The sequence below is a fragment of the Vombatus ursinus genome, unplaced genomic scaffold, assembly GCF_900497805.2.
Source record: "Vombatus ursinus unplaced genomic scaffold, bare-nosed wombat genome assembly UNPS02014798.1, whole genome shotgun sequence".
Taxonomy (NCBI): domain Eukaryota; kingdom Metazoa; phylum Chordata; class Mammalia; order Diprotodontia; family Vombatidae; genus Vombatus; species Vombatus ursinus.
Window position 1 is genome coordinate 49,437,602 of NW_020954576.1, and position 144,179 is coordinate 49,581,780.

General features: G+C 39.7%; 1 protein-coding gene, 2 non-coding genes and 1 pseudogene across 10 annotated transcripts; 1 reads left to right on the forward strand and 3 right to left on the reverse strand.

Annotated features, from left to right (window-relative positions):
* Window positions 1-49,195: 49,195 nt before the first annotated feature.
* MDM4 (MDM4, p53 regulator) lies at window positions 49,196-114,581 on the reverse strand. Of its 8 annotated transcripts, XR_003569925.1 has the most exons (14): window positions 114,428-114,581; window positions 101,565-101,674; window positions 100,298-100,372; window positions 91,850-91,983; window positions 91,169-91,218; window positions 87,843-87,910; window positions 87,020-87,119; window positions 83,496-83,665; window positions 82,501-82,647; window positions 77,987-78,067; window positions 75,234-75,283; window positions 55,126-55,146; window positions 53,112-53,283; window positions 49,196-49,291 (listed from the first exon to the last, which is right to left on the reverse strand). XR_003569925.1 is itself a non-coding variant. In XM_027871617.1 (12 exons), the coding sequence occupies exons 2-12, from the start codon at window positions 101,640-101,642 to the stop codon at window positions 63,616-63,618; spliced, it is 990 nt and encodes a 329-aa protein (XP_027727418.1). In that variant the 5' UTR covers window positions 101,643-101,674; window positions 114,428-114,581; the 3' UTR covers window positions 63,601-63,615. The 8 variants fall into 8 exon arrangements, 4 of the variants coding, with proteins under 4 accessions (XP_027727418.1, XP_027727416.1, XP_027727417.1 ...); XR_003569926.1 differs by lacking the exon at window positions 55,126-55,146; XM_027871617.1 differs by lacking the exons at window positions 49,196-49,291; window positions 53,112-53,283; window positions 55,126-55,146 and adding an exon at window positions 63,601-63,652.
* A 21,403-nt stretch (window positions 114,582-135,984) lies between these two features.
* On the forward strand, window positions 135,985-136,057 carry TRNAK-UUU. Its single transcript has one exon. It is a non-coding gene; the product is annotated as a tRNA-Lys (tRNA).
* Window positions 136,058-136,317: 260 nt separating this feature from the next.
* TRNAK-UUU lies at window positions 136,318-136,390 on the reverse strand. The gene has a single exon. It is a non-coding gene; the product is annotated as a tRNA-Lys (tRNA).
* A 6,060-nt stretch (window positions 136,391-142,450) lies between these two features.
* LOC114049422 overlaps window positions 142,451-144,179 on the reverse strand; it is a 12,448-nt pseudogene continuing 10,719 nt past the window's right edge.

Here is a 144,179-nt window from a genome sequence, read left to right on the forward strand (position 1 = left end):
GAGTTCCTAGGTTCCACACAGAGCTGCCTCCTTCTCCACCCATTCTCCTTTCCCATTCAAACACCTCAACATGGATGCATTTCCTGATGGTCATTTCATACCTTTTCCATTCAACACCTCCTCCCACTTCCCCTTCTCCTGAAGACTGTTCTAATCCAGGAAAGGCAGACTGCCCTGTGAGGCAGGCAGGCAGGCTTGATGGAGAGCCAGGTAGGGCCTAGAAAGGCTGACAGTGATGCATCTCACCGAGTTGGGCTCTAATTGGCCATTCCCCATGGAATGACTTAGCAAGACAAAATTCTCCCCAACAGCATCTTTTTTCCTACAGCTGATAAACAACAGCTCCCTGGTCTGGGGACTTTCTGAAAGGAAGAGTGATTGTTCTGGGGTGGAGAGAAAGGGAGAGAATCATCCAGAAAGGACTGGCCCACTCACAGAGGCACCTGCATGGCAACTTGGGACATTTGGAAGTAGGGAAGAAATGTTATTGTCATCCTCTCCCTATTATGACTAGTAAGAGACTGTTTTCCTAGAGCACTTTTATTTCCACAGAATTTGTACATCTTTTATCTCCATTCTCCCCACACTGTCTGGGCACAGTGAGATGAGACATTAACTTGAGGCACTAAATTTCAAAGCAACAGCAAAGTGACCTGCTCCCCTTCACATACCAAGTCAGGGGCTGATTCAGGATCAGAATTCAGGCTCTAGTCTATAAGTTCAAGGCTTCTTGTCCAGGTCCTATTAGTTCTCCACATCCACATTTGCTCATGCAGTAATCCTGGCAATATCTGTTCATTCATTCATTTAACATTGATTAAGCATTTATCATGAGCAGACCCCCATAGCAGACACTGGGGAAGATAAAAAAATTAATTAAAACAGGGTCCCTGTTCCCAATAAAGCTTCCAGTTTAGTAAGGAATATGATACAAGCAAAGATAACTGAATACTATGATCCTATGCTGAAATAGTTGCCTCTTTCCCCATCGTTTGCTGTTTGAATAACTGGGGAGAACAAAATGTCTCCCCCTCCCCCCAAGGAATATGCATGTTAGTGAATGGGGTTAGCAACTAGGAGTGAAGCTAAACAAGACGGTTGGAGAAGAAACTGCAGAGGTGAAAGAGAAAAGGATGCCTGAGGAGAAAATAGAGGTTAGGGTAATGGGGGCTTGGGAGGACTTGGGAGTTTATTTGTTTGTAAGCTCCCATCTTGCACTGGATTGATGACATTGAGGGATTAGGAGACTTACTGAGATTCCTCATGGAAATTCTAGCAGACAGAAACTGATGTACTATATACTTCAAATCTATGAAGTTCAGCAGGAAATGGGGTAAAATACGGAGAGATAGTCAAAACTAGGTTTAGGGTTGGAATTAGGATTTGAGTTGGCTTTAGGGTTATAAATGAATTTAGGTTTAAAATTAAGGTTAGATTAGAGACATTCTCCCAGCCCTCAGCCTTCAAGCAGAAAACTTGTATACACAGTATATGGGACTGGGAGGGGAATACCTACCAGAAGAGTCCTCATACTTGGGACTATAAGTGATTTGGGCCATTTATATACAGCTTTGGTTGCTCATTCTATGATTTCTATTTCGTTTTCCTCCATTTAATTGAATTTTCCACTGTAAAATTGTGAACTTCATGCTTGGAAGTTGAGAGTTGGTCTCGGTACACTAAAGGAGTAAAGGATGGAAGGCACAGGATGGGGGATAAGCCACAATGAGGATGAGGGATAACCATCCTATGACTGCATGGTCTGATGTGGGGAAGGGGAGCTAAAAGATGTCACATAGGATGGTCTCAATCTTCTCTGTGAGTTAGGAGAGCAGAACTTCAGCCCCGTGTATTAAAGATAGGAAGAGAGGCTGGTGGTGAAAGGATGAATGAAAGGTTTGCAACAGTTGATGTGAGCAATGAGATAGGAAGCCAATAAAGGCAGAGAAGAAGTATTGTCAGACGGCATCAAGGGTGCAGGTGAGGTTATGTGCTATGAATCTGTAGTGAGCTCAATTTCATAGCTGACATTTCTTGACTTTTTCCTTTGATATTCAACAGCTCTGAAATAGCAACAGACAAATCGGATGGTGGGCATCATCCAGGAATGAGGGTTCACTGGTTAGGAATGTCAGAAGGCCTGGGATTCTTGGATAGTAGTAGGCGAATAAGAGCAGAACTAGGGCAAGGTAATGAGAGCATTACTGCAAGTTGACAAACCTGCCCCAGGGTGGGAAATTCAGAGGTGCTCATACTCCTGTAAGGAAAAAGGGCATTCCAAAACCCTGAGTCAAAGTGGAGTGATGGAGTCCAGTGACAGATGGTGAGCACACCCAGGAGTGGGTTCCCTCCAAAGGAGCATCTCTGCTAGGACTCCAGCTCAGTCTGGTGGGGTTCTACTGATGAGGTTTCCTAGTAAGGTAGGAAAGCAGGAGGTTCATGGGCTATAGCATTAAAAAGACAACCCCCAACCCCTCAGGGGTACCTCTGGAACCTTGGGGACATAGTAGCCAAGCTCTGGGAACCTAATCCACTAATGCAAGTGGGGATTGGGAGAGTAACACCCAAATGTATTACAGAAAATATCCATTTATGTGGAGCTTGGGTGAACCTGTCTGGGCCTCAGTTTCCTTTTCTGAAAATCACAAGGTTAGGCTAGAATATCTCTAAGATTCACCCCAGCCCCAAATCTATGAATATATACATTCCATATAGTATGTACTTATAGATGTTTGTTGAATTGAACGTTAATATGCCATATCCTACACATATGGCTTGTAGGAGACGCCTTATTACTTTGTGTGGTATCTGGCGCAGTAGTATGAGCAGTAATTCAAGAACTGAGGACCTGAATTGGAATTCTGGAATCAAACTCTTAAGTAGCCGTGTGACCTCTAGCAAGTCTTATAACCTCACAGAGCCTCAGATTCTTTGTCTACAAAATGGAGGGAGCAGGGGAGGTAGAACTAAGACCCTCTATAGCTTTAAACGTATGGTCCTATATATTGATACGAGGAAACCTAAGTTACTCTACTTGTGTAGTTATTTAAGCCAGATAATGTAATCTAAATAAAATGGGGTTACCCTTCCTGGGAACTACTTCCTTTCTGGGATCTTTGTCCTGAGACCTGCTGTCGCAGGCTCTTCTCCGTGGTATCTACCAGTCTGCGTCCTCTGCTCCTAGCCCTGGAGCCTCCACACTAGGCATGACCTCATTCTAGCTTCATGGGCTTTGTCTGTCCCATCATCCTACTTCTTTTGATCAACTGTTCTCAACTCAGTTAAAACAGGAAGAGGTTTTACTCTCTAGCCTGAGCCCCCACTCACTAAAATAAATGGTATGCTTATAGATGTAAAGGTAGAAAGTATCTTAGAGGTCATTTGGTTAAACAACCCCCCTCATTTACAAGAGGAAACTGAAGCAGAGAGAGATGAAGTAATTTATCCAAAGTCACACATCTCAGAAGCATAGCATTGGGGTTTCAAAAACGGAGGTTACTTTGGTTCTAAATTGAATGTTCTCAGCTAAAAGTGCAATATCATATAGTGGGAAGAGGACAAGACGCTCACTAGCACTCAGACATACAGAGACTATCCAGTCCATTTTACCAATGAGGAAACTGAGGTAAGGTGATCTCAATGTCATATAGTTCATTAATGGCAAAACCAGGACTTGAATTCAAGTCTCTTGACTCCCAGGCCATCATTTTTTCAATTGAATTAAGTTACCTCTCCTAGGGATAAAAAAAAAAAAGATTTCTCTGTTGACACAGAAGCAGCTGCATTTCCAGTCATGGGTATACAATTACTCAGTATATACAGTGGAACACAAATAGATCTATTAAGGGGAGAGGGAGGGCAAGCTTTCACAGTCTCTTTCCACTGCCCTGTTAGAGGGTAGCTACCCAGCCAGTACTGCAGGGATTTCTCCTACACAGACCTCCGGGGAAGAAGATTCTTCAGCCTTTATCCTTCCCCTTACTCCCCTGGGGTTTGTCCCTAGCCCCAACCAGTCTCAGTCTCTTCCCATTTCTATTCAAGAGGTCTTTGTTGACCCTCTGTAGGAGGGTCTTTTCAAAGGGCTAGAGAAAGAAGGACAAAAAGGACAGTATACAAGCCTCCTCATCCTTCCTAGAAGGGTTTAGATAGCTGCCCCTCCATAACCTGTGAGCCGCCCCCTCCCTTGTCTTCCAACCCCATCAGTGGCTCTTAGAGAGGGTCAGGCAGAATATCCAAGACCTCCTCTCACCCTCATCCCTCTGCTGTCCATCAAGGGGCACATTAAATCTTAATTAGTAAGGCAATTTTTTTTTTTTTTTATCCCTAGGAGAGGTAACTTGATTCAATTGAAAAAATGATGGCCTGGGAGTCAAGACACTTGAATTCAAGTCCTGGTTTTGCCATTAATGAACTATATGACATTGAGATCACCTTACCTCAGTTTCCTCATTGGTAAAATGGACTGGATGGTCTGTATATGTCTGAGTGCTAGTGAGCGTCTTGTTAATTAATTGAGTCAATTAGCACAGAGTTACACACTAGGTGCATATTAATAGAGAATAATTATTATATTTGCAGAGATAGGAAAGATTTAAGGCAAAAGGAAAAGTAGACAACAGAGGATGAGATGGATAGATAGTGTCATGGAAACAACGAACGTGAATTTGGAGAGATTTGGGGAGATAATAGAGGACAGCAGTGCCTGGCGTGCTGTGGTCCATGGGGACGCAAAGAATGGGACATGAACAACTGAACAGCAACAACAAAACAAACAACGACGTATGGAGACAACACAAGAAGCAGAGAGAAGCAGATTAAGCGTTCTCTCACAAGACTAGACTTGGAACATGTGTTGGGCACTATGCTACTGCCCAAGGGAGAGGGTACAAGAATGAAGGGCATAGTCACTGCCCCCAAGGAGCCTGCAGTCTACTAATAAAAATGATCCATGTTTATATGTATGAGGATGGAGTGTGTCTGCCTCCGGTTGATAAAAACACAGATGAGGCAGATAATGAAGCTCTAATATGTTAACACAAAGTACAAAGATGGGTCTAGGACTAATGACCACTTTACCAAGTACGAATTTTTTCATGGAATTAGAAAATGGATAGCTATTGGCTGACCAAGGCCAGGCCATGACTGATAGTTTAAAAAAAATTAGGAATGCTTTCTAGAAAGAGAAACAGAATGGGGAGCTAGAAGCAATTTTGAGTAGCATCACCTCTGGCAGTAGAGAAAAGAGCCAAGAGAGAATTAAGTGCTGGCAGTCAAGAATCAATATTCAGAGAAGTGCTGACCCAGAAAGTCACTCACCCAGCAAAGACTTCACTGGTGAGGGATGGGGGAGGGAGAATATAAGAAAACCACCATAAGAAAGGAAAGACCCTGCAGTACAAAAAACGGGAGTTCCCTTGATTATCTACACTCCCTATTGGTAGTAAGGCACACAACCAATGTACTTTAAGTTGTACTCACTCTTCCCACTGATGATGTGTGTATTTGTGGAAAACATACAGGTTTATTGGGGGGTGGGGAATGTTGTGTAACTACCGTCCATACTATAACATCTTAGTAAATGCCTTTGCTTTGACCTAAATTTGTTTGCTCCTTGACTATTAAAGGTAAGCACACTAGTAGGGGCTTATGGGCTATAGTTTTAAGAGTGTAGACCCACAGAGTGCTCGAACCTGGGAGTAGTTGGCCACCCTGGGTGTCCAACCCCCCTTGAATTCATGAATTGTGAAGGTAGCTCAAAGAGTTATCTATGTATCTATGTCTAGATAGATAGATAGACATGTATTATATATTATTTTATATAGAAATATATACATGAATGCACACTATCCAAATGCTACACAATAGGGTTATATCCATACATATATACATACATACATACATACATGTGTATATATACATTCATTATACACATGTGCATGCATGCATATGCATATGTGTCTTGTGTAGCATTTAGATAGAACTTTAAGGTTTGCAAAGTGTTTTCCATAGTTATCTCATTTGATCCTCATATGAGGCAACATTTGAAATCAGGTCTTCCTGACTCCAGGTCTAAGCACTGTACCATTTCTGTGTGTATATAATTTGTATATAGTAAAAAAAAAAAATTTATTTACAATAAAATGCTCATGCTTATTGATTAAAATAACGTTTTACATTCTTTTCTCCCAACAACCCATGAGGTAGGGAGTGTACATATTATTCTCATTTTACAGATGAAGAAACTGAGGCTCATTGAGCCTCAGTGGCTTGCTGGCTACTGTAAGCCTCCAAACACATACTCCTATTGCCTATTAATTCTTAAGGCAAAATAAAATCTTTAAAACTAAGGTCTATTGTTCTTAAATTGACTCAAAGATGTAACTTTAATATATACTATTTATTAACAGGTAAATTTTCATAATTTTCACAAATGATGACAAAACAATCTATCAGATAAAACTCTTTACTATAAAAATATTTGTAAGTTCTTTAAAACTTCACAATCAGTTGTCAGCAGCTTCTTTCAAAGTTGATAAGATCTTATGACTCTGCCCAAGTACAAAGTCTCAAGGACAACTTAAGAGGTCTGTGATACTTTTTCCCAATAGCTATCCATTCTAAAGCAAAATACACCCAGTGATAGAATATTGTCTGTCTAAAATTGCTAACAGGAACCTCTCCAAAAAGTTTCTCATAGCCTTCTTCTCTCAATGAGATCAAAAACTTTCTCAAACCTCTTTCCAAAACTGCAGACCCATCACTTTAACCCTCCATTCACCCCATCAATGCAAAAGGTCTCCACCTTTCTTTAAGATTCTTCCCCTTCTCTCTTGTGTTATTTTTTTTCCTTCCAGTGGACTTTGATTAAAGCCTTGTCATTCTACACTTTACATTACCTTTGCTGTTTTCTCAAGTCCATCTCATCTTACTTTCCAATCATCTTCCAATCTAACATTCTGTTGAATTTCTCCTATATAGGATTCCTTACACAATACCAATTAACTGCTAAATTTTTACATTGGAATTGCCTAGTCTATTTCAAATTAGGTGAGTTAGCTACTAATTTACCTAAACAATTAAATTCTGTTGAATCATTTTAAACTCACTTCAGTTCTATTTATTCTCTAGTAGGTGAAATCATCTCCAAGTAGAACAATATATCTATTGCTCTCCAGGAAGGAGAGAAAGTAATAGAGACATATGTCCTATGTGAGTATTCTTAATCCTAGGTACAAACCTCCAAAAATCTACTAAGATGTTTTAGCAGTCATAAATTCCACAATTTGGAAATTTACAGTAAAAATATTTCATTTTAATTACAATTTTCATTTCTAATTAGTTTATAATGCCATAAATTTCTACAAACAAGGAAAAAAGATTTCCTTTCTTTTTTTGTCTGTCTTTATTTCTGCTATCTCCAACCTGGCCAGGGTTGTAGAGGCAGAAAAAAAGAATCTTGCCGTTTTCCTCCATCTCTCCCACTGAAAGTCTACCAGGGGTGGGGAACCTGCGGCCTCAAGGCCACATGTGGCCCTCTAGGTCATCAAGGGTGGCCCTTTGACTGAATCCAAACTTTACAGCCTCTAGGCTGCAGGTTCCCCACCCTTGGAATCAAAAAGGTCAGTGGAAGTAAGGCCTTGCTCAATATTACAGATAGCCAGGAGATCCGTCTTCCCCACCCTTCTAAGGTCCCTTTATGAGCTTTCTTACAGCAGTTTTTATGGGTGACTAGTGTTCACCTTCAAAGTTTTCTAAGATAAACAAGACCTAAAAGAATCTCTGAAAGGGACAGGGCATTGAGTGCTTAGAGTAGCCCACTCCTTAGGGTGACACAACCTTTTTTTTTTTTCTGGCTAGGCAATAGGGTTAAGTGATTTGCCCAGGGTCACACAGCTAGTAAGTGTCAAGTGTCTGAGGCCAGATTTGAACTCAGGTCCTCCTGCTTCCAGGGCCAGTGCTCTATCCACTGCGACACCTAGCTGCCCCTGATACAACCTTTCTTAAATATCCCTTAGCCCCACCCACTAGAGCTACAAACTGCCCAATTCCTACATATATCACATGGAAAGCATCTGGGTGATACCTATGCAGCTAGGCCAACTCAACCGCATAGCTTCCAAAGTGGTCTAGTGATATCACCACACCTTCTTCTTCATGTCATGTCTTCCCTATCCATTGGTTCAATTAGTTGTCTCCGCTGGCCTTATGGTTGACAACCTGTCTTCTGCTACCCTCTGCTGAGCTTCTGCTCTTTGGAGGCACCTGCTGCTTTTTTTTACTTCCATTAGCTAAGGGGTATCGGATAATTCTTTTAGTTCATAGTCAACACTATGAGCCACCCCACCCAGCCAGGGAGATAACAAAAGTCAGCAGAATATCCCAGGCTATGATTAAGCCTCTTCTTTTGACTAATTCTCACCCTTAGTCTCAGACGATTTGGCATTAGAAAGTTCCTTGTAGGGCAGCTAGATGATAGAGTGGATAGAGCACCGACCCTGGAGTCAGGTGGACCTAAGATCAAATATGGCCTCAGACACTTAACACTAGATGTGTAACCCTAGGCAAGTCACTAAACACCAACTGCCTCAAAAGAAAAAAAAGTTCTTTGTAATATTCCTGATTATGAGGCTATATTCCCAAAATCCATTTGAAAGTCTCTGTTTCTACAAAACTCCACAAAGGCTGTGTGGAGGCTGGGATAGAGAAGCAAATCTCAATGCCGAGCTATTACATCCTTTTTGATTGTGATGCAGATGAAATTAGGTAAAGTGGGCAAGATCTACATTTCTCTCATTCTGCACAACAACCAGCAATGAAACTGATGGCTTTCGTGCTTAATTTTAATCAGCACAAAACCTCTCCGGTCTCCCACATATGTATAGACATCTGAGGCCTTGGGCCTCCTCCTACGGGCCCCTTTCTTGGATTTTGGCTTCTGTAAAATTCTAGGTGTTTCTCTATTGTTATTATTTGTTCTACCTAATAACTCCCCTCCATCATATCTACCTTGGTGAAGATACATAGCTACTTTTCTGCCTCCCTCTTTCTTTTCACTCTGATGTCCTTTTGATTAGATGCAGAAAATTCCAAATACATCCTTACCAGCCCTATTTCGATGCCTCTGGCCTGCCTTTTTATATTTTAAACAGGCTTTAGAAATTAAAATCTCATTCTTAAACATAATCATCTTCTAGTTATTTACTTTTAAAATGCAAAGATGTATCTTTTCCAGATTTCTCGCTTCCAGTGGTCTAGAGTGATGAAAACAACTAGCTATGCCCCTAAGGTCTTTAATTTGTCATCTTTAGCAATACATTCCAGGTTTTTTTTTTCCTGTGAAATACTCCCAGCCGGGGAGGTAGGGTCATCGTTCCCTGAATGACAGCCCCACGATGCTTCATCCTGCATGGGGGAAGGTGGGAAGGGATAAAGAGACTCCTGATAGAAGAAACATCTGGGTCCATGATGGAAAGACTTTGGAGAGAGAGAAATGGAGTTCAGGAGAGACAGGTAAGAGAGAAAGCACAAACTTTTGAATGGCTAATGAGAATCCCCAGAGATGCAAACAGGTGAAAAAAGCCAAACTTTCTCTAACATGTCCCTTGACTTCAAGTGCCAGCAAAATTTTAGGGGCCATCTTAACAGTCTGATACCCTATGAGTTCAGGTTTGACATTGGCATGAAATAAGGCCTGTGTGTGTCATTCTATAGATAACAGAAGGAGAGTTACTTAGCCCTAACATAGACCTTTCTATTCATCACTTACTCTGGGTAGGTGAGGGCCCCCTCATTTCCACACAAAAAGGCATCAGTTGAGCAGGGCTGGGGAATTGAGTCATCTGCCAAGTCTGACTATTCAGGATGGACTTCCTTGGTGAGCTCATTCTCATCTTGGTCTGAGCTGAGATTTTATCTCACTTCTGAGTCAAAGAGCTCATTTACTCTTGTGTATCCTATCACCTACTCTAATCTGTATAACTCCTGCAGTTTCTGTTTTCCTATTTGCCTTGATAAACATGTTGCTATTTGTGATTTCCATTTATATAACCAGCACTTGATAGGAGGGAGCTAACGCAGCCCAGAGTAAGCTACTGTTCTTTCCTTTTTAATGACCAGGAAAAGTGGCTTTTATTCTGAACTCCTAAAAGAGAACATTTTACCCCAAGATTACAAATATTTGAGGGGCAGTGAATAGATCTAACTCTGGTCTAACACCCCTCTTGGAGATAGAAGGGGGAAGGAGTGGATGTCCAGCTATAACCATGCTCCTACTTCCCACAAAGGCAGAAATTTGTCTTCCTTGGAGATGGGGTGGGCCAGATCCCAGAGGAGATATCTATCTATCTATCTATCCATGCTCCCCTTCCCCACGGCCAGCCAATCTGTAATAGCTGGCCCATCCATCTAAATTACATCTGTCAGTACCATTTGAGCTCATGTGAGTCATGAGAAGATGTGGTAATTATTGGATTTGACAAGTTTAGGGAGGTTCTCTGTCATGTCTTGGATACACGCCCCAGGGAAGCTAGTAGCCATGCCCAACAAAGAACTGCTTTCAACACCTCCCTCTGAAGGGAGTCACCAACTACTAATACCATTCTCTTTATTTTCTGACCTTTCCTGAATGATCTTTCACCTGAGAGAACTCATTTTATTCATTGGAGGCCATGCCACTGCTTTTCCTTCAAAGGACAGGGCTCCCTCCTTCAAGAAAAGCATTTTATAGTTTCAAATCTTCAATGGTCCCACTTCCCTTTCTCCTCTATGTGACATTTTCCTATCCCCAATAGAGGTCAGAATTCCCTTCTGTTTCTTCAGGCCCTTTTTCTTATTTGCTTTTCACACTGAAGTCCTTCTTTTGGTTTTGTTTATTTATTTTATTTTTTAAGCAATACTGCATTCTCCCTGATGATAACGGAAACTTTGACGATCAGGAGAAAAGATCTTAGTTAGACAGGATAGAATTGTCAAGGGAAAGATTTTTTTAGTCTTGAGAACTCCCATAGACAGATGAGAAGGGATGAATAGATGATAAGAAATTGAAGATTCATCAGAATGTACACTCCTTAAGGGCAGGGACTATTTTTTTGCCTGTCTTTGTGTCTCTTGCACTTAGCACAGTGCCTGGCACATAGTAATGACTTAATAAATGCTTGTGGACAGACTGATGCATGAGAAAGAGGAAATGATCACTGAAGCAAGATTCTGGAAGAGTCAGGAGGGCATGAGACCAAAATTAGCCTTGTTATGTAACAGGGATAGCTTTTCTTGTCTGACTGAAAGACAGGAGAAGATTGAGAATGATGATGTTGAAGAGTTTTAAGAAATGGAAGAGGGGAGGGTTAATGTAGTACACATGGGATAGCCTCAGACTTCTCTTTGAAGCAGGAGGCTAGGTAACTGGCTATAGGCAGATGGGAGGGCTATTCAGGTTGAGAGGAGAAAAGAAGAGGTTTGCTGGAGGGAATGAAGTAGAGAAGCAATAAGGTGAGAATAGAAGGACTGTCAAGCAGCAGCAAGAGCCCATCTGAGAATTTATATACCATGAACTGGTTATGAATGGATTCAGCTCCATTTCATGACTTTCACCATTGACGTTCAGCAGCTTTGGTGGAGAAGCAGAAAAATCAGACATCTGGAGTTTATCTAGGGATGAGGATTCCCAGGTCTGGACTAACGGTCATCAGGGTAATAGATTCAAGGTGAGTATCGAGTGAAGCACTTAGCCTGCCTAAAATATTAAAATGGAAAATCCTGTGGTCATAGCTGAATGTGTAAGCAAGTGAAACTAGAGTGGGGGAAATGGGCTTGGAGAATAGGGATGAATCAATAGGCCAAAGGTCCCTTGGCTAAGAGTTGTTCATCTTTCATTTTTTTTTGAAGAGGACCAATGACATCTGGGGTGATGTCCTGGCTTATGGCTGATTGGATTTAAGTGAGGCAGTTGCACAGTCATCAGCCTTAGTCTCTCTTCCTGAGTCATCCAAGTGACAGTACAAAAGACAAGACAATTGGCAATGGCCCAGGATGCAGTGAATGACCTTGGCATCTTTGATGCCTGACCAAGCTCTAAGCACTCCACAGAGCCTGCTTCAGCTGCCTTCATGGCCATTGGAACAAATTGTTCTCAGCCTTCCATTTCACCAGGGAAAATCTTCACATGCTTGAGGTAGGCATCCCCCTAATCATTGACAGGTTTGAAGCCTGTCAGTTACTCTCAACCTGGTTTAGCCCATCTGCCAAAATGGTTTATCAGAGTGTGGCTGCTGTGCAGGCTACAGCTTCTTGGAGCCACAAGCAAGAAGGTGGACACCAAAGGTGGATGAGCAGCCCTGGAAAGGGCTTATCAAGCCCTCAAACAGAGGGGTTCTTGTCCTCCCTTTGTTGTGAATGACAAAGTGTAGAAGTAGATAGATAGATAAATACATAGATAGATAGTTGCTGTTGCACCTACTATAAGCCCGATGTTGTATTAAGTACTGTGGATACAAATACAAAGAATGAGATATCCCTTCCTTACAAGGAGTTTATATTCTAATGGGAGAAATAACAAATACATAATAAATACATGCAGAATAAATATAAAAAAAATAAAATTTAAAATTTTAATTTTTAAAATAAAAAAAAAGAATAAATATAAGGTCACTTGAGGAGATTAGGAAAGGCACCAGATAGAAGGTGATGCTTGAGTTGCATCTTGAAGGAAAAGATGAACAATAGGAAGCAAAAGCTAAGAGGAAGTGCACTCTAGGCATAGGGAATGGTCAGTGCAAAGGTTAAGAGACAGGAAACAGAGTATCCTGTGTGGGAGAGAGGTCAGTTTGTCTGGATCACTGAGTGCAAGAGTGAAACTAATATACAGTGAGGGTAGAAAGATTGATTGGGGCCAGGTTGTAAAGGGCTTTAAAAGCTAAACAGAGGACTTTATATTTTATCCTCGAGAAAAGAGGGAGCCAGTGGCATTTAATCAAGTAGAGGAATTACATGGTCAGGTCTGCACTTAAGGAAAATCACTTTGGCATCAGTGTGGAGGATGACTAATGCAGGGGGATAATTGAGGCAAGGAGAACAATTGCATGGCTGTTACAGTCATCTAGAGGGAGAGGTAATGAGAGCCTGGATTAAGGAGGTAGATATATGGAGACAAGAAAAGGGTTCAGATGTGAGAAATCTTATAGATGTAGAAATGGCAAGATTTGGCATCTAATTGGATATGTGTGGTGCATAATAATGAGGAATTGAGGATAATGCCAAGGTTATAAATCCCAGGGATTGACAAATGATGGTGACTTCAACAGAAATAGGGAAGTTTAGAAGTAGAATAGATTTGAGGTGAAAGACAGTAACTGTGCTGAGTTTGAGATGCCTCCAGGATATTCATTTTGAAATGTCCAATAAGCAGGGAGTGATTTAGGACTGAAGCTCAGGACAGAGACTGGGGTTGGATGTACAGATCTGAGATTCATTGATACAGAAATGATAATCCAACCCACGGGAGCTAATGGGATCACCAACAAAGAGTACTGAGAAAAAAGAAGGGTCAGAGGTCTAGGATAGAACCCTTGGGGAACATCCACAGTTAAGAGATATCATGATGAACCCTGAAAGGAGAAAGAGAGAAAGAGAGAGAGAGCAATCAAACAGGTAGGAGGAGAACCAGGAATGAGAAATTTTAGAAAAACCAAGAGAGGAAAGAGAATCATGGAGGACACCACAAGGATGAACAGTACCACATGCAGCAGAGAGATCAAAAAAGATTAGGACCGGGAAAAGACTATCATATTTGACAATTAAGAGGTCATTGGCAACTTTGGAGAGAATAGTTTCAGTTCAGCATTGAGGTAAAAAAAAAATCAAGATTGCAAGGGGTACAGGAAGTAGAGAAGAAACGGAGACAGTGAACATGGAAAACTTGTCCTAGGAGTTTGGCTGAGAAAGGAAGAAGGGATATAACTTGAGGGAGTGGTAGGGTCTACTGAGGTTTGTTATTTTTTTAAGGACTAGAGAGACTTGGGCAGGGGTGGGGAACAGAGGCCCATGTGAAATTTGAGGAGAACCTAGAACTACAATATGCTGTTCCTGAGTGGTTTAAAAGAGAAATGAGAATTATGGGAACAGAATTAATGTCCTGCACAGCAAAAACAATGAGCAAAATAGAAAAACTTGAATCTACAATGACAAGCCTCACCAAAGAAACAAAAGAAAGAACGATAGATTGGGAATGCAAATACACAGAAGTCAAGGACAACCTAGAAGAAGAGAAGCAAAAAACCAAAATCATTAAAAGAAAATATGCTTACCATGCAAGCAGAACATATGGATGGAAGACAGGATGAGTAGAGACAAATCTTAGGTCTCCCAGAACAACACAACACAACAAAAACCTTAATACTATCATAAAAGAAGTAATAGAAAAAGAACTTTCCAGAACTTTTAAATGTAGAAAATAAAATCCCAATTGAAATAATTCACAAATTGCCTCCAGAAAAAAGAAAAAAGAAAAAAAAAAAAAGGCTGCACACTCCAAGACACATCATGGGTAAATATAACAATTCAATTCAAAAACAACAAGTTCTACAAATCAAATAAAAAGGAAAGAATATTTGAATAATATTGAGTAATGCAAGACCACTACATATCCACTAAAAAAAGGAGGATGGAGTGGAATAATGTGTTCTGAAGAGCATTGGAGCTCAGGATGCAGCCATGGTGACCTATCTTATATAAATTGCATACAGGATAAAAGATGGACATTCAATAATAAAGAAGAGTTTGGAACATTTCTAGAAAGAAAATCAGAAGTGAAGAGATTATTTGCTTCTCAAACTTGCAAGAATTGCAAGAAGAGTGAGTAAATTCAGACGGCAACAGCAACAGAGTGACAAGTGAAAGACCATTAAGAGGTACACAAAAGGATAGGGGTAAAGATAACTGGTAGAGGTAACGGTGAAGAGATGGACGGGGGAATTATGGATGGACTTGGTGACGACTAGCACCTCTCGTGTGAAGGCTTGCTCATTCACCTTTGGTGTCCACCTTTCACCCTACTCTCATTTTTGGCTCCAAAAAGCAGTAGCATGTGCAACAGCCACACCCCGGTAAACTATCTTGGTAGGCAGGTTAAACCAGGTTAAGGTAATCAACAGGCCTGTGGCCTCACCTATTGGTGAGTTAGGGAGATGTCTACCCCAAGCATGTGAAAACTTCCCACAGTGAAATGGGTGGATGAGAACAATTTGTCCCAACAGGGGCTGAAATAGGCACTGTGGAGCACTCAGAGCTTGGTCAGACATCAAAATGTCAAGGTCTTCCACTGCATCCCAGACCATCACCAGTAATTTTGACTTTTGTTCTGCCACTGGACTTTAACAACTCTGGAAAAGAGAGTGAGGCTGATGATTTTGTGCAACTCTGCCTCACTTAAATCCAATTCAGCTATAAGTCAAGACAACAAACAACAAAATTATAACATGGGAAGGTACATGAAAAGGGGGGAGGTGAACAAGTGGGATGGGGGGTGAAAGTGATGTGCCAGGAGCAAACCAAGAGGTGGCAATGAGGTGAAGTTGACTTCTGTGATCTCAGAAAGAGAAGAGCCTACAGGGGATTGAGTGAGGATGAAGGGAGAAAGATTGAAAAGGGGAAGAAAGGAAGGAGGCCTTATATTGGAGATGGGAGGGGGCTGCTCTGATGAATGCTCCTATGAATGAAGGTAGATAACGACCTTACACTGGATAAGGCCTGGTGCCTGAGAAGACTACTTGTTTTAGGTTGGGAGCTGGGGGTGGGAGATGGACTTTTAAGGGCAATTGGCATCTGCAAGAGTGGAAGAGTATGGACATAGGGAGGAGATTTCCAGGCAAATGTAGAAAAAAAAAAGTCAACAAGAGAGGATATACATCAATGGGGGAAGGGGGGCTACCACAAGGCACTGTTCTCTCTGACACCTGCAATAATTAACATTGTTCTGAGAACAGAAAAGGAGAATGAATGTTAGCCCTACAACACAGTGGAAGAAAGTACCTAGAGGGCAAAGCCTAGAATGGATATCTTGGAAGTTTTTGCTGTATAAAGAATAGAGGAAAGAAAGACACCAGATGATTATAAGAGTCATGAATCAGAGAAGGAGGGTCTAGAGTAAAGAAAAGGGGTAATGGAGACAAGATGATAGAGTAAAGGTAGGCACTTGCCTGATCTCTCCCAAATCCACTCCCAACAACTTTAGAAAAATGCCTCAAAATGAATTCTGGACTCTTCTCAGCAATGCAAGGATCTAAGACAACTCCAAAAGACTCATGATGGAAAATGCCATCCACATCCAGAGAAAGAACTTTGGAGTCTGAATGCAGATGGAAACATTCTATTTGCTCTCTTTTTTTGTTGTTTTGTTTTGTTTCTTCTTTCTCATGATTCCTCTCATTGGTTCTAATTCTTCTTTACATCATGACTAATGTGAAAATTAAAAAAGAAAACTAATTCTGGAGCAGCAGAACCAAAAAGAAAAAAAAAATGGATGGAGCGAAACAACTTTCCAGCTCAAGACCACTTAGAAAGAAGACAGGAAAGGTGAACTGGGGTGAATGTGGAGCACAGTCCAATGCAGGCTGTGTCTCAGCAAGCCAGTAGCAGGCCTTGGGAGCCACTGGATTGGCAGTGGTAGCTTCTATGGCTCCTAGCCCACAGATAGTGAGGGGGTCAGACAAGTAATTGAAAGGAGATTACAGGGTTCCCTTTGCTGGCACTGGGTGCAGAACTCTGTTGCATTGCCCATCAGCAGTTATAGGTAATAATCCAGGGCTAGAAGGATCATAAGCCCACTAGAGCCTGTGGCTTTAAGAGAATGGGAAACCTGGTCACAGTTCCAGGGTGGAAAAGAGTGCTTGTAGTTACTCACAGAGCAGAGCACAGGCCAAGAGAGCAGTAATCACACCTCTCCTTAGATCATACCACCTTGGAAAAACTGAAAATTAACAGATCCCCAGAACTAGCTCTAAAAATAGCAGCATGAAAAACATGAAGCTTCGGACAGTGTCCCCTCCGCCCAGGAAGCAGAGCCCAACTTTAACATAAAGTTAAAAGTCAAGAAATAGGCTGGAAAATGAGCAAACAACAAAAAAGAACCTGACAATAGAAAGTTACTATTGTGACAGAGAAGATCAAAACACAAACTCAGAAAAAGACAGCAAAATCAAAACAGCTACATCCAAAGCCGCAAAGAAAAATGTGAATTGGCCTCAAGCCCCCAGAAAATTCCTGGAAGAGTTCAAAAGGAATTTTAAAAATCAAATAAGAAAGGTAGAGGAAGAATTGGGAAAAGAAATGAGAGTGATGAAAGAAAAAATGGAAAAAAGTCAACAGCTTGGTAAAGAAGGCACAAAAAAATACTGAAGAAAATAACATCTTAAAAAACAGAATAGGTCAAATGGTTAAAGAGACACAAAAATTCACTGAAGAGAAGAACTCCTTAAAAAGTAGAATTGACTAAATAGAAAAGGAGGTATAAAAGCTCACTGAAGAAAATGATTCCCTAAAAACAGAGGGTAATATAAAAATTGAAAGAATCCACTGATCACCTCCTGAAAGAAATCCCAAAATGAAAACTTCCAGGAATATTATAGCCAAATTCTAGAGCTCCCAGGTCAAGGAGAAAATATTGCAAGCAGCCAGAAACAATTCAAATATCATGGAGCCATAGTCAGGATAACACAATATCTAGCAACTTCTACATTAAAAGATCAGAAGGCTTGGAATATTGTTTTCCAGAAGGCAAAGGATCTAAGATTATAACCAAGAATCACCTACCCTGCAAAAGGGAATATAATCCTTCAAATTAAAAAAAAAATAGACTTTTAATGAAATAGAGTACTTTCTGATGAAAAGATCAGAGACAGAAAATTTTACTTTCAAAAACAAGACTCAAGAAAAGTATACAAAGGTAAACAGAAAAGAGAAATCACAAGAGATTCAATAAAGTTAAGCTGTTCATATTTCTACATAGGAAGATGATACTTGTAACTCCTAAGAACTTTATCATTATTAGGACAATTAGAAGGAGTATACATAGACAGAGGGCAGGGGTATAACTATAATGGGATGATATCTAAAAGAAATAAAATTAAGAGGTAAAAGAAAAATGTACTGGGAGAAGAGGAAAGGGAGAAGTAAAATGGGGTAAATTATCTCATACAAAAGAGGTGCTAATGAGCTTTTACAATGGAAGGGAAGAGACAGAGGTGGTGGACAATGCTTTGAACCTTACTCTCATCAAAATTAGCTCAAAGAGGGAATAATATACACACTCAGTTGGATATAGAAATCTATCTTGCCCTACAGGAAAATAGGAATGGAGGAGAATAAGAGAAGGGGTGGAGCTGATAGAGGGGAGAGCAGATTGGGAAATATGGTGGTCAGAAGTAAAATACTTTTGAGGAGAAACAGAGTAAAACGAGACATAGAGAAGGATAAACGGGGGGAAATCAGATGGTGGGAAATACACAGTTACTATAACTGTGAAAAAATTATTACAGCAAAGTTCTGTGATAAAGGCCTCATTTCCAAAATATATAAAGAACTGAGTCAAATGCATAAGAAAACAAGTCATTCTCCAATTGATAAATAGTCAAAGGATATGAACAAGCAGTTTTCAGATGAAGAAATCAAAGTTATCTATAGTCATAACTATTGATTAGAGAAATACAAATTAAAACTCTGAGGTACCACCTCACACCTATCAAATCGGCCAAAATGACAGAAAAGGAAAATGATGAATATTGGAGGGCACATGGGAAAATTGGTATGCTAAAGTATTGTTGTTGGAGTTAAGAACTGATCCAACAATTCTGGAGAGCAGTTTGGAACTATACCCAAAGAGCTATAAAATCATGCATACCCCTTGATCCAGCAATACCACTACTAGTTCTGTATCCCAAAGACATTTAAAAAAAAGGAAAAGAAAAGGACCTATATGTACAAAAACATTTATAACAGTTCTTTTTGCAGTGGCAAAGAACTGAAAATTGAGGAGATGCCCATCAATTGGGGAATAGTTGAATAAGGTGTAAAATATGATTGTGATAGAATACTTTTGTGCTACAAGAAATGACAAACAGGACGCTTTAGGAAAACCTGGAAAGACTTACATGAACTGATGCAAAGTAAAGTGAACAGAACCAGTAGAACAGTGTACACAGTAATAGCAATATTGTACAATGACCAACTGTGAATAACTTAGCTATAATGATCCAGGACAATTCTGAAGGACTTATGATGAAAAATGTTATCCACTTCCAGAAAAAGAATTGATGGAGTCTGAATGCAGATTGAAGCATACTTTTTTTTAAACTTTCTTTAATTTTATTGGGGTTTTTTTGGTACACATTTTCTTTTACAGCATGACTAATATGGAAATGTTTTGCATGACTGCATATATATAACTAATATCAAATTGCTTGCCTTCTCAATGAGGGGGGAAGGAAAGGAGGGAAGGAATTTGAAACTCAAAATTTTTAAAAACGAATGTCAAAAATTGTGTTTACATGTAATTAGAAAAAATATTTTTAAAAACTTTTAAAAATCAAGCAATGAGAAAGAGAATATAGATAATGAAGAGAGTGAGAGAAATCCTTTTCGCAAAGGGGTGTGAAAAATGAAATTTAAAAAATAATTAGAAGTAGCTAGGTGGTACAGTGGATAGAGTGCCAACCTCTAGGAGGACCCGAGTTCAAATCCGACTTCAGACACTTCACACTTACTAGCTGTGTGACCTTGGGCAAGTCACTTAACCCTGATTGCCTCACCAAAAACAAACAAACAAACAAATAAAAAATAATTAACAGGATTAACTGAAGGGGAGGAGGGAAAAGAAAAATCTACATGACTGAAAAGGGAAAAAAGAGAGAAATATATGACCAAATAAAAGCATGAGAGAGAAACAAATAAACAGGACCCTAAAAGAAAAAGTAGTAAAGGAGAAGAAAGGATGGGATGAAAGGAAGAGAGCCAGTAAGAACAGGGCCCTAATAAAAAAAAAAAAAAGATTAAAATAACAGAAATACTGTGTTTATAGCAAAAGAGGGGGAAAAGGGGCAGCTAGGTGATGCAATGGCCCTGGAGTCAGGAGGACTTCAGTTCAAATCCAGCCTCAGATGCATAATACTTACTAGCTGTGTGACTTATGGGCAAGTCACTTAACCCCAATTGCCTCGCAAAAAAGAAGGGGGCGGGAATCATAACTTAAAAAAAATTTAGAGGTAGATGGAAGAAAATATAACCCTTTACTCTTATAACTTCAAATGTGAATGGATTAAACAATCCAGCAAGATAAAAAAGAGTGACAGATTGGATAAGAAAACAAAACCCTATTATCTATTACCTACAAGAAACACATTTTAAAAATAAAGACATACAAAAAATAAAACCAAGACAATGGGAAATTTTTTTGACTATGTATGAAGTGAATATAAAAAAAAAACAAACCAGGAGTTGCCATCATGCCATCAGCCAAAGCAAAAACAAACATTAAAAAAATAAAAAGAGACAAACAAGGAAACTATATTATGCTGATAGGAATCATTGACAACAAACTAGGATCAGTAATAAACTTCTACGTGTCGAATGCCTTAGTATATAAACTCACAAAGGAGACACTGGTTCAAGAAAACATAGTAATGCAATGGACACTTCAATATCCCTCTATCAGTTTTGGATGTCTACCAAAAAGATAAACAAGAGCAAAAATATGTAACTGAATAAATTTTTGGAGAAACTAGAGTTAAAAGACTTATGGTATCTTCTAAATGAGAAAGCAAAAAAATATACATATTTCTCTGAACGACATGGAACTTTTACAAAAATTGACCATATACTAGGGCCTAAAGATATTGTAAACAGATGTAAAAAGGCAAAAATAGTCAACACATTGGTCACAAACCTTAATGCAATAAGAATAGAAATGGTAGTTCAGGGACCATAAACAAAAGATACAGACCCAAACAGAGATTTAACAATGAGATCTTAAATAATGATTAGTTCAAAGAACAAATCATAGAAACAATTTATAACTATGTAAAAGAAAATGATAATGATGAAGCACAACAAAATTTCTAGGATCCAGCTAAAGCATTCCTCAAAGGAAAAGTAATATCCTTACAATCATACATTATCAAAACAGAAAAAGAGAAGATTAATGAACTGAATATGCATTTTTTAAACTAGAAAATCAACAGACAAACCTAAAATAAATACAAAAGAGGGGATCTTAAAAATTAGAGGGATAATAGACAAATTGGAAATAAAAAAACCCCATAGAAATGATAAATAAAACTAAGAGTTGGTTCTTTGAAAAGACTAATAAAATTGATAAACCCTTAGCTAATCTGATTAAAAAGATGAGAACATAAAATCAAATTTAAAAATAGCAAATAAGCAAGGTGAAATTACAAAATCAGAAGAAATGGGAATAATCAGAACATATTATACACAGTTATAGGTTAACAAAACTGAAAACAAAAAGAAATAGAGGAATACTTTCATAAACATAAACTACCCAAATGATCAAAAGTCCATATAGAGATCTTAAATAACCCAATCTTAGAAAAGGAAATGGATCGAGCTGAAAGGAAATAACAAAGGGAAAAAAAACTCCAGGACCGGATAGATTTACAGGAAAATTCCATCAAACCTTTAAAAAAAATTAGTCCCCATACTTGACCAATTATTCTCAAAAATTCAGAAAGAAAGAACCCTACCAGAACCCTTTTGTACAATGTAGTCCTAATATCTAAATCAGGGAAAGATAAACGCACAGAAAGAAAACTACAGGCCAATGTTATTAATGGACATTGATTCAAAAAAAAAATTAAACAAAATCTCATCAAACAAGCCACAGAAATTTATCCAAGAAATCATCCATTATGATCAAGTGGAATTTATGCCAGGTATGCAAGAATGGCTCAACATTAGGAAAACAATCAACATTATGTGATCAGATTAAAAACTAAAACCACATGATAATCTCAATCAATGTAGAAAAAGCCGTTGACAAGTTGAAATACTCATGCATCATATGCAATAGGGATAAACTAGAACCTTTTCCAATAAATACAGGAGTGAAGTAAGGATGCCCACTCTCCCCACTATTATTTGATATAGTCCTGGAAACACTAGCAATAGTAATAAAAAAAAAAAAAAGAGAACAGAATTAAAGGAACAATGATAGGTAAAAAGAAGACAAATATATCCCTGTTCACTGATGGTATAATGGTTTGCTTGGAAAATTTAGGCAATCAGTAAAGATACCAACTGAAACAATTAATAGCTTCAGCAAAGTTGTAGGCTACAAAATAAATCTTCAAAAATCAACAGCATTTCTATGCCTAATAATAACAAAACACAAGAAGCAATAATAGAAAAGGAAATACAAAATGCATAAACTATCTGGGAATCAGTCTCCCAAAGCACACAAAAGACTTGTTACAGTTTTAACTAACCAAAGTACTCCTAAAAACAAAAAACAAAAAACAAAAAACAAAAAACAAAAACATAAAGAACAACCTAAATAACTGGAGGAACATTCAGTGCTCATGGCTAGGCCAAGCCAATATAATAAAAATGACAATACTACAAAAATTAAATTATGCTTTTAATGCTATACCAATCAAATTACCAAAGGGATACTTTATAGAGCTTGATAAACTAATAACAAAATTTACTTGGAAAAATATCAAGGGAAATGATAAAAAGAAGTAAAAACAAAGAAGAAATAGCACTTCCAGATCTGAAACTATATTATAAAGCAGCAGTCATCAAAACTATCTGGTATTGGTTAAAAAAAAATAGAGAGAAATCAATGGACTAGACAAGGGAGAATCAGAAATAATAGAACTCAATTACCCAGTGCTGGATAAAGTGGGAAACATAAATTAGCTAGAAAAAAAAAAACCTCCCTATTTGATTTTTTAAAAACTTCTGGGAAAACTGGAAAGCAGTCTGGCAGAAATTAAGCTTAAACTAATACCTTATACCACACACCATAATACATTCTAAATGGATTTTGACCTTAATATTAAAGATCATGCTATTAAAAAGTAGAAGAGAAATAGATCATATACCTCTCATAGCTAAGAAGGGGTACAGGTTAAGAGATGAAATCTTAACCAAACAAAAGATAGAGACAATTACAAAAGATAAAATAGATAACTTTGGTTATTCAAAACTGAAAAGGTTCTGAACAAACAACATTAATACATCTAGGATAAGAGAAGTGATTGAATAGGAAAAAATCTTTGTATCAAATTTCTCTGATAAGAGAAAATTATTTGGTATCCAAGATAAACAGGCTCTGAACCTAATCTCCCTTCCTCCTCCAGAGGCTGAGATGGTATAAAGAGGATTATATCCTTAACACATTAGGAAGAAATGTTTGTATGTTTGTTCTTGGTATGCCTTTGAAATAAATATTCCTTTGTAAAAAGCCAATGTAACTTTCTAGTGGCTAAGTGGAGCTGGGGTGCTTGGACACCTAAAATTGAGGGAAGACAACTGGTGGAGGTTTGAGTCAATGGCAGAGACGAGAGACCTCCCCTAAGAGACCTCCCTGGACAGGGAAAGTGAAATGTTACCTGGCCTTTGGACAATGAGAGCCAGAGAATCACTGTTTTATAATTACAAAGATTTTATTTTCTTTTTTTCAGTTGGGGAAGGTGGAGGAAGAAGGGAAGAGAAGGGGGGTTAGCAATAGGTTGCCCCCCCCCAATAAAAAAAAAGAAAACCATTCTAAGTATTGAAGTATTTTTTAGTGTGTGTGAGTGCGCACACACACACACACACACACACACAAAACCAGAAGGAAACATAGACAAACTGGATAGCTTTGAAAGTTACATGGTAAAGTTATTACATACTCAAAAAGAAAAGAAACCTGTGCTTTAGAGTTTCATGCTTTCATATACAATCCTTTTCCTCTGTTCTACTTTGTACTTAGAAATTCTCATCTTATTTGGTATTTAAGTTCAGAATTTAAAATTTTTATTTTAAAAACTTACTCAGTTCTTACTGTTTGCAGAATACATTACATTCTGAGGGAGATGCAAAATTTAGATAAGATATGGTCTCTGCCCTTCTGGAGGCTGCAATTTGGTCTTCATATCTTTTGGGACCTCAATATTATCCCAGCACCTTTGGGTTGGAGCACCATGGGACAATGACTTCAATCGGATAGTTGATTCTTCTCTTAGTAGAAATCTAAACAGTTCGAGGACTAGAAATAGACATACATTTATCAAGCCAAATGCTTGCTGGTCCTTCAGGCCCCTATTAATGCCACATTGACCCTGGTTGGCCTAGACTTTTGTATCTTTGAAATTACTAGATCTTTGTCAACTTTAAAGCACTACATAAATGTCAGCTAATGTTGTTGTTGTTATAAATTCTGCTTCTTCCCACTGGGAGGAGGAAAAAAAAGGCCAAAAGCTAAAAACAGAGATCTGAGATCATTGGAAACTTTGAACCCTAGTAGGAAAGCAGCCCACCTTCCCTGGGGAAACAGGACCCCATCCTTGGGCTGGAAGGCGCTGATTCATTCTGAGACCAGATCTCTTCTCCTGCTCCCCCCTCCCCCACCTTTGATCTCTGCCAATCCTCCGTAAATCTTGAGCAGTGTCTTGTAAATCTTTAATTACAAGAAAATTGCAACCTAACCAACTAACACACAAACAGCGTTGATAAATATTTAAAATCGCTACAGCGACAGATCTGAAGGGATTAAGAAAAGGTATATTGGAGTGACAGTTGTTAAACAGTAAATCCCAGTAAATGTTACAGAGCAGATAAATAATGCAATGACCTGACAGTCGCTCTGGAGCTGACAAGACAGGACAGACAGCTGCTCAGGAATAGGGGAATGGGGGGGGGGGGTGGAGGAGTGGTTCTCCTGAAACAGGCAGCGCTCTGGACTGTAGAAAAAATGCCAAAGCAAAGAAGAGTGCCTTTGGAGCTCATCCTCAACCCAGGAAGGAGCAGCGCTCTCTAGTTTCTAGTCAATCAAGTAAACATTTATTAATCACCCACTGCATTCTGCTAGGTGCTGGGGATGCAAAGATAAGTGAACTAAATAGTCCCTGCACTCAAGGAGCTGACAAGGAGGAGGGGGAAGGGGCGACAGGGTAAGAAATATATGTGTGTATATATATGTGTATGTATGTATGTATAGGTATATATATACCTACACCTACATATATACACATGTGTGTGCATATATACACATGGACACATACACACACGTGTGTGTATATATACAGAATAGATATAAAGTGATTGTGGGGGGAAAGCCCTAGCAACTGGAGGGATCAGAAAAAGCCTCATGCAGAAGATGAGTTTTGAAGGAGAAAGAGAATTCTAAGAGCTTAGATAAGGAGGTAGCACATTACAGGCACGAAGGCACAGACAGATGGAAAGTCTCCTGATTCTTACTCCCTTGGTCACTGGGGTTCCCTAGATTTCATGAACCATCACGGCGTGATGCGGACTTTACTCCAGGGGGCCTTCATTGCTGTTGCAATGCTGGCACCATCCTGAGACTCCTTTCACACCTGTGTTCAGGTCACTTCCTCTAGTGTCCCATCCACATAAGGTTGTTCTAAGCGTCTCCCTCCACTCCCCAAGAAAAAAAATTACGTAGAAGTTAAGTCTAACTGCCCTCTCTCCTAGGCTGACTGCATTCCAGGGTAGACTGTCTGTTGCATCACTACCTTTCCCTCTCCCCGCACAACTGTTTGTGCCTCAGGTGAAACTATTTCTAGTCACCGCTTTGATGCTCATTTGATGATTCTGTCCCTCCCTCCCCTGCACCCCACCAGATGGCCTAGAGTTGTGTGAGATAGATGCTGGAACAAGGGCATGAAGGGAAAGCCTAATACTCAACACGGATTATATCAGTCCCAGTTGAAAAATATTGAGAAGCTCCCCACCACCTCTGCTATTCAAGGTCCTCCACTCCCTGCCACCAAGTCACGTTTCCAGCCTTAGATCATAGTTTCCTGCTCCCCTCTTTGGGCCTGTCTCTCCGCCATCCCAACTAGATATCTCCCACCCATCCCAACCTGTTCTTTGCAGCCTCGTGCCTGCCCCCATGCCTGTAATAGTCTCCTCCACACTTCTGACTGTTGAAATCCTTTTCTTTCCCCCAGGTCCATACCAGGCATTACCTCCTTTGGTAGCATCCCAAGCGCCCGGAAGCGACAAGTGATGCTTCCTTTCTCATTTGTATTATATCACTCTAACTGGACTTCTCTGCCCTTTCTCTTTGCAGTTCTATGCCTTGGCTGCTAGGTAGCACAATGGATAGAGTTCTGAGCCTGGAGTCTAGAAGACCTGAGTTCAAATTCAGATGCTGCCTAGCTGTGTGACTCTGGACAAGTCACTTAACCTCTGTTTGCCTCACTTTCCTCATCAGTAAAATGGGGGTGATAACAGCACCTACCTCTCAGGATTGTTATGAGCATCAAATGAGATAATCATTGTAAAGTACTTAGCACAGCGGCTGGCATATAGTAGGTGCTATATAAATGCTTATTCCTTTCCCCTTTTAATGTACCTACGTTATACCTGTTTCTGTATTTATCCTATCCCCCTTAGATAGTGACATCATAAATCTAGAATGAGAAGAGACATCATGGACCACTTAGTCCAATCCACCCCATTTTACAGGTAAGGAAACTGAGGCCCAAGGAAGTTAAATAGCTTGTCTAATGTCACAGGGAGTACGTGTGAAAGGTGGGATTTGAATCCAGGTCCTCTGACTCCAAACCTGGTGCTCTTTCCACTGCACCCCTCTGCCTTAGGTAAGTTTCTTAAAGGCAGGAAATTAGTCTTGTTTCCTTTTTATATCTCCAGCCCAGAGCACAATTCATTTTATACAATAGGCACCAAAGAACTCTTTACTAAATTGAGTTGAGCTTCTGGCCCAGCTAGGAAGGCGCTCCAGCATTTACGGGTGGTTCGGATGAGGCTTCTCCCTCCTGGTTTCCCACTCCCAATCTGCCCTAACTTCTTCCTGGGCTCTGGCTGCTGACACCGCTACACCTGGTCTCCAGGGATGCAAAGACCTCTTTTCTCTATTGACTGTGACATGGAGAAAAAAAAATAAAACAATCCTTTTCTCCCTTAGCTCAGCCAACACATGGTTAGAGCTTTTCGGAAAGGAATTTTCCCTAAGAAACAAAAGGAAAATAAAAGACCACCAGTACATACATAGACTCACCAAAAAAATCCATACTGCCCATTGAAACAGGCAGCCCGGGGCCAATTGCCAGTTGGGCCTTTGGGTGTATCTGACTTCAGAGGCCTTCTCACCCTGGAAGATCCCTTGAACCCTGTGGACCCCTCCTTCAATGGGGGAGTTCCTCCCCCAACCTCCATTTTGAGGAAGTGCCCAGGCCAGCCATGCTCACCCCTCAGCCCTCTCCCGATTCTGCTTCTGACTCTGGATTTCTCCATCATGCACGTACCTTCTTGCCCCACCCCCACAATCCTACTTTTCAGCTACCATTTAGGTATTAGCTTTCTGCATTAAAATGTAAGCTCTTTGAGCTTTCTCTTTGCTTGTATTTATATTTCCAGTGCTTAGCACAGTATCTAGGACACAGCAAGTACTTAGTAATGCTTGTGGATTTGACTTGGACCAAAGAGAGAAGGCACTTCTTCAAAGCCCAAGTTTGTGAGCCAAACATAAAATCTAAGGTCAGATGATATTGGTGGGCATAGTCTATGGGATAATACTCCTTTCTCTTGCTTCAATCCTGTCTATGATAAATATTTAATAAAAACAATCAACCAACAAGCATTTATTAAGTCCCTACTATATGCCCAAGACAGTACACAAAAACAAAATTAAAATAGTCTTTGAATAGATCTAGATTGGCACAAAGCCAAGTCTAATGGGAACCTCAGTGCCCCCAGCACCCTACTTATAATTCTCATCCCTGGTTGTGGGCTCCACATTTCCTCCTCTGCCACTTGGCAGTAATTTCTGGGGTTTCCAGGCCCTGCTTTGGTCTCCTGTCCCTTATGTTGTTGTTGTTGAGTTATTTCAGTCATGACTGACTCTTCATGACCCCATTTGGGGTTTTCTTGGCAAAGATAATGGAGTGGTTTGACATTTTCTTCTCAATTTACAGATGAGGAAACTGAGGCAAATGGGTTCAGTGACTTGTCCAGAGTCACACAGCTCGTACGTGTCTGAAGCTGGACTTGAACTCAGGTCTTCCTGATGTAAGGCCTGGCACTCCCTGGACTTCACCACCCACCTACCCCCTTGTCCCTTATTCTTCATCCCAAATATTTCTTCCCTGTGTTTTCATGCCATTCTGTAATGACCTTGAAGATTCTCTTGCTTGCATTCTTGATATCTCTATGGCCCTGGGCTTCTTATCTCAATGTGTTTCTTTCTGAACCAAGAGTTATTAAGATGTTAGTGAACTCAGCACTTTCAACTACTGTTCTGAGCTGGCATCTAAACTCCATCTCTCCAATGATCACAATAATAATACCTGACATTTATATCTAACATTAAGGTTTGGAAAGCACTTTACAATTGATCCCCACAACAAAACTGTGAGGTAAGTACTACAATTATCATCCCCATAGAGGCAGCCAGGTGGCACAGCAGGTAGAGCACTGGGCTGAGAGTCAGGAAAATCTTAGTTGAAATCCAGCCTCAGACACAGCTGTATGACCCTGGGCAAGTCATTTAACCTCTGTCTAACTCAGTTTCCTTGAAATCCATATAACAAATAAAGGACTCTTGATAGCCCATAAACAATCAATACAGGGGCAGCTAGGTGGCACAGTGGATAGAGCACTGGCCCTGGAGTCAGGAGGACCTAAGTTCGAATGCGGCTTCAGATACGTGACACCAACTGTGTGACCCTGGGCAAGTCACTTAATTAACCCTAATTGCCTCTCAAAAAAAAAAACCAAAACCCAATCAATACAATTCTCCCTCTCCAGTAACTCTTTTTTACAGGATACTAAAACTCTCCCATACTCATTGCCACCCACATAGTCTGGGCTCCCCCTTGAAAGGTTAACCATCTGGGGCTGTCAACAGAGAAATGCTTAACAATCTGGTGAATCCTCATTTTACTCTGCTGAGAACCACTGAGGGCTTGAGCTCTTCCCAAGTGGAAGACACTTGGGATAACTAGATCATCACATCCCATTTCCTTGAGACTCACACCGTCCAAATAACTCATTGTAATGAGTGCAAAATCCAAAGAATTTCCAAGCTCTCTAACTTGGAGTTATTTTCAAGGTAACTCCTGGGGCTAGTTGGGTCCATAAAATTTCCCCTTCTCTTAGAATGAGGATTGGTATTAGAAATAACAAAGTCCAGGAATGTCTTCTCAGGTCATAAAGGTGAGTGCTTCTTCCTTTGTTGTGTGCCCCTTAAAGCCACCATTAATGACTCCCCTGAACTGCAGTACTCTTGGATCTCTCTGTAAAAAAGCAAGAAGGGGGGAAAGGTAGCAAAGAGGTCTGCAGGATCCCTTTAAGAAGCCAGCACAAAGATGTGGCTCCTTCCATAAGAGTCCATCCTTCCAAGAGTCCTACAAGACCAGCTTTTCAGGAGGGCAGGGAGGTCCCATCAGTGAAAGTCATCTTTCAGGAGGCACCAAGGGGTCATCCCAAACCGACCAGTTCATTTGGAGATAGTGCTAGCCTTGGAGATTTAATCAGATGTCTTTAGCCCTCTCATCAAGGCACCAATTGGCATGCCCCTCCCTTTCACAATATTGAAAGTCACACCCCTTCCAGGAAGCTCATCAAATTGATCAGGGAGCTCCTTTGATCAACCTCTCTACACTATCAAAGAATATTAGAGCTGGAAGGGACCTCAAAGATAATTTAGGCCAAATTCTTCATTTTACAGATACATGTAATGATGTGCACTGATGCACAAAGTGCATGTACTGACATGCTAAGAGATGAAATCACTGGGACTGCATGATACACCGAATTTGGAGTCAGAGATCATGGATTTAAATCCAGGCTCTGCCACTTAACTTCTTGTGTGACTTTGGGCAAGATACTTAACCTCTCTGGGTCTCAGTTTCCTTATCTGTAACATGAGTGCATTGGACAAGCTGACCTTTTAGATCCCTTCCAAATGAGGAAATTGAGGCAAACAGGGTTAAGTGACTTGCCCAGGGTCACACAGCTAATAAGTGTCTGAGACTGGATTTGAACTCAGGTCTTCCTGACTCCAAGTATAGCACTGTGTCCACTGAGCCACCTAGCTGCCCCAAACTTAAAGCTTATACATTTTGTTCAGTCATTTTCAGATCACGTCCAACTCTTAGTGAACCCATTTGGGGTTTTCGTGGCAAAGATATTGGAGTGGTTTGCCACTTCCTTCTCCAGCTCAGTTTTGTTTGTTTGTTTGTTTTTTTAGGCAACTGGAGTTAAGTGACTTGCCCAGGGTCACACAGCTAGTAAGTGTCAAGTGTTTGGTCTGAGGCCGGATCTGAACTCAGGAGCTCCTGACTTCAGGACCGATGCTCTATCCACTATGCCACCTAGTTGCCCCTCCAGGTCATTTTACAGATGAGGAGACTGAGGCAAACAGGGTTAAGTGGCCTGCCCAGGGTCACACAGCTAGGAAGTATCTGAGGTCAGATGTGAACTCAGGAAGATGAGTCTTCCTAACTTCAGGCCCATATCTACCATGCTACTTAGCTGTCATATTCTCCTCATACACGTTTACTCAAGTATTTCCAAGTAAATGGTGAAACTCTTCCCAAAGTCCCTTAACTCCATCTGTGATGTGCACAGACTATACAGAAAAGCCACATCTAGCACAAAATTCTCAGGAAAAATGAGAGTACTAACCAGTACCTTTCACATAGTAAGCATGGAAGTGTTCCGTGCTGTTCATTTCCAAGGTGTCCAAGAGAGTCTACAGGGGTGGGGAATCTGCGGCCTCGAGGTCACATGTGGCCTTCTAGGTCCTCAAGTGTGGCCCGTTGACCGAATCCAAACTTCACACACAACAAATGCCACGTGTGGTCTTGACGCCGAAGGTTCCCCACCCCTGGTAGAAGTACCTCTTGCCTGGTGCTTTTTAAGTAGCAGAGATGTTGGCCTAGCTTGTGCAGCATAGCCATCCCCCACTCCAAGTTAAGGGGAGAAATAAGATGACCTCCAAAAGACTTGGAATAATTGTCTGTGAAGACTCCTCTCCTTCCCCCTAGAGGGAGGATGAAGCCAAGTCAGAGCTGCTAGGGATGAATGATCCCATCTTTTTACTGATGTCCTTGCAATTATCTAAGGCTTAGGCTGCCCCTACCCCTGATTACTAATATTCCCCATGGCACGTCTCTAACAATCTCCTTTCTGAACCTTTTCTTCCCAGGAGCTTGGAGCCCTTCCCACCAATTAGCTGCTTCCTCTTGCTTGCTGGGATTAAGGAGATGGTGAGGGGAATGTACATATCCTCCTTTAACAGGGCTGGTCTATCAGAAGGCAGAGATGGATCCCCTCTGATGTGAGCTCTCATCTTGGCTCTCAGCTATATGCCTTACATTACTCAGTCCCCATCCCGTGCTGACAATCAACAAACATTAATTAAGCACCTAATCCTTGCAAGGTACTTGGGGCACAAAGCCAAAACCAAAACAATCTGTGCCCTCAAGGACATTAATACTCTAAACAGGAAACATCAGGATTTTGTGGTTGTTCAGTTGTTTCAGTCTTGTCTGACTCTTCATGACCCCATTTGGGGTTTTCTTGGCAAAGATACTGGAGTAGTTTGCTGTTCCCTTCTTCAGCTCATTTTACAGATGAGGAAACTGAGGCAAACAGAATTAAATGACTTGCCTGGGGTCACATAGCTAGTAAGTGTGTCTTAGTGTCTGAGGCTGGATTTGAACTCAGCTCTTCTTGACTTTAGGCCTGGCACTCTATCCACTAAGCCATCAAACTGCCCCAACTATTAGGATAGGGATAGGAAATTGACCTGTGATTACGTTGATAGAGTTAGGGGTGTGCTGGAGCCAGCTCATACTGTCTCACAAGATGCAGTTGTTAAATTTTCACTGGGAGCTTTTATACTTTGGAAATCAGGTTGATTTTTAAAACATCAGGCAAGTGGTGTCCCCAGATTCCCTTAGCCACCTCGGAAATGAACTAGTTGATTTATTGTTTCCAGGTTTAGGAAATGGTGGAGAAAATTTTAATAATGTAAATTAAACTTGAAAGTATGTCATGTATACATTTTCCTTTCTGGAAAGCCAGTTGTTAAATATTTGCCAGCACACTACTAGATATAGGGAACCCCTAAATGAGGAAACTCTCCCTACCAATGCACCTTGGCTTCAGCTCTGTGATTTATATTCTTGTCAAATTTCCTAAAAGCATTGAGAAGCAAATGGTTTGCCCAGGATCATACATACAGTTATTAAAGCCTATACCTGCACCAAGACTTTTGGGATACCCTTAATAAGTAATAACAAAATAGATATGAAGTAATGGGGGTAGGCAGTGGCCAACAGCTGGATTATCAGGGAAGGGCCAAATGTAGACCATGACACTAGAGCTGAGCTTTCAAGGGAGCTAGGGACTCTAAGAGGCAGCAATGAGAAGGGAGTGCATTCCAGGCGTAGCAGACAGTCTGGAAAAAGAAAGAGGGAAAGGAGAACAAATATTGTGTGTATGGAACCACAAGTTTGTCAATTTTGCTGGAATCTGGAGTCCCAGAAATGGGTAATATAGAATAAGCCAAGAAAGCAAGCCTGGAGCCCGATTGTGAAGGGTTTTAAATGTCAAACATAGGAGTTCCTATTTTTCCCAGAAGCAACAGGGAGCCATTGAAGATTTTTGAGTAGGGGAATGACATATAATTTGGAAACATTCCTTTGAAAGTCAAATGGAGGATGGATCAGTGGGGAGAGAGAATTGAAGCAAGGAGTCTAATTAGGACACTATTCCAATTGTCCAAGTGAGAGCTGAGAGTGGTAACCATGTGAGTGGAGAGAAAAAGATGCAAAAGATGTTGTGAAGGTAGAATCCATAAGGCGTCACAACTGATTGGATATGATGGGTGAGGAAGAAAGAAGTGTTGAGGGTAAAACCTAGGTTGAGAACCAGGGTGATTAGAGGTATGTGATTTCCTCAACAAGAAGAATGGGAGCTGTGGTAGGCATTATATAGGAAAATTCCTGTCAATTCATTTGCCTATGGAAGCCCTTTATTTAAACCTCCAGTGAAGCTTTGGTATTTGGGTTGTTAAGAGGAAAGTACCCATTTGATCCATTATTTTTCTTGGAGACTAGATCAATGGCAGGATGTCCATGGTTCAGCTGCCTTCTCCCTCTGCCCTCACCTATTGGTAAGTTGCTCCCAGAACTTCCATTCGGCAGCATGGCCAAGACTAGCCATCCTTCATTTTCTAGACTTTGCCGCCATGCCCCAATGTCAGTACATTGCCCCTCCCAAATCTATTTTTAGCTGCCTTTTATATTTTGTCTTCCCCCATTATAATGTAAGCTCCCTGAGGGGCTGTCTTTTTGCTTGTATTTATATCCTCCGTACCATATCTGGAACATTTGTTTCAGTCATTTTCTGTCATGCCCAACTCTTTGTGACCCCATTTGGAGTTTTCTTAACTGAGATACTGAAGAGGTTTGCCACTTCCTTCTCTAACTCATTTTACAAATGAGGAAACTGAGGCACACAGCCAGTAAGCATCTGAGGCCAGATGTGAACTCAGGTCTCCTTGACTCCAGGCCCAGTGCTCTATCTGTCGTACCACCTAGCAGGTTAGAAATGAGGGGACTGTTTTCCTTTATTTTTGTTGTGGCAGCCTTTGCCATTGCTGCATGATTACTGGCAACTGTCACCAGGTGGTCCCCTCTGCCTCCTGGATTCCTAATGCCATCTCTAGGTTTCTTTAAATCTCAGTGTGATGAACAGCATTTGGGCACAGTGATCTGGTTGGTGGCAGAGGGGTGGGAATTGGGAAAGCAATCTGAAATGAGTGTGAGGGTTTTTTCTCCTAACTTTAAAAAAAACTGTGGAGCATGGCCACATGTGTGGAAGGAAGGGGTGGAGAGAGGGAGTAGAGAAGAGAATACTGCCTAGACAATGAGGCAGGGAAGAAGTAAATTAAATAATTCAATCATCATAATGTAAATAGAAAGAGGAATAGAGCTGGGTCCTTCCACTGAGAAGGCTAGTCTATAGGTTTTCACAGTTGCCTGAGGCCATTTTAGTCTGATGAGGTATCAGTAGTGTACTAGCAAATATTTAATTGGCTCCCAAGATTTAAAAGAAAAAAAAGTATGCATGTAATTTGCCAATTTCCAAGGTGTAACTAGCACACCCCTGGGTGTATTCTGCAGATCTGGAAATGTGTTGACCAACCCTACTGGATAATAAATTTAGAACATGGAGAATAGAACCAAAAATATTCCCCCCAAATCCCTCAAAAGCACTGGTATAACCCTGAAGGGATCTCGTTGTCAAGTTCTAAGAACCAGGTTCATTGGTGGATATATGAATTAAGACAGTAACTTCAGACCATGTGTTAAACACAGAGAGATTAGGTCCCTTACCCATGGTCACAAGAGTGGCAAGTGAGGGGAGGGGCTGGGAATCAAGTCACGTTCCTCAGACTCCAAATTCAGAGCTCTTTTTACTGCACCATACTGTCTGTCATTGTGTGGAGAGCCACAGAAGAGCAGTGGATACTAGTCCTACAGTCAGGAAAACTGAGGTTCAAATCCTGCCTCAGTGAGTGGCATTTAATTCCTCGATGTGACAGTTAATCACTCCAAACCTCAGTTTCCTAACTATAAAAAAGGCATAAGAACACCGTAGAGCACAGGCCCTGGAGTCAAATCTGATCCCAGACCAGATACTTGACACTTACTACCTGTGTGACCTTGGGCAAGTCACTTAATCCCAATTGCCTTGCCCAAAAACAAAACAAAACAAACAAACATACAAACAAAAAAACCTATAGTAGCTACCACATAGGGCTGTTATAAGGCTTGAACGAGATCATGTCTATTGCTACATAAATTTGAATGGAATACTATTCTGCTATAAGAAATGATGAGGGGGATGGTTTCAGAAAAACCTGGGAAGACTTACATGAACTGATATAAAGTCCAATGTGCAGAACCAGGAAAACATTGTACATAGTAACAGCAATATTGTACGATGATCAACTGGGAAAGAGAAAGACTTAGCTATTCTAATCAATGTAATGATCCCAGAGAGCTAATGCTCATCTTCTGCAAGAAGTCTTTGATCACAAAATCTCAGAATCTTAGTGTTAGATGACCTCAACATCCATTTAGCCCCACCTGTGACCGAATTATAATTCCATCAACATCATATACTTGACAAATGGTCATCTATGCCCTGATTAAAAGATATAGGGAACCTACTACTTTCCCAGGTTTCACTTTAGTATATCTCTAATTGTTAGAAAGATTTTCCCAGACTGGCCCATTAATTCTCCTTATGGCCTTGAGTGAGTCTCCTCACCTTGCGGACATCAGTTTCTTCATCTTTAGAATGAAAAGAGAGGAGGTGGCATCAAAGTGTAGTAGTTGTCACTGAAGCTCTTGGCCAAAGAAATCAATCCTCTCTCCCAGCAATCACTCAGCTGATGCCTACTGTGAATTGCCTCCTTCGAACTGCTAGAACTGAAGCAACTCTGAAGCGCTCGGACACTGTCTTCAATTCCCCTTAAGCTCCTAAATCAGGTTTTTCTACCTATCAGTTCTTCTTCCTCGTTCTCATACATTAAATGAGAGCTTCCTGACTCTCAGAGATTCATGTTTCACTGACAAATTCACAACCCCCCAAACTTTTCCTATCAAATCAATCGTCCTTTTAAAAATATTGCACCTCAGTCTCCAAATGTTTATATGATCTCTTTTTGTTGTTGTTGAAGTTTTACCCTCATTGAAAAAAAAAAGTTACTTACAAATGAACTGAAATACACATCATACTTGTAGCTCAGAAGGCTTCACTATGAACATACATCACCGATACATCACCTTGAAACTGTGTTCCTATACATTCATTTATCTAGTTTCTAATAAGTGAAAGATCTTTCCCTGCCTACTTAAAACATTAAACTGTTCCCACACAAGTAAGGCATCATCTTGCATCATTCACAAAGTGATTTGAATCTTTATATCATATACCACAGATATTTTTGTCCACATATTATTTGAAAATTGTTTCTTCACGTGTATGTATATATATGAATATATTAAAATTATATATGTATATTAGTAGCATATTTTAAAACAAGGTTCTTTTGTTACTCTTTAGCTATCAATCATCATCTTTAACAGCCACAACATCTTATACCATTTAATAATTAACATCAATCTTTTCCTTTACACTAAAAATCTTTTCTGCCCTTTTCACCACCAAATTACAGTGTACTTTACACTATGAATGAGTTCTAAATACCACATGAAACCACTACCTCAAGTCTTCGGTCTGCACCCACAGAAGAAGAATCTGAGAGACAGAATAACTAAGCATTCACACTTTGCCCACCCAAGACTCTCCATGGTTTAGGACAAAGAAAATTTTTGTTTCAAGAACTCCTTTTTTAAATTAGATTCATGAATTTTGGAATTAATTCTTCATGGAAACCACTAAGTTCCTTAAAGGATCAGCTCAAGTGCCAACTACATCAAGATCTTTGTTGATTTTTCCCTAGCTGTCAGGGGCCCTGTCTCCCTGTCAACACAGACTCAGGAAGGTTTTCAGGTATCGGTAGTTCAGGATATGGGGCTCAAAACAAGAAAATAAAGCCAGCCAGCTTCACTGAGGCTTCCTCTGGCCTTCTAGCGAGTCAGTGAGATGACTGTGTTCCTTACACACCCCAAATTATGGTTATTTGCTTTCCACACACCCTATGTGCACTCACATGTGAATGAGTTGAATCCCCATAAAAGAATGTAAGCTCCCTGTCACTCTAGGCCCCTAAGTTTCAGGTCCTAAGCTACAACAACAATGGCTGTTGAATGAGTGAATCAGTGAAGAATTAGGGGGCCAGGTAGGGGCTAGTTGGGCCTTCCCACGTTAAATGTCTCCTCCTCTCTCAAAGGCCTCTTAGTGAGACCAACTGCTGCTTTCTTATAAGACACAAAAGTGTTGGTGTATAGTTAGGGTGTAATTGGCATGTTGCTTACTTTCCCATAAAATGTTGTTGGCATGGTGGTGGTATATAATTGGTGCACGATTAGCATGTTGCTGTGAAGTTGGACTGCAATGGCATGTTTTTTTCACAGTAAAGTGTTAGCGATGTCATTGTAGTTGGTATGTAATTAGTGTGTTATTGGCATGTTTGGCATGCTGGTGTGTAGATTATGGTAATTGACATGTTGATTATAACTGGAGCGTAATTGGTGTGTTGGGTTTTTCACGGTAAGGTGCTGTTGGCTGCTGTGTGGTTTGTTGTGTTGTTGTCGTGTTGGTGTGTAACTGGTATGTTGATGTGTAGTTTGTGTGTGGCTGACATGTAGTTGGTTGCTGATTTTTTTTCATGGTAATGCGATGGTGTGTAGTTGGTATGTTCTTGGCATGTAACTGGCTCTAAAGCCCAGGATCCTCTTTATTGAAAAAGTTATTTGTAAGTCTTTTCTCATTCTACAAAGCATTTGTGTTGCTTAGCTCTTCCAAATGGCTAGGAGTGGTAGTCTACTAAGTACTTGGCAGATGGAAAATTTACACCTTATCTATTTTAGGTGGTTACTGGAAAGGGGGCTAACAAAATGGGTTTCAGCCAAACTCTGTTATCTCTGTTCCAGATTTATCCTCAAACGTCCAGTGGAGATTCTCCAGGACAGTCTTCCGCAGATGTTGCATTTTAGTGTGGATGTGACTCTGGATATCTCATAGGGAGGTCATTTCAGCCAAAGTCTCTGAATGAGAACAACTGCTGCTTTTTTGTAAGATACAGAATAAAAAAAAAAAAAGCTTGCATTTATCAGTCACAGCTACCCAGCTACCCAGCACATCATTGTCCTAATTAGCCCACTGATGTCTCAATCCTCTCCATGTCTAAATTCCCCAAGTCTCCCAATCACATTGATGGGCCTCAGGCCAGAAGCATCCTACTGGACATCCTGTCAGTGTTGCCCTCTTACATAAAAAACTCCCACTTAAAAAAAAAAAAAGTATCCCCAAAGAGCCTGTGCTGGAGGGATTTTTTGTACTTTTGTACTTCTGTAATCCCTATCTCCCCACTACTCACTGTGAGTGTATAGGCTTTCATCAAAACACTGATAAATACGAAATATAAGTTCTAATACTGTCTCAGAATGTATATGTGCAATTTGTCTTAGCAACCTAAGGAAATAATTGTTCTGCCCCAACGGTATCCTTAGCTTTGGAGATGTAAGAAGAAAACCCATCCCATGAGCAAAGAAGAAGGAAAGAAAGAAGAGAAAGTTCCATATACAAAGAACATGATTCACACCAATAACATGCCAACATCACAATGTCAAAGCCAACAACAAGCCAGTCACATGAACAGAACAATCACCATGCTAACACTTTATTATCAAAGTTAGCAACATGCCAACAACACATCAATCACACACCAACATGGTGATTACACACCAATTTGCTAACACCTTACCATGAAATACAGCATGCAAACTACATGCCAATTACATGATAACAACCTACCTCGGAACGTAATTGCCAACTACATGCTAACAGCATGCCAATTACATGCCAATCATAGCCAGCTACATGCCATGCTAACTGTACACTAATAGCATGCCAACAAAACATGCTAACCCTTTACCATGAAAACCCAACAGCCAACTACACACTAACAACATTCCAATTATGCCTCAACTGTTCTTTAACAACACACCAATTACACACCAACTGCATGCTAACAACATGCCAAATTGCATGCCAACAACACTTTGCCATAAAAAAACAATGCACCAATTACATGCCAATTCACACCAACTATTTTCTTTACCTGAAAACCCAATTGCCAACTGCACACTAACAATACACCAATTACACATCAACTGCAGGGTAACAACATGCCGAACTACATGCTGACAAGACTTTACCATGAAAAACCAACACACCAACTACATGCTGCTGCTGCTGCTGCTACTACTAGTATTTACCTCTTTAATGTCTGAAAATCCTTTTATGAGTATGATTTTATTGATTAGTCAGCCTTTTATTTATTAAGCACTTATTAAGTAAGTGCCTACTAGTGCCAGGCACTGGGAATATAAAGAAAACTGTGACCGTCTCTGCCCTCAAGAAGCTCACAACATATGAAGAGAGACAACACATAAAAAGAAGCTGAAAGTATGTGAAGGAGGCTAGCCAGGGAGGAGTCATGAGGAAGCTGAGATGGTAAATTATCTGAAGTTAGGAGTGTCAGAGTTGATTTCATCTTGCTGAATGATGAGTTTCTGGAGATTATGAAATCCAGGAGGTCAGCAGGGTAGGAAATGATGAGATAAATTCCCTGAGTGTCCTGTCCCCATTAAATGATAGACAATTAGGGAGGATTGCAATAGTGATCATTTAATTTCTACCTCCTAAGGCAGCCCATCCCACTTTTGGGCAGCTCACAATGTTAAGAAGTTTTTTCTGATTTAAAAACCCTATCTCTCTGTCATGAACTTTCCTTCCTAGTTCAATCTGTGGTCAAGCAAAACAAGTCTAGTAACTCTTCCATCTGACACCCCTTTGGATACTTGAAAACAACCATCATACATCCCCCAGACAAAACATCCCAGAATCTTTCAACCCATTTTCTCACGGCATTATCTTAAGGCATGTGTTCACCAGACTGGTCACCTCTATCTGGATGCTCTCTAGCTGATCAATGTCTTTCAAAAAATGTGGCACTCAGAACTTAACATCAGCTGCCATGATGCACTGTTGACTTGATTGAGTTAGTAGTCCATATCTTGGGTTTCAACTGTTTAATAAACTGTTTATTAAAAGCTAAATTTATTTATAAATATTATATAAGGTTCATATTATATTTCTAGATTATATGCTTATATATTATATTAATGTATAAAATTATATCACGTTTATTAAAAACTAAACTGGTTTGTTATTTTATTGATAGATTTTGCATAAATACAATCAGTGAAGATAAAATAAGAGAAAAATAAGAGTAAGAAAAGTGCATCAAATATCACCCATGAAAATACGATATCCAAAATATATAGGGAATGGATCTAAATTAGTAATAGCAAGAGCCATTCCCTAATAAATTATCAAGAAATTTTTTCAGAATAATCAAAAATTGCAGATGATCGCATGAAAATTTATTCCGAATCCCTAATAAGAATAATGCGAATTAAAAACAACCCTGAAGTTGTTTTAATCACACCACACGAATAGGAAAAAGATGATTAAAAAGTAGAAATATTTGGTGTTGAAGGGATTGTAGCAAGAAAATTTAGAGTTATGTAAGAAAAGTGCACAAACCATCAATATCTGTGATCCATTGATCTCAATACTGGACATACATGCCCAGGACATCAAAGACAGAATCAAAGCTGCAATATAGATCCAAATATTAATTATACCACTCTTGGTAGAAATCTAACAGTGGATTGGCTGAGGAAACACTCTTCCTCTGCAATTGTCACTTCCAGTTGATCCAATGGCTCATGAGACAAATCTTTATTTAACAAGCCCTCTTAACACTGAGTTGGAAAGATTTTGATTGATTTGATTCAACTGAGACGCATTCCCACCTGGTTAAGGTTCTAAGGCATAGCCATTCATCACTTACTCAGTGGGAGGTGGGGGTAATTTGATTGATTTACTCAACAGACCACTCCCCTACCCTTACACAAATCAATACATTGACAGCTGGTTTATCATTTAGTCTCCTCTGAGTTTTGTTAGCATGAATCTACCCCCTAATAAAGCCTGATCAACCCTGGGAAAATTGGGAAATTTTTCCTAAGTCATAAATCTGAGCACCAGATGCTAAGTCCATGAGAACACCATCAGAAGACACACATCCCTTCTGGTCCAGTCATAAACTATTATACCAAGCATTACTACCCTCTCAACTGGGAAAATCATATTCTGGTTTCCCCAATGGGTTGTCCTTCTTCAGTCCTGGGGTGCATCTTACATTCTGCAAAATCCTCCACAAATTAATATGGACCAGCAATCACACCTACCTGTTCTTTCAGGATTCTGGGGTACACTTCCTATTGGCTTGGTGACTTGAATTCATCAGAAGAAAACTAGGTGCTTTCTTATTTTCTCTCAACTCATCTTGGGAATCGATTCCCTTTTAGTCATGTTTGTTCTATTCTTTCCAGTCCAATACGTATTCTCCTTGACTGAGAAAACAAAATAAGTATTGAGCAGTCCCATCTTCTTTGTTATTCTTTATCACCTTCCCATCCAACCCCAGCAATAGTTCTATCCCTTCTTTGATTCTTCTCTCTTCCCCAACATATCTATAAAACACACCTTTTTTGTTGTCATTAACATTCATTTCAGCATCAACTTATTTCTGAGCTTTAATGTTCATTACACTATCCTTGCAGGACTTGGTCAGGTTTTTGTCTTAATCCTTTATCATCTGCCCTTACATCTATATTCTGTATAACTCTTTCAGAAATTTAGGTTGGTCAAAGGACTACCTGTGTTTCTACATTACCCTCTTTAGAGAACTCCCTGTTTTCTTCTTCATCAGCTTTTTTTCTCTTTGTGTCTTTAGAATTTCATTCTTCAGAATGTCTCTTCTCAACTGATTTGCTATGTAGAATTGTAGCTCAGGGGATCCTACCTGCTCTTTCTCTTAACCTTTTGACATCTGCTCTCCAAAAATCTCGGTGCATGTCAGATCATGTATGTTTAGCTTTCTTCTTTCCCTATCACAAATTATAAGATAATATGGTCCCATTCCCCCCAGGTTTCCATCATTTTTACTTCTGCGGCCAGCTCCTCCCTTATTGGTTAGAATTATATGCAGAAAAGCAGCCTCCTCATCACTTCCTCTACATTTTATAGGATTAAATTATCATTAGTGCAAGTCAAGAAATTATTAGTTGGTCTGCTTTTGAGAAAGAGAGAAAGACAGACAGAGAAAGAGAGAAACAGAGAGAAAGACAGAGAGACCGAGAGAGACAGAAACAGACAGAGAGACAGAGAAAGACAGAGACAGACAGAGAGAGATCCAGTATGTCCAAATAATGAAGTCACTAATCACTATACTACATCACATGCCACCATATCAGGCTTGTAATATCTTCCCCAGCTCCTCTTCCATTTCGTCCTTCTGTCCCCATGGTCTGTAGTATACTCTAATAACAGTATCACTGAGACTGAGTGGATAGTGTTAAACTTGGCTGTTGGAAAACCTGGGTTCAAACTACCCATGATACCTGCTAGCTGCATTACCATAAGAAAGTCTTGGAACCTCTTTGATCCTCAGTTTCTCATCAGCAAAATCAGCCTAAAAACAGCTCTAGTTACCTACCTCATAGGTTTGTTGTGAAGTCTAAGTAAAATAATTTAGATAAAGAACTTTGTAAATTTTAAGCATTCTCTAAACGTCAATTATTTTTATCATGACTTTTCCTTTATTGCTCTTTACCTAAGTGCTTAGGGCAGCTAGGTGATGCAGTGGACAGAGGCCCAGCCTGGAGTCAGAAAACCTGCATTCAAATCCGGCCTCAGACACTTACTAGCTGTGTGACCCCAGGCAAGTCACTTAATTCTGTTTGCCTCAGTTCCTCATTTGTAAAATGAGCTGGAGAAGGAAATGGCGAAATCACTCCAGTATCTTTGCCAAGAAAACTCCAAATGGGATCACAGAGTCAGACACACCTGAAACGACTCAACAACATCACCCAAGTGCTTTCCACCATTACCCCTATCATGTTTTTGTAGAAATACGAGATGTGGTTATTGTCTTCCATTGCAAGGGAAAGACGATAGCTTTTCTACTCAGAGGTTATGAGGGGTGGGTGGGTGGGTGAGTGTGTGTGCGTGCGTGCGCATGTGTACATTTCATACAGTGCACAGAGCTGGAAAATAATCTAGGCCAATCTCCTTATTTTATAAGGGAGGAAATTAAAGGCCCCAGAGATAAGGTGATTTTCCTGAAGTCACACAGCCAGGGAGTAGCTGAGCAAGGATTCAAACCCAGCTCTCTATAATGCTAGGTTGAGTTCTCTTTCCACTATATCATACTACCTCAGGGTTGAGAGTTCCTAGCAAAATGATGTCACTGACCCCTGTCCCGATCTAGATCTTGCCACTGGACCCAGATGGCTTTAGAGGAGACAGTAAGGCTGGTGGTGACTTTGCACAGCCCTGCCTCACTTAAATCCAATTCACTCAAACATCATGGCATCACCTTCCTGATGTCATGGTCCTCTTCAATAATGAAGGACAAACAACAACAACAACATTGACCCCTGATCTAGCTCTGATGGTCACCAGGACTGCCTCCCCCAGAAGGGTTGTGAGAAGGATGGAAAGCTAGTTTCTAGCCTGCATGAAATCTTCCAGTTGGACAGACAGGCCTTGTTCCAGATTGGAGGATGTTAGGTTGCCTGAGTTACAGAAATCTAGCGCTATCCTGGCTTCTAGTCTCTGCTCTAGGACCAGAAACTGAGAGTAAGCTCAGTGGTCACAACCACTCAGTAGGCAGTGCCAGACTGTATCTGATTTCACAGCTTCATCATCACTTGCTCCCCATACTTGCATGTGTCATACGTGGGCTCGGCAGTAAATACCTAGTATTTCTGCAGCATGGCCTGGATCAACACAAACCCAAGAGGAGAAGACCCACAACTAAACATGGGTGCTTTCTAGCTTCTAGCTTCTGCTGTTCATACTTTTTTCCATTGTCCCAACACCATGACTGGTCCCTAAAAGGAATATTATTACACCATAAGAAATGATAAAATGGACAGTTACAAAGAAAACTGGGAAGACTCATATGAACCAATACAGACTGAAGTAAACACAAACAGGAAAACAATTTATACAACAGCATTATAAAGAAAAAACAACTTTGAAAGACTTGAGAACTCAGATCAACACAATGAAAAACCATGACCCTCAGAGAACTGAAGATGAAGCATGCTGATAGAGAGTGATAGGCTCAGGAGGCAGGATGAGATATACATTTTGGAACATAGCCAATGCAAGAATTTGCTTTGCTTGCCTATGAATATTTCTTACAAGGATTTTGTTTGTTTTTCAGTTGCGGAGGGGAAGAGGTGGAAGGGAGAGAAAAAAATGTCTTAGTTGTAAAAAATGAAATTAATTTTTTTAAAAAGATGTTACTGCCACAGGGGCAAGAAACTTCCTTAAAAAAACCTAAACATTGTTCCCTTATACACCGTAACCCCAGATGGGGAGAGAAAACATGGCCAAATCCTCTGTGTTCTTTGAGCATTTAAGTACTAAACCTGCCTGATTTATTGATGTGAGCTTCTTAGGGCCTGGGAAATAAGACAAAGAATAATTCAATTCAATTCAATAAACATTTATTGAGTGTCTACTGTGTTGCACAGAAGTGTTGGGAGGTACAAAGATGAATTAGACTAATGCCCCTTCCTGAGCAGCAAACAGTCCAGGAGAGGAGATGAGACACACACAGATAACCATAATACAAAGTAGAATGTATTAAGCATATAATAAAGGGCTATAAAAGTTCAGAGGTTAGATAGATCACTTCTGGCTGGGAGATCTTAGAAAGACTTCATGAAGGAAGTGAAGTTTGAAATGTGTTGTGGAAGACAGGTGGGATTTATACTGGAAATGTAGTGAGGAGGGCATTCTGAACATAAGGGTAACAACATTAACAACACCATAGAAAAAGAAGAAAGGAATAGAAATAGGGAAGGAAGGAAGAAGAAAAGAAGGAAGGAAGGAAGAAAAGAAAGAAAACAAGCATTTATTAAGCACTTACTATATGTAAAGCACAGTGCTAAGCAATGGAAATATAAAAAGAAAAACAAGACAGCCTCTGGTTTCAAGATGTTCACATCCTAACAAGGGAAGAGAACACACAGAAGAGATTTTAGCATCAAGTCAGATGGAAGGACCCCTGGTCCCTGGGATGAAGCAGCAAGGCAGATGGTAATGAATCTCCTTTAATGCTATTTCCACTAATAAAACCATATGTGTTTCTGATGTTCTGTTGTTCAGTCATTCAACAGTCTGACGGTGCCGAGGGCTCCCTTTTCCAGATTTTGGGTCACTGCAACTCCTGAGGAGACCAAAGCAGAATCAAAGCTGCAAGGAACATAAAGACTACAACTTTATAAAGGAAAGAAACTTTAAATGGTAACAATATTGAGATCAAAAACATTGGACAACATTAACACAAACTTATTAAAAAACCACACCTGTCTTTTCTTAATAAACAAAACAAAACAAAAACCATAAGATTGTTGGTTCTGACAGTGGTAATCACTGTCTTATGTTTTTGGCTGAACAGTGTAAAGGGTATGGATATATTCTTTTGGGAAACTACATTTCCCATGAGCCTATGTGGTAATTTAGCTATCTTTATCCTTCCCTCTCCCCATACTCCTCTTTTCCACCCACCACCAAAACCCACACACAGTGATCAGTCACGACAGTCTAGAGAATGGAGGTTAGGGGCAAGAAGGGTGAATGTGATGAAAAAGGGGACAAAGGCGTGGTAGCAATGGGAAGAAACAGTCCCTAGAAACAGTCTGCAGTTGTCTAGTAGCCTGCAGTGACATGACAAGAAGTCCTGAACTCCACCAGCCTGCAATGCTGTATGGAGCAGAAAGAAATTAAACCTGAGTGGCAGAGGTGGGTGGCCGGAAGAGAGCATTACTCAGAGCCACAGGGCCAGGAGAGACGGTGCTTGGGATGCTTGGTGTATGGTGACCAGTGTTGTTTTCTTGTCCAGCCAAAAGTTAAGAGAGACTAGCCTAGGCAGAGCAGGCCAGGCTCCAAGCTCCAGCACCTGTTCATAAATTAACTGTCTGTGTCCCTCTCATTACGTATATGAAAATCCCTGGATGGTTAATCCAGAGAGCCAGTGAAGACAATGCTACCACTGCTGCTGTAAATATTAATCTAACACACTAACTCAACACCCTGCTATGAGTGACTTGTCAGTACATGGCTCCTGCTGCGACGTCAGGCAGCTTTGGAGCCTAGCACTAACCTAGAGAAAAATGGTATAGGGAGTGGTTACTCATTTGGGAAATGGGTGCTGGGAATTTTCCTGCTTGATTTAACCCTTGGTTATATAATAAATAAATAAAGAACTCTCAGTTATTTATTTCAAGTAAACGTCCTCTGGTTGGTCTGCTAAAAGGAATATAGGTAGGGGCTCGTGACCTATAGGTTTTTAAGTAGATGCTCACAGAATGCGTGCTATGAACCTGGGGGCTTTCAGAGGGTCCAGGACTGAAGGAGTGTCCAGGCTATGACTACTTGGGAGATAATACATCTCTTGAGGTTCAATTCTGCATATGATGAGGTTTTTCTGTGATATGTCAAAAAAAACACCCTGAATTGCTTAAATATCTATTATCTTCTTAGGTACTCATATCAGGGATCGATCTCCCCAGTTTATAGGGGAGAAAATTCGGGGAAAGAGAGGTGAAGTCATTTGCCCATGGAAACACAGATGCTTAGTTAGTGACAGAGCTGGGGTAAGCACCCGGGTCTCAGTTCAAACTGGGCTCTACCATTCCAGTTCAGTATTCTTTCTACTATCAGAAGAAATGAAAGGATCATAGATTTAAAACTGGAAGAGACCTTAAAGGCTCGCTAGTTCCACTCCCTCATTTTACAGATGACAAAACTGAGACCTAGAGATGGTAAGTGACTTGTCCAAGACAAGTAACAAATAACAGAACCAGATCCTCTGACCCCTAAACCAATGCTCAATCCACCGTACTACCTTGTTTCCCAGAAAAGGTTGAAGGGTCTTATTTCCTATATAGAACACTATAGGAGGTATGGGACCAATGCAGAAATAAGTGGTTTGGCCCAGTCCTTGATCTATGGTAACCACTGTTCTTTACTTTCTCACCAAAAATGAAGGCGGGGCAGGTAGGTGATGCAGTGGGTAGAACACCAGCACTGAAGTTAGGAGGACCTGAGATCAAATCCAGCCTCAGATACTTACTAGCTAGGTGACCCTGAGCAAATCATTTAACCTTGATTGCCTCCCAAAAATAAATGGGGGAAAAGACTTGGAGGCTAGAATGATCCCTCCTCTCATTCAACCTCACTTCAACATAATGAGAATTTTTTAAAGGCAAAAGAGCCCTGACCTCTTGCTCTTCTCAGCTAACACCACCATTCAACTCCCTTCTTGAAAAGTATAAAGAGGGGCAGCTAGGTGGTACAGTGGATAGAGCACCAGCCTTGAAGTCAGGAGGACCTGAGTTCGAATCCAGCCTCAGATCAAACACTTGACACTTACTAGCTGTGTGACCCTGGGCAAGTCACTTAACCCCAATTGCTTAAAAATAAAATTTTAAGAAAAGAATTTCCTTCAAGATTTTGTGAAGTATCTGTTTAGTTCCATATGTGTGTTTATAAAAGACAAGGATAGGAGGGAGAAGGAGAAAGACTGCCAACGTTTTTCTGAGTTTTTCTCCTCCTCACTAGATTTTGGAGATAGCATGAGATGGTATAAAGTGGACTGAATTTTGAATCAGACAACCTGAGTTCAAATTTATTCATCTTGAGATGGCCCCTGATATAATGCACAGATTTAGTCTAGGAAATGGGATGGGAGGCCCTGAGGAGGCTGCCAGATAATATGTATATAGTGGAAAGAACACTAGATTTGAAATTAGATGTGGGGAAAATAAATAAATAAATAAATAAATGAAAGTTTACAAAAAAAAAAAGAAATTAGATGTGGGTTAAAATCTTGGCTTATGAGTTTTGTGGCCTTGGGAAAGGCCTCTGGTCACTGCTACCTTGAAGATGCTGCTTGCCTGGCTTTTTTTCTGTTCCATTTCTGAGCTGTCACTTGCCTGCCATCTCCTCCAATTTCTGTTTCTTGGTAATCTGTGCCAATTATCTCTAGTACTACTTTAAACAGTGGTCCTATGGACCCACTTTATTTGTGCCTCAGCTTCCAAGATCATTATGGTTCTTTCACACCTCCGTAGCCAAACTGCTTCTTGACTATTTGTACCTTCTACTGTTTAAAATCCAGGTCCCATAACATCATTCTTCACACAAAAATGTTATGTCAAGTGAGATCCCGCCATGCCTGGGCCCAGAATATTAGGTAATGTAGGGAGCCCATAGCCTATCAATGTCTCCTTCTCTTTTCCCCCTCACAGCTGGACATTCCCCCACTTCTGACCCAGAGCTGCATGGGTGTCCCATCTCCCCATTCCCAAAAGGCATGGGCTGGGCCTCTCAAGTTTTACCCTATGAGGCAGGACATGGCCACTCACAGTGCTTGGATACTCAGAGTCACCCACTACAATCAGTGACATTGAGGCCCACCACTTGGAGTCAGGAGGACCTGAGTTCAAATCCAGCCTCAGACACTTGACACTTACTAGCTGTGTGACCCTGGCAAGTCACTTAACCCTGACTGCCTCACCAAGAAAAAAAAAAAAAAGAGACTGAGGCCCACCAGACCTTACCACAGAGCTACTACCACTGGACCCCTCTATATGTGTTTTCTCCTAAATAGAATGTGAGCTCCTTCAGAGTAGGAACCATCTTGATTTTCTGTTTCTACTCCATTACTTAGCATAGTACTTGGCACACTGTAAGCACTTAGATGTCCTTTTCATTCTTTCAGGTGCCTGAAAGTGCTCTTTTTTGGAATCACTCCAACAAGTCTCTATTTTCTTCTCTTGATCTGCTTATAAGTCTGTCCAGTTTTTCTACTTCCATGTATCCTTGGACAATGTACCTCTAAATCAGCACCTCTCAATGAGTCTTTTTGGATTTAGGGAGACACTTCCATTCTTTTTTCCATTTTTCTTTCAGGCTCCCACCTTCAAAAAAGGAGGAAGAGGTTGGGGAGGAAGTGGATTCAAGTCTGGAGCATTTTGAATTGTAATTCCAATCACATACATATCTATCAAATATAACGAAGCTTTTCAAAACATTATAGTCCAAGAATATTGCAAAAAAAAGCTCTTCTCACTTAAAAGGCTGCTAACCCTTGGACGAAGGGATCCCTAAGGTCCTGCTCAGCTTTAACATTCTATGACAGTTTCCTCTCTGGTCTCACCCACTCTACCTGTTGAAAGAAGAAGAAAGGGAAGGGAATAAGCATTTATTAAATGCCTACTACGTGACAGCATTTTACAATTACTCTCTCATTTGATCCGTGGAAACCATGCTGACTTCAATAATCCTGTTCTTATTAGGAAAGAGATCAACTCTTCCAGCACCTGGCACAATTGGGAAGAAAGAACAAAAGCTTCCTTTTCTAGGTGGCTGTATTCTCTGATGCATGCTTTATGATAGGGGAGAGGTAGTTATTTCTATCATAAAAAGTCTTTATGGACTTGCAAAGGCCAGACTCTCTAAAGTCCACTCACTCAATTTGACACACATGCTTGGGACTGTGTCATTTAAACACAGAGAATGTCTCTTTCACTCTGCCCTCCTCTGAATGTGGAATTGCAGTCTTACAATTGGAGGAAACCTCAGAGATCACCCCAGTACAACCCCCAGCCCTGGGCAGGAATACCCTCCATATTTTCCCTGAAAGGTGCCACCCAGTTTCTCCTTGAATAGTAGCATTATATAAAATTAATTAATTAACTTAAAAAAATTTAAAGCACTGAAGTGGGAGTGAAATGGCTTGGGTTTTGCTACTATACATGATCTTGGGCAAGAAGGCCACTTTGATTTTCTGGGCCTCTGTTTTCTTAAATATAAAATGAGAAGGCTGGATCTGAGCATGGTCCCTTCCAACTATAATGTTCTATGATTCAACCTCCAAAGATAAGAAACTTGCTACTTCATCAGGCAGCCTACAATAGTCAATTGAGCAAAAGCCCATAGATGATGAAAACAATAAAATTACATAGTAAGAAGGGTCCTCAGAACTCCTGGAGTCCCCTATCTTTTCCCTATCTAGTCCAATGCCTACCTAAAGCATTAATGCCCTTGACAACATCCTTGGCTGGTACTCATTCAGCCTCTGTTTAAGAACACTGGCTGCCACAAAAAAGCAAAATTTTTATTTACATATATATGTATATATGATATACACACGTGCACACACACGTATAAAAACACATACACACATATGTATGCGTATGTGTGTGTGTGTGTGTGTGTGTATAGTCTTTTTGTCATTTACATCCTTAGGACAAATGCCTCGAAGTGGAATGTCTGGGTCAAAGGCTATGAACAAAATCACTTTCTTTGCATACTTCCAAATTATGCAATAATAGCAGGGAAAGAGTGCATTCTTGCACATATGACATCTAAGTATCACTCTCTCTGGCTGGCTTCACATTAGACATGTTACCCTGGAACTGAGTGACAAGCAAAAAACACGAGAAGGTGAGGTACTGAGAAGAGGCTGTAAGGTTCAGGACCATGGACAGTAGCAGAGCAGATTGGATGTGGGTAGAAGGAAAATCGGGTGGTTGAAAGGGAAACAGCTATCAGAGGTCAGAGTATGTAGGGAGGCAGGTGAGGAATCTTTTCCAGGAACATCAATCAATACAAGACACTAGCAGTTAAAAGACTCTGAGATAGATGAACTGGACACTGAGGCAAAGGTTCTTGCTTGACTGGAGGACTGTTAAATAATTCCTACCTGAATGTGAACAACCCTGAGCCCACAGATGTGGGCCAGTAAATGATAATGCCTGAAGGAAGAACACTGGGTTCCACCAGTCTCTTAACAGGCTAAGGTTGGATTTAGGCGGCTGTGAAGATGGTTTCAACATGAAACCAAGGGGTTGGATCTAAGGGCCAACTTTGCCAGGCAGCAAGGGGCTAAGAGAACCTTGGACTGGGAGCAGAAGGGTCAGGGTCAGAGAAGCCAGGCCCAGAAGAGATGGATCAGAGTTTTAAGTCCAAGTTAAGCTACTGAAAATGTCATAATACTGGTTTTGAACCTGTAGCTCACCTTATTTGGAGAGTGCTTGTACCTGCAATTCCCTCAAGCATCGCACCGCTCTTTGCACACCTTAAACAGCCAACTGTAAACTGCACTGCTGGATAGTTCACGTCAACAGATATCGAAGGGGAAATAGCTGTGATTCCAAGGAACTCATGTTTGGAGATATGCTTCCTTAACTCCCAGGTGGAGGCGGCAGAAAGGGAGCATGTGGCACGGACAGGCTGGGGAGATTTTGACAAGGAGACTTCACTGGGCCCCCTTCCATTGCATTTGCAGGAGTTCTTAACCTAGGTCAATGAACTCATTGGTTCATTTGCTTTTTAAGCTCACAGAGTGATTGTGAGGATCAAATGACTCAACACACATAAAATGCTTTGCAAACCTTAAAACACAAGACAGTATGTCCCAAAAGTCAGTGTAGTTTTAAGCTATTATGTTTTTTCAAAGTTAAAACTACAAGAATATGCTTTAAACTCCACTAAGACTTTTGTGACACCCTGTGTAGATCCGGATTGTTATTAATATTTTGACCAACTGTATGTCACTAAGCTTTGGTTTCCTTTATAATCCTATGTATTTTATTTTATACATTTAAAAACATTATGAAGGGCTTCATCAGATTGCCAGAGGGGTCTATAGCACACAAAAAGGTTAATAATCTCTGCTCTAATTCAGCTTTAGGGATCATGTGGAGTCTCTTAGCCAGTGGGCTGGGGGGGGGAGGTGAAACTCAATTACATTGGCAACCATTTGAGGGGTAGCTGTGGTATTACAGCACTGGATTTTGGAGTCAGGATACCTGAGCTCAAATCTTAATTCTGCCATTTACTAGTTAGTAACTACCCAAGGTAGTTAAGGCAAAGTGCTTAATCGCTCATAGACTCAGTTTTCTCATCTATAAAATGGCTCGATAAGACTCATATTACCTACTTCAAAGGACTGTTATAAGGAGGAAAATCAATAATAGATGAAAAGAGCTTTGTAAAGCATGAAGCAAGATAGAAATGTCACTAATAATTACTGTTAACTAGCAGCCTATGTCAATGCCTACACATTTATTGATGAAACAGTCCTCTCCCTTTGCAAGGCACATTTAACATTTTCAATGTGCCTTCTCATTTGCAGTCTCCATTTGTTCTCACATCAGCCCTGGAAGGTAGGGAGGGCAGGTATTATCATCCTCATTCTACAGAGGGCATTGAAAAGGAGGTTAGAAGGGCAGCTAGGTGGCACAGTGAATAGAGTACTGGCCCTGAAGTTAGAAAGACCTGAGTTCAAATCCGGTCTCAGACCAAACACTTGACACTTACTAGCTGTGTGACCCTGGACAAGTCATTTAACCCCAATTGCCTAAAAAAACAAACAAACAAAAAAAAAAACAAGAAAAGGAGGTTGGAGTCAAGTCAACAAGCATTTGTCAAGTGCCTACTATGTGCAAGGCACTGGGCTAAGAATTGAGGCCCAGAAAAGCAAATGACTTGACCAAGGTAACATCTCATTTATGCTAAAACGCAAAGTCACAAGTCACAGGTCAACATAACCTCAAGCTCAAATTCAATTCCTTCAGTGCCTGGTAGATCACAGGCATTTAACAAATGTTTGTTGATTGATTAATTGAAGGAGATTCTGTAAGACATGGGGACTCAGGCACTGAAGTAGCCCTTAGAAATCAACTCAGAAAAAAAAAAACAAAAAAAAACCTCAGAAGTCACAGGTATAATATAATTTAGAATCAGTGGACCCAGGTTTAAATCTCTGCTCTCCTACCTACTCCTACTACCTGTATGATCTGGAAATCTAATTTTTCTGTAGCACAGTGCCTCATCTGTAAATTGAGGCGGGGGGTGGACTAGCGGACCTCTGAAATCCCCTCCAACTCTAAATCTATGATCTTTGAAGTTGCAGAGAAGGAGCAGAGGGAAAAGCTCCCTAACAATTAGAGCTACATTACCCAAAAAGTAGAATGGATTACCTTAAGAAGCTGCAAGTTCCTTTTGATGGAGGTCTTCAGACAAAAGATAGCAGTCCTTAGGCAAAAGATAGATGACCCCTTGGAGGGTACATTGCAGGGGAAATTCCTATTCAGCCACAGGTTGTACTAGATTGCCCCCTCCAAACTGCAACTGTGATCATGTGCATTATTCCTAATTTGGAAGATAATAATAAAAACAGCTTACATTTATATAGTGCTTTGGGAAGCAGTTTCTCACAACAAAAGTGCACAGTGTGGTGGACAAAGCACCGGGCATAGTCAGAAAGATCTGGGTTCAACTCTTAACTCAGACATTGTGACCTGGGGTAAGGTCACTTCTCTGGGCTTCAGTTTCCTCATCTCTGAAATGAGGTTAGAACTGATGACCTCCAAGATCCCTTCTAGATTTTAACCTATGATTTTGGGGGGGATTCTGGGAAGATGGTGGAATAGGTCAGAAAATTCCAAGCTCTCCAGATTTCTTCCACAAACAAAACAAAATAGCACCTCAGGGTGAACTTAGAATGGCAAAAAAGAACAAGAATTGGGACAGAGCAGTGGTCCCCCTGGGACAACTGGTGAAGACCTGAGGGAAGATTTGGCCTGTGTGGAATTCGAACTGCTCCAGGCTATCTCTGCTGAAACAACAAACAAGCCCTGGAAGCAGCTGGGTTGGAAGGTAGCCTCAGCCTTAGCCACAGGAATTCTCACCTCACAGACAGTGTGTGGGGTCAGACATCTGAGCAGAGGAAGATGGAAAGACCTCTGCCGCCAAGAGATGCCAGGCCCAGCTGGGCTGCCAAGAAGTGGTCCCAGGCTGCAGCTGAAGGTGAAAGCAAGAAGGAACCAGCACATGCCCATTGAGTGCAGCAACAGTGGGGCAGGGATGCTGCTGGATATGGGCACCAACAGGAAAGCTAAGTTCCTGGTTTCAGTTCCAGACCACAGGAGGAGAACCGAAAGTTACAGCCACTGGAGGTCCTCAGGAAGCAAGAGCATTTCCAGCACAATGAAGCTGGGGGCCCCAGCCGTGGCTTGGAGAAGGAAAGGAGTGCTGAGGTTGGGCCCTGGACAAAGCTCAGAAAATAACAGTAAGAAGGACCTAAGGCCAGAGGCACCATCCCCCACACCCTAGGACTAGAGGTGATTATAATAACAAACTGCTAAAAATAAAAAAAAAAAATGAATAAGCAAAGGAGAAAGAACCCAACCACAGACAGCTGCTATGGAGATAGAGAAGACCTGGGTTCATTTTCAGAGGAGAATACTGAAGTAAAAAAAGCCTCTCCTACCCCAAAGAGTAATGTCAAATGTTCACATGCTCAAAAAGAGTTCTTGAAAGAACTTTAAAAGGACTTTAAAAATCAAAGAAGAGAGATTGAGGAAAAATTAGACAAAAAAAGAACAATTCAAGAAAACCAAGAAAATTAAGAAAGTCAACCAACTGGAAAAAGAAATCCAGAATCTTAAGGAAAAAAAAAAACAACTTGAAGACTAGAATTGGCCAAGGGGAAGTAAATGACATCATAAGATATGAAGAAATAACAAACAAATAAAATAAGAATGAAAAAAAAGAAGAGAATGTGAAACATCTCATAGGAAAAACAACTGATCTGGAGAGCAGATCAAGAAGAGAAAACATAAGAATTATCAGACTACCTAAAAGCTGTGATCAAAAAAAAAGAGTCCTGATACAATATTACAAGAAATAATTAAAGAAAATTGCCCTGAAGTTTTAGAACAAAAGAAGAAAGTAAAAATAGAAAAAATCCACTAATCACCACCTGAAAAAGATCCCAGGATGAAAATCTACAGGAATATCATAGCCAAATTTCAAAACCCCCCAAGTTATAAAGAAAATACTACAAGCAACAAGGAAAAACAATTCAAATACTGTTGGGTCACAATTAGAATTACACAAGACCTAACAGTGGCTACACTAAAAGACCGCAGGTCTTGGAACACTATATATCAAAGAGCAAAAGAACTGGGGTTGTGGCCAAAAATAACTTACCTAGCAAGGTTAAGTATCATTCTGAAAGAAAAAAAATGGACATTTAATGAATTGACAGATTTTCAGGTTTTTGTCACAAAAAGACCAGAGCTTAATGGAAATTCTGACATATAAGATCCAACAGAAATATAAGGTAAGCATCAAAGACCAATTACAAGGGATTCAATAAGGTCAAACTGTTTACTTTTTATATGTGGAAATGCAAGCTGTATTCTTCAGACTATCAATAGTAATTGGGTAGTTTGAAAGAAAGATTAGGGATAAGCTGAGTATGATATGATGATTCTAAAAAGCAAAACTGTGTAGGAAAAGGTAAAAAGAGTGATTATCTCATACAAATGAGGCACAAGAGGAAGAACTGAAACAGAGGAATCAGGTTGGGGTCAAGGACTGGTAGTGCTGGAACCCTGCTCTCATCTGATCTGGGTTAAAGAGGAAATGACACATACATCTAGAAAGGTATAAGAGCCTTCTAAATTTATAAAGAAACAGGATGGGAGGGGCATTTAGAAGGGCATGTAGATTAAGATCTATGAGGATGGGGGGAGAAGAAAAAAGAGAGACCCTTAGAAGAGTGGGTAGAACAAGGAAAAGGAGGATTAGGGGAGAGGATAAGAGATTCTTTTAAAAGGGTGTGGAATAGGGAGGTAGTAGTTAGAAGGAAACTGGAGGAGGGATAGAGTAAAAAGAGAGACTGAGAAGGGCAACAGTGAGAAAAAATAGGATGGAGAGAAATATACAATTAGTAATTATAACTTTGAATGTGAATGGGAAGAATTCAGAAAAGAACAGAAGAATGGATTAAAAATCAGAATCTGACAATATGTTGCTTTCAATAAACACATTTAAAAATGAGATACACAGGGGCAGCTAGGTGGCGCAGTGGTACAGCACCAGCCCTGAAGTCAGGAGGACCTGAGTTCAAATCCAGCCTCAGACACATAACACTTACTAGCTGTGTGACCCTGGGCAAGTCACTTTACCCCAATTGCCTCACCAAAAAAAAAAAAAAATGAGATACACACAGAATTAAAGTAAAAGGTTGGAGTAGAACGTATTATTCCTTAGCCAAAGCAAAAAAAAAAAAAAAAGGCAAAGGTTGCAATCATGATCTCAAAGTCAAAGCTAAAATAGATTTAATTAAAAGAGATAAACAGGAAAACTACATTATGAGGTATCATAGATAAAAAAGCAATATCAATACTAAACTTAAATGCACCAAATACCATAGCATCTAAATTTTTAAAGAAAAGTTAAATGAATTACACATGAAATATATATATATATTAGTACTGTAACAATAGGGGACTTTAATCTTCCCCTCTCAAAATGAGACAAATCTAATTTAAAAAAAAATTAAGAAGTTAAAGAAGTGAATGGAATTTTAGATAAGCTAGATATGATAGATATCTGAAGAGAATTGAATGGAAATAGAAAGGAATGCACCTTTTTCTCAGTGGTACATGAGACTTTTACAAAGATTGACCATATGCTAGGGCACAAAAATTTTATGGCTAAAAGCTGAAAAGCAGAAATACTAAACACTTCTTTTACAGACCATAACGCAATAAAAAATATATTTAATAAGGGACTACGGAAACACAGAAAAAAACTGATTGGAGGCTAAACAACCTAATCTTAAAAAACGTATGGATTAAAGAATAAATAATAGAAACAATCAGAAATTTCATTAAAGAAAATCACAATAATGAAACAATATATCAAAACCTATGGTATACAGCAAAAGTAGTAATCAGAAGAAAATGTATATCTCTAAGTGCTTATATCAATAAAAAGGAGAAAACAGAACAATGAACTAAGTATGCAATTAAAAAAAAAACTAGAAAAATAACAAATTTAAAATCCCCAATTAAACACTAATTTGGAAATCCTAAAAATTAAAGATGAAATTAATAAAATTGAGTGTAAGAAAACCACTGATTTAATAAATGAAACTAGGAGTTAGTATTATGAAAAAATCTGTAAAATAGATTAATTATTGGTTAATATGAAAAAAATAAAAATAAAAAAATTATTGGCTAATATGATTTTTTAAAATAGGGAAGAAAACCAAATTACTGGTATCAAAAATAAAAAAGTGAATATACCACCAAAGGAGATGAAATCAAAACAATTAAGAGGAGTTATTTTGCCCAATTATATGCCAATAAATTTAATAACTAAATGAAATGGAAGAAAATTTACAAAAATACAAACTGCCTTTTCAAATGAAGAAATTAAAGCTAACTATAGTCATATAAAAAAATGCTCTAAATCACTACTGATTAAGGAAATGCAAATCAAAACAATTCTGAGGTACCACATCACACCTATCAGATTGGCCAACATGACAAAACAGGAAAATGACAAGTGTTGGAGAAGATGTGGGAAAATTGGAACACTAATGTATTGTTGGTGGAGTTGGGAAATGATCCAACCATTTTGGAGAACAATTTGGAACTATGCCCAAAGGGCTATAAAAGTGTGTATATCCTTTGACCCAGCAATACCACTTCTAGGGTTGTACCCCAAAGAGATCATAAAAATTAGAAAAGGACCAGATGTACAAAAATACATATAACAGCTCTTTCTGTGGTAGCAAAGAATTGGAAACTGAAGGGACGCCCATTATTTGGGGAATGGCTGAACAAGTTGTGGTATATAAATGTAATGGAATACTATTGTGCTATAAGAAATGATGAGCAGGCAGACTTCAGAAAAACGACTTGTATGGACTGATGCTGAGTGAAGTGAGCAGAACCAGGAGAACATTGTACATAGTAACAGCCATGTTGTGCAATGACTAACTTTGATAGACTTAGCTCTTCTCAGCAATGAAAGGACCTAAGACATCTCCAAAAGTCTCATGATGGAAAATGCTATCCACATCCAAAGAAAGAACTATGGAGTCTGAATGCAGATCAAAGCATTCTGTTTGCTATTTTTTTTCTTCTGTTTTGTTTTGTTTCTTCTTCCTTGTGGTTCCTCCTATTGGTTCTAATTCTTCTCCACAACATGACTAATGTGAAAATATGTTTAATAGGAATGTATATATAGAACCTATATCAAATTGCACACTATCTTGGGGAGGGAAGCAGGGAAGGAGGAGGAGAAAATTTAAAACTCAAAAGCTTATGGATACTAGCTGTGTGACCCTGGGCAAGTCACTTAACCCCAACTGCCTCACCAAAAATGCAAAAAAAATGCTTATGGAAGTAAATGTTGAAAACTAAAAATAAGTTAATTAATAAAAAAATATAAACTGCCTAGATTAGCAGAAGAAAAAATAGAATATCTAAATTGGCCTATTTTAGAAAAAGAAATTGAACAGGCCATAAATGAGCTTCCGAAAAAAAAAAAAAGCACCAGGACTGGACAAACTTACAAGTGAATTCTATCAAACATTTAAAGACCAACTAATTCCAATATTAAATAAATTACTTGGAATAATAGGCAAAGAAGGAATCCTACCAAATTCCTTTTATGAAATGAATATGATACTGATCCCTAAACCAGGAAAAGTAAAAACAGGAAGAAAATTATAGACTGATTTTATTAACGAATATGGATGCAAAAATCCTAAATAAAATACTAGCTAAAAGATTACAACGATATATTACAAAGATTATATGTTATTACCAAGTGGGATTCATACCAAGAATGCAGAGATTGTTTAACATAAGGAAAACTATTAACATAATTCATTATATCAATAATAAAAGTATCAAAAATCATATGATAATATCAATAATGTCGAAAAAGCATCTGACAAAATACAACACTCATTTCTATTAAAAAACACTTGAAAGTATAGGCATAAATAGGCTTTTCCTTAAACTGATAAAAAGTATTTACCTAAAACCATTGGCAAGTGTTACCTGTAATAAGGACAAGTTAGAAGCTTTCCCAGTAAGATCAGGTGTGAGACAAGGATGCCCACTATCATCAATATTATTCAATATTGTATTGGAAATCCTAGCAATAGCAATAAGAAAAGAAAAAGAAATAGAAGGAATCAGAATAGGGAATGAGGTAATAAAACTATCTCTTTTTGCAGAAGATATAATGATATACTTGGAAAATCCTAAAGACTCAACTAAAAAGTTAATTGAAATAATTAATAATTTCAGCAAAGTAGCAGGATATAAAATAAACTCACATACATCATCAGCATTCCTATATATCACCAGCAGGATCCTGCAGGAAAAAATAGCTAAAGATACCCCTTTTAAAAGAACTCTAAACAGTATAAAATACCTGGGAATACACCTACCAAAACAAACCCAGGATCTATATGAACAAAAAACTTTGTACACAAATAAAATCAGATTTAAATAAATGGAGAAATATTCATTGTTCATGGATAGGCAGGGCCAATATAACAAAAATGACAATTTTACCAAAATTAATCTATATATTCAATGCCATCCCAATTAAATTAGTAAAAAATTACTTTACAGAGCTAGAAAAAATAGTAAAATTTATCTGGAAGAACAAAAGGTCAAGAATATCAAAGCAACTAATGAAAAAATGTAAAAGAAGGAGGTTTAGCAGAACTAGATCTTAAACTATATTATAAGGCAGTAACTATCAAAACTATCTGGTACTGGCTAAGAAATAGAAAGGTAGATCAGTGGAACAGAGTAGATATACAATCTACAATAGCAAACAAATATAGTAACTCAATGTTTGACAAGTGTAAAGACTTAAGTCTTGGGGACAAGAATTCATTATTTGGTAAAAATTGTTGGGAAAGCTGGAATACAATCTGGCAGAAACTGGGCATAGACCAGTATCTCACACCATTTACCAAAATAAGGTCAAAATGGATACACGACCTAAATATAAAGGGGGATATTACAAGAAAATCTGAATATGGAACATATTATCTATTAGACTTACAGATAGCTGAACAATTTATGAACAAACATGAGATAGTGTAGTAAGATGTAAAATAATTTTGATTACATTAAATTTAAAAGTTTTTGCACAAATAAAACAAATGTATCCAAGATCATAAGGAAAGCAGAAAACTGGGGGTGGAGGGAGCTTTATAGACAGCTCCTCAGATACAGGTCTCATCTCAAATATAAAAAGAACTTTGTCAAATATACAAGAATGAGAGTCATTCCCCAATTGATAAATGGTGAAAGGATATGAGCAGGCAGTTTTCTGATGAAGAAATCAAAACAATTTATAGTCACATGAAAAAATACTCTAAATCATTATTCATTAGAGAAATGCAAATTAAAACAACCTTGAGATATCATTTTACACCTATCAGATTGGCTAAAATGATAGAAAGGGAAAACTGACAAATGTGGGAGGGGATGTGGAAAAATTGGGACCTTAATTCATTGTTGGTGGATCTGTGAGCTGATCCAGCCATTTTGGAGAGAGATTTGGAATTATGCCCAAAGAGTTATTAAACTGCCTATAGCCTTTGATCCAGCAATACCACTTCTAGGGCCCAAAGAGATCGTAAAAATGAGAAATGGACCCACATGTACAAAAATATTTATAGCAGCTCTTTCTGTGGTGGCAAAGAACTGGAAATTGTGGGGATGCCCCTCAACTGGGGAATGGCTAAACAAATTGTGGTTTGTGTTCATGATGTAATATTATTTGCTATAAGAAATAATGAGCTCAATGATTTGAGAAGGGCATGGAAAGACCTTCCTGAAATAATGAAGAGCAAAATGAACAGAACCAAGAGAACACTGTATACAGTAACAGCAGTGTTATTTTAAGAACAGCTTGGAGCAACCAAGTCATTCTATTATAAATACCCAAATTAACCACAAAGATCATATCCATATACATATGTGGGTGTGGGTGCATGTATATATATATATACACACATATAGACTTGTGTCTGATGGTAGCCATCTCAAAGTTTGGGGTGCAGGGGAGGGGAAAAAAAGAAAGTCACATGAAAACTTTGTTGTATATCTGAAATGAATGGCAAGTTGTACATAATGGATCTGCAATTTCAGGTGCAATCCTCTGTTTTTCTGTCCCACTTTATTATGAAAATATTTGCTTTATTTCTTAAGTTCAGAATAAAATAAGTAATTTAAAAAAAAAATAAATCAATAAAAACAATCTATAATTTTATGAACCCTGTGAACTAACGAGTGTGAGTATTACTATTTCCCCACTTTGCAGATGAAGGCAGTAAGACTCAGAGGGGAAAGTGACTTGCCCAAGGTCACAAAGCTCATTTTGAGTCCAGACCTTTTTCTTCTCAATCAGTTTTCACTGTTGACTCTGGAAGAACAGGGATTTCAAAACTCTTGAAAAGGGGAACAAAAGAGAGAAAGAGAAATCAAAGTCCCATTCCCCTAAAGGGACCACGTTCACAGTGCTGCCTCTCCCTCCCTGCCCAGCAAACACCACCCTCGCGCTGAATCTTTAATTAAAGGAATGGGCCTACAGGGCTGTGGGGACCAGCTTGGTGGTAAATATTTAATCTATGCCAGTGACTATCCCTTTGGGAGCAGCTGAGGCAGATCAAAGCAGCCCCTACAGAGTACTCACATAGAACACAGGGGCCCAGGGGAGCCAGCAGCCAGGAAAGAGATTCGGCATGAGACCATCTGTATTTGTTAGGTTCACTTTTCTTCATATATAAAGTTGATTAAACAAAAACAATCACGGCAACAAAAAGAAGGTCAGGAAAGACGACAGTGGGGGAACGGTGTTGCCAATGAATTACTATAGCAGTGAAGATGATGCTAGTGTTCAGAGCAGACCCTTTGTTCTCTGACCCCAGGATTCCCCCGCGTTGTGCTTTGCCCAACCACATTTCAATAGAGCTGCTCTCAGCTCTGAGATGATTCTATCCAGGTCCCTGCCTTCATGCAGCTGTTGGCCCAGTTTTGAAACCTCCCTGTAGAAGAGAATGACACATTCTCCTTCTATTTCTGATCTAGTTCTAGCTGTGGCAACTTCCTCCATTTATTTAAAAACACACATAAGAGGGAACAGCTAGGTAGCACAATGGATAGAGTACCTGCCCTGGAGTCTGGAGGACCTGAGTTCAAACGCAGCCTCAGATACTTGACACTAGCTGTGTGACCCTGGGCAAGTCACTTAACCTCGATTGCCTTGCCAAACATAAACACACACACACACACACACACACACACACACACACACACACGTCTTCTGTGTTTCCACTGTCTGTTCCCTATGCCTGGAATGCTCTTGCTCCTTACCTCTGGCTCCTGGCTTTCTTGGCTTCTTTCAAGATTTTCCTTAAACCTCACCTTCTGCAGGAGGAAATTCCAAGTTCTCCTCCATACCTCTTCCCCTTTTGCTAGTGCTTCCTCTCTAAGATGACTTCCCATTTGCACTAGACATATTATTTAAGTATACTTTTTTGCATGTTGTCTCCTCCATTAGAATGGGAGCTCCCTGAAGGTAGGCACGGTTTTGGGGTTTATTTTTGCTTTTATTTGTATCCCAGTGCTTAACACAGTGCCTGGCACATAGTTAATGCTTAATAAATTTTTTTTTTTTCTTTTTGGTGAGGCAATCGGGGTTAAGTGACTTGCCCAGGGTCACACAGCTAGTAAGTGTCAAGTGTCTGAGGCTGGATTTGAACTTAGGTCCTCCTGACTCCAAGTCTGGAGCTCTATCAACTGCACCACCTAGCTGCCCCCTACTTAATGAATTCTTACTGACTTGCCCAGTCTCTTGAAGTCAGATTCTGAATCCAGCCTCCAACACTTTCTTCCTATTTGACCATAGGTACCTCATTTTGCTGTATTGCTCCATTCACCACCCCTGTGATTTCCCAGACCAAAACACCCTACCCTGGCTACTTAGCTCCTAAATAACATTGTCTTCCCCTATTAGAATGTAAGCTCTTTGAGGGCAGAATCTGTCTCACATTTGTTTCCCAGCTCCTTAGCACAGTATCTAGAACACTGCACACTCTTAATAAATGCTTTTTCATTCAATTCATTTATTTAAGAGAGCCTTCAAATTTAGTCCCTGATTAGGTCCGAACAGAAATCCCACTTTTCTCTATTGCTTGACAATTAACCTATGTGCCTTTGTAAGGCATAGGCTATAGATCTTTTTCTCCCAACCCCTACCTGCACTGTCAGGTTGGTTGCCCAGTGGCAGCTATTTACTTCTCCCCAGCAGGATTCTGAGGATTTTTTTTTTCGGTGGGGAAAGGTGTTTTTCTGGTACTATTGCTCACAAACCCCAATCTGATATGTACTTCTCCATATCAGTTGCTAGTTATTCTGTCTCCAATATTAATTTTACCAGTTGATCTCTCCTCAATATCAATTAACCAACATTCCTCCCCACCAAGTTAACTTCTGAGTATGGCATAGTCAACAGACAAGTCACTCACTTGCTCACAGGACAGGATGCTTTAGCTGCTGAGTTGATCGACTGCTGTGTGTGGTCAAGTGGTCCTCTTCAGGCTTGCTCTTTGCTAGACTTGGCTACTCCAGCTACCAGCCAACTCTAATGTAATTGCTGGACCTCTCGTGGTTCCTCTAACCTTTTGAAGGTAACAAGGTCTTAACTTAGTTTGCTCCATCTCTGAAACTTTCATTTGAGCTCAGGAGTGAAGAGAACAAATAAGGAACAAGGCCATGGGTTCATGGCCACAAGACAACCAGGTGAGGGCAGCTGTTGCTTTGGTTAACACAGGGAAGAGATTTCTTCTCTTTGATCCTTTTGTATACATACAGTTCTGACTCAGCAGTCAATTAAAAGACTTTTCGTTACCATTCAATAAGCTGATAATAAAGAGTTAGGGTACCTGCACAGGAAGAGAATAGCCCTTCTTTCAAAAATTTCAAAAAGCAGGTTCACCAAGCCTCCATGTGCTTTGATGCCAGGCAGCGCCTATTGTGCAACCTCGAAGGACTGAGCCCTCATTGGCCAGTCCTTACTCCCCTTTCACCCATTTTATCTCACCTAGTCCAATCTTCTCATTTAGGAACAGACTCAGTGAGGTAAGCTGACTTGCCTAAGGTCGCACTGACTCAAGCACCAAGCCTGCTGACTTTGAGGCCAGTGGTCATTCCACTCCATCCCAGGCAGACTCGAGAAAGTTGTCCTGATTATATCACTGACAAGACCGCCAAGAAAGGGTGGGAACGAGATTTTTTTTTTTTTTTTTGGAGGGGAACCATTTCCAAGGCCAACACAGAGCTCTCCCCAAGCTGCCGGGGGTTGGCATCCTAGATAGGAACACAAGGACTCTGAAGCCAAAGGCTGAGTATGCGACCAACGAGGAAAGGAGGGTGAGAAGACCTGCTTTCTTTTGCCTCTTTCCAGGCATGTTAATGTCTAACATTTGCAACAAATTTTTCAGCTCAGATTTTTCAGCTCCTCAACATCAAAGGTTTGGTTTGCAAAGCCCTGTTCACCTCCCCCACATTTGACAATCCCATTGCCACAAGCAGGAGATCAAAGGCACTATTTTTAAAGTTGCAGAGCTTTACCAGTCCAGAGAACTAAAAGGATCTGCAAATGCTAAGTCCCAAGGGGTGCAGGTAGATTAGATGCAAATACATTCCCAACTTCTTATACACAAGCATGATGCTCCACAGAGGCTGCAAAGGGTGGGGTGTGCTGGACTGGCTATCCAGTGAGTGTGCTCTGGCATTCTACCCCCTAATCTGCCAGCTCATAATGTACCCAAGAGGAGTGGAGTTGAGGAGGTTTCCCGAGAGCTTCCTCAAAGGTTTCTAGAGAATGCATTTAAACTAAAATCAGTGTGGTTGAACAGCTGGGTTGGAAAATTAGTTGTTTTAGCACTGGAGTTAGAGGCAGGGTCCCCACTGGCTGTTAAGAGACTAAACTTTGCTAGATTTTGCCAACTTCCCGGAGCCGGAACAAGAGGCCTCTAGGGAAGAGGCAGATGTACCATCTTCTTTCTCCCATTTCTATGCATCTGGGCTGAAACCTGAGACTCGAATTAAGGAAGGAATACCAGGGATCTGGTTTGGTTACCATACAGAAGGACTTAAGACTCCAGGGGGTCTTTCCCCAATTCTGCCTTCACAGACTGTCAAGCATGAGAAAACATCTTAGAGGCAATCCAAACTCCCATCAACTGTGGGGAGCATCTGTACGGTAGACATGGCAGAACCCACTGCTTAAACTTTCAGTGATGAGAAGCTCACTATATCCCAAGCTAGTCAAGTGTTTACGTGCAAGGTAGCCAGGCATAATGGATAGAGAGCTGGCCTAGAGGCTGGAATTCAAGTATTCTGACACACACTGGCTCTGTGACCCCAGGCAAGTCATTAACCTCTCAACACCAATTTTCCAAGACTGTAAGTGCTATGGTGACCTACATCGGTAGAGGAAGTTTCCTCATAAGAGAAAATAGTTTTGTTGAATAGCAAGGTTGCAAGCTAGATTGCTATTAGAGAGCAAAAGGAGTTGAGTGGAGACTTGAGTGTAGAGAGCTTTTGCAAGTTCAACTGATAAGGGATGGAAAAATGGAAGGTTTTAGTGAAAGTTAAAGGATAGAGACGGCTCATCTTTGTGATCGTGGGGAAGAAGCTAGCAGATAGGAAGAGACTGAAGATTAGAAAGAGGGAGATTTAACACCATTTTGTTTTACTACATCTTTTTTCAATACTTATGTGTCCCTCCACTCCTGCCCATCTTTCATCCTCCAAGAACAGAAAAATAACCAAACTAGCAGAAGTATTTGAAGGCTGTTTCTTACCCTTCTTTCATTTATCTAAGTGGGTATTCATTTCTGAGCAGTCGTATAATGGAGACCTGGCTTCAAAGCCATGAAAACTGGGTCCAAATCCCATCCCTGACACATAATGGTTATGTGACCTTGGGCAAGTCACCCAACTCTACTCAGTGCTCTAGGAAAATGTGACTTGCATAGGCAGAAGGAGATTTCTCACATAGGAATTCTCCATACTAATGAAATCACAGGCCAGTCCCTAGCCTACTCTCTTTTATTCTATGCTTGTAAGCTTACACCAGGGATTCAATTAAATGTTTACCTACCAGGCACCAGGTGCTGGGAACATAAAGACAAAAATGAAAACGGTTGTTGCTCACAAAGAGCTTTATTCTACTGAGGGGAAACAACACATGCAGAAATAAGCCAACACAAAACACTTATCAAAGTAGTTATTAATTTGGGGAGTAGAAATGATGACCAGTAAAATAACAAAAGGCCTCTTAGAGGTGGCACTGAAGTAGAGTCTTAAATATAACTAGGGAGGGGGGATGGGGGGAGCCTGGGCGAAGAAATAGAAATAGAACTGGAATGTTGCACACAATGATCAACAAGTAGGCTGGATTGGCCAGAATGTTCAATTTGATCAATCAATAGTAATGTGAAATGTCTGGGAAGACAGATTGGAAAGATGGGGGTATCTTATCCTAGAGGTCACTGGGAGCTACTGAAGCTTTTTTAAACTGGGGCAGGATCAGATTTGTGCTTTAGAAATACTTGACAATTATACAGATGATGGATTGGAGATAGGAGAGACTGGAGGCAGGAAGACCACTTAGAAAACTACTGCAGTATTCCAGGGAAAAAGTGATAAGGGTCTAAACTAGGGTATTGGTTGGTAGGAAAACTGGTATGGCTCTAATTCAATGGACAGTGCCTTTTCTGAACTAACATCTGCAAAGTGTTTTAGTATGTACAGTTATAGTTTAGTAGTACAGTTATGTACATTTGTGGATGCAAGCTAATGAACTAAACTCCCTTTCACTTTTCTCTTGACTTGGTCACCATTTCCAGGTACAAAAATGTTAAAAGCATCTGCCTTTCCCTCCCCAGCAATTAAGAGAAATGATCAGAAGGTACTATATATACACACACCATACATGCTTCAAAAAACTTTTATTGAAAGAGGTTATAGGGGATACAAAGATGAATGATATTTGCATGTGATACATATATATATTACACAAGCTTTTAGAAGTGCTTGCACTTGAAGATAAACCTTTTCTATCATGAACTCTTTTGGCAGTCTGCTGAAATCTCTCAAAACGTTTTTAAATGCACAAAAGAAAATTCATAAGATGACAAAGGAAATCAATGATGTTGAAAACAGTAATTAAAATATATTTTTTTAAAATACAAGTTCGTAGACCCTGGAAATCCATCCCCAAGGGGTTCACTAGCACCACACATTGAGAGCTCCTGCCCACTTTTGTTTGGAAAGGAAAATGGATTCTATCCTAAATAATAACCATTTTATAAGACATCTACCAATCGGTATGACAGATTCCCCAAAAAAGACAATTTCACATGAGACACAGCCTAAGTGTCTGCAGCCGACCACAAGCTCTGACTGAAATAGGTTCTTTCTTCCACCTACCCTTCTGGCAAGAGGGAGGGAGAATGTGTGAGAGGAAGCAAAGAAAATTGTAAAGCAGTGCTACTCATCTGCATAAGCCAGGGGAAAAGGAACTGAAATATTCAGGTTTTTAATTTCAAAAAATAGCTATTACAAAGTTGCCTAGAGATGGAGAAATGAATAAGAAATGGACTTGAGTAGTATGGAGGTCTCACAAACACAAACAAGATTCTTCAAAATACACGGAATAAGAGCATTTAAATACAGACAGGAACTTGAGAAGCGTTACACATAAATAACCTGGGTTGGTTAAATGGACTACCTATTTGGACTTGGTTAACTATCTCTTCCCCAGATGTTATTCAAAGAATTGAGCCACTGGTGCCCTCTGGTGGAAAAACTGCTACATCAAACTGGTAGAGGCAACACACATTTAATTCCAAGAGTTGGATTTGCCAGAGCCAAGTGTCTTCTACCTGGGTGGCAGTGGTGGCTTGGGGGACGTTCTAATTGCTTCAATCCAATTAGCCTAGTGAGTAGCCCAGAGAACTCTGCAGCTTCTCCCACTCTGAAACTCCATCAATGTCTGTTCCTTGCCTTCAATGCCATTTCTAGGGTTAGTGAACTCTATTTGGAGAACACTAATAAACAGCATGAGGTCACTAAAGGGGCCTGTTTGCAAGGAGATTGTTTCCACAGTCATTCAATTCCATCCTCAAAGGAGAAAAAAAATCAAGTTAAAATGAACACTGGAGAAACCGTGAAGGTGAAAAGTTACAATGGAAAACAACAAAATTACAAAGGAGATACTTAATGTTTGTTGAAAGAATTATTAGTTGGGAAAGGCCCATTAGTTTACGAGCATATTAGTATACTAAAAACACTTGCATGTGTGAAGGACCCTTTGCAAAAATGGATTTGATGAGCAAAGCTTAAGCTCAATTACCATAACCTTCAAAAGCAGGATAGTACAGTAGTGGATAGGGCAATGGACAAGGAAGTTGGGATTATGTGGGATCGAATCCAACCTCACACTTATTGGAGTGATCCTGGGCCAACTATGCCTCAGTTTTCTAATTTGCAAAATGGAGTTATGGGAGGGGCTGCACTCAATGGCCTCTAAGATCCCTCCCAGCTCTAAATTTATGATCCAGAGCAAGGATTTCTGTTTTGGTGGTATTATGCCTGCCCTCTTGAATGATAGGGCTGTGGGTAGTGAGAAGAAGTAAAAGAAAAAAGTAGAGAAAAGCCCCACTTTGAATTCCTGGAGTTTGCTTTCCATAAGACCAGGAAACGGAAAGGAGACAGCACATTACTTCAACTACCTAATATTTTATGGATGCTTCTGTTGAAATTGATGACTTCTCTACTGCAATAGAGCTCTTCTCTTCTCTCCCTAAAGTCATGCAAAGACTGTCATCACCTGAAACCAAAATTTCATCCAAACAAGTAAAGTGACTTATCTTTCCAATAATGACATCACAAGGACAAAATTAAAGATCTACTTAATATAAAAAGGCAAAATACAGCTTCAGTATTTACTCAAAAGCATTTAAATATTGCAAATGCCTAATGTACAAAGGTGCTGCAGAATTAGACTTAAGAAAACTAGGTTAAGAACAAAAATACTTTTTCTTTCATATCTCAACACATCCCCCATGTAAGAAACGGCTAACAATTCTTTCTCCCCAAACCTAAAATAAAAATACTTGCTTCAATACTTCCGCAAAAATCTAACATAAGCTGCACTGGCAGTGAATTCTGTACCAACTACACAAGAGAACTTCTGTGTTGCCAAATAATGCGGTGGCAGTTACATGCTGCAAATTACTACGTGAAGCTACATAATCTTCCATAAAGCCATTACCCTGACAGAAACAACTTGGTCCTCTGCAGCAGTTACAGCAAGAGCTGGTGTGAGTTGCTTGGACAGGAGTTTAACATTACCACAATCAGTTCACTGCTGGATAAGGAGCCCTATGAGTTTATGTGCCCCCTTTCCTGGATATAAGTACCTGAAACATCTGCCCAACAGCTGCCTGCCAACAGGGTAATACCATGTTACACTCCCTGTTACTGCTATTTTATGTAGCAGACAGAATGTGTTTGTATACATATCACCGACAAGCTTCAGAACTCTTAAAGCACTTATTCCTGAAAACAACCCTTGAGGTAGGCAGGGCAGTATTATTAGCCTTATTTACAGATGAGGAAATTAAGGTTCCAAGGCTGTGACTTGCCCAAGGTCAAACAACAACTTAGTGGCAGAAGGCAGGACAGAACCTTCTGACCTGTGTCTTTCAACAGAGAGCCTCTAGTGGAGCAGAATGAAAGAGACATTGTCAGAAATGAATAACATGGTGAGAGACTTTATTTGACCTTGTTGCCAAGGGAGGGCTTACTGCCCCCCCCCAAAATTATTCATATAAGCACCAATATTTAAAAATACATAGAAGAAAACAAAGATAAGTTCAGAAGAGGACACAATTTTGCTACATTGGCATGAAATGTTATCTATAAAACTGCACCTAACACAAGTTCATGGAGTTCACACATACAGCCTCCTTTTACTACTTCTTTACAGTGAAATGCTTGTGTTAAGTTCATCATAGAAGAGCACTTAAGGGGCAGCTAGGTGGCACAGTGGATAAAGCACCAGCCTTAGAATCAGGATCTCCTGAGTTCAAATCCAGCCTGATACTTGACACTCACTAGCTGTGTGACCTTGTGCAAGTCACTTAACCCCAACTGCCTCACCAAAAAGGGAGAAAAAAAAAAAGCATTTAAGTAAGCAACTTTTCAAAGACCTTTTCGCTCCCAGAGAGTGCTCTTTATACTCACTCTTCCCCCTAGTTCTTTGGCAGAGTATTCCATATACTGAAGTCAAAGCCTGTCATTTCCAAGGGTCCTCCATCCCTATTCAGACCCACCCTGGCTGGCTGCTGGCTCTCTCCACTCGTACCCGACTTCCCCTCTGCCACACGTCCCCACCAATCCCACAGACTAAGAGAAGGCACACTAGTGTTTAGGCACTTCATCTGAAGGAATTTTTCAAATCCCCCCAAATTTTCAGTGGCTTATTAAAGGAATTAAGCAAAGGAAAAACTTTGGCTCTCACTGAAAAGCTAAGTTAAGTAGCCAACAAGGAGAAAAGAAAGAGCCTTGTCCTAGCAGGATAAGCCTTGTTTCAGAGTGCTCCGTTACATGGGCTGGCTGCCCGGGCAGCCTCTGGTCACTCAATTTGAGTTTGCTGTCCCATCTCTCCTGTTCCGACAGTAAACCCATATTTACCCCCAGGGCATCAGCAGTTATATGCCAAAAATTAATTGCTGAGTACTAAACAGACATAAACTAGCTGTGGGTGTGGAAAGGGGACTTGTGCATACTGGTTTCAAGCACAGAAGCACTGCCCTAAAATTCAACGTCCTCAGATTAACAGAAATCAAACATGAAAAAACACATCTTAATGGACTGAGCAGGGGATTTTGATCTAACACCAGTAGTGCTCATTTCCTAGAAAGGGTTGACACAAAGAATTAAATAATTGCTCTTAGTGGAAATGTTGTACTTGTACAGCACTGTTTTCTGCACAGCTGATCCAGAATAGGGTAATAACGACACTAGACACCCAAGAAGCAATAAATTACTGGGCAAAACACAAGCAGCAACAGAGACAGCATTCTGGACTTTAGATAACTCTGAAACATACACGAATATGCCTTTCAAAAATTATTTCACTGTATGCCATTTTATAGTCCCTCAAAAAGCCTCTTACTAGAGGGTAGAGGAAACCTACCTGTACATTTAGAAACACAAGCAAGACCTTAATGTACCCGGGGGGGGGGGGGGGGTAGAGGGTAGCAGGGCAGAGGGTAGCAGAGCATTCTCAATAATGCTCTTCTCAGATCAGAACATCTTATTAACAGGATGCTTTCTGGATGCTCTACCACAAGAAGTAGAGCAATAACTACAACAAACAGGGAGCATATGAAAGGAAGTATATCAGTGCTTATGAAAAATGAGGCCACAGAAACATGGCTACCACCTCCTCCTCCTGGGGATCCCCTCACCCATCATTCTCCAGATGAACCATCGTGCTTCCCTTCACTCTTTGACCTGTATTATGTGTATCTCCAATCAAAGGTACTTCTGGACAATTCTAGGGACACGTGCCAGCAGTGTGGCAGTGGAATGAGAAGACATGGGGGTATTTCTAGGCATGAGGTGCAGAGAGTCCACATCCCTAGCTCCTGTTGTACAGCTCTTCACATACAGTTCACAATTTTTCTTCTTCTTTCAACAGATTTAGAAGTCTGGGTTTTCATTTATATGAACAGCTCTCAACATTGCAAGAGGGTCTGCACGATTTGAAAAGGTAACAAAGTAAATGAAAAAAAAAAAAAATAGATTCACAGTATCCAGATCATGTGCTGCTTCTTCCATGGGTGTGCACAGAGCTCATTAGAAGAAGAAAAGTCAGTGAGTAACACCCAAAAATTCTCTTGAAGTCCATGAACTAAGGTGCACTAGCTTCATACAAATGACTTTCCACTGAGAAGCCAACATTGCAGTGCTCAGGAGTGACCAAAATAATGATACAAAGCAAAGTGGTAAAAAAATACAATTACAAACTCTGAGTATTTCCTTCAAAACAAACAAATATCATAACTCAAACAATTCTTAAGTACAAATGTAAAGGAATGGGTGGGCCAGCCTGCGCACCTCTGTATGCGCGCACACACACGCACGCGCATACACACACACATACATACATACATACACACACACACACACAGACACACACAAAATTACATCACTACATCCAAAACAAAATGTATTGGTTTGGTATTGTCATAGTGGCTAGGGAGTCAAAGCTAACTTCCTATTACAGAAATATGTCCTGGGTTTGAGTTGGCCATGAATAACTTCTAATGTCCTTTTAATTCACAGAAACCTATGAAAATCTTTAAATACCTTACTAAGAAATGGTATGACCTTCTGAGACTTATTATAGTATTAAAGACAGAATAAGCCTTAAATATATGATTTTTAAGTATGATGAGTACAAAGTTAATATAGTCAAGAAAACTCTTCAGACAAAACCTGGAAATTGACTAACTTTTCTAAGTCCTCTTTACCCATTTGTTTTTATAAAACACATACACATGTGTGTATATAGATACAGCTACTTAAACAATGACTCAAAGTGTTCACAAAAGAAATGTGTGAAAGGTCAATAAAAGGGACCTAGGCCAATAGGTTACTTCTATTGACATTAGTTTTAAAATCTTTTCAAAACCAAGAGTAGAGGGGGCAGAGCCAAGATAGCAGAGTAAAACCAAGAGCAGAGTCAAGTACAGGCTGTAAAACTATAGGCTTGGAATAGACAGGCTACTGTTTATTCCAGCTTTGGATCTATAAGCCTCTAAGCACATGCCTCAAAGCAAGAGAAGATGAAGGGGAAGGAGGTCTGCATAAATATGGACTTTCCTCTCCCTCTCCAGATTCCATGAAGAGCCTGGGTTACTGCTTCAGTTCCACCACACCAGGTCTACAGCATGACTTGTGTTCGTAGCAGTGAGGGAAAGAAAACAATCAAAAACAGACACTGGTGACAGGTCCTCAAGAGGGATCCAAGGGCAATCAGAGTGGGTTCTAATGTGTAACTTAGGATCTTCTGAGGACAATACTTGGCACAGATGGGACAAATGAAGAATAAAGGCTGAAGTAAAAGAAAGACAAGCTGAATATTTGGGAGGCGAAAGCTGTACAGAATTGAAATACTAAATTAAATTTGTAGACATTCATATAGCCATACATTTGCTCTCACTGTTGTCTGAATTTATATGTCTTCCTGAATACATAAGCTTTCTCATTACTATATGAATATATATTTTTCCTTCCTAGATTCTTTTCATTTGTACTCTATAAAAAATTATAACTTTACAAAACTACTCCTTTTGAGGGCAGGGATTTGAGTCCTTACATAGCCCCAGGACCTAGTACAGTGCCTTGTCTATAAGAGGTGGTTAATACATGTCTGCAGAACTGAATTTGTTACATAGCTGGACTTAGCACAAGTAGTGTAGATCCCTAATCATATACCATCATAACCACTTTCAAATAACTCACTCTTTTGATACGATAAAATGGAAGAGAAAAAAAAACCAGAGTTTCTTCAGAGCTAAACTGAACTCCAGAGTGCTTAAAACACTGAGGCAGATTTTCATGGAGAAAACAGAGAATAAATAGGTTAAAGTGTCCTCAAGCTTCAGAATAGTCACAAAATGTTCCAATAAAATAATGTTTAGATAATTAGACCACTTGCTGTTAAGGTTTTAGTTTCAGTATAATCTTTCAGTATATTTCAGTATATATAGGTATTTCAATCAAATGCACAATTTAAATATTTCTCTTTCTTGGAGTCCAGGATCCTGGTCCTCACTCTGTCACTAGCTGTGTGACTTTGGGTGACAATATCTCTGAACTTTACTTTTTTCATTTGAAAAATGAGAATTGGTGCTGTCAGATCTTAGAGATCATTATTCTATGGCTCTATGACAATGCCCTTTCAGGAATGCAGTTTTGTACACTAAATCCAAGGGTTCTTTAACATGGGGTACCTCAGTAAACAAAACAACTCAGTCTAGGAACAATAAAAAGTATATATGTCTACTCTGATTTGCTCAAGGCCCTTGTCCTTACAAATAAGCAATGTGAATGCAAAGTGAAGAGATCCACTGGACTGCAATAAGCTGAGGGAATGACCTTAAGATTAACGTTTATATTTTCAAATTGCCAGCTTCGATCTTTTCCTAATCATCTTGGGTGTTAGAGACTATTATCAACAATAAGTTTTTTCCAGGAACTTGAAGTCCCTAACAGCTTAGAAAAGAAGGCTCATATTTGTGTCATTATTTAGGGCCCTTCTCCCTCTCAAATCCCTCTGTATCTACCTCAACCTGTGAAGGATAGGGAGGGCAGCTATTCCATGTACTTTTCAATTCCCCGAGTTCAACTGAGTAATTTCTGAAAAACTGCTACCCATTTTAATAGGTCCTCAAAAGAGAATCTTTAGGAAAAGCTATTTAGTTCCAAAGAGCTCCTGCTCAAACTCCAGGTGACTTTACCGGGAATGACACACAAACAAAAGGGACATGCTACGACCATACTCTAAGTGCAGATGCTCACCACTGACATTTGAAGCCCTCACATGGCTGGTTATCGGGTCTGTAAAACCCAGTGACCTGCCTAAAAAGCTATGCCACAAAGATTTTGATGACCATCTGAATTGATTTCTTACAAATGGGACATGGAGCCCTGGTCTTCTTCAATCTTTTGGCACAGCGAAAACAAACCACTAAGTGAGCGGTCCTCCCATGAATGATGTTCCCATCCCGTGGCCTCTTCTCACACAATTTGCATGGCTTAAAAAGATTTTTGCAATTTTCCATAGCTGCTGTATCTGTGTTCTGTTCATAAAGGTTGTCTGACTGCTCTCCTATGCTTGAAATGGTCTCCTGGCTTTCAGAACTCTGGGCCAAATCCAGGAATTCTACTGAGCTACAAGAGTCCAGTAGTTTGGACTTGTCTTCCATCTTATATGGTTCTTTGGGTCGGACAAGCGGGTCAGAGATGGTTCTTCGGCAATCAGGGACATCAATTCCTTGGTCATCTTTCTTCACTGGCATGGTAGGGATATTGGACACGGAAAGGGAATGGGACAGCTTAGGGCAATCTGAATACCAATCTTTTCTCAATGCCCAACATCGGAAACAGTACCTTTTGCTTGGAGAGTTAAACTTCTTGCACTTGGTGCACTGCCATTCACCCTATAAAATCAACAGATTTCAAGTTAATCACTTGAGTATCACTCTACATAAAAGAACAAACAAGCAGAAAACACGAAATTTCCTTAAGCTGGTCAGGAGATGCTCCACACTCCCTGATAAGCAGCTGTGACTTTACTGGTACTGATATTATTTTCTTGGGTTGCTATGGGCAGAAAAATCCATCACCTCATAGTGGTTCACCTTTGGGTAATGAGTCTCTCAAAGTAAGGAGGCCTGTCCTAAGGAGACAAATATCTATTCAATCTCCAGACCCAAGTAATACATATGTTTTAGCTTGGCAGGATCCACTTGCATAGCCCAGGATCAAAAACCCAAGATCACTTTTCTACCAGGTTGATATAGCAAAGTAGGACTTGAATGAAGGACATTGTCTGAGAGTATTGTCAATATTCAAACTAAGGTGTAATAAGGCTTTTCGGAAGAAAGCTATCTTAATCATTTAGGCTTAATCGGGTTGTAGATAATAAGTGCTATACTACTCATTCCTTCTCTCCCTTTTGTATATTATGTCTTGTCCAATCAACATTACCTGAGGCAAAGGTACAACAGGACTCAAACTTCTCACCTACCTAACACCTCTTGAAAGGTCAGTGAGAAAATAAGCTGATACTAATACCCGGATTTGGCAAATACTTGCTAGTAGTACAATGGATAGAGTTCCTGGCCTGGAGTCAGGAAGATTTGAGTTCTAATCCACCTTTAGACACTTACTAGCTGTGTGCCCCTGGGAAAGCCATTTAACCTCTGTTTGCTTCAGTTTCCCCATCAGTAAAATGGGGATAAAAACATTGATAACAATAGCACCTACCTTACAGGGTTGTTGTGATAACCGAATAAGACAGTAATAATAAAGCACTTAGCATAGTGCTATATAGTATAGTAAGCACTATATAAATGTTAAGCTATTATTATCCAGTAGATTGTAAGCTCCTTGAGAGCAGAGGCTGTCTTTTGCTTCTTTTTGTATCTCCAGCACTTAGCACAATGCCTGACACTTATATAGTTATTATTAGTATGATAAAATCCATTTATTTATGATGTCTGTTTCCTTCAATAGCACTGATGGGTAGGCTCTATATCAAAGAATCCTTAAACTTAAAGCGACCAGGGTCTTTTGCATGATAGTTTTATATTCCCTCTTCTTCCTATACAATGCAAGCAGGAAACACTGGGTGACTCAACTGGAAATGTCTTCTTCTAAGGGTAGCCAGAACAAGTCAAAAGTATTTAATATAGGTAATTTATTTGCACTGACGCTACCTTGATTGTTCCCTGGCTAAAATCAACCATTACTAAAGAACCACAATTCAGTTACCTAAAGGCTGAAGCAATCCCATTTATTAAGATAGAATGCTCTTTAGACAGCAAGGCACAAAACATTTGGATCTGCCAGTTTATAAGAGCTTCTCTAACAGAGTCTCCCAAAAGTTAAGCCTTAATAGCTTAACACCGCTCTGTGGCTTTTGGGACACCCCTCCACGTTGTAGATATCCTCAAAGAAATTCTACAGAAATTTTAGAAGTCTCATGTTGAAATTAGAGTGAGATACAAAATTCTAGACAAAAATATTATGAATTCCTGAGAAAGGGGAGAATCTGTCAAATTTTAGAACCTCAAAACCAAGGGAACATTTCACAAGATTTTCTCTCTAAATCATTAACTTAGTAAGTGATTTGGACCCAAGTTTCCAACAGAAGTCTAACTAGGATATAAAAGGCCATGATAAACTTACACAAAATGGTCAAGAACTGGACTGATAGGTTTCACATTACTCTCTAGATATGGCCAACTGCTAATGCTGTGTGTTAATAGTCAATCAGATAAATGAAATTCCCAGGCAATCTCAAATATCCTTTATTTACTGATTTTTTTTTCTAACTCTCTCTTCCACTGTCCTATATAAACTGCAAATAGAGCAGCAAACTGAAGTACTACTTTTCCATACCTCTTCCTCCCCAGTCCTGCTCTCCCTTCCCATCTTCAGAGGTACAGGGTACCTAGAGAAAGAAACTGTCTAAACAATACCCAGAAAAGGGAGAAGCAAGGTTTAAATATAATCCTGGGTTATGAAGAGGTGATGGAAACAACCTACACCTCCCAAGGACTTCATTCCCAAAATTTCATTAATGGTTTTCCTCATGAACCTATATATATTTGTGCATTTTTAAAAAATGCATTTTTCCTCTTGCTCATTCTCGTTGCTTCTACTTCTACTCATTAGAAGAACATTCAATATTTTAAGTGATGTCTATTCTAAGGCACGAACTGCCCAGTGACAATATGATAAGTCTCTCTCCATAGTTATACAGAGACAGTATATAGGATTGAGTTTGAAATATCCTATTTAGAGATTGCATCATATCTAATATGGCCTTAGGAAAAAAGAAATAAGATAACAGAGGCACAGACAAGCCATTTAATACCATAGTGCCTCCATAAACACAACCAGGTAAGATGATGGAATCAAATCCATTCCCTTATTTTCACAAAAATCAATACAAATCTCCAATAATATCTAAAGAAGCACCAATACCTCTTGACTCTTTTGATAAGTATTCAGGTAGAAATAAGGAAAAAAGAGACAGTACTGGTATATATTCTTCAACCAAAACCAACTGCTGGAACTACATCCTTTGAAAATACAGGTTACATAAGTAGATGTTTTAATAAAAAGTATCCTACCTCAGAGGTAACTTCTGTATCTGTGTCATCACTTAAGCACTGAGAATCTTCAAGGTCATCAAATATCCTAACTTCAATCAACTGGGAATTAAAAAAAAAAACACAAAAACCACCTCATTAGCAAGATTTGCACAGTTATTAGCTTGTGGCACAGAACAGAATGACATCTAAATCGCACATACTGTTTTCATCACTAGCACTATCAAGGGAACAACTTGGATGGGATTTTAAGATAAGGCTCTGAACACCCCCTGCTGGCTTCTCAGCAGTTCAATAGGACCCAAATATTCCCCCAGCATTGAAGATGGTGACAGCAAAAGTCTGTCCCTTTAAAGGAAATGGAAAGAGGCGTTCTAATATTCACTAACAGACGACCTGTAATTTCTAAATGCAAGGGACATCTTTATTCTAAACTTTTGGGGAAGTATTTACAAAAAATGATAAGAATCTAAAAACTAAAGTAGTTTACTTTCATTCACTTTTCACACAGAAAAGTCTAACAAATCCTTGGTATTCTAATAAAAAGATGCTCATAGCAACCTGGCAATAGCAAAAAAGTCACAAAAGCAATCGTAACTTCTGATTCATTCCACTGCAAGGATTCTAGCTTAAAGATAAAAAAAAGGGGGGGAGCAGCTAGGTGGTGCAGTGGATAGAGCACCAGCCCTGGAGTCAGGAAGACCTGAGTTCAAATTCAGTCTCAGACACCTAACACTCCCTTAGCTGTAATCCCAACTGCCTCATACATAAATTTCATTAAAAAAAAAGGCCTATCTATTAAAAAATATTTATAGTAGTGTTTTTTTAAGAGCAAAAAACTGACAGCAACTATACATAAACCCAGTAACTAAAGAACGTTTCTTTAAAAATTGTGGCAAATTAATGTAACATTGTCACCAAAAAAAATCAAATCAAAAGAAATATGCAGACTTGTATGATAGATTCAGAAGAGGATTTAGGACGCTGATAGATGAGGCAGATAAGAATGCTGGATTTGGAATCAGGAAGAAATTATTTCAAATCCTGCCTTAGATGCTTATTAATGGTGTGACCCTGGGTAAATTACTTAATCTCTCTCAGGTTCAGTTTCCTTATCTTAAAATATGGATGATAATAGTAGCATCTACCTCCCAGTGTTGTTGCGAGGAACAAATGCAATAACATATGTAAAGTGCTTTACAAATCTTAAAGCATTATATAAATGAGAACTAACATTATCATTCAAGTCCAGATTTAGAGCCAGATAGAATCTGGGGTCATCTATTTAGTCCAATTTCTATTTTACAAAAGAGAAGACTGAAACAAAGAATGGTGCAGTGACCTGCCCAAGGTCACACAGGTAATAAATGACAGAACTGTGATTGTACCCAGTCAGTCAAGCAACAAGCATCAAATAAGCATTTATGTTCCAGGAACTGAGCTAAGACAAAAGTGAAGCAGTCCCTGGCTTCAAGGAGCATGCATTCTATAGTAGGCAGTGGGGAACAGAATGAACATATATAAGCATGTAAAAATTAAATAGTAATTTGGAAGAAGGTACTATTAGCTGAGATCAAACATAAGAGTCGAGCAGAATGTTAAAGGAAATTTGGGATTCTAACAGGCCAGGGTCACAGAGGACATTCCACATACAGAGGACAGAGAGCCCACGCAAAGATATGAAAATGGGAACTGGGAGTGTCATGGAAGAGAAACAAAAAAAATCATTTGGCTATACCAGAGGTTACATATAATAATATGTATAAGTAAGTAATAAGTAAAGAGGTGTAATGTGTGATAAAGTTGAAAAGGTAGGTTGAAAGACCATAAATGCCAAGAAAGGAGCCTACATTTTAGCCACTAAGGGGAGTGACTGGTTCAAATATGTTATTAAGGAGAACCAATTCAGTAGCTATATGGAAGACAGATTGTTGGGGTTGGGACAGAGAGGAAGAAGAGAAAGAGATGTTTTGTTTTAAACATGTTGAGCTGGAGATGACCTTTTTACATCCAGTTTGAAATGTACTTTGGCATTTGGAAATGTGGGCCTGGAGCTCAAGAGAGAAACATGCGCTGCATACCTAGATAGAAGAGTCACTTGTATAGAGATGATGATGAATCCTGGGAAATGATGAGTTCACTAAATGAGAGTATAGAGACGGAAGAGAAAGTACCCTGGATAGAGCCTTAAGGAATATCCACTGTTAGAAGGACAGGATAGGGATGATGAGCTAGCCAAGGAGAATGAGGAGAGACAGAGAGGAGTGTTACAAAACCCAGAAAAGACAGAGTTCCTGGGAGAAGACAAGGTAGGAAGCGCTAAATATTGCAAAGAGTTCAAGAAGGATAAGGATGAGTAGGGACCACCAGATAAAGCAATTCCTTTGCCACATCCAAAAGAGGTCATTGGTAAGTTTGGATAAAACAATTTCAAGTAAGTGATGAAGTTAAAAAAAAAACCAGACTGAAAGAAGTTGAGAAATGGAGTAAAAGTAGTAGTAGATATAACATGTGAGGACAACTTTTTCTAAGAATTAGACTGCAAAAGGGAGAAAAAATGTAAGATAATAAGAGGGATGGTTGGATCTAGTGTGAGCTTTTTTCTTCTTCTTCTAAGATTGTGGAAGACTTGGAGGCAGCAGAGAAGGAACCAAAAGATAAGCAAAGACTGAATAGTGGAGAGAGACAGGATGATTATGAGAGTACTCTGCTGGAGAAGATGCAGGGGAGAGGATCAAGGATGCATGGAAAGAGATTTATTTGCCTTGGTGGTAAGCAGCAAAGCCACCTCTTCGACAGAGATTGGAGTTAAAAAAAAAAAAAAAAAGAGAAGGGGGATTATGTCATGTCTAGGATTTTAGAGATAAAAAGGAAGAACAGAGTCCAAGATGAATGGCCTCAATTTTCTCAGTAAAGTATGAGGAAGACTCTCAACTGAAAGAGTGGTGGGAGGGGATGGTGGTGAGGCTTGAGGAGAGAAGGGAATGTACAGCTGCTGTGAAAAGCAGGATACAGCATCAATGAGGAAGAAGTACAAATATCGCCTTACTGCACTGAAAGTTCAGTTGAGATTAAATAACCAATTTGGAGCATACCCAGGCAGCACTGCTTGCCTTCCTCTAGCTCCATTCAGTAGCACATTAATAGGAACAAAGGTGGAAGAAGGTGAAGAAATATCCAGGAATGGGTCTTGCAAGGCATGAATGGCACTAGAACAAGGAAACAAAGGATTCAAGAGAGAACTGAACCAGTGAACTAAATGGTGAAGATAGGGAAGGAAAACAAGTAAAGCTATAGCAGGGGCTATAGAGAGAATGAAGAATAAGTTTGAGAAGGAAAAGATGTATGGAGAGATGGAATGTTAGGTTATAAAGATAAAGGAATTTCAAAATTATAAAAAGCCAGGTCTGCTTGACTCTAAATCCAGAGCTTTTCATTTTAACCCCCCAACCTGAACAGCATACACAGTCTCTAACTATATGGACAAAAGAGTCAAAAGGTAACAGACCTTCAGACAAATTCAGAATGGAGCACAGATAAGTCTATGATACATACAAATATACATTTATGCATATATTTCTTTACTTTTCATGCTTTTAATTGTTGTTTATAATTATTTTAAGAAAAAAATATGCTGCCAACAAAATTATTCCTTTCTCTCTAAAGCCTAACCCTACCTAAAAAAGTTTCTACTAAACTGAAAAATAATGATTACAGTTTCTGGTACAGTAAATACAGCAGCTTCAATTCAGAGTTCCCAGAGATCAGAATGTCAATGTTAGGAATACTTTTCCAAAAAGACATACAACTGTCAAAACTTGCACTTAATCCACATTTACCAATGATAATCCTCCTCCCTGTCTTAAGCATCTCTATGTCTTTTTGCACCTTCCTGTGTCACCAGGCTAAGAATACAAGCATCTACACAAACAACCATCTTCCACAAAACTGAATTCCTATGAAAATCATTTTTAAAAGGAAATAAACAAAAGAAGAATTGCATACATAAAGTTTATGTGGGGCATGATTTTCACTGGATCTTTTCTTTAAGGATAACTGGAGAATATATCACTTTTTCAAGGATGTTTCCTTGTGGCTGTTCAATTTCTCTGGTACCAAAAAATACTTTTTATTACTTAAAAGTCTACTCTGCCTCCTGATTACACTCTGTAGTATATATGAATAGGTTTCCAGAAGGAAAATTACAGAAGAATAGGTAAGCAAAGACAGGTGAGTTGCTGCTTTCTCTGGACTAATTTCCTGTTTGTAGAAGGTTATAATAAAATGAAGATGGATAAATTATGAAATTTTTTAAAAGCTTTATCTTCTGAGAGATGGGAAAAAGGAAAAATGCAAAATGAGAGGGCATTGTGTGAGTTAACCATCAACAACAATTTGCTGAAGACCTACTATGTGTAAGACACTTACTAGGCACTGGAGGTGCAAAGCGGCTTAAGACATGGTCCATGACTTGAGGGAGCTTCTTTACAAAATGTGCACACATGAGATTAACAAAATAGTTTTCTAGGACAAACCTTTTTGTCACTCTCTTTCCCTCTTTCATTTGCTTGTTCAGTATCAGTAGTTTCAACTTTTACTGCAACATTTAGCTGCTCTGATCCTGACTCGTTCAAGAACCACAAGTCATCCGTAGTGTCCGAAACAATGGCAGTATCTATATCCTAAAGAATAAGAAAGTGAAAGTGGATGAAAGTCAGAATGGGTATTAAGTCAGAAGTCCATCAGTGAGGCTGATGCCACCTAACTCAAACAACTTCTCTCTCTTAAGGAAGACCTGGCTTTCCTCACTGACCATTCATTCAACGAATTAACCACGTACTATATTCTAATATTAGCCAAAGGAAATATTCAAAGGATGATGAGGGCAATGAATTCTCCACAGTAATAGAAGTAGTTAAATTCTCACACTGTCAGTGGTGACTGTGTCCTATGGAGCAATCCCTAAGTGAGATCCTTCTACTGAGACTGCTGCCATAAGACTAGAGAAACAATTCGGAATATTTTGAAAGGTTGCAGCTCACAAAGATTTGCTCAACAAAAACTCCCTCCCACGAATGGCACTGCAAAAAGATGGAAACCATCCTTGTACTCCTTTAATAATCAATTAAGTTTACTGATGAAATATCAGGAGGTAAATAACGAAGGCTCCCAAAGCCCTTTGCCCTGGCACTTTCTGAACTCCTGGAGGACATAAGGACCAGCATAAAGAATCTAATTACCCAAACCAAATTAAATATCTAGCTTTCTCCACGGAATATTTTATTTCTGCGTCAATCTATTGATGTTCTGTGTCTATTCTTTCTCTAGCACTCTTGAGAAGCACTTTGCTAAAGAGGTTAATGTGTCTATGCATTCAGACTATTGTACTCTCCAACAGAAAACAAAAAATACATGCTCCTGTCAAAAGCAAGACAGAAACAAATTCCATTCTTTAACTTCAACAAAAAAAGCCACCCTGAAATTACAAGAAGGAAGCAGCACAAGCCCTCCAAATCCAACAGGCATTTACCTGATTTGTCTGTAAGTCCGTTGAGCCATTACTTCTTGGTGTGTAGTTGTTTCTCAAGTTTCCTAAGAACCACCAAGGCAGGCCAGCGACATCCCATTCCTCAAACACAAGGTCTAGCCGAGGTGACTTGTTTGGGGTTAAATTTTCTGTGAAGTCTTCATCTACAGAAGCTGAATGATGACGATAATGAATATACTATATATGGACACGAAACTGAAGAACCTATATTCTTTAATAATCTCCCACAACCAAGGGCAGCTAGGTGGCGCAGTGGATAGAGCACCAGCCCTGAAGTCAGGAGGACCTGAGTTCAAATCTGGCCTCAGACCAAACACTTGACACTTATTAGCTGTGTGACCCTGGGCAAGTCACTTAACCCTAATTGCCAAAAACAAACAAACAAACAAACACAAAAAAAATAATAATAACAATAATAATCCCCACAACTTCTGTACAAAGTAGATAAGGAACAGGAATTATCTTCCTACTGTTCAGAAGAAATACTCATTAAATGATCTGCTCCAGGTCTTCAGTAATTTAATGATGGAGCAAAAAATATAACTGTAGTGGTTCCAACTCCCTGTTCACTGCTCTAACCTATAAGCCAGAAGCAGGCAATTTACAGCACGCCTAACCCTTTTCTTCCTCTACTTTCCCCTCCTCCAACCTTTCATATACTCTCCTTTAAAAAAAAAGACCAAACAAACCTTTTAGCTTCCAATGCCCTTAGCTGCTTATAGAACCCATAGGTGATTCCTAAGCCTTCACTAGCACTCCTGGTACCCCCACTGGGGTACATGTGAGAGCACATCTGACTCATTCAGGTGTTAGAACACTTGAATTCAAGTCCTATCTCTACTACTTAGTAACCATGAATAAATTAAGCAAGCCAATTGAGTAAATTAAAGCTCTCTGAGCTCTTATTTTTTTTTTGAAGTGAAATAATATAAAAATTCACATTTATTATGAGATTTTAAAAGACTATATAAATTAATATAATTTATATATATGAAAGGACACTATAACTCTGAAAGACTACATAAATATAAATTACTGTTATTAACAAACAACAGCACTCCAATAAATAGGTCCCTATAGAAGCAAGGCAGACCTTTACGTAAAGCAATTTTTACATAATGTGAATGGACATGGAGAAGGGAGGAAAGCAGGAAGGAAGTCACATGCCCTTGGAGGGAGAGGAGCCAGCACATGGTTCAAGGACATGTCGGGGCCAGGGACAGAGAAACAAGAGCAAGAGGAGGAACAAGCAGGGGCGACAGACATAGAGGGGAACCAACAGGGAAAACACTTGGGGAAGCAGACACATGGAGGCTAGGGTCAGGCACTTGGTACCCGAGTCCCAAAAGACAGAAGACACAGGAGACAGACACGTGGGTGAGCAGAGCAAAGTTATCCTCTCTTTAGCTGGAGACTTCAAGTTAAGCCCCCATCAGGTGCCGTGGAGGTCCTTCCCTTTGAGGGGTTTTTGGTTTGTTTGTTTTTTGGTAGGAGGAGGCCGCGGAGCACTGAGCTGAGAAGCAGGAACGGGGAAGGAAGGAGACAGGAGGAGAGAGAAGGGGAGAGAGCGAGCACAGTATGGTACAGTAAAGTTAACGTAGTTTTTTTTTGGGGGGGGGGGAATGCAGCTTTCTTTCAGATTTATATAAAGTTGAATTTGTGTAACACGAATTGACATAAAGCAAGAATTGTCTGTACACTTAAAACTCATGTTTGTCACTATATCAATGGATCTAAAAATGACTCTGAGTTTAGTTGCTCCTTGGAGATTTCTAATAGCAGTCAAAGTATCAAGTCAAAGTTAGCTGCTAGGACTATTCTATATTAGCCATCTTCCTCATACACACAAATTTCACAATCCATTCTAAGGGCACCTATTCTGAGAGACTCAAAATAAACCATTCTTTTCTCCTGAGCTTCAGATTTATCTCAAGTATCAAGCCACTTGTTCCCCCTCTCAGAAGATGTAAGTCGAGGGGACCGAAAAGCAAACATGCCCAGATACATAGCATGATGACAAATTAAGTTTCTGGATACTTCAAACATACTCTTTAGAGTGTTTCTGCATCATAAAGGATGTACATAAAAAATAAACTTCTTCAAGACAACACATTTAAAACTCCACTCCAAAAACTCCTGATAGGGCTTAAAGATTTCAAGGATCACACACAATTCAGTTTATATCCCTACGCAATCTGTACAAAGGAAAAAAAAATTCTGAGCCTGATAACTTGAACATTCAAAATATCCTTCAGGAAGGTCTTTAATATTTTGATGACATTACTTAATAATTACACGTACTACTGGGATTTAAATTGCCATTTCCTCCAAGTGTATATTTACTTATGAGACCAAGTACCTGGATTAGGAACCATGTATGCTATAAAATACCCTCCATGTATATTTATGATTCTGTAAATCTGTACACATAAAATCATGACTCTGAAAGACTACTTAACACAATGGAGATTTTATTTGGTTTCCCACATCCTAGTTAACTCAACCTGGGTTTTTCCAACCATACATACAATGTTACAGCAATGTTATTTGGTTATTAGAACCAAAGGTCTGAGAAATAGAAATCTTAGTCCCAACCCATTAAGCTCCATAAACTTCAGACTCCCTGAAAACTGACTTTCCCATCCATCAGGCAAGGCAAGTCCCAATTCTAACCTGATCAAGAATAGGGAGAGAGTGCAACAAAAGGTTGATTTGAAGTGAACTGAAATTGAAATGGCTGTAGAGTCTTAGGCCACATGGAGAGGGAAAATTCACTTGGTGACTTGTGGGTGAGTGGGAGACTACTATCTGCATGATGACATTTCTTCTCCCGTCATCCCAGAGCCCTAACAAAAAATCAATTTGAAAGCAGAATGCTAAGGATCTCCCTAGCCTCTTCTGAAAAACTCAACTGGATCTAGGGCTATAAAAGAAGTTTAAAAAGAATGTTGTTTCAAAGAATAACAAGGAGATGATATGACATATCCCTTTGACTTCAGTGTTCTGAGAAAACTAAATTAATAAAGCACTCAGAAACTCATAGATGAGAGCTTCTAGAATAGCATTAATTCATTACAGTAAATGTCTATGTTATAGAAGAGGATTATTTTAGTTCTTCTACTTGAATGATGCAAGAACCCTGGATGTCATCAGCAAAGGTACACCCTTCAATGAAGGAAATTACAGCCCCTCTATGACTTAGCAAATGGTCTTCAAGAATTGTCATGGTTGAAAAATTACTCACCTTGTTGCCGAACTGGTGGTAATTTTTTCAAGACTTATCCAAGTCAGTCTCTGTACAAGATACCCAGTCTGTCGAGAGTTAACACATTCAAAGTCTTCCTAGTTTGGCAATACCTGCCAAAACTTATGCTCTGCTAATGCAGCCTTCCACAGCCCACAGTCATACCATGATGCCACAATAAGGCACTGAAGGAGGATTTTATCATAGGGTTATTTTTATAGCCCACAACAAGAGAATCCATTGCTTTAGTTTAAAACCTCACCTGATCTTGGATTTCTGCATTTACGCTGTGAGGTAGACAGAGCAGGAGCATCACCTTCTTCAGGTCCATTCCTGGGGCTAGAACTTCCCTCTGCACCTTGCTAAATGGAAGGAAGGAGAAAACCAACCAATGAGGGTGGTAGACTAGATTGGGCCAAGGGGATGTAGCAGTTCCATACTGAGTCACCAGTAAAAGTGCAACACAATGGGTTATGCACCAGAAAGTGAACACTGAAGTAAACAACACTCATCTAAATTCAGAAAGTCAGTTTATCTTCCCTAACCCCACCACGAGTGGAGCTGGGAAGTCCCAAACCTGAAGAAAATCTCAGCTGAAAAGAGGCCAAAAATGATCATTCTGAACAATCTGTCAGCACCTAGCCTCCTTCTAGCCTACTACTAAAATAAAGGAAGTGTCTCCTAGGAGACTGATTCAATGAACATAAAATCAAGATTATAGTAACAGGTTTGGGGAAAACTACAAGAAACTGCCTGATTGGTACTTACTTGCACATAGGATGTTTCAATTCCAGTAAAGCAGTTTGTTCAAAACACATGCGCATACACACATACACAAACTCAAAAGAGTGTAAACTGGAAGGAATAAAGATAAGAAGTGCTACATCCCAAGAAAGACTCAGAGACTGGAACTCTGTTATGGGCAGAACAGAGAAGGTTCACTCTGTCCTTGGTCTGTAGACTCCCAAGAACTTTACCTGTCAAGTCTGACGACAAGGAGCAAAGGTTTTGGGAGCCCACGATCCAGAGGTACAGAGAAGGGGCCACTCTGTACAACAAAAGAAGTCACCAGTTGGTGATTTTACCTTCAGTTGATCTCGGCTTGGAATATCCATACTCTGATCCTGTGCGAGTGCGAGAGTCTGTGCGGCATCTAGATGGTAAGTAAAACAAAAGGAAAAAACCTTCCCTGGTAATAACCATTCTTTCCACACAAAAAGGACCTCAGCAAGCATTCCTGGAGCCGGACTTGGCCCTTACAAGTGTAGGCCTCCACGATGACTGCATAATGCTCTCATTAGCAGGGAGAGAGGAATCAAAGACAAGGAAGCTAGGTCAAGATGTGCCTGGTTAAAAATGAAGTAGAAAGTATAATTTGTGGGGAGGGAGAGAGGGGAAGGAAGAGGAGATGCTTTACTTAAGCGAGATGGCTACAAGTGTTCTTCTACAATAAGTTTCCAAATTTCTCTAAGAAATTTTGAAAACATGGCTACAATCAGAAATAGAACTCTTAAGATGTGGTAGAGAACTCTAAGAGCTTCTTCACGTGTAGTTTCATCATATTTTTTATCAAACTGCCAAATCTGTAAAGGTCTACAAGAAATCTGAAAACAAATCTCTCTGCTTCCTTCATTACAAATAAGTATATTTATCCAATCCAGTACCAGTGATACTATGAGTATAAGCTGGTTATTTGACAACTACAATAGACAGTGCTCATTGACTTGATGCAAAATTATAGGTGCCTAAAACACGGTATTATTACCCTGGTCACTACGTATGCTCAAAAAAAGGGCAAAGTAAGCAGATTAAAGATTTTATCAAGGTAAATAAATTATAATAACCTTACTGAGATTACTGTTTAGGGACTAAATCATTCTAAAGGAAAAATGCATTTCAAAGACTCCAACACTTGGAAATCTTGCAAACACAAAAGGAGATAGAAATAAAGCCTGGGCAAAATAAGGAACAAGGGAAGGAATCATCAAGGAAATAACTGGTTCTGAAGTCAAAGGCCCTAGATTCAGAGCTCACCTCTAATGCTTACTTCCTACTGTATAACCCTGGGCATTTCATTTCCTCACCTGTAAGATGAGCGGGGCTGGACTAAATGTCCTCTATGGCCACTCCCAGCTCTAGAGTTATGATCCTATGAAGATACTACCCAGGAGTACTTGTTATGCAGACACAAAGGTACACCTGAGTTACAATGAGAATGGCTCTTGGCATGGTCATATCTCTCCTCTTCAATTCCCCTCATTATACAATCACTGACAATCTTATTTAAGGAGTGCCAAAGAAAGAGTAAAGATCTTTCAATCTTAACTCAGCTGACAATACAGATGTTGGTACAAAGCAGAACTCTCCAAAACTGCTACAATTCTGTTAATTTTTTTGATAAGTAAAGAGACATGCTTTGTAAGTTAAAAAAAAATGTTTAAAGACAGAAGATGAAGGGGTCAAAACATACTATTGGTCCTTTTGAGAAAACCTTTGCTAATATATACAGTCCTTTAACGAAAAGTTCAAGTTAGGATACCACACAGATATAGAGCTGGTTAGACAATTACTCTAAGGTATAGCTCCAAAACAGCTACTTATTTCTGTTAAAGCTACTGGCAGAACAAAACAAAGTAGAAATCACCTCTAAGAAAACTAACATGCAAAGAATGGAAGTATCAAATAAATGCCCAGACCTGCCACACCTGATTCCTTTTATTATCCTACTCAAACACACAGAAGATTTTTAATGGAAAAATTTCCTTAAAATAATAGCATTCCCACAAGCAGTATTGACGATGATGTTTGGGAGAGGGGTTACATCTGCTCTACTCTCTGCACTTTTACAAAATAGTGTTTTATGACAAAAAAATAAAAAAATAAGCAAGAATTGAACATCTCTGATTAAAAAAAAAAAAAAAAGAACGGATGGACTCTGAAAAAACAACAACAAAAAATAATAGCATTCTCTTCAATCAAAACAAAAGGTATATCCCAGGAGGTGAAACATGCTTCACAAGAGCTGTGGAGGTAAAAGAAGGAAGGAAGAGATTTCCTTTCATTTCCTTTACTAATGGAAAATGCAATATCCAATCCATTTATGTTAACAGAAACAGCCAAAGAAAAGTTCATTCACAAAAGTGCAATTGCTATTAGAAGGGCAATCACAAAAACATTTTGGGGCAAATTCTGTCATCAGATGAAAAGATTATGCAGTGGTAGCATTTATAGCAAGCTAACTCCTGCAAAATTAGTATGAAATAACAAATGAAGTGAAAAAAAAACAAAACAGGAGGACTTTAAACAGATATACATATGTGTGCCTATGTATACACAGATCTAGAGATTGAGATATATGTATCCTATTATTGTTATAATTCAATTGTTAGACACAAAGTCTATTGATTTCCAGGGTGTCTACTGGAATACCAGAAATTTATTGCTACGTTTCCCTCCTTTAGTGCTCAAAGAAATACAGATTCTACAGCTACAGAAGCTGAACTACTGCACAAGTAATTAAATTTCAAGAACGTGGCCATTTACAAGGCCTTCCTGAACTTTGATTTGAGAAATGTCTCAGTGAGTCCAAGAGGACTCCAAAGTTTATCTGCAGAATATAAGAACTAAAATTCACACATTTAGGTTTGAAAGAGTTCAAAGTGTTTTCCCTTATTTCTAAGCAAGCACAATCATTGGGGGTGGATGACCACCAACCTACTTATTGCTATAAACTATCAAAACAAGACAAAATTTCAGAGATTAACACAACTGGGGTAGATTTCTTTGGAGGACAAAGTTTCAAAAATCTTCAGACTTTCCCAATTTGAGACAAGCTCAAACAAATAGGTGAAAATCTGGGAGGAGAGAGTTAACAAAATTGTTTTGTAAATTTTACATTCTTAGAAATGATAAAATACAAACACCCAGTTTTGCTTTTTTTTTAAAGTGAGGCAATTTGGGTTAAGTGACTTGCCCAGAGTCACACAGCTAGTGAATGTTATGTGTCTGAGGCTGGATTTGAACTCAGGTCCTCTTGACTCCAAAGCCGGTGCTCTATCCACTGCAACACCTAGCTGCCCCAAGGACCCAGTTCTTAATTATGCCTGATTCACTTGCTCAACCCTAGGACCTCGTCATTTTCTTGACAAATATAGTCAACACACACACACACAATTTCCTGCAAATACTTTATCAACAACATTGGAAGAGTAAATATATCATAATCAAGAAAAAAGTTAAACGAACTGGCACTTGAATACATAGCAGTAACATTTAAAAAAGTGATATATCCCTTCTAATCATTCTCATATGATTTCATTCACATTCCTCCTTTCCTATTACTTACCCTAATCAAATCACTGCTGTACTATGTACTATATATATACGTTCTGACAAAAGAGGACAGACATACCTGTGACAGTTGCAGTGACCAGGTTCTTTCTTAGCATGTCATAAAGGGGGCTGTTAAGAAATGAAGGAAAAAATTAAACACAGAAAAAACATACTCAGATTTCTATAGTTCTAAGAACTCTCAAAGTGCTTTTTATCAAATGTTATTATTTCTCTCCATATGAGGCAGGGAGGTGCTGCATCATTATTCCTATTTAAGTGATAGAGAAACAGATCTATGACAGACAAACTAATATGTTCAATTTCTGTAGCCTGCCAACCTAAATAAAGATTATTTCATGGAAGAATCAGTTCTTGCCTTCTAGTTTTAAATTTTAATTAAGTAAATCCCCATTACAATTCTAAGATAAGGGGCAGCTAGGTGGCGCAGTAGATAGAGCTCTTGCCTCGAAGTAAAGAGAACCCCAGTTCAAATCCGAGTTCAAATCTGATCTCAGACACTTGACACTTACTAGCTGTGTGACCCTGGGCAAGTCACTTAACCCCAAATGCCTCCCCAAAACAGAAAACAACAACAACAACAAACCAATTTTAAGAGAACTTGGATTCAGAAGGGGTAGATGTTACTACACAGGGAGAAAAGAACACGGACTTCTCAACTCCTGATGGCTTCTGGACACAGGACCACACGTCACTCAAGGTTGTGGACAAACCCCCAGAGGCGAACCTTGAATCTTCTTACCTTGGATCTTTCACAGAGAAGCTCTGAAGTCCTAGCAGTTCTCCTAAAAGATCTCCACCACAATATACCATGTGCTGTTCTTGCTGATCATAAAGCTGCTTCACCATTATATACTGGCCTAGATAATGCATGACCTGCAAGGGTATAAAACAGCAAAACAACATCTGTCCAGATACTCCCTAAAATTCAACATTCATTTTTATAGGAGATAAGGGATATCTACTGAGGAATGTCAACATCAGTATTTTTGAGGACCTCAGTGATACAGTAAAAAAAATCTCAATAGTATCTACTGCAATAAAATGAGAGCTCCATGAGGGCAAGGGTGGTTTCAGGTTTCTCTTTGTGTCCCCTGTACCTAGTATAGTACTTTGCACTCAGTAGTGGCTTAATAGATATTTAAATCCCTTCCTATCCTGACACCATCCTGTTTCCATCCCTATCATTCCACCCTCCACACACTTTCACCATTCCTTCTACACTGCTTTCTTCCTGCACACTGGCAACCCCTTAGGCCTGGAAAGCTGCTCCTCTTTATCTCCGCCTCTTGGAATCAAGCCTCAGCTCCAGTGTTGCCTTGTGCAGGGGGCCTTCCCTGTCCCACCAGCTCTTGGCGCCTTCTCCCCCACGGTCATCTGGTACTTGCTCTGTATATACCTAAATATATGCCTCATCACAAGTCCTTCAGGATTGTCTTGGATCGCTGTATTGCTGAGAATAGCCAAGTCATTCACACTTCCTCATCATACACTATTGCTGTTACTGTGTACAATGGTTCTCCTGGTTCTGCTCACTTCACTTTGTATCAGTTCATAGAAATCTTTTCAAGTTTTTCTGAAAAGATCTTGCTTGTCATTTCTTATAGCACAGTAACATTCCAACACAATCATATACCACAACTTGTTCAGCCATTCCCCAGTTCATGGGCATCCCCCTCAATCTCCAATTCTTAGCCACCACAAAGAGCTGCTATAAATATTTTTGTACAACTAGGTCCTTTTCCCCTTTTTTGGATCTCTTTGGCATACAGATCTAACATACACTGTATCTTTTAAAAAGATTAAGAAAGCGCTTTTCTAGGCATCCTAGCCCAAAGCCTTTGGACTAATCTGCCTAAGAAACCCTTATCCTCTGAAACAAAGTCCTTCACTAAAATCTTTTTACATCTTTCTTACAGAAGACTTAACTAGTTTCTAATCCAGCCTTCTTGAAGTTATTTAAAATAATCTTTAGACCAAAGGAAGGAAGTCTCCAGTTTACTTCTGACCAGGTAGAACTAAGAATCCTCCAAGCAGAATTCTTCACCTTTTTTTGTGTTTCCCTTAAAATATTTTAAGAAACAAGTTCCAGAACCCCAAGCTAAGAAGTTCTGCCTCCGAGGTAATATCCAAAGACACTGAATAATTTTATGAAAATTATTCAGAATGCACCAACACATTAAGTTATTATTGCTCTGGGACTTTTACCTAAATTTTGAACTTTTACTTAACCCCAAGTGTGGAATTTTATTTATTAGAGATTATAAATTAATACCCCAAAATGGTTTGTATTAGAAATTTTCAAATTTCTAACATAGGCATAGGAAACTCTGCCCATCTTTGGACCTCTATTTCTCTAATATTTAGAATGTGTTTAATCTAAATGAATAAAAACTGTTTCTAGTAGTTTTGTGCCTAAAATGCATATTATAGAATTTTTTCTCCATCTTAACTTATGTTAGTCAGCTACAATCATAGCACTTAGATGGAACATTATCTAGTCCAGCACCTCCATTGTATAATAGTTGTAATAAAATGAAAAAAAGAGGGAAGACTCCAGAAGAGGAAACACTAAAGCCTTAAAGAAGTCTGAAGACGGTTAGAATCTTATACAGGTGATCTTCCACCATTTTTTTCCTGGAACTGTAGACTACATAATTACCTCAGTCATACCAAAACCATTTTCTTAGTGCTAATAAGCTCAGTGATCTTCCAAATAAAAGGCTCCATATACAAGGAAATCTTACTTAGAAGGTTTTCTCTCTTCTCAACCTCACTCTTGATACCTAACTTTAGGAAGACAAACTATATCTCGAATACATGGAGATTATTTTAACGGAATCATCTTCCTTTAAATAACAGCATTCCCTTCAATCAAAAAAAAATAATCTATAGCAAATGAGTATACTTAAGTTCAGCATGCAATTACTTAAAAATTTACTCTACTTTGCAGCATTTCACTTGAGTAACAAAACAGAAGGAAAATAGACAAATACATTAACTATGATCAAAAAGTTATCACCAAAAAACAATTTTAAAAAATCTTGACTTGAGAGAAATGACAAATGCCTCTTATAGAATGAGGTTTATCTGACATGATTAGTGTATTGATTCATTTTGGTTAACTGAACTTTTTTGGTACTTGGGAAGATTCTATAATAGGCAAGAGAGATAATGGTTAGCAACATTTTTAAAAAGAGCATCAATTTTTAAGTAAAATATATCATATACTCTCACTAATTTTAGCTTAGTGCTGCTTTATTTTACAGAATTAAGTTTAGAAATCAGTAATATAAAATTAAAGCAACTAAAAAGTAAGTGATTTGCCCAGGTATCAGGCTAAAAACCAAAAACCAGCAGTAACAATGCTTCATTAAGTCCATTTATGTCCTCAGCCAGTTAGAACTCATAAGCAGAGTCATAAGCAGAGTAAAATATGTATTATGAATCATTTATGCCCATATACCTCTCCAACTTAATTTGCTGAGCCTAAGGGAACTGTCAATAACTACCTCATTATTATGTTGGACATCTGCACAGACAATCCCCTAAAGTTACTCTCATTACATTGGATAAGTGATGCTACAATATGTCTTTTTCCAAGACACATGCCCCAGAGTACTAATAGAAACAGTTACTAAGTAGCCTGAGCAAGGAGAGAAAGGAAAAGTAGTGACCAAAGGAAGACACCCAGCAACAAGGCCAAACTGCATGGGTCAAACTCTGAGGAAGAGAACCTGCCCAGAACACAGAGCAGGCTTCTCTAATAATATCGTTATGAAAATGTATACTTTTCAAAATACTTTCTCCTCAATTACTTTATTTGATTCTGACAACAATCTGAATTAGATAGGTCGAGCAGTATTAACCTTATTGCAAAGAATAGGAACTGAGGTCCAAAGCAATGTACTCACTTGCCCGAGAAAAAGCAGTGTGGCTTTCTACACAGAGAGGTGGCCTTGGACAAAGACAGAGGGTTTTGTGAGTCACAAAAAGCCTTAGTTCATCTCCCGCACAGACCAAGCTGTGTGACAGTGAACAAGTCCCTTCATCTCTCTAAATCTTAGGATGGTGGATCCCAACTCAGAGGCTGTGGCCACAGAATTATTAATAGGGATCTGCATAGTCCCTTCAGACCTAGCATTGTTACTTTGATTTCTATTTAGCTCCAACACAATATTCATTCATGCACGTAACTGTTACATGGGGGGAATGAGGCTCACAAAATTGTTTAACCAAAAAAAGAGTACTTATATTTGAAAAGTTGAGTGCCATTGCTGTAAAACAACACTAGTATAAAAACTGATGGTTTAGGAACAGTACTAAGACAGTGTTTTCTTATTTTCCCTTTTTTAATTGAAGTCTTTTGTTTTGATCACATTCCTCTTGAAATATATATATATCTAATTATCTCTTCCAACCAAACCTATCTTATAAAAAAAATTTTGAAAGGATAAAAAAGAAAAAAGGTTATTTCAACAAAACTCAAAACTAATACACAGGCCTCATCTGACAGTATATTCAATATTGTCTGCCCATAGTCCCTCAACCCTGCAATGAATGGAAAGAGTTCTTTTCTCAACTCTTCTCTGTGTCAAAGCTTCATCATTTTAATTATAAAGCATTTGATTTATTTTTTACTGTTATTTCTGGTAAAGAACTTTCAACTAAACATGAGACTTTGATAGACCAACAAGGCTACTATAGTGTTTAGATTCTCAAAGACACAATCAAGTTAGAATTTAGAAAATGGTACAAAAAAGCTTATTCAAAATCTAGCCCTTTTGGAAGGTAATTATATCAAATTGGAAATACCTTTAGACTTGGGGGAAGGAAGAGAGTGGTAAGATTAGGAGAGGAGAAAAAGAGACTGATAATCATCAAAAAAATAAAAAGTAATTGTTACTCTCAAGAGCTGATAGGGCAAAGAGAAAATATTCTAAGTGGTCTTAAAAAAAAAAAACCAAACCTCTACATCAAAGAACTCTAGTCAAAAATCACACAAAATCACCCATCAGCAACAAGAAAGGAAATACTGGAACAAAAGGGGGAAATGTCTCGCACACAAGAAAAACATATACAGAATGTTGTGCTTAAGTCTGGGGATGGAGGAAGAAAGGGAATTTTCACAGAATTGATTTCTAAGCACTCTATTTAAGAAACCCAGAACTGGGCAAAAGTCTTTGAAACGCAAACACATTAGACATTCCAGTGTAGTAAAAATTGTAACATTATCCAAATTACTCCATAGATTTAGTGCTTTACTAATCTAATTACCAAAGTAATTAGACAATTATTAAAAAATGATTTGGAGGCCTTCTAGGGCTGTATCCCAAAGAGATCATAAAAATGGCAAAAGGCCCCATATGTACAAAAATATTTATACAGCTCTTTCTGTGGTAGCAAAGAGTTGGAAATTGAGGGGATGCCCATCAACTGGGGAATGTCTGAACAAGTTGTGCTATATGAATGTAATGGAATACTATTGTGCTATAAGAAATTATGAGCAAGCAGACTTCAGAAAAACTCGGAAAGACTTGTATGGACTAATGCTGAGTGAAGTGAGCAGAACCAGGAAAACACTGTACCCAGTAGCAGCCATGTTGTGCAATGACTAACGTTGATAGACTTAGCTCTTCTCAGCAATGCAAGGATCTAAGATATCTCCAAAAGTCTCATGATAGAAAATGCTATCCACATTCAGAGAAAGAATTATGGAGTCTGTCTGAATGCAGATCGAAGCACACTATTTGCTTTTTTTCCTCCCGTTTTGTTTTGTTTCTTCTTTCTTGTGGTTCCTCCTATTGATTCCAATTTTTCTTTACACCATGACTAATGTGAGGACATGTTTAATAGGAATGCATACGTATAGCCTACGTCGGATTGCATGCCACCTTGGGGAGAGAGGTAGGGAGTAAGGGGTAGAAAATTTAAAATTCAAAAGCTTATAGAGAGGCAGCTAGGTGGCACAGTGGATAGAGCACTGGCCCTGGAGTCAGGAGGATTTGAGTTCAAATCCAGCCTCAGACATCTGACACTTATTGTGTGACCCTGGGCAAGTCACTTAACCCCATTGCCTAGTTTAAAAAAAAAAAAGCTTAAGCTAAAATTAATTAATTTTTAAAAATGATTTGGAGGAATAAAAGGTTAAGAATATCCAAGGAAATAATGAAAAAATGGTAGGAAGGAGAGAGGCTTAACACTACCAGATTTCATCTCACACTACAAAGCAGCAATTAACAAAATTATCTACCACTGGATTAAAAAATGGAAAAGGATATCAGTGGAATAGGTTAAATAAGCAAGACCTACAAACAAATGCAACTAGCTTTTGATAAATCCAAGAGCACAAGCTCTTGGGAGAAGAGGTTCTTTATTAGATAAGATTAATAATAATAACAATAATGATAGCTAATACATATATTGTGCTCTAAGGTTTACAAAGCGCTTTACATAGGTAAACTCATTTGATCCGTACAATAACCCTGTGAGGTACATGATTATTATCTCCATTTTATAGATGAAGAAACTGAGACAGAGAGAGGTTAAGTTACTTGCCCGGGTCATAGAGCTAGTTGTCTGCAGGAGGATTAGAATTCAGGTCTTCCTATGCCACCTAGTTGCCTATATATAACTACTGATAACAATAAAGAAGCTTAAGATATAGCACATGAATGTTCTGCTCATAGAGCTGTGAACTGGTTCAGCCATTTTGAAAAGCAATTTGGAACTGTGCCCAAAAAGCCACTAAAACTGCGCACACTCCTTGACCTCGAAATAACACTACTAGGCCTTTACCCCAAATGCATCAAAGAGAGAACAACAACTTCTATACATACATATTTATAGCAGTTCTTTTTGTAGTAGGAAAGAATAGGGAACTAAGGGGGTACCTATCAATTGGGGAATGGCTAAATAAGTTATAGTATATGAATGCAATGGAATACTATTGTGCCATAAAAAATTATAAAAGGGGATGCTTTCATGAAATCCGGGTTAGACATGTATTTAGAATGAAGTGAACAGATAAAGGAGGATAATAACAATATTGTTAACAAAAAAAAAAAAAAAAAAAGAACTCTTGATCAATACCATGATTCCAGCAGACCTGTGATAAAACATGATACCCACCTCCTCACAGACAGAAAGGTGATAGGCTCAGAATGCAGACCAAGACGTGCTTGCAGACATGGCCAAGGCAAAAATGTGTTTTATCTCACTATATTTGTTACAAGGGTTTTGTTTTTCTTTTTGGCGTGGAGGTAATATGAGGAGTGGGAGAGAAAATAAACTATTGTTCATTGAAAAAAAAAATTTTTTTTAATTAAAAAAAGCCTAACCAAAAAATCTTTAGTTCAGTATTTTATACCTTCTACCACAATGAATTCCAAATGGATAAATATCATAAATGTGTAAAGTTATATAATTTTAAAAAAACTAGAGGGAAAAGAAAGCTCTATCTTTTACAACTCCATAATCATGAGAGATGAAACCTTCTATTCTCAACTAATTTTTACTCTCTGCTAGGAATGGAAATTCTCCACTATTTTCTACTTGATTCTATTTTTCCACTAGGGAAAAAATCCATAATCGAACATAGGATAGAAAATATCATGAAACACAAAAAGACAATCATTGTATAAAACTAAAAAGCTTCTGTACAAATAAAAACCGATCCATCTGATGAAAAAATACAAACCTGGGGAAAACTGCATTAAAAAATTCTAATAAAAGTCTGACAGCCAAAAACTGTAGGAAATGACAAAAGCGTATGACTAAGAGCCACTCCCTAGTCAACAGATACTAACAATTATTATCTCATTTGAAAAAAGACTTGAAAAATTTTCAAAATCCCTGTTAAGAGAAAGACATACTAAAACAATCCTGAGGCATTAATCCCCTACCCTATCCCCTAACTATTAAGCTAGCAAAGATACTAAAAAGATGGAAAACGCATTGTTGAAAATCATGCTTGCTAATTCATTAGTAGTAGAGCTATATTTGAATTGGTTCAATCTTCCTGGAAAACAATCTCAAATTATGCAATTAGTTACAAATTTGTTCATACTCTTCAAGAGATTTCACTACTGAGATCATCACATGGAAGCTAAGTTACAGAAAGATAAGAACCCTGTTTACAAACATTACCATAATAGTCTATTGGTGATAAAAGCCCTCAAACTTGAGAAATGCCTTACAAATTAAGGTATGTGAATGAAATGGAATATTACTGCAATATAAGGAATAATGAAGAACCTGAGAAGACCTACGAAAGGATACATTAAATGAGGTTAATAGAACCAAAAGAACAGTATACATAATGAGTACAATAGAGAAGCAACAACTTTGGCCAAATGCAAGAGCATCTTGTCAGTTAAATGACACATGCCTCCTCTAGATTAACAATAAGTAAATTAACTTTCTCCAAGAACGTGCTCTCAAACAGTTTGTTTGGAACTGTTTGTTGTGTCAAAACAAAATGTTTCAGTAAATTAGAGACAGATACACATAATTTTTTTCCATTCAATGGAAGATCTTTACTAGGCTATCTGTGGGCTGCTAATACTGCTTAACATTTTAACACTAAGCCCTCAACCACGTAAAAGCATTCAATTTGCTTTTGCAAAAAAAAAAAATGTAGAAGCTAAGTAAGTTATTTAAATGCATAAGTGTTTAAAATAAGTCACAGGGTTCTGCAGGAATATCTGACACATTTATAATGAAAAACTACTGCATTTAATTCCTGGCTGGCAGGATACCCTGTAAATCAGTGACAGTGTCATTTTTTTAATCTTGTACACACTTTGCATTTTAATCTTAAAATAAATGAATTCACAGTGAATCTTACATTTAGCTGACAACACACTTCAAAAAGAACTCTACAGGAAAAAATTTATAACCAAATACAACTTGAACTTAAGTGTTTAAAAGACAGCAGAAGCTGTTACTCCAGTGTCTCAAAACTAGAACTCTTGATTTAAATCTTCTCCCTTTCCCATGATGTGTCCTGAAAATATCTGTTACACAGTAATCTAGACTGTCTAAAAGTATATACAGTGAGCTGCTAACAGAATTAGACACTAATTCATATCCTGGTTTCCATTGTTAAAGTATTCTTGAAACGTATTAGAGAATTAGTTGACTTCTATTTTTTTCTACAAGCTAATGTACAACAGGTCTAGATGCTTACCTCTTTCATTGTGAACATTTCACCTTGTGCACCAGCTGCTTGCAAAATCTTTAGCAGTGGCAGTTTTGGTCGTACCTAATAAAGACATAAATATAACCTGCTATTTACATTTTAGCTAAAATTTCATGTATATCATGAAAGACATACACAAATATGTGAGTCTCTCTAAAAGCCTAAGAAACACTGGCGGTTATTTCTTACACACAGACCACTACATTAGCAACCAATAATATTTATTCATTGTCCTCAAGAACATGAAATACATTTGTCCTAGTATCTTCCCTTCAGAAATTTATATTCCCAAAATAAAACGTTAGTTTTGATATCAATCTATTAAGATATTTACTCATACATTTTAAAATAATTTGAGTCATTTAAGTACATTTTACACTTTTAACACCTCTAAGGAACTGGTCTCTTGTATAACCTGCACTTGAAGAAAAGGAATGCCAGCCAACTGTAGATTTAAAATTCAGGTAGGACAGTAGTGTGATACAGGAATTAGAGAGCCAAGCACGGATTCAGGAAAACAAAGGATCGAGTCTTGCCTCTGATACATATTGATTGCATGACCATGGCAAGGCCCTTAACTTCTCAGTGCTGCCAGATACATCTCTAAGGTTAAACTGCAAAGCAGGTGCCAATCTAAATTAGTTGAGGAATTTTTCAACATCAAAGAAATCACACATATGATCCCAAAAAAAATTAATCAAGACACAAAACATTTTCCAAAGTAAGCCAAATTTTTAAAATACCAGTAAGGGCTATTTTTGGTTGATCCACTGGATATAATGCTGGTTTTAATGACAGTTCATTATATGGTATTTTCTATCATGACCTCATTTAATCTACTTATAACACTTATTACTTTCATTAAGAGCTGAACACTTCACAGAGGTACTAATAAACAAAAAAGGAGTTGGACCCTAAGCTGCAGATGGAAGAAAGTAAAAATGCTGGACAACCTATTTCTGAATAATCCACAGAACACTGTCTTACCACATTAGCACAATCCTTACATTCAGAAAAACATTAACTTTCAAATTATTGCCTTCTTTAGTAATCAAACTATTTTTACTTAGTAATCAACTCAAAGTTATGAGAGCCTAGAAAAAGTGGTCATGGCCTCCATAAGATGTGTTTCTAAAGCAGGTCTGTAGAGAATGCTATCATCTGAAAATTAAATCACCAGTTAGTTCAGTTCCCATACCAGAGCTGCATATTTTCTTTAAAGAGAGAGAAACAGAAATACCCAAAGGCAAGTTACCTGATTGACTTGTCCTGGTGAAATTCTGCAAGCATTTTCAGATGCTGAACAATGTGCAGCAGTAGAAGACAATGACATTTTGGCAGTGAAGTTGAGATCTGTAGGTTTTACTGGAAAAAAAAAGAAAGAAAAAAGAAAGTTACTTAAAGCACTGTAGACTTCCTAAATTCAAAAACAGGTTAATCAAATCAATTTTTGAAGATATAACAAAAGAAACACCCACCATCATTCTAAAATAAAGGCAATTCCAACATAAGCAGTCAGTGTATCTATCGTGTCTGAATGACTTTCAGGCACATGCCAACAAGTAAATCACTGACACCCTCTCTCAGGTGATTTTGTCTGAAGCAAAAAACAGGTTCACATATAATCCAACCTCCACACAACATTTTAAAACTAAATTATTTTACCTACAAGTCCAACTCACATATTCTCCCTTGTCTTTACTTGGTTCTTCCTCTCTAAGCTCCAGAACGCCCTCTTAGTGGAAGTTACTTAGATAAGGATGCTAAAGTACTTCAGTAGCACTTAAAGAGAAATCTCCAGAGACAAGTTAGGACAAGTCTTTGAACCAGGTCATGGGAATGTGAGTCAAGACAGTTAGTAACAGTTTAGTCAACCTTTAAGAACAATGTGAAATCCAGTCACAGCGAAGGTTACAACATAAATGAGTCAACCAAGAATAAAGTACCGTCAACTCTTGTTTTTTCATGAAGAAAAATGGCACAAACAAATCCAGAGATGATTCATTTTTGCCTAATTTCCACTACTCCCAAATTTTTATTTTTATAGGAGTAAAATGCTCTACCTTAGGAGTAGGTAGTTTACCTTAATAAGCCTGCCTTATGTTCACTGTCTGACAAAGGTACTAATCTATCAAGGATATATTTAAAGAGTCAGCAAGGGAAATACATAAAAAGGTGAGAAAATCTATCACAGAAAAATCAAGAACTGGCTAGTATTCCCAACAGCTGTTTTAATGAACTACACTTAACACCAGCTATGCAAAATAGAAATGATCCTTAAAATGATTTTGTGATGAAAACAACAAAGATAAATGATTTGTGTGCAAAAAGCACATTTATTTCTTCAGATAATAAATAAAACACAAATTCTCCGCCATATGTTACTGTACAACTGCCACACAATACAAGAAAATAAATACAAATTAAGTACAGAGTAGGCACTAATCATTGGGGTAAAGAGGGAAGAGATTTGCACAGGAAGTGGTACTTGAAGTGGAAGTGAGCAGGGACTGCACTGCAAGCACCACAGAAAACCAGTGCAAAGGAATACAAGCCATAAAATGGGAGTTTGGGAAGTAGCACATGGACCTATTTAGTTGGACCATAAAGACAATTAATATAAAATTCTTCAATAGACTATGAAGGGAGATTAATGTGAACTACAGTACACCTAGAATGGCAGGCTGGAAAGCAGACTATGAAGGGTTTTAAATGATAAAAGGAGCATCTATTTTCTTCTAACAGCAACTGAGAACCATTGAAGACTCTTTAGTAATCAAGTGTGGAGGATGGAGAAAGTGATAAAAAGAAAGGAGACCAATGGGGGCAAGAAGTGATAAGGGTCTGAGTTAGGGAGGTGACAGTATGGGTAAAGAAAAAATGACAGGTCAAGAAGAGAATCTACCAAATCTGGCACGTGACTGGAGTTCAGCGATGTGAGAGAGCGGAGTCCAAAATGGTACCAGTTTAGGTGAAGAAAGCAACGACAGCACATGGGCAGAGTCAGCCTAGACACTCTGGCTGGGTTTTGCTTAAGATAAACTAACAACAGAAGTACACATGAAGGAGATTTGTGCTGGAGACTGGTCCAAAGACATCTGAAAGAGAGAAGGATATACCAAAAGCTTGAAAAAAGTGATAGACTGGGGGCAGCTAGGTGGCGCAGCGGATAGAGCACTGGCCCTGAAGTCAGGAGGACCCGAGTTCAAATCCGGCCTCAGACCAAACACTTGACACGTACTAGCTGTGTGACCGTAGCCAAGTCACTTAACTCCAATTGCCTTAAAAAAAAAAAAAAAAAAGCGATAGACCACACTACTACCCAAAAAAAGCAATCAAGATAATACTGCTACTTTCTCATTTCTATAAAACCTTTGTGACAAAAACTATATACATCCAATTATCTTCAATCTCTCCTTGTCTACTGGCTCCTGCCTACAAATATGTCCAATGTCTCCCATCCTCAAAAAACCCACAATTGATCCTTCCATCCTTGATATTTTTCCATATCTCTCCTATCTTTTGTGGCTAAATCTCTTGAGAAAGCTATTCTATAACAATAGAACTTTCTTTCCTCTTACTCTCTTTCTAACTTTCTACAGTCTACGTTCTGACTTCATCATTCAACAGAAATGTCACTCTCCAAAATGACTAACAATGTTTTAATTTTCAAATCCAACGGCCTTTCCTCAATCCTCATTCTTCTTAGCATCTCTGTAGTCTTTGACACTATTACTCACTCTCTCGCTACATCTTTAAGATACTACTCTCTCCTGGTTCCCCTATTTGTGTGAGCTATTCTCAGTCTCCTTCACTGGATCTTCATCCTCCACAGCTTTGTCACGAGCCCTCTTTTCTACTATACTATTCTGCTTAGTGCAGTTCCCATGGGTTCAATTATCATCTCTTAGGCAATTAATTCTCAGATCTATTTATCTAGCCCTAATCAATCTACTGACCTCCATCTCCAAATGTCTATTGGACAATCTGTACACATCTTAAAGCTAAAAATGAACATTATATTTCACCCATTCCTAACTTTTCTATTACTATCAAGAGCACCAGTTCCCCAGTCATTCAGGCTCAAAATTTCAGTGTCATCCTTGACTCTTCACCTCACTCTCAGCCCTACTCCACATCTAATCTGTTTCCAAGTCTTATCAATTCTACATTCACAGTATTTCTCATGAATGCTGAGTTCAAATGAAAGAATAATAAATGACATTCTACTGGAATGTAGATTCCACTGTACAGGTAAGTAAATAAAAAAGTAATTTTAAAGGAAGTCGGCAGAGCACAAATACCTAGAGGAATGGGCAAGACCTCCCACAGGAAACTTGAGCTGAGGTAGGGAGTCCTTGATGATTTGCAAGCCTTGTTTCCTTTTTATATGTACATCTCCAGCCACTAACATAGATAGTGGGCACTTAACAAAAATGCTTGCTGAATTGATCTGAATCCAGGAAACCACTCCCAAGAACCTCAGCTTTCAGTAATGATACTGGCCCTTCTTTGACTTATACATATAGTTCTCTGGAGTATCAAGGAGCAAATCCTTAAAAAAAAATTTTTTTTTTAGGCAATTGGGGTTAAGTGACTTGCCCAGGGTCACACAGTTAGTGACAAGTGTTTGGTCTGAGGCCAGATTTGAACTCAGGTCCTCCTGACTTCAGGGCTGGTGCTCTATCCACTGTACCACCTAGCTGCCCCCCCAAAAAATTTAAGTGTCATGTGTTATTTCTAGGGAGCAAGGCAGGGAAGAAAGGGAAAAAAAAAAAAAGAAAAACAGTTGAGGTTTCATCCAGCTAAACCCTAAGGCTGAATGGTAGATGATGTAATGGTGCCAGCAGTTATCTTATTAATAGACAAAAACACTCAACAGAGTCAAAACATCCAGATCCTATTCTTTAGAATAAATGTCAACACTAGTAGGGCACATCACCACCTGTGAGCATCAGTTTTCCTTATCTGTAAATCAAAAACACCACCTGATCCATCTGCCTCCTCAGGTGCCTACCTCCACCAACAATGCATCTGAAACTTAACTACAAGGTACCGTAGTTCGGGTATTAGAACAAAAGAAAGAAGTTTAACAGGAAACAAGATCATAAAGGGCTGTGCAATGAGTATGAGGCAAGAGGCAGTTAGGTGGCGCAGTGGATAGAGCACCAGCCCTGAAGTCAGGAGGACCTGAGTTCAAATCCGGCCTCAGACCAAACACTTGACACTTACTAGCTGTGTGACCCTGGGCAAGTCACTTAACCCCAACTTCCCCCCCCCCAAAAAAAGAGAGTATGAGGCAGAAGCTTGTAAGGCAATGAGAATCAAGTTGGTCCCATTTCGGGCACTGTCTTAGAGCTCCCTGTAAACTGACCATTATTAATCTATTTTAAGCTGAAGACACAGCAACTAGCTTGCCTACTGTGTTAGCAGGGTATAATGGAAAGAGCCCTGGATCTAGAGTCAGAGGATCCATGTTCAAATGGCAATTTTGCTTCTTACTATAGATGTGATCTTAAACCACTTAAGCTCTCTAGACCTGTTTCCTCACCTATAAAATGAGGGGCGAAGACTAGATGCCTTCTGATGCCCCTTCTAGCTCTAAATCTATGATTCTTGTGATCCACAATAAAGACATTCAGTCACCAACATTCCCACCGCAATAGCAAGGAAGCCTTTCTTAAAATGTCTGTCTTTCCACAACATTAATACTGGCTTACAATTATAAAGCTAAAGGACATTCTATACATTATCTAACATAATTACGTTGAGGCATTCTGTGATTATATCCACTGAAGTGAGGTTGGAACCACCATCCCTTAACATCTTTCCTCCAGATATTGGCTGCACTTGGCCAATCAGCTGGAATGGTTTTGGTCACATCTATAACCCCAAATCTGGATAGCTTTCTCTCTCATAAAAATAGATGTGGCACAATTCTCAAACAATTGGGAAATTAATATTCTTTCCTACTTATAAACACAGTGTTTATACTCTACTACGAGATCATGGATCCATTTGAATATCTGAGCACATCTGGCCTGATTAGCTCCCCTACTCAACAAACTTCAGTGTATCACCTTAAACACACATTTTACAAAATTCTCCAAGTTGCCACAACCCACAGACAAGAAAAAAAGAAAAGAAAAATCAAACCTCCCTTCTCAGAGGGAAAACCTGGTCCCGAGGTAGAGGACACATGGCATAGAGGGCACTGCGCTGGATTTGAAGACAGCACTCAAATCCTACCTCTGACACTCTGTAGCTATGGGACCATAAACTAGTCACTCAGCCTGCCTCTCTGTAAGCCAATTTCCTGATCTGTAAAATAAGGATGTGAGACTCAATGACCTCTAATATCCCCTGCAGCTCTAAATCTATGATCATGTCATCCTCACAACAATATGTAGGTGATGTGAGTGGTTGAGGTACTCCTGCCTCCCGTTCCAACCAATAAACTCCAGAAGCTCCCCACTGCCTTTAGGATCAAATGTGAATTCTTCTTCGCCACTTCTTTACTGGCTCTTCACAACGTGGCTCCATCCTACTTTTCCAGTCTCTCCACTATCCACTCAGATCTGCAACAAACACTGTCCTTTCCACAGACTCGCCAGCAGCTACTGGAGGAGATAATAGTTTTAAAATCCTGTGGACTTTCATTTTCAGGTTTTTAAAAATAAGCTAAAACTGACCCAGTTACTATTACTGAGTCAAGAAGTCTTTATTAAGCACCTCTGTGCCAGGCTTTGTTAAGTGCTAGGGATACAAGGACAAAAAAGGAAACAACCTCTGCTCTCAGAGAGTTTACCTTCTATCAGGGAAAATAACACAAACACATTTCTGTGTATTCATGGAATAAATATCTAGAAAAGAAACACAAGGTAGTCAGGAAGGAGCACACTAGCAGTCAGGGGGATGAGGAAAGGCTTTGTGTACAAAGTGATGTACTTCAGGGGCATCTTGAAGAAAGCGAGGGATTCTACGAAGCAAAGGAGGAGGAAGTACGTTCCAGGCATTGGAGAAAGCTGGTGCAAAAGTACAAAGACAGTAGATGAAATGTCATGTGTAAGGAACAGAGAAAAGGTCACTTTGGCTGAACTGTGAAGTGCAAGAAAGGAAGTAATATATAACAATAAGGCTGGCAAGATAGGTTGGGGGAAGGCTGTAATGAGCTTTAAATACCGAAGTTTCATGCTGCAGGAAACAGAGAAACACACAAGTTTACTGAGTAGGGGAGCTAATCAAGCCAGATGTGCTCAAATATTCAAATGGATCTGTGATCTCATAATTTAGAAAGTTTACTCCAACAAAGCAGATTGCAAACTATCCATGTCTGCCTAACCTGGGGCAACTCTCATCTATGCTCTCCCAATGTTATGTGTGTAGATGCACTCTCCCATGTGATCAGCCCATTTTCTTTCTGTCTCAGTTTGTTGATGACAACCTATTCTTCCTTGGTGATTTTATGTTACAGTCTCACACCTACCATGTGCCTCTCCACTGGCCTATACGATACTCATCTTCCATTCTTCAAAGATAATGGTGTTTCCGGTCTTGCTGCAACATTGGTAAAAACATTTGAATTGAAAAGATGGGCCCCTGCTGCTGTTGGAAGCTTGAGAGTCTGTGTAAGTGCTGTGTGGTATCTTGAAAGCAATCCAGCCTGCTCTTTTTCTTCTTTTCAATTCTGGACCCAGCTCAGTATCCATCTGTCTTCTGCTCCAGATATACAAACTGTTGGACAAGCTCTATAGTGTCCATCCAGATGCATGCTGAAATCTGGGCAATAGACATTCTTCATTGATTTGGTCTTTGTTGTGTGGCTGGACAGGTCAAACTCCTTTGATCAATCACAGATCTCTTCTAGAAGGCTCTGCAATGTACTGGGGCTCGATGCAATCAACAGTATCACTCACAAACAGGAGTGTCCAGAACTCCTCATAATCCAAAAGGAATCCCCCAACCTGGACTATGCATTGGTTCTCTTGTATAATGGTGGTGAATATTTTAGCTAACATCCATCTTTCTATTTTATGCCTTACCTGATACTTACTATCAGTGAGTCACTGAACATGGTTACTTCTATTGTTAGATCTTCATTCCTCTTGAATGATTTTTTTTAGGGTTTTTTTTTTTCTGTTTTGAAATTTTACTGGATCATCTTGACCTCCCAACCTCTCACTAGAGAAGGCTAAAATTTCTCTCTCTCACACACACACACACAAACAGAACCATGTAACCATATAATACATGCTTCCATCTATCAGTTCTTTCTCTGGAGGAGGATAGCATCTTCCTTCATAAGACCTTTGTAGCTGATATGAATATCAGTAACTCAAAATAGCTTATCCTTCACAGTTACTCTTCAAACAATATTGCTGTTATTGTATACAATATTCTCTTGGTTCTGCTCATCTCATTCTTCATTATTTCATGCAAGCTGTCCTTTTTCTAAAATCAACCTGCTCATCATTTCTTACTGCACATTAGCATTCCAACACAATCATATACCCCAAATTACTCAGCCATTCCCCAATTGATGGACAGCCCCCCAATTTCCAGTTCTTTGCCACCACAAAGGGAGCTGCTATAAATATTTTAGAACATATAGGTTCTTTTCCTTTTCCCCTGACCACCTTGGGCAAATTTTGAATGATCTTGATCTATGTATGGTAAAAGGAGTAGTGATGGTAGCAAAGTGATGGAAAAGGAACAAAGAGAACAAAGAATCACCCAGTTTCTATGCCACCAATCTTTGTCTGACGATGAGATTCTTCTCCAGTAATCAACATGTGGACGTGATGTTGGAGGAGCTAAATCAAATCAATCTTGACATTCTTGTCATAAGTGAAATCAGAATAAGGAAAGGAGGAGCAGCTTGAAGGTACTCCTTGGAGCAGAAAAAAAAAAGAGTTGGTAGAATTTGTTTTATAAAACTACAAGAAATATGTTGTTATTCATGGGACATTTGGCCAATATGTATTCCAGTACATATGAATATCTGCAAAAAATACCATGAAAATAACTGCAGCTTACTCACCAAAATCAGTTACTAAGGATGAAGTGGTAGAGAAATTTTATGATGAACTTAGTAAGACCCTTCAAATTGAATGAAAATCATGTTCTAAATTCTTGGCGACTTCAATGCAAAGGTGGGAAAAGGTCAAGATGGAGAGAAATAGATGGGAAAATGTGGCTCAGAACAAAGAAATAAGAAAAGCCAAAGGCAAAAAAAAAAAAAAAAAAAGAAAAGAAAAGCCAAAGGCTTGTAGATAATGATATGGAAATTTCAGGTCTCTCTACCACAAAAACTTTCTTCAAAAAAAAAAAAAAAAAAAAGACCTGCACTAGTCATGGTGAGCACCAAATACCACAAAGAATGACAATGACTATGTTTTCACAGGAAGAAAGACTTCTGCACACAGCAATCAGCTATTTGTGCAGCCAGACCAGTGACTAGTCAGAGCTCCAATCAAAATACTAATAAAAAGAAAAGGATGTGATGTATGAGAAAATTTAAAACTGTTTTTAACAAGCTACTGAAAATCAAAAAGGGAAATGTACAATAAAAACAACACTGACACCAACTATAATAATTTTATCTGGAAGTTAAAACCAATATAAATTAATTGCTACAAGACCAAGAGTTCAGAAAGCACCTTATTCAAAACACATTTAACTTATGTTCCAGAGAGAGACTGCCACCAAAGGCAATACTATGTTAGAATATGAACTCATTTGAAAAATCTTAAAAGAATGATGTACAATCATGAGTAGTATCATCTCATAAAACAGAAAAAAGCAGTGAAGGGTAACACCAGTCTAAAGAAAGCCTGGCAAGCTATCCAGTAAAGTAAAGTCATCCCAGGGGCTTTTGAAGAGGAAAATGGAAAGAAGATTACAAAGAGGAAAAAAAGCAGCCAGACTGGATCTAGTAGATATTAGAAGATCCATGTTGAAGGCGATAAAATTGTGAGAATATCAAGGGAATGATTTACAAGGTATCAAAAGGAGGGAAAGGTCCCAAAAGTATAGAAGAAAAAGATTTTTTTTCCCCAATGGAACAGATAATATACACAACACACAGGAGCAAAAATAGTACCACAGCATTCAATAAAGAAAAGACTATTCAAGTAAAAATGCTGAGAAAACAAGAAAGCAGTCTGAACAACATCTCATAAGCCCTCAGCAAGATAACCTCTAGATGGATACACGACTTAGACATCAAAGCATGGAGGGAATAAGCATTTCTTAAGCACCTACTATATGCCAGGCACTGTACTAAGAGTTTTATAAATATTATGTCATTTAATCCTCACAATCGTCCCATGAGGTAGGTCTTATTGTTATCCCTATTTTACAGAAGAGGATACAGGCAGATGGGGGTGAAGTGACTTGCCCAAGGTCAAGCAGCTAGTAAGTGTCTGCAGCAGAATTTGAACACTGGTCAGCACTCTCCTGGGCCACCTAGTGGCCTCTTAAAGACATCATTCTATCTAGACCTTTTAGAGGAGCAAGGAAGAAATCGACCTCTTACATTTATAGATAGGGAAGAGTTTATGAGCAAACAAGGGATAGGAAAAAAAAATCACAAAGACAAAATGGTCAATTTGATTATGGAAAATTAAAATGTTTTTCCACAAACATAACCAATGAAGTTAAAATTGAAAGGGAAGAAGATAACTGGGGAAAAAAATTTATGTTTGTCTGATAAAGGCCTTACATCTGAAATATATAAGGAACAGATCTAAATTTATAAAAATAAGAACACCACTCCTCAAATTACAAATGGTTAAGGATAGCAATGGGCAGTTTTCTAGCTACACCCAACCATAAGGAAAAATGTTCCAAATCACTATTAGACAAATACAAATTAAAACAAATTTCTGAAATTTCACTTCACACTTGTCAGATTGACAAAGATGACAAAAAAAGAAAGATGACAATTACTGAAGGGGCTTCAGGAAAACAGGTCCACCAATGCAAGGCTAGTGGAGCTATGAACTGGTCCGGCCATTTTGGAAACCAATTTGGAACTATGTGTTTCACTTTACTAGAATTGTACCCTAAAGATATCTAAGAAAAAGGAAAAGGACTCATAAGGAAAAAATATTAACAGCAGTTCTTCCTATAGTAACAAAAAACTGAAAACAAATGGGGTGCCCATCTTGTAGAGGCTTGCTAAAAACATTACAGTATATGACTGTAACAGAATACTATTACACCATAAGAAAATGATGAAACGAACAGCTTCAGAAAAAACAGGGAAGCCCTGTACAATCTAATGCAGAGTGAAGTGAGCAGCACATCTCCAGAAGAAAAATATATAGAATTAAACAACAGCATTATAAAGAAAAACAATTCTGAAAGGCTTGAGAACTTTGACTAATACAATGCAATGACAAAGCACATCTACAGAGGACTGAAAATGAATCATACTACCTACCTCCTGAAAGTAAGAGGATAATGGGGTTGAGATGAAAAATGAGACATACATTTTTAGGCATAAACAATACAGGAATTCACTTTAACTATGCATATTAGTTATGAGGAGTTTTTTTTCCCCTTTCTTTTTGGTTTAACTGGAGATGGGAATGAAAGAAATTCTTGTTAAATTTTAATAATTAAATTTAAAAAAGAAATTTTTTTCTAATGTGAAAAAGGATACCATCAAGGTTATAAACCTGGGAGACTGGAAGGAAAGTTTGTTGAGAGAGGGTTTGAGGAGGTGAGAAAAGAATGCTTTTTGGCATGCTGAGTTTGAGGTGCCCAACAGGCAGTTAGTGATGTGAAAATGGAGCTCAGGAAAGAAAACAGGGCTAGCTATATAGGACGTGGGACTTTTCTGCACAGAGGTGATAATTTAAGTTAACCTATGGAAGCTGATGAGGTTACCAAAGGAAAGAGAAAAGGGTCTATGACAGGTCCTACGTAGTTGATCCAGCAAAAGGAAACTGGCAGGTGTTCAGTTAGGAGGGGGGTGTCAAGAAAACCCAGAGGGGCAAGAATACCCAGAACACGATCAACAGTGTCAAATGCAGCAGAGAGGTGGAGAAGAACAAGGAATGGGAATAACGTATCATATTTGGCAACTGAGACAGCACTGGAAATTTGGAAAGCCATTTCTGTTAGGTAATGAGGATGGAAACAAGACTGAAAAGGGTTGAAGAGTGGGAGGAAGTGGAAGGAATGAGAGTAGACAGTTTTTCCTAGGAGTTTGGCTGAAAAAGGAAGGGGATACAGAAATATAGATCCTTCTCTGTATGTATGTGTGTGTATGTACACACACATAAAAAGTGTGAGTGAGCTCACTAGCTTGAAGTGATAATAGAGTCTAGTGAAATTCTGTTTTAAGGAAAGAGGAGATGGAGCTATTTGGAGGCAGAAGGAAAGCAAGCAGCATATAGTGAAAAAGTGAAGCTTAGAGAGAAAGGATGGTTGGGAAAGCAATGTAACGGAGAGGACAGAAGGGAAGGGAATCAGGGGTACAGGAAGTGGGAATGGCCTAGCAAGGAAACAAGTCATTTCATTATCAGAGACTAGAGGAAAAGAGGAGACACTTGGGGATGATGCCAGCATGTTTTGAAGTGAAGTAAAGGAAGTTCACATTGACTGGCCTGAATTTTCTCAGAAAAGTGGTCCCCCATTGAACAGGTAGTGAGAGCTGAAAGGCAAGAGGTTTGAAGCCAGAAAGGTTTCTAACAACTTCTGCGAGAAGGGAATTAATTAGGCTGAAGAGTACAAGGATAGCCTGGCTGCTAGGGGGGTTCAGATGAGATAAGAAAACCAGTCAGCTGTGTTCCCAATCAGCTTATGCGCCTTCCTCCAGCTAACTTCAGCAACAGTAGATAAGGAGGGAAGTAGAGAGTGGGAGTAATCCTAAATTGGGATTTGGCCAGATATTTCCCATCTCTATTCCTTTGCACCAACTATGCCACATGCCTGAAATACTTTCCCTCCTCAACTTCTAACTCTTGGAAATTTTGGTTTCCTTCAAGAACCAGTTCAAGTGCCTCTTTTTTCCAGAAAGAGGCTGTTTCTGATCCTTTGACTGCTAGTGCCTTTCCCTATCTACATATTATGTTTCATATATACATACATATACATATTTCTCATCTGAGACTCAAAGTTCATTGGTGGCTGTTTCCCAATGTCTAGCAGATTTGCATAAAGTAGCTTAGAGAAGTCCCAACACCCTTAGTAAGATAACCAATGAGTGACAGAGGTCAAATTTGAACCCAGGACTGACTCCAAATCCAAAGCTCTCTACACCACAGCTGCCTCCAATTTTCCCTACAATTTCACTGCCCACCTTTGTGCCTTTATGGTGGCTTGGACCCAAGCCTGGCCTCTCTCCCTCAACTTCGTCTTGCGACTTTCTTCAAGAGTCAATTCAAACCCCATCTTCTCCAAGAGGCTTCCCTTCTCCTGTCCTTGGTGCCTTTTCTCTGGGATACCTTCCCAATTAGAAGGCATATATCTTCAATGTACATTGGTGGAGTAGACAGGGCACCGAGTGCCGGGCCTGGAGTCAGTAAGACCTGCGTTCAAATCCAACCAAACTCACCAACAGATGACTCTGGGATTAACCTGTCTGCCTCAGTTTCCTTAACTGTAAAATGGAGTTATAATACCACTATTATTAATAGCACCTACCTCCCTGGATTGTTTAGAGAATCAAACAAGATAATAATCGTTAAGCGCTTAGCACAGTGCCTCGCACAAAGCAGGCATTCAAATGCTTTTTTCCTTTCTTCCCACGTAGCCCACCATCACCGAAGACCTACCGCACCTTCTACCAACCCGTCCCGACTATTTCTCCGCCCAGCCTCACGCGGCTGTCCCTAACCCTCCCCTCCCAGACTCCCCCACATTCCCTGTCCCTCCATGCGCCTGCGTCGGCTCCGCCCGCGCTCCCTCTCTCCCTCCGGCCTTAATGCGCCTGCACCGCCTCCCCCCACCCCGGCTCCAGCGCGGTAACCTCTCCCCTCCCCCTCTGCCGCGCCCTCAACCTCTCCCCTCCCCCTCTGCCGCGCCCTCGTCCTCCCGCAGCCACCGTCTTTGCTTCCCCTCGCTTACACGCTGGGGAAGCCAAGAGGGCCCTAAGATGTCACTCACCCTATGGCAGCTCCATGGGCACTTGTCCCAACCTGACAGGCCCCTGCCCCTCCTGGGCGCCGGGGGTTCAGTTATAAGTCCTGCGGCCTCCACTCCATCTTGCCTGGGCGAGGGAAGAGGACGCCACTTCCTCTCTTCCTCCTCCAAACATGGCTTCCGCAGGGCTTCCTCTCCAGGAGGAAACCAGGAACCATAGAGTAGATCTGTGGAAGCTGCTAGAATGGCCTCCTTGTAGTCTTACTGTCCGTCCCTATCATAGAGTAGAGCCAAAGTCCTCCGAGCTCTGAGCTCTACCCGCCTCTGTCCATCTTGCCAGCGAAGTCAATTATGTTCTGTGCAATTGTGCCTACTGTATTCCCACACTGTGCCGAGAGCTAGGAACACAAAAACAAAATGAAACAGTCCCTCACATTCTGTTGACCAGAAAACAAAATGGAGGCAGAAGATGGAATACAAAGGAATATTTTATGCAGGTAGCAAAATTATAACAATTTTTGAAGGAACAAAAGGTCAAGAAGGTCAAGGAAAATAATGAAAAATATGGGAAGGAGATGTGGTGGGGAGGCTAGCAGGACCAGATAACTAACTACACTAAAAAGCAGTAGTCATTAAAATAATTTGGTACTGGTTTAAAAAAAAAGAAAAGAAAAAGAAAACTATCCACGGAATAGATTATTTACACAATATCCAGAAGCAATTGAAATAGAAATCCAAAGACACAAACTACTGGGGTAAGGACTCATTATTCAACAAAACCTGCTTAGGAAAATTAGAAATCAATCTGGGAAAAATTTTATGATGCCTAGCACATATAAGCTCAAAATGTATGTATAGTCTAGATATAATAATAACTTTAAAAGTAAGAGGTGCCGAGATGGAGATACCTTTCACAGTTATGGATAGAGAAGAGTTCTTCACCAAACAACAGATTGATATGATCAAATGAACAATTTTTATTACCTAAATTTTTAAGTTTTTGCACAAACAAAACCATTAATCTTAAAATGGAAATAGTTACCTGAGAAAAGATCTTTGCAGAAAATTTCTCTGATAAAGGCTTGGTATCCATGATATGTAGGGAATGCATACACCTATACATATAAGAACAGGAACTATTTCCCAAGAAGTAAATGGCCAAGGAATATAAACAGACAGTTTTCAAGTAAAGAAGTCTAAGCTACCAACAATGTGAAAAGTTACTCCACATCACTAATAAGAGATGAAAATTAAAACAACTCTGAGGTTCCCACTTTTAACCTATCAGATGTCAAAGCTGACAAAAATAGAAAACAATAGTTGCTAGAAGTACTATGTTTTCAGAACTCGACTAATTCAAAAATGTTTTTGCATGACTTTATATTTGTAATGTACTTTGTATTTCTTGCCTTCTCCATGGATTGGGGAGGGGTAAGGGAAGGAGAGAATTTGGAACTAAAATACAACAAAATTGAATTTCAGAAAAAAAGCAGTATGTGGCCCCCAAAAATGGAAAGATAGGCTCATGAATGTAGTTGATAGTGCTGTGAATTTTAGAACTAAAAAAGATAGGGGGAGAGCACCTATGTGTATAAAAAATATATATAGCCCCACTTTTTGCTATAGAAAACAACTGCAAACAATATGAGTGACCATTAAATGGTGAATGACTGAACAAGTCATGGTATGTGAATGGAATGGAATGTGATAACTCCATAATAGTCAGCTAGGTCACATAGGAGATCCAGCACTGGACTTGGAGTAGGGAAGACCTGAATTCAAAGTTAACCTCAGATCCTTACTAGCTCTGTGACCCTGGGCAAGTCACTTAAACACTGTCTGCCTAAGATTCCTCAACTGTAAAACAGGAACAATTATAGCAACTATCTCCCAGAGAATTAAATGAGATAATATTTGTAAAGCACTTAACACACTGCCTAGCACATAGCAGGGGCTTAATAAATATGTTTCCTTCCTTCCACAAGAAATTATGAAAGAGACAGATTAAGGGAAAACTGGAAACACTTGTATGAATTGATGCAGAAAGAAGTGAAGAGAACCAGAATTATCTTTATGATAACCCACTCCTGCCCCAAGCCTGGGTTGCTTCCTCTTCAGGATGGACCTGTGATGCTCAGTGTTTCGTATGTGGAGAGATGATTCCTGATTAAAGCTCAGAGTCCTCTGGTCCAGGACATTGCATAAGGTACCGAAACCTCAGAAGAAGAGTTTGAAAAAGACAGATGAGAGGTAAGATGAAAACTTTGTAATGAGGTACAGAAAACCTCTCCAAGATACATACATGTGGGGAACTTGGGTCCCTTTCAAGATGTCCTTTGATTCCTGGTTCCCCTACACCTCCAGTGACTGCTAAGAACAGACTTCCCAGAGAGTGTGCTCTCCTTGGTTAAGCTAAAATTGCATTTCCTTTCTGGAGAGCTTGTTTACTCTTACATATTCTTTCATCTACTCTAATGTATATAATTTCCTCATCTTCTTTGTACTGTTTGCTTAGGTAAACAGGTTTGCTCACTTTTCCGAATTGTTTTCCTATACCAGAGGTTTTGTAGGAGAGAGCAAAGTTGGTGAGAGTAAGGTGTTACTATCCCCTTTGGAGCAACCAGGGAAAGTGACTTTTATTCTGATCTCCAAAAGACAGCATTGGGCTCCTAGTCTACAAATGTTTGAGTTGTGATAGACATGAATTAATAAATGAAAAAGCATTTGTTAAGCATCTAGCATGTGCTGATGATGGGAATGAGATCTGAACCCCTAAAAGGAAAATGACATGTCTTTGGGATCTGGACCCTAAAAAAGAAAAGCCCTGGACTTTCCCACATGGCCAAATCTCTAGTGTTCTCCTGAAACTATAATCCTATCAACTGGCTTTTCATTATTGCTTATGCCCAGTCTCCCAATTCTCTGTTACCCTTAACCTAGCCTATCCCTCTATTGTCTTACCTCCCAGGCAGGACCCTGGCGCTTCCCACCCTTAATCCTATCTAAGCTCCATTCTCCCTTGGCCACTTGGTCCAGGTCCCTGGCTTTTCTGTTACCTCGCAGTCGCCCCAGCTTACTGGCCACTCCCATCCAGATCCTCCTTAGACCCCTCCTCCAGTCACCCCAGACTACTTGGCCACTCCTAGATCCCATCCACAGTCTTTCTGTAAATAAGGTCCATCTGGTCTCCATTAAGGTGCTCAGATTGTTTAAGAGTTGAGCCAAGTGCTCAGGTTCTTAAAATCTAGCCAATAGCTCACTAATGTTCAGATTCCTTAAAGAGTCTGGCCAATATGGTGGATCTATAATAAACCTTGTCTTTGGCTGAAAGAAGGTTTGGGCTGAACTCATTCGGGCAGCACCTGCATGTTGCTTTTTAGGGTCCCAGTACCACTAAACCTCTAAAACCTCAGCATCTGTTTCTGCTATTAAACATTTGACAGTCCCAAGGACTTTAGTAACAAAAATTTTCTTTCCCTGGCCTTTAGGTTGGGTAGTAGTTTGATACTTACTAGCTGTGTGACCCTGGGCAAGTCACTTAACCTCCATTTGCCTCATTTTTCTCATCTGTAAAATGGGGATAATAATACCATCTCCTTCAAAGGGTTGCTGTGAGGATCAAATGAGTTAGGAATTGTAAAGCTTCTGGTGCTATATAAATGTTAGCTATAATTATTATTATTACTATATTTAGTTACTGTGGCTTCTGAGGAGACAGGGCTGTAGCAACCACCGAAGCATTTGCCAGGTTACCTCTCCAAAAAGGGTTGCTTCCCAGGATGATGGCTTTGGAGGGTGCGCTAGAAGCAGAAGCCAGCAATCTGAAGATTTTGCCACTTCTAGCAGTTGGTGTTGATAGTGATGAAGAAAGGGTTCTCTTTTTCCATAGTGATTGTTCCTCTCAATGATGGTTATGGGGTCCAAGCTGGAAGTAGGACCAGTGGTCTGAAATGTACTACTATTCCCCAGCTTCCTGGGCTCAGGGCCTTGGATTATCTCAATGATGGTCTGAGGGAAGGTCATAAGTCCAGGAGATAATGGTAGTTAGACTTGCGTGCATGGAGGAAAAACAAGAGCCATAATCATTTTACTACATCTTAGTGGATTAACAATGTGGAAATCCCCCACATACCCAGGGAGACATAATATTAGAAAGTCCCCAGACCCTATGCAGAAATAGGTAAAAAGTATCATTCATAGCTGTAACCACTACTTTCTGCCTTGGATAAGAGATGCTGTTTTGCCTAAAAAAACTGCTTTTACAATTGTAAAACTCCTTGAATTTCCCCTTGTTTTCTTATTCTGATAATAAATCCTATTGCTTTCATTCCAAATACTCCCCTTTTCTCCTTTGATTGATTCACTCTTTCTCTCCAGTGAAATGCTTTACATTTCTATCTTAAGTAGCCGAAGAATGTGGATTGTGTATTCTAAAAGGGCCTGAAAGTTTACAAAAACCAAATTTGTCCCTCAGGGATCTGAATTTGCATCATGAGATCAAATTCCTTAGCATGCTAACAAATGTTTTACCTTTCAGTTAGGCCTGCAATATTTGATTGAGTCATAGAATTCCCCCACCCTACTGAACCCCTCCCCACCTTCCCCACCCTCTCCACCCCCCCCCAGCTGATGGGTATGCCTATAAGAAATCGAGAGAATCCCCCAACACCTGACACATGTCAGCTCCTGTATCTCCCTACAGGTGGCAATTATTTCTCAATACCTCCTCTGGAGATAGACTCTTGAAAGCATGAGTGCCCAGCCACCACCCTCGTTTTCTTCCCCACAAAGATAGAAATCACTATCTCCCTTGGAAAAATGGTGAACCAAATCCTAAAACACATACCTATCCCTGCCACACACAAGCCAACCATTCTATATATTAGATGTCTATCCACATACATGTGTTATACACTAAGCACAACATAGTAAATAAAAACAATTTTGATTTAAGAACTCTTATCAAAACAGTAATGAAATCATGATTACAGAAGCCTGATGATGAAGCATGTCTCCCACTGTTGAGATTTAGGGGTTAAGGGGTGCTGGGACCCCAAAATCACAATGCATGGGTCCTGCCCAAAAGAATTTGCCCCAACCCTTTCAGCCAAAGACAAGGTTTATTAGAACATGTGTCCTATTGGGCAGACTCTTAAGGAGTCTGAACATTTGTGAGCTATTGGTTAGATTTTAAGAATTCGAGCATCTTAATGGAGACAAGATGGACCTTATATACAGAAAGACTGCGGGATGGATCTAGGAGTGGCCAAGTAGTCTGGGGGGGCGGAGGAACTGTGAGGTAATAGAAAGCCTGAAACCTGGACCATGTGGTCAAGGGAGAATGGAGCCTAGCTAGATAGGATTAAGGGTGGGAAGTGGCCCTGGGGAGGTAAAACAGTGGAGGAGGGCTAGGTTACAGAGAATTGGGAGATTGGGCATAGTCACAAGGAAAGGTTAGTTAATGGGATTATAGCCTCAGGCGAACTCCAGAGATTTGGCCACGTGAGAAAGTCCAGGGTTTTTCCTTTTTGGGGTGAGATCCCATCTTCATCACCATCTCTTGGTGGGGAGGTGATGGATTGTGGATGCAGGCTCAGGCAGACATTTTCAAAACAGACCAATTGAACACAACTTTGTTTTGTTTTTAAAAAGAAAGTAAAAAATTGGTGCTTAATAACTACTTGTTGATAGAAGGAAACTTGGAAACAATTTGAATCAACCTTTCCTCATTTTACAATGAGAGAACTGATTTAGCTGAGGTAATATAAATAGTATATGAAAGAGTTAGAGTTCAAACCCAAGTCCATCACTTTTTCCATTACACCACACTGCCTTCCCAATATCCACCCATATTACCCCTAGGATCTTACTTAACACTTTGTTTTACAATTCTCTAATTCAGTTACCAAGTAATTTTTGTGTCAGACTTCCTTGTTTTTTGTCTTATGATCTTACTGGACTGTGAATTTGACTAGGAGAGTAAGTAATCGGTATGTCCCCTAGGGCCAAGCAGTATTCTGCATACCTTACCCTCATTCATTTATTCTTTGTTATAAGAACTGACTGGCAACCTGGGATTTGTAATTCAGAGATAAATATTCTCTCTTCAGCTCTGAGAGTAATTAGGACTATCCTTGGTCTCGGAGCTTAAAGGTGGATTTGAGTCACACCCAGGAAATTTAGAGGAAAGATGGGGGATTTCAAGAACTAAGGAGGATCAACAGGGTGGGGAGAGGCATGCTCAGTGGTACCAAGACTTAATTAGCCATGCTGTGCAGGGTACAAACAAAAGGAGAAACAACATAAGTTGTGACAAAGTAGGGAACATCGGGCCCCTGAAAACATCTCTGCACAGGGGACTTGGACTGAAGCTACTGGTGGTCCTCACCTTTTCAAAGACTGGGGGAATTTCCAAAAGGTCTTCTTTCCCCCAGTTTCCCTTCCCCATGCTTGTCCAGTAATTGGCACTATAATAAACTCTGTTCACCTCTTTTACCAAGGCATTTCCTATATTTCAATTTTTATTCAAATTATATAGACATGTTATATCATTATTATAATAATATATCATCTATTATAATTATAACATTACATGTACCAATAGTTAGATGGAAATATGCAGAATTTAAATTAAGAAAAGAACCATAACTCTGAATGTTAGGGGGTTTTCCTAACTGTGGGTTCAGAACTATTGTGATTTTTTAATAATTTTTTGTCTTACAGACACTTAATAAAGTAGTAGAGAGAGGGAAGATGTGTACCTGAAGGCCACTGTATTGCTCCTGTGAGAGTCAGGTAAAGGTTATATTTCCACAGAGAAAGAGAATAATGCAGAGATTTAAAGAACAATTTCAGGAAGTATTACACTGCAGGTGGGCGGAGGGCTTAGCCTGATAAGAAGTAAGTTGATGGCTCTAAAAAGACTCAATTCAAGATAAGGGTCAGCCAGTTCAGATCAGTTAGGGTCAACCTGAGGACACCTGAAAAATGTTAGTGTGCCTGCTTAATGAACTTCATTACTATTATCTGACACACCCCAAATAAAATTAGAGCCTCATTAACAAGTCATGGGATGTATGACCAAGGGAGGGGGAACATACTTGAGCATATCAAGGGGAAACATGTAAGGAGGGGTGTAACCCGGGAAGGGATGGACCAGTCCAGGCCTGGGAGGTTTCGCCCCCAATTTGAATGTATAAAAGCATGCTTGCCCTTGCACTCAGGGCCCATCCCTCCCTAAGAGGGGTGGAGCCTGCTTCTGGCTAGAAACATCTAATCCTCTGGACTTTCTCTGTAATGAACTTTCTTGATACCAAATTTTAGGTGTCAAGCATATTTCTAACACTCCTAAGCTAAAGAGTTAGCTACGTGTTTTTTAAAAAAGTGACTCTTTAAATCCCTAGAGAAGGAGTAGGAAGGACTGAGTACTGACCATCTAACTCGAGCCTTTCCAGATAAACTCAATAGTACAACACACTCATATGGCAAAGGAATGTCTATTTTGTGTTGAATATTTATTAAATATTTAAGAGAACTTGGAGAGTTGGGTTAAGTTGAAAGCATATTCCAACAGAAATTAGGAAAATGTAGCTAAGAGAGAAGGGACCAAAAAACATTAACAAAGCTTAACAATGAAGGACAGGTTTGTTACATTTCACCAGTCCAGGCTTTCTCCGGTTCTCTTGGAGAAGATGAGTCTATCTAATTTCTTTGCCATTGGCTGAAGCCCCTACCGATTATGTTCCTTCAGTTTTAGGCACTGTACCCCAGTTTCATGTAACCACTTAACAAAGTAGCTTTTACAAAGAAATATTTACTTTAAAGATATAACAAGTACAAATCATACAAACATACTCCCCCAATACCTGGGAGACATCATCTCTCTTTATACCGCCTGTCTCTGGGGAGGGAGAAGAATTAGGTTCACAGTTTAACTCACTTCTTAATAAACCATGGTTCCACCAGTTCCAAGTCCACAGCCCCTGGACTCACATCTGTTTCCTTGCAGGGCTGGCAGCAACATCAGGCCTAGAATCCTGCCTCCAAGATTGCTATAGCTTGAGCTCTGGAATCTGGACACTCCACAGTCTGTTCCCAGAACTAAGATCAAGTGAAACGGAGTAAAACCCCTATGCCTGTTTCTTGGGGCCACAGGGCCTGAAAAGGGACCAGCTGTAAGGTAGCCCTTCCCCCACACCCAGGTCAGTCCATGGAGCTTGTGTAGTGGGTGAACAGAACCTCCACCCCCTGGACAAGGCTGGAAAGAGAGAGAGACTGTACCACGCTGGTGGGTTTTTTTTTTATTTTGGTTTATCAACAATCACTTCCATAAGCTTTTGAGTTTTAAATTTTTCTCCCCCTCACTTCTTACCTCCTTCCCTAAGACGACACAAAATCTGATATAGGCTATACATATACATTCCTATTAAACATATTTTTCATATTAGTGATGTTGTAAGTGATGGGGTTGGGATCTGGGCCCCAGAAAGGAAAAACCCTGGACTTTCCCATGAGGTCAAATCTCTGACTTCCTCATGAGGCTATAATTCCATCAACTGGCCTTTCATTGTGGCTACACCCAATCTCCTCTCCAAAGTCTTGCCTCCCTATGGCCCCAGGCCATTTCCCACCCTTGATAATTCTATTACCTCATGGACTACTTGGCCACACTCCCACAATCTTTCTGTATATAAAGTCCATCTTGTCTCCATTAAGATGCTCTGATTCTTAGAATCTAGCCAATAGCCCATTGATGCTCAGATTCCTTAAGAGTCTAGCTAATATGGCGAATCTTCAATAAACCTTGTTTTTGGCTGCAAGAAGGCTTGGGTCAAATTCTTTTGGGCAGGACCCGCATGTCATGATTTTGGGATTCCAGGACCCCTAACCTCTAGACCGCATCAGTAAGGAAGAATTAGAACCAATAGGAGGAACCACCAGAAAGAGGAAACAAAACACAACAGAAGGAAAAAAATAGCAAATAGTATGCTTCAATCTGCATTCAAACTCCATAGTTCTTTCTTTGGATGTGGATAGCATTTTCCATCATGAGGCCTTTGGAGATACCTTAGATCCTTGTATTGCTGTGAAGGGTGAAGTTTATCAATATTAGTCATTGCACAATGTGGCTGTTACTGTGTACAACGTTCTCCTGGTTCTGCTAACTTCACTCAGCATTGGTTCATGTAAGTCTTTACAGGTTTTTCTGAAGTCAACCTGTTCATCATTTCTTATAGCACAATAGTATTCCATTATCTTCATATACCACAGCTTGTTCAGCCATTCCCCAATTGATGGGCATCCTCTCAATTTCCAATTCTTTGACACCACAAAAAGAGCTGCTATATATGTTTTTGTACGTGTGGGTCCTTTTCCCATTTGTATGATATCTTTGGGATACAGCCCTAGAAGTGTTATTGTTGGGTCAAAAGGTATGCACATTTTTATAGCCCTTTGGGCATAGTTCCAAATTGCTCTCCAAAATGGTTGGATCATTTCACAATTCCACCAACAATGCATTAGTGTTCCAATTTTCCCACATCTTCTCCAACGTTTATCATTTTCCTGTTTTGTCATGTTGACAATCTGATAGGTGTGATGTGGTACCTCAGAGTTGTTTTGATTTGTATTTCTCTAATCAATAGTGATTTAGGACATTTTTTCATATGACTATAGATGGCTTTAATTTCTTCATCAGAGAACTACTTGTTCATATCCTTTGCCAGTCTGGTGGTTTTAAAGAAGCAGCCTATTCCATTATGAAAGCCAAAGGGAAAGAGGTTGCTTCCACCCACGTAGTAAGGAAATGCGGAATGTCTTCTCCCAGAAGCAGGTCCCTATGTCTCCCATATGGGTACCTCCATCTTAGGAGATCTGAACATTTGCTTGGGCTTGGAGTTAGGGACAATCTGAGTTCAAATCTTATCTCTTATTAGCTGTGTAATCCTGGCAAAGTATTTAACATCAGTTTCCTTGTCTGTACAGTGAGGCAGTTGGATTAGATGGACCCTAAGGTCCATTCCACCTCTAAATCTATTATTCAGTGGGTATCCTCAGATTCCTCCCCATGGCATAAAACTGACTCCTAGTTCCCAAAGGCAGAGAGCACTAGCCCATCCCCAAAAGGCTAGCTAAGTTAAAAAAGTCTGATGTCCCTAGGACACAGTTTTTCATCCATGGCAATTCAATTCTTGAGGAAATGCTTGCAAAATTATAGGTCCTTTTAAAACATAAAGTGAAACAAAAATCTTTAAAAACAGAATTTATTGCATTTCAACAGACAAAACAGGGTTTGACATTACCCCCTCCCCCCTAACCCCTTGAGGAAAAACTGTCATTTCTCACAAATAACAACCATTTCTTAGATTCTTCCATGGATTCTTGATCTACTGATTGTGATCTCACCAATGTAGATCTTAACCCCTCCAGGCCTTCTTGCAATGTGATTCTTGTTCATGTCTCTGTGGCCCTTAAAGGGTCTTCCCCAATTGATAGGTGCCTTTTTTTTTCTTTTCTTTTTTAAGTAAAATTGTACTAACAACTTTGTTTTTATGCCACCCAAATTCCCCCACCTGTATCACTGCCCTTCTTTCTGTTTCTTTTACTATCTTGAGAGTGACACAGTGTCCATCTATTATCTCTCATTCTCTAGACCTAACTGCCTCATCCGTGTCTTGGAACATGTCTTTTAACCTACTTCTCACTCATTTATTGTTGATTGGCTGCAGTCTACTTACTCCCACCATGGGTTTTTTCATTGATCTTAAAGTTATTGTTCAAATTTGCTGTACCAGTCAATGTTCATCACCATGGGGGAAGATTTTTTTTTTTTTAAATGGGCTAGGTCCAGTAAGGAAAAAAGGCATTGTTGATGTCGCTCTGATGTTAAGGTTCTGTATAGGAGGCCATCTTGGTGGCTGGCGAGATCAAAGGTTAACAAACTATTGTACAACCTAAAAAAGAAAGGGCACTGGAAAGGAGGACAGCTATCTATAGGTAGAACTGTCAGTCTGAGGGGAAAAGGGTAGAAATTTACACTTACTAGCTGTGTGACCCTAAGCAAGTCACTTAACCCTATTTACCTCAGTTGTCTTTTGTGGGGTTTTTTTTTGGGGGGGGACGTTTGAAAGGTGAAGAGGCAATGACTATGGAATGGCCAAACAATTATGTCACATGAATGTAATGAAATACAACTGGGAGATAAAAGGATTCAGAGAAACATAGAAAGATTGTGACATAAAAATGGTTCAAGGATTCATTGATAGCTACTGCTGCTAATCATACTTATCAACATATTGAAACATTTTAATAAGCAGTTTATTATATTCTCTGAGCATAGACTTACTGTATAAAAAAACCAGTGCCCTCTCCACCCCCCACTCCCACTCCCAGACTGTTCAACAACCTTATATAAATTTTAGTTATAAGGCAAGATAGATACAGTGGAATTTCACAGATAGTGGAAGAGGAAGATAAAAATTTACACACCAAAGAACAGATAGCAGTAGGAAAAGGTCTACATCAGGTAAAACTATAAACTAGGGATAAAGCTGCCCTACCTTCCATCCAATTGAGAACACAAAGAAAACAAAATTCATTACATATATGTATAGTCAATCAAAACAAATTTCCACATTGACCATGTCCTTAAAAAAATTTGTCTTCTTCTGCATATGAGTTTTTCACCTCTGTAAGTAAGGTGGATTTTAGTGCGTGTAAGGAGGATTTTGTTATTCCTTTTTAGCTAATAGTTCCAGGATCCTAGATAATATTCCCCATTGAAAACAACTTCTACCTGGGCAGTTGCAGTAGAAGTATAAGGGTGACATAATGTACGCCTGTGCTGTGCTAGGTCATGACAATATTGCTAAAGTTAACCTGTGAGGCTATTGTTGGCAATATGCCTTCTTTGTTGCCCTATAAATCAAGTGGGCACTGGTCAGTGAGTGGGGGAACCCATTTTGGGATTTGGGTAATGCATAGAGGAATGCATGTACCTGCCTTCATCAGCCCCCATCAAGGCTTGAGAGGATTTAGGAGAGTGCACAAACTGGAATGCTGTGCCTGCCTCGATTGACCCCATCGAGGTGTAGGAGTAGTTGTCCCCCCTTCTGGCTCACCCCTTCCAGAAGAGTGATTAGGGAATGCTGTAGGTGTTGGTGCTCCCATTATCAGCAACCTTCTGGGGAAGGCTATACTAGAATAAAGTAAGCTTATTTAACTCTTCTGAAGCTGTCTTCCTGTCTCACCAGATCAAAAATGAACTTGTTCTAGAAAACCTGCTAGTGTTAGGAGCCCTCCTGTGTTCTCCTGTCCAACAAATGGTGTTATCTGTGCGTTTACCTGTGAAACAACCTAGCTGTCAGGAGGTAGGTGGCATATTTCCTCATGAGTCCTCTGGAATCCTGGTTAGTCATTACACTGATAAGAGTTCAGCACAATATATTCCATCACATTTACATACCACAACTTGTTTAGCCATCCACCAATTTATGGATATCTCCTTAGATTTCCATTCTTTGCAACTCCAAAAAGAGCTGTAAATATTTTAACACCCTTAGAATTTGTTTAATACCCTTAGAATTAACACCTTTCATACTAATAAATCCCTTAATCTATCCTCCCTCTAATCCCACCTCTCCTTTCCCTCCTATTTCCCTGTTGAATGAAAAGTATTTCTGTACCCAATGCTGTGTGTATGTGTTCTTCTTTCTACTGACCAGTTCAGATGAGAGGGAAATTCAAGTCTCAGCTGCGGTCCTTTATTCCCTCCTCTTTATATAGATGTCTTGTGCATCCTCATTATGTGAGATAATTTTCCCCAAACTTCCTTTCCCTCTCCCCCTCACCACAATTTGTTTTCTTCTCTTTCCATTCTTTTGAGATTCTCAAGGCATAACAACAGAACCACTCCCAAGTCTTGTGTAATTGAACTCCCTCTATGAACATGTTAACAGGGATGAGAGTAAACACACGTATCATCTCACCATATTTGAATATGAGCAACTTATCCTTTTTTAGTCCATTCATGTTAACCTTTTTATGTTTCTTTTCATTCCTGTTTTTGGGCTCCAAAGTTTCTCTGAAACTCTGGTATTTTCATCAGGAATGCTTGTAAGTTATTAAAGATACAGTTTTCTTCCATATACAGTTATACTCAGTTTTGCTAGGCAAGTTTTTCTTGTCCGTAAGCCCATATTCTTTGCTTTTTACAATATCAATGCTCCAAATTCTCTACCCCTTTATAGCAGTGGTTGCTAAGTCATGTGTGATCCTGACTTTGGCTCCTCAGTACTTGAATTCTTTTTGTTTTGGCTGCTTGCAGTATTTTTTCTTTCACCTGGAACTTCTAGGTTTTGGTTTGATGTTCCTGGGAGTTTTCATTTTAGGGTCGCTTTTAGGAGGTGACCAGTGGATTCACTATTTACACTTTTTCTCTCTGGTGCTAAGAAATCTAGGTAATTTTTAAGATTTCTTGAAATATGATGTGTAGGGGTTTTTTGGGGGGGGGCTCGGCTTGCACATTGTTCAATGATTCTCAAATTTTCTCCCCTATGTTTTCCAGGTCAATTGTTTTTGCTATGAGATACCTTATATTTTTTCTTTTTTTTTCCTTCAGCCTTTTGATATTGTTTTGAAATTTCTTGTTGCTTCATGGAGTCATTGACTTCTATTTGGTCTACTCAGATTTTCAGGGAGTTTGTTGCACAGGGTTTTGTACCTCCAAACCAAACTGTTAATTCCCTTTCCAATTCTTTCTTCCATAGTTCTCATTTCTTTTTTAATTTTTTCCTCAAGTGCTCTCATTCCATTCACAAAAAATGTTTTTAAACTGTTTTTTTTTTATTTTTGCTTCATTTTTTCTAGGAATTCTAGTTGAGTTTGTGCCTGAGTTGTGTTTTTTCTGCGACAATGCTTTTAGATGTTTTGGAGTCATTCTCTTCTGCATTTCTGTGTTGAGCGTCCCCAATACTACAATATCATTATGGAGGGATTCTTTTTTTGTTTGCCCATTCTTCTAGCCTACTTCCTGACTTTGGACTTGATATTAGAGTTGGTCTCTGTGACACTTCCGAAAAGAAGGTCTTCAATGGGTCTGTTACTGCTCTCTTGGGGTATTGAGTTGGCAGAGGGAGGAGGGCGGACAAACATTTATATAGTGCCTACTATGTGCCAATCACTATGCTGAGTGCTTTACAAATATTATCTCATTTGATCTTCACAACAACCCTGTGAGGTAGGTGTTATTATTATCTCCATTATACAGTTGAGGAAACTAAGGCAAACTCTGGTAAAGTGACTTACACAGCTGGTAATGGTCTGAGGTCATATTTGAACTCAGATCTTCCTGACTCTAGGCCTGACCTTCTGGCCATTGTGCCACCCAGCCGCCTAGGAATGTTGCCTTATTCCAGGATATCAGGGACAGACTGAATGATCCCAAGCTCTCAGTGTTCCCAGAGTGGTCTGATCCAGGGCAAAGTCTGTTGGTGCTCCGCTGGTCTGAGCTCTGTAAGTTCCAGACCTGGTTTTTGGGTCTGAGCAAGAGTGAGCTGCTGCTGGATTCTGCCCCTACAGGCTTGTTCTAGTGGCTCACAGCATTAGCATTGGAGGTTCCCTTGTGGTCCAGAGTTCTCACCTTGGTTTTTCTTCTGTGGGTGAAACTAGATGTTGGAAGTGAGAACCTGCTTTGTACTTGCAGTTTTAGCCACACCACGGCTGCTGCTACTGGCTTCTGAACCTCCTCCTTTCTCAGTATTTCAATCAGGGCCTTCCTCCCAGGAAGCCACTTCGGTTTGCAGGTTCCCTTCTCACTCTATCCTGTATACCCGACGTGGGACTGGGCAGTGGGTGACAGAGCTGCCAGCTGGCACTTGTCCCTGTCTCAGTGGTTTGGTTCTGCAGGTGCCCTGAAGTGGGTCTCCTCTTGCCCTGTGGTTGCGGCTTCTTCCTAGGCACTAAAGTGTTCCCTGCTCAGTGTGCTTCTGGCCTGACCCCAATCCTCAATGTTCTCATTCCTCCTAGTGTGTCTTCCTGTGCCAAGCTAGGTTAGACAAAAGACTCACTGTGACTTTTTCTGGATTTTCCCATCAGGGTTCAGTCTGGTGCCAAAGCCTGTGGAGAGCTCACTGCGTTGCTTCCAATTACTCCACTTCTAACAACATAGTAAAGCCAAAGAGCTTTGAAAGATTTAAATCAAATCAACAAGCATTTATTAAACACTTATTAAGTACCAGGCACTTAAGAACACTGCTGATCAATGCAATGACCAACTACAATTCCAGAGGACAAATGAGGAAGCATTCTACCCACCTCCTGGTGGAGAAGTGATGGATTGAAGATGCAGAGAGGGACATGGCCAATGTAAGAATTTTTTTTTTTTGTTTGACTATGCATATTTATTAGAGGATTTGAGTTGTTTCTTTTTTTCTTTTTCATTTTGATAGTTGGGAGATGGGAGGGAGAGAAATGAAATGCTTGTTAATCAAAACAAAAAGAATAAGAAAGGAAAGGTTAAAACAAAGTAAAATAGCAAGCAAACAAGAAAGGAATGCAGGGAAAATTGAGATCACATAGGATTTGAATAATGAAAATATAACTGGGGCTCATGTTCATTTGTACAAGATATTCCTCATTAATGGAAACTGGTTAACCAACTCAGCCCCTTAGGTAGTCTTAGAGTAATAATTCTCCACCAATGAAGAGAATCTTATGCAAATAGCCTTAAGTCGATGTTTAAAAAAATCTTGGATATGGAGAGGAATTTAAGAACCCTTTATTTCTAGCATTCACAGGAATCCTGTCTCCAGCACTAATAATCTCTATGGTCCCCTCCAGCTATAAATCTTATGAGTCTACAAGCCTTGACAGATGCTCATGCAGCTTCTTCTTGAATATCTCTAGTAACTGAGAGTTCATTAGCTCATAAGACAGCCCATTCCATTTTGGGAACATGTTGGCTTTTTAGAAAGTTCTTTCTGATAGTAAACCACAATATGCCTCCCTGTAATCTTTACCCACTGGCCCAGGTTTGGCACTATAAAGTCATATGGAATGAGTCTTACTCTTCTACACATCATGCCTTCAAGATCTGAGGATGGCTATCCTTAGATAGCCATCAGATATGAGTGCCCCTACTAGGCAGCTCTCCTCCTGCTGGGAAAGCTCCTTAGGATAAGCATTTCTGACTGTTCCTCATACAACATCTCCAGCTGGTCAAGGTCCTTCTTGAAGTTCAATGCGCTGAAGCAGAAACAACAGATAACGATTTAACCAAGGTGGCATTCAGTCCCAGCGCACATACACCTGATTCCTTTTGATTCTGCTTAAGCTGCACCACATGAACTGTGCTTTGTCACACACAGATCCTGTAGTCAAGTCAAGCACTTATACAATCTGTATTTTTAACCTGATCTCATTTACATTTATCTTTATTTATCAGTGCTGAAGAAGGAAAGAAGGAAACAAAGTTTTTATGTAGCACCTACTTTGTGCCAGGCACTGTGCTAAGTGCTTTACAAATATTATCTCATTTGATACTCACAATATTCTTGGGAGGTAGGTGCTATTATTATCCCCATTTTACAGATGAGGAAACTGGGGCAGGCAGAAGTTAAGTGATTTGCCCAGAGTCACACAGCTATAAGTGTCTGAGGTCAGATTTCAACTCCCATCTTCCTGACTCCAGACCCAAGACTCTATCTATTTTGCTATGAAGCTATTTCAAACAAGATTATTTATTTTTTAAAAAGTACTTTTGTTATATTCTCCCTATTCTTCTCCCTACCTAGTCTTAATCCTCTTATTCCCACCTTTTACAAGGATGTCAGATTCATTTTCTATATGCCCAGATTTGATCATGTCCCATCCAATAGGATTGCATCTCACCTTCCCTACTCTTGGAGTGCCTTCTCTCCCCCCCCCCCCCCACATCTTCACCCTCTGGATGCCCTCTAATTTGTTTCCCCATCTCTATCTATTGAAATCCTACCATCCTTCAAGAGCCAATCATACCTCTTTCATGAACATACCCTGATTATTTTCTCTGCCCCAACTTGGAAATTTTCCTTGTTTCCTTGAAAAGCACTGTCCTTTTTACTTGTAAAAATGAATTTGCCATGCTTGATTTTGTGTTCTCTTCAGCAGCAGTTGTATAGTCAATTTAATTCAACAAACATTTTCCGTACAAGAGAGATGACAATCGTCTATCATTTTTTGAGCCTCAGAAGGACCAGTTACTTTCCAAATCTTACTTTTGGGGCCCGAGCCGTTAAGTGACTTGACTTTTGTTACACAGCCAGTAAGTATGAGTGACAAGTTTGGAATGCAAGCCAGCTCATCCAAGCCCAGCATTCTTTTCACTACTCCATGCTGTTTCTTAATGGCAAGAGTGCATGCCTTAAGGAACCCGAATTTCATGGGGGGGCAGGAAACACAACACCTACACAGGTAAGTATGACACAAGATAGTATGTGATGGGGCAGATGCAAGGTCCAGGCAGAGCACTAGGAAAATATGAAGGGAGAGAACCATTTGGAGCTGTGGGCATCAGGGAAGCTTCATGGAAGAAGCTGCCCATGAGTGGAACTCTGAAGGACAGATGAGAAGGAAGTACGTTTCAAGTATAAGAGATGGATGGCCTAGCTGAATGCAGAGTCAGAACGTACTGGTCTGAGAAATATCTGATAGTCTAGTTTTGAATGTAGAAGGAATGAAAGGGAGTAAGTCTGAGAAGATGATATTGGAGGGCCTGAAATGTCAGGTTAAAGTTTATATTTTATATTATGAGTAATAGAAAGCTACATTTTTGAGCAGGGCAGTGACATGGTCAGACGTATACTTCATACAGATCATTTTGAAAGCTTTGTGAAAGATGGATTAGATAGGGTACGGATAGGCAAAACCAGAGAAACCAGGTAGGAGGTTATTATAATAGTACAGGTAAGAGGAGCTGAGGACCTGAAATCTGGTGGTAACAATGCAGAGAGAAGGGACTAGATACTCAACAGGATTTTATGATTGGCTTGTGTGATGGAGAGGGTGGAGGAGGGGGATGATAGAGGAAAAAAGAATCAGAAATGACCCTTCAACTGAATTACAACCTGCATGAGGGTATAAAACAGAACACTGTTGGTCATTAAGCATTTATTAAGCACCTACTATGTCCCAGGCACTGTGCTAAGCGCTGGGGTTATAAAGGAAGGCAAAAGACAGTCCCTGTTCTTCAGAAGCTCATAGTCTAATGGGGAACACAACATGCAAACATCTATGAACAAACAAGATATACAGGATAAAATGGAGATAATCAACAGAGGGAAGGCATTAACATTAAGGAAGATCAGAAAAAGCTTCTTGTCCAAGTTGGAATTTTAGCTGGGACTTGAAGGAACCCAGGGAAGCCAGGAGGTGGCGATAAAGAGGAAAGCATGACTGGCATGGGGGACAGGTGATGAAAATAAAATCTAGAGATACCTTACTTATCTTTAAATCTGCCCTATGGCCTCCCTAGCACATTGCTCTGCACACAGCAGGCATCTAATACTTGTGTATTGAATCAAACTGGCTTTGGCCCATCATCTCAGTTTATGGGAATATTACTAATTTCTGATTCTATAGCGCCATCCCAGCTTTGTGTCATCCCTATAGGTTCAGTTCGATGCAATAGGCAAAGAACTGAAAACTGAGTATATTTCTTAGGACAGTCATATAATGTTTACCTCTGAACAAAATAGAATGGGTGAGATTAGCCATGTGAAGAAGTGCAGATGAAACATATTACCTACCAGAAGAGATGAACTTAGGGTACAGATTGAGATATATTTTTGACATATTCGCTGTGAGAATTTATTTTGCCTGACTATACTTATTTGTTATGAGGTTTTTTCCCTTTCTTTTTCATTTAGGGGGAGGAACGAGAAGAAAAAAAGGCTTTTTGTCAGTAATTTTTAAAGAATTTTAAAAAAAGAAAAGAAAAACTCAAGAACTCTGATCAAAGCAATGACCCGCTACATACAGTTCCAGAAAACTCATGAAAAAAACGTGGTGCCTATCTCCTGACAGAGATGTGATAGATTCAGATTGATACATATTTTTTGAACATGGCCAATGTGGGAATTTGCTTTACTTGACTTATTTACATTTAATTTACTTTTTTTTTATGTTTTATATTCTAAAAGTTTTGGTTTTTCTTTTAAATGGGGGTGATGGTTGGAGGAAGAGAAAATACGTGATTGTTAGTTGCACAATAAAATAAAATCAGGGGGAAAATGTTTACTAGGAATAGCACATTGTACCTAATAGATTCGCAGTTTCCTGTGCAATCCATCTTTTAAAAATTATACCATGTTATGGAAATGCTTGTTTTATTCCATAAATTAAAAATACATTTTAAAAAATTTAAGTGCTTTACATGTAGGATAGGGGTTAAATAGACCATGCCCAAAGCTGACCTTTTCTGATTCATGCTGACCACATGGGCCTGACTCAGTACTGGGCTTGGCTCTTTGAAAATGACAAGGAAGTAAGGATTTCATTGAGCAATGACTAGGAAAAGCTGATGACTTATTTTAAAAGGAGTGACTCTATGCCTTAGAGTTTCTTCCCTTCTGGCTACTATTTCCAGCCATACACTTGAGAGAAAAACCTAAGCTTTATATGTGATATATAGAGAAATATCATATATAAACATATATGATCTATCTATATTATAAAATTTAGCCCCACGGCAGTGGGATGGGAGTTTAAAAAGCTGAAGAATGAAGGAAAAAGTAGCCTATCCTGACCTCTCATTAGAAGCTAGGATCCCCTCGCACTAGACTCAATACTGGTCCCGTCCATGGGTCCAGAGTGGACAGGGTCACCTTAGAACGAGGTTGTGGGGGTGACGCACCGGCCCCCGGGCTCAGCAGCGGTTCACAATGTTAGACAAATAATCTCATCTGATCTTCACTGCAGCCGGATGAGCGAGTTACTGCAGGCAGTAGGATCCTCACCTTACAGATGAGAAAAGGCAAGTTCAGTGAGATGCCCAGCCACCCCACCAAGAGCCTGGGATGGGAGGACGCAGCGACATCGTTGGTTCTCGCTCACTGGACCGAGCCCTTAGAGAGTCGGGACTTTGGTTGTTGCTGCTGTTTCTCCTTTCTATCGGCAGCACTCAGCACCACGCCCGAGACACAGCAGGCACTTAAATGTGTCGACTGACTGATGGATAAACACAACACGATCTGAGTTAGGAGAAGAGTATCAATAGCTGGGGGGGAACAGGAAAGGCTTACTTTACTGTAGGAGATGGCACCTGAGTGATCTGTGGCCCTGCCGTTCCAGCTGCCTACGGGACAGCTCTAATTAGAGGATCTGTCTGCATGCTGAAAATGGAGCATATCATTCCCACCCTCCGCAGGAGGACGTTCTTGATACCCTTTAATGCTTGCTAGCGCCTTCCCTAAGTGGATGATCTCCAACTATATCTCGTTTGTGCATAATTGGTTGCAGTTGTCCCCCACTCTCCCCCCGCCCCCCCGCATTCGCCCAATTAGACTGAGAATAGGGAATATTCTTTTACCTTCCTGGGATATCCTGTGTATCTTATACCTAGTGTAGTAGGTGCCTAATAAATGCTTGTTGACTGACAAACTGACCTCTTTTCCTTACTTTGGAAAGGCTTTCACACTCCAAACTTTTTAGCTCCTTCGGTTGCGTTTCTCCCTTCACCTCTACAGCCAATCTCTTCTTTCGCTTCTCCGACTCCCCCTTCTCCCCACTTTCCCCTCCACGCCCCCCTTTCTCTTCCCTTCCCCCACTCCTTTTCTCTCCCGCTCCTTCCTTCTGCCCTCTCTCCTCTTCCTCCATTCTTCCCTCCGCTCCTTCCTCTCTATCTTCCCCCTCTTTCCTTCTCTTCGTCCCCCTTTCCCCTCCTTTCCTTCCCCTCCTCTCCCTTTCCCCCATTCCTCCCTCCTCTTTCCTCGCTGTCCTCTCCTTCTCTCCTCCTTCTTCCTCTCCCTCCCTCCTCCTTCCCTTCCTTTCCCTTCCTCTCCCCTTCCCCCATTCCTTCCTCCCCCCCTTTCTTTCCCCTCCTTCCTCCTCTTCCCCTGCTCCTCCTTCCCCCTCTTCTCCCCTTCCCCCATTCCTCCCTCCTCCTCTTTCCTCGGCGTCCTCCCTCCCTCTCTCTCCCCTCCTCCTTCTTCCCCCTCCCTTCTCCTCCCCGCCCCTCCCCACTGCTGTGCAGCCTCCGCAGGCTCCGCCACGCACTGGCGTAACCGCTCTGCGCTGTTCCGTGCTGCGGGCTCGGATTCTGCTCTCTGTGGCCCTGTACTCCAAGGCAAAAATCCGGACACGTGGTCTCCCATACAGATGCTAGGACCAAGTAGACAAATGAGGAACTAAATACACTGGGATTGTGCATGAGCTGCAAGGCTGGGGAAGGGAGAGAGGCGAGCGTCTTCCCTCTGGGCTCCAGCGTGCAAGCTTTGAGTTTCTTTTTCTGGTGTTGCCGAAAGATTGCAACATCAGAAGGGGTGGAGAAGCACACACGACCTTCACACTTCCTATAGAAGGGGCAGCGCCGCCGCACTTTAGCAGGAGCCCGGATAGCTCAGTCGGTAGAGCATCAGACTTTTAATCTGAGGGTCCAGGGTTCAAGTCCCTGTTCGGGCGTCTCTGCTTTTCGTTTTTAAAAGCTTCCTCTTTTTTAATTAAGTAATTTGAGGAACGAAACTCCTCGTTGGAGGGTATGTTTGCTGCGCTTCCTGCAAAATTCTGGCTTCCCATGCCGGAATGACGCGTTGTTTATTCTCTTGGGTTCTAGGGGGATTTATTCAATAGTATCCCAAAATATGCAAGTCTTTTCTAGTAGTTGGGCAAGTGGTATCATAACAGCTGTTTTCAGAAAATTTTGCAAATCAAAAGACAGCATTCGCCCGAACAGGGACTTGAACCCTGGACCCTCAGATTAAAAGTCTGATGCTCTACCGACTGAGCTATCCGGGCGCTCCGAAAGCGTGTTCTTCCGTAGCTTACTTGTTATATTCCTAATGGACAAATAGTTCACGAGTTGTTCCTAAATTTTGACTTGAAGAATGTTTCTATAGCAAAGTAAAGAGCAAGAACTAACAGAGCTCCTTTCTTTTTGTTCTTCTAAAGAAAACGATAGAAATCTAAGCTTCTTCTTTTTTAAATTAGACCTGGATTCTTCAGTCCCATTCACATGTCCTGTTTGGTCAGCAGCCAATGAAGGCATTTGAAACCAAACTCCTTGAAATCAAAGGGATGGCAAAAAATGAAAGAAAAATGCACACAAAAATGAACATTCCCAGAGCTGAATTTAGACATAGCAATGCCTCTACCTTCCTTCTACCGTTTCTAAGGCAAACACTTTTATATTTTAAAAAAGAATAATCCATTGAAGTGGATGCACAGAATATTTTTTTTTTTTGGTAAAATATACCTATTTACTAAAAACAAGCTTTCATTTCTTAGTATATCATTTTGACAGGCAGATAAACCTCCCTAGGGAGGGGAAAGAAATGTACTTGGTTCTAGAATGATGGGGGCTAAGCCTAGTAGGTAAATCAACTTCGTGCAAATTGTGAAGTGACATCACTTGTGTAAAGTTCTTTGCAAACCTTAAAGCGCTAGCTAACGACTATTATTGTTATTATTATTATTGTGAATGCAAAGGTGGCTGGATAGCTGGGTAGAAACTGGGATCAAAATAAATCCAGCAAGAATTACTGTCATTTTTTTTCCTAGGCGTGTTGTTATTGGCAGGACGGGCTCCACAGATGGGTTCCTCAGAGGCTGATGGTCATCAGAAATGAAAAAATAAAATACAAAACATTCAGTTGAGGTCACTGTAGCTACTGCCTTAATGCATTACCTCCAATGTACATAATTGTTTGCATGTTGTCTTTCCCATTGGTGTGCAAGCTTTCCTAGAGCAGAGACTGTCCTTTGCCTTTCTTTTATCCCCAAAGCTTAGTGTAGTGGCACTTAGTAAACGCTTATTAAATGCTTACTGACTGACTGACCTTACAGACTTTAAGAGTAGTTGGAAGGATCAACAAGAAAATTCATTTTTATTTTTATTCTGACCTTGTTTGTTTTTCAGTCGTTTTTCAGTCCTGTCCGACTCTTTGTGACCCAATTCTGAGTTTTCTTGGCAAAGATACTGAAGTGGTTTCCCGTTTCCTTCTCCAGCTCATTTTACAGACTTGGAAACTGAGGCAAACAGGGTTAAGTGATTTTTCCAGAGTCACACAGCTAAGTAAGTGCCTGAGCCGGATTTGTACTCAGAAAGATGGGTCTTAACAAACATCAAATTGAATGTGCATTTTAATATAGATAGTAGAAAAGGGGGACTGAGAGAGAGAGAGACAGAGAGGGAGAGAGAAGGAGGGAGAGAGAGACAGAGAGAGAGAGAGACAGAGAGAAAGAGAGAGAGAATTGTACATGCAACTACAGATCTCTATTACTGCACAACTTGCTTCTCTTTTTAAAGTATTTAATAGATCAACCTTTGGCTTTCAAAACTGTCCTTCTTGTCTGGCTTTCTTTCTGTTGTTTTCTATTTATTAAAAAAAAAAAAAAGTCTCCGTGAGGAAGAGCCGACAAGGAAACTAATTATATCTTATTGGTTGGGACCAGTAGAAAAATCCTACCCCAATGATTCATGCTAGCATGGAGGCAACCCAGGGTTCTCAGAGGCTATGTTAGAAAGTCAGAGCATTGGAAGGTCCTTAGAAGGTAGAGATGGGTTAGTATGTATGGGCTGCCTAGTACAGAAGTGTCCGATGGGACACCAATTTAACTAACTACTGAAGGCTAGCCATCAGGTGATGGGGTTTTTTAGCCATAAATTAAATACAAAATGTCCCTCAGTTGTATGTCCTCCCTCACCTCCCCCACCTCTTTCAACTTCCAAAAATGGTTATAGCAGAATAGTAGAAAAGAGGGCTAAGAACCACAAAGTCTTTAGACTATATAGAAACATGAATTTAACATGACCAACTGTTTTTGCACATTTCTACCTGGATATCAGTACAGGACCTGGAGTCAGAAAGATTTGAGGTCAAATCCAACTTCAGACATGTACTAACTGTGACCCTGGGCAAGTCATTTAATTCTGTTGCCTCAGTTTCCTCACCTGTAAAATGGGGACACACTGGAGACGGAAATGGCAAACTATTTCAGTATCTCTGTCAAGGAAACCCCCCGTGGAAATCCTCGACTATAGTATCTATGGACAAGGAGTCTGCCACAAATGAACAATAATAACCTGAGTACCCAGTAGGCATCTGAAACTCAACTCATTTAAAACAGAACTCCCATTTCTTTCAGACTTCCTAATTTCTGTTGAGTGTACCCTGTCTTTCAAGGCGATGACTCTCCTTGTAGTTGAGTCCTCTCTTTCCCTCACACCTCATCCCTCCCACATATATAATCAGTTGCCGCATCACCCACCCACCTCCACCCGCAAGCCCTCAGATACACCTCTCCTGTCTCTTCTCTGTACTCACACTGTCTCTAGCCTGGACTATTGCAACAGCCTCCTAATTGGTTTCCAGGCTGCAGATCTGTCCTGGCTCTAATCTATCCTCCTCACAGCTGGCAATTTGATATTTCTAAACTCAGATCTACCCTCCGCTCCCACCCCCATCTGCAACGACTCCTATTGTCTCTAGGATAAAATACAAAAATTTCACAGCACAGCTCCAAATTGTTTTTCAGACAGAGTCTCTTCCATAATGTTTTGCAAATGAGCTTTTCGGCTACCATGCCTCTGATTGGCAAGAAATGCTTACTCTTGGGCTCCTTCAGGCTCTTGTCAAACTTCCTTACAAGGTGTATTGAACTTTGCAAAGCAATAATAAGAGCCTTAGTCAGTGTCTTTACTTTTGTCCATGTTGTCCTCAATAGCTTGTTTAAAGAGGTCAGGTGGATGCCAAAATCTGCTGCTAGAACAAAGCATTGTGTTTCATTATCTTTATTCTCTCCCTCTCTCTCTCTCTCTCTCTCTCTCTCCCCCTCTCCTCCCTTCTCTTCCCCCCTCTCCCCCCCCTTCTCCCCCCCTCCCCCCCCCCCCCCCCCCCCCCTCCTCTCTTCCTCCCCCTCTCCCTCTCTGCCCCCTCCCCACCCTTCTCCCTCCACGGTGGCCTTATTTATCCAGGAAATGATCTGACTGCCCCCAGACAGCTAATAATGAAATGACTGAAACTCTCAGATCACTGTAGCTGCTGCCCTATAGTTTCCTGTCACTTCAGATATGACTAATTTCTTTTTCATAATGTTGCTTAGAGCTCACTACATCTAAGTCTATTATTTTTTATTGTGAACTTAATGATTATGAATAAACCCAAACAGTTCATTATACAAAGAACAACAAAAAAAGAGGATGGTATATGAAATTGTGAACTCCTGCTAGCTGTCCTTTTTTAAATTGCATGTTAAATTTAACAAGGTAGTAACAAGTGCAATCTGGTTGTGTGCCCTTCTGAATTTGTTTTCTTCTGTATATTCAATTTTATTCTTGAAGAAAGTATCCTGAAGAGGACATATTTCTCATATTAGTCTCAACATCAATATTTTTTAAAAGGATTTAATAATATAGCAGTTATCAGTGCTTAAATATCAAATGAGATAATATTTGTAAAGCACTTAGCACTGTTCCTGGCACATAGCAGGTGTTGAATAAATGCTTATTCCCTTTATCCCTTCCTTTAAACATTTAACTATGCAAAAGTCATCTCAAAAGAAACCAGTCTGACTTGCAAAGAAAACACATTGTAAAAAATGACTTTACAATTACAATCTAAAATGAAAGAAAAGAAAATTTGCCAAGTATTTTGAGTGGATTCAGAAAATTAGGGAATGCAATAATGAATGTCCTAAGTGGAAAATCTCTCCAGGGATTCATGCAAATATGAAGGGCCTGATACTTATCCAAGACAAGACCTTACATGTAGCCACTGTAGATTCTGATTTTAACCCAATTCTCATTCAAACTGATGAATCAGATCGCTCAGAGCAATGCTAGGCTCCATCTTCCCCTTCAGGTTTCTAGGAGTTTCCCTAAGGAACAGTCAGGGTTTCTCTGCTATTGAACTGAGTCCTTGTTCAGGCAGGCTCTCCCCAATATCTTTCACCAGTTACATTTAGTATGTCCCCTAGATCATTGATTGAAGTCTTTTGTGCACGCTCAGTTCTGACTCAGTAGCGAATTGAAGAGGCCTTTTTCTTCATCGCATGGTAAATGGACAGGAAACAGTCATAAACTACAGGCACATGCTCCAAATACATGCTCCAAAACCTACATGGGAGATTATATCAGGCAGAGGATGATGTATATGCTCTTAAGAATGGGTTTTCATCTGCCAGTCCCCTGGTTACATGTAAATGCACAATCATTTGAGGAGACATGCAATACAAACAGACAGGAAAGACTTCCTTGAATGAAATTAGTCTTTCTAAGAGGAAAAGGTGAAATGGAAATGGATTGTAGACATGGTGGACCATCTTTTCAAAGTATTGGATAGAAGGAGGAGATGGAAGTCTCTGTATTGTGAATAGCTTGAGGGCCCGCTTGGCTAGAATAGAGAGTGAGTGAAGGGGTGTGTGTGTGTGGGGGGGTAATATGAAATTGAACTGGAATGATAGGTGGCAAATAGATTGTGGAGATTCTTAAGCATCAGACTTTAAAAAATATATCAATAAAAAATCAAAACAAAAAAAGAGAGAATTACTGGATTCTCTCCAGATTCGTCTCAAATCAGATCTTCTGTAGGAAGACTTTCTCTGTTCCGTCCTCACCCCACCCCTAGCCTTCATTCTGAGATTACCTTCCATATTCTCTCTCTTTCTCCCTCTCCCTCCGTGTGTGTGTGTGTGTGTGTGTGTGTGTGTGTGTATTTCTTTAATGTGTGCACTTTTACTTTAAGTCTTAAGTCAGTGTACAGGTAAAGGCCCTCAAATACCAGCCCCAAGCTCATTAAGCTCCTGGGGAGACCATAAGAAGCTTTCATTTACAACTATGTTGGGAGTAAGGGTCGTTATGGCTCTGACAATTTTTTTTTTTAAAGAAAGGAACACGTATTAAAGCAGAATCTGTTTTGAAAGATGGAGTTTTTTTGGATTATGTAATTTACCTGTAAGCAACACTGCTACCTGTCCTTCCCCCTCCATCTTCTGGATTAATGTAATTAACTCTTTTTATAGAACAGAACAACCTTCATAGATGCAAATAATTCCCTGTAACAATGTATTATGCAATATTTGGAAAGACTCTGTTTTTTTTAAATGTTCAGTCAGATGAACTGTGGAACTTTGGAGGTATTTGTCTCTAATTTACTTAAACTGCTAATCACCTTCAACATTTGTTTTTAAATCGTGAGTCAAGAACCAAAAAAAAGAAAGAAAGACAAAAACAAAGAAAGAAAGAAACATGCCGATCTTGCCTCTTTTGGGGGTAATTATAAGACCCTTTTGCAAAAAAGAGAAAAATCAACAACAATCCACTGAGAAGCATTTGTGGTGGACAATAGAGGACCCAGATTCATCATACTCTTGCTTTCTGATCCACATGTGTTAGAAGGTGGTTGGGGATTCAGAAAAGAGCCTCCAATTCAATCAGAGTACTTTTGCTTAACTGGGGCAATGATTATGTTTTCCTTGTTCTGGGACCTAAGAACATAATTTTTTTGCATCTTGGTAGCAACGTTTATGTACATGGCAGTACCACCAGACAAAATAATATTGGTGCACAGATCCTTATGGATGTCAACATCTCAGTCCATCAATGAATTGAAGGTAGTTTCATGAAAATCACAGGATTCCATTCCTGAGATTCAATTCTACTCAATTCAAAAAACATTTATTGAGGGCCTACCATGCACCAGGCACTGTGCTAAGCACTGGGGATACAAATGAGAAAAAGAAAGACAGTCCTTGCCCTCAAGGAGCTTACAATCTAACGAGGGAAGACAACACATAAAAGGAAGTTGGAAAGGGGGAAGGAATACCAGAGGGTACTGGGGAGGGGAGCATCTTGTTCTGCTAGGGTGGGAGGAGTATTTTTGTCTGTGGAGTTGAGACCAGATGCAAAGAAAAACAGTTGGAAGACAATTTGAATGTCTCATTGCCCATGGTGAAAACTTGACTATGAGTGAGGTCATAGCTCTTTTCCAGAGAACTAAAGGAGGACAATGTAACAAAGCTGCTTCGTGATGTCACGTACAATTTCCCTTCCCAGCTGTGGCAACGAGGCTGTAGCCTCTCTTAGGATCTTCATGAGGTAGTCCATCAGGTCATGACTGGACAGATCCAAATGGAGGTTGGCACGGAGGAGGACAAGACGTTCATAAATAGGCACAGTGTGGATCACACCAGAGTCCATTTACAAGACCAATAGCACAACCAGAGGAACACAGGGACATCAGGAGCTTGGCTGACACCATACAAGGGAGGGGTGTGGAAGGTCTCAAATATGATCTGCATCATCTTTTCTCTTTCGGCTTTGGGACTCAGGGTAGCTTCCATGAGCAATGCAAGGTACTCTTCAAGAGTTACATGGCAGTCTTTGTAGAAAGCATGGTGCCATATCTTTTCTGTATCATCCCAAGTAGCAGCACCACTATGTTTAATGGGGTACTTCAGGGTCAGAGTACTTCTTTTGCTCTGGACCTCATCCTCCTCACATAGCTATCTTTCTGGCCCATACCCACCATCATACTCTAATGTCTGGGGTATTCAACAATGGAGGAGAAGAAAGCCAAAGGGCACTGACTCCTGCAAAGTCAACTTTGCACATTTTGGAGCCATGTTAACAGAGAGAGCCGCAATATCATCATCCATGTCAAACTTTGGAGTGGCAAGTCTGACTCCAGAAGACTGAAAAGAGGGGGTGCAACATCTAGAGGCAGGGGGTGGTCTAGTCCAGTGTATGCTAGGTAGAAGAACCCACAGCTCTCGGTATATATCTTGTATACCCATAATTGTTTGCATGTTATCTCTCCCATTAGAATGTCAGCATTATCAAGGTAGATTGTTTTCTCCAACTGCTATTTCAACTGGGTGTGTGAGGGCAGGAAATATGTTTTTGCCTTTCTTTGTCACCCTAGAGTTTAGCACTGTGCCTAGAACATAGTATGTACTTAATGAATGTTTGTTGACTGACTGATAGGGAATTTAGTAAATGTGAATTTTTTAAGGACCGTAGACAACCTTCATAAAACCATTATGTAAAAGTAAAACTAAAGACCACAAATAATATAACCTCACAAAACAAGAAAAATAAGCTGATAAAGTGAACCTACAAAACTAAGCCAGAACAGCATATTTAAGAAACAGGAAGGAGTACAAGAGACAGGAAATGGCAGAGATTAGCTAGTGTTTTACAGTAATTGATTTTGTAAGTGACAATAATGGAACCAGGACACCAGGATGCTGTCGCCTCAGTATCTAATATAATATATTTTGGAAACAGCACTAACATCTTTAAAGATGGTCAGAAAGAGGAGAATTCCATGTTGGAAGTGAATTTTAAGCCCTTGAAGGAATAGATTTTCAAAATATCTCAAAGAGGGAACAATTCTACAAGAGTAGAAAAGGTAATAGTTTATATTTCTACCTCTTCTCTAGAGGTATCACCAACTCCTGACCTACATAGAGCCCAGTCATTGACATCAGCAGCAGTTTGGGGAAATAGCAAACAGCAGCATCAGAGGAAAAGAGGTACTTCAGCTAAGATGTCATTGATAGGAACACAAATTGCCTGGGCAACATA

Coding starts and splice junctions, on each gene's coding strand:
- MDM4 (XM_027871615.1), bottom strand. CDS start 101,642: ATGTCATTGTCTTCTACTGCTGCACATTGTTCAGCATCTGAAAATGCT. Junction 82,648..83,495: donor CGGACTTACAGACAAATCAG/GTAAATGCCTGT, acceptor CTTATTCTTTAG/GATATAGATACTGCCATTGT. Junction 78,068..82,500: donor GGAAAGAGAGTGACAAAAAG/GTTTGTCCTAGA, acceptor TTTAATTCCCAG/TTGATTGAAGTTAGGATATT.